This window comes from Toxotes jaculatrix, chromosome 21 (assembly GCF_017976425.1).
Source record: "Toxotes jaculatrix isolate fToxJac2 chromosome 21, fToxJac2.pri, whole genome shotgun sequence".
Classification (NCBI taxonomy): Eukaryota; Metazoa; Chordata; class Actinopteri; family Toxotidae; genus Toxotes; species Toxotes jaculatrix.
The window spans coordinates 8,156,705-8,275,298 of record NC_054414.1 but is presented as its reverse complement, the minus strand read 5'-3'; the positions used below and the strand labels follow the sequence as shown (position 1 = coordinate 8,275,298).

The 118,594-nt window shown below is 42.2% G+C and overlaps 11 protein-coding genes across 25 annotated transcripts; 6 read left to right on the top strand and 5 right to left on the bottom strand.

Moving 5' to 3' along the window:
• The first annotated feature begins 1,791 nt into the window (after positions 1–1,791).
• Positions 1,792–9,689, top strand: LOC121175625 (WD repeat-containing protein 49). The gene is made up of 14 exons (XM_041029432.1): positions 1,792–2,079; positions 2,260–2,406; positions 2,939–3,061; positions 3,148–3,319; positions 3,429–3,475; positions 3,566–3,703; positions 3,870–4,058; positions 4,778–4,969; positions 5,097–5,570; positions 5,664–5,813; positions 7,646–7,830; positions 8,373–8,512; positions 9,219–9,367; positions 9,474–9,689. The coding sequence occupies exons 1-14, from the start codon at positions 1,792–1,794 to the stop codon at positions 9,687–9,689; spliced, it is 2,610 nt and encodes an 869-aa protein (XP_040885366.1).
• Positions 9,690–17,158: 7,469 nt separating this feature from the next.
• On the top strand, positions 17,159–27,388 carry fam20a (FAM20A golgi associated secretory pathway pseudokinase). 2 transcript variants are annotated; one of them, XM_041029327.1, is made up of 11 exons: positions 17,159–18,855; positions 20,382–20,575; positions 20,964–21,014; positions 22,539–22,617; positions 22,978–23,070; positions 24,751–24,866; positions 24,982–25,162; positions 25,881–25,990; positions 26,099–26,180; positions 26,267–26,326; positions 26,487–27,388. In XM_041029327.1, exons 1-11 carry the CDS (start codon positions 18,485–18,487, stop codon positions 26,755–26,757), a joined length of 1,608 nt encoding a protein of 535 aa, XP_040885261.1. In that variant the 5' UTR covers positions 17,159–18,484; the 3' UTR covers positions 26,758–27,388. The 2 variants fall into 2 exon arrangements, with proteins under 2 accessions (XP_040885261.1, XP_040885262.1); XM_041029328.1 differs by lacking the exon at positions 17,159–18,855 and adding an exon at positions 19,154–19,280.
• A 1,597-nt stretch (positions 27,389–28,985) lies between these two features.
• LOC121201287 (cAMP-dependent protein kinase type I-alpha regulatory subunit) lies at positions 28,986–37,787 on the bottom strand. Of its 2 annotated transcripts, none has more exons than XM_041067053.1 (11): positions 37,708–37,787; positions 35,803–36,018; positions 34,652–34,822; positions 34,380–34,471; positions 34,192–34,253; positions 34,043–34,089; positions 33,747–33,905; positions 33,491–33,551; positions 33,100–33,221; positions 31,895–31,976; positions 28,986–31,586 (listed from the first exon to the last, which is right to left on the bottom strand). In XM_041067053.1, exons 2-11 carry the CDS (start codon positions 35,974–35,976, stop codon positions 31,414–31,416), a joined length of 1,143 nt encoding a protein of 380 aa, XP_040922987.1. In that variant the 5' UTR covers positions 35,977–36,018; positions 37,708–37,787; the 3' UTR covers positions 28,986–31,413. The 2 variants fall into 2 exon arrangements, with proteins under 2 accessions (XP_040922987.1, XP_040922986.1); XM_041067052.1 differs by having other exon boundaries at positions 37,639–37,778.
• A 1,398-nt stretch (positions 37,788–39,185) lies between these two features.
• On the top strand, positions 39,186–47,176 carry LOC121175749 (WD repeat domain phosphoinositide-interacting protein 1-like). The gene is made up of 12 exons (XM_041029575.1): positions 39,186–39,577; positions 40,942–41,024; positions 41,631–41,800; positions 41,905–42,001; positions 42,701–42,798; positions 42,933–43,025; positions 43,115–43,185; positions 43,708–43,815; positions 44,283–44,447; positions 44,543–44,650; positions 45,013–45,152; positions 45,719–47,176. Exons 1-12 carry the CDS (start codon positions 39,501–39,503, stop codon positions 45,838–45,840), a joined length of 1,332 nt encoding a protein of 443 aa, XP_040885509.1. The 5' UTR covers positions 39,186–39,500; the 3' UTR covers positions 45,841–47,176.
• Positions 47,177–47,409: 233 nt separating this feature from the next.
• Positions 47,410–56,793, bottom strand: arsg (arylsulfatase G). The gene is made up of 12 exons (XM_041029574.1): positions 56,666–56,793; positions 56,544–56,549; positions 54,578–54,817; positions 54,184–54,419; positions 52,869–52,983; positions 52,040–52,186; positions 50,062–50,276; positions 49,875–49,955; positions 48,935–49,043; positions 48,560–48,680; positions 48,358–48,448; positions 47,410–47,951 (listed from the first exon to the last, which is right to left on the bottom strand). The coding sequence occupies exons 3-12, from the start codon at positions 54,802–54,804 to the stop codon at positions 47,608–47,610; spliced, it is 1,686 nt and encodes a 561-aa protein (XP_040885508.1). The 5' UTR covers positions 54,805–54,817; positions 56,544–56,549; positions 56,666–56,793; the 3' UTR covers positions 47,410–47,607.
• On the top strand, positions 55,271–60,001 carry LOC121175746 (monocarboxylate transporter 7-like). 2 transcript variants are annotated; one of them, XM_041029572.1, is made up of 6 exons: positions 55,271–55,447; positions 56,674–56,913; positions 57,060–57,203; positions 57,342–57,470; positions 57,786–58,763; positions 59,023–60,001. In XM_041029572.1, exons 2-6 carry the CDS (start codon positions 56,676–56,678, stop codon positions 59,325–59,327), a joined length of 1,794 nt encoding a protein of 597 aa, XP_040885506.1. In that variant the 5' UTR covers positions 55,271–55,447; positions 56,674–56,675; the 3' UTR covers positions 59,328–60,001. The 2 variants fall into 2 exon arrangements, with proteins under 2 accessions (XP_040885506.1, XP_040885507.1); XM_041029573.1 differs by lacking the exon at positions 55,271–55,447 and adding an exon at positions 56,402–56,539.
• Positions 59,865–63,522, bottom strand: LOC121175750 (archaemetzincin-2). 6 transcript variants are annotated; one of them, XM_041029580.1, is made up of 8 exons: positions 63,370–63,392; positions 62,938–62,960; positions 62,558–62,846; positions 61,906–62,079; positions 61,629–61,757; positions 61,079–61,260; positions 60,795–60,971; positions 59,865–60,536 (listed from the first exon to the last, which is right to left on the bottom strand). In XM_041029580.1, the coding sequence occupies exons 3-8, from the start codon at positions 62,844–62,846 to the stop codon at positions 60,384–60,386; spliced, it is 1,104 nt and encodes a 367-aa protein (XP_040885514.1). In that variant the 5' UTR covers positions 62,938–62,960; positions 63,370–63,392; the 3' UTR covers positions 59,865–60,383. The 6 variants fall into 6 exon arrangements, with proteins under 6 accessions (XP_040885514.1, XP_040885512.1, XP_040885513.1 ...); XM_041029578.1 differs by lacking the exon at positions 63,370–63,392 and adding an exon at positions 63,154–63,359; XM_041029579.1 differs by lacking the exon at positions 62,938–62,960 and having other exon boundaries at positions 63,370–63,522.
• si:dkey-21c1.1 (protein FAM104A-like) lies at positions 63,435–66,379 on the top strand. Its single transcript, XM_041029582.1, has 3 exons — positions 63,435–64,158; positions 64,610–64,715; positions 65,051–66,379. The coding sequence occupies exons 1-3, from the start codon at positions 64,142–64,144 to the stop codon at positions 65,306–65,308; spliced, it is 381 nt and encodes a 126-aa protein (XP_040885516.1). The 5' UTR covers positions 63,435–64,141; the 3' UTR covers positions 65,309–66,379.
• Positions 66,380–66,456: 77 nt separating this feature from the next.
• Positions 66,457–72,353, bottom strand: tepsin (TEPSIN adaptor related protein complex 4 accessory protein). Of its 5 annotated transcripts, none has more exons than XM_041029593.1 (13): positions 72,252–72,353; positions 71,735–71,807; positions 71,447–71,538; positions 71,238–71,331; positions 71,065–71,132; positions 70,018–70,099; positions 69,566–69,637; positions 69,284–69,475; positions 68,934–69,120; positions 68,538–68,651; positions 68,345–68,423; positions 68,117–68,251; positions 66,457–68,022 (listed from the first exon to the last, which is right to left on the bottom strand). In XM_041029593.1, the coding sequence occupies exons 1-13, from the start codon at positions 72,288–72,290 to the stop codon at positions 67,354–67,356; spliced, it is 1,896 nt and encodes a 631-aa protein (XP_040885527.1). In that variant the 5' UTR covers positions 72,291–72,353; the 3' UTR covers positions 66,457–67,353. The 5 variants fall into 5 exon arrangements, with proteins under 5 accessions (XP_040885527.1, XP_040885529.1, XP_040885528.1 ...); XM_041029595.1 differs by having other exon boundaries at positions 68,934–69,117; XM_041029594.1 differs by having other exon boundaries at positions 69,284–69,472.
• Positions 72,354–72,541: 188 nt separating this feature from the next.
• Positions 72,542–74,023, top strand: ndufaf8 (NADH:ubiquinone oxidoreductase complex assembly factor 8). The gene is made up of 3 exons (XM_041066770.1): positions 72,542–72,815; positions 73,522–73,632; positions 73,725–74,023. Exons 1-3 carry the CDS (start codon positions 72,735–72,737, stop codon positions 73,743–73,745), a joined length of 213 nt encoding a protein of 70 aa, XP_040922704.1. The 5' UTR covers positions 72,542–72,734; the 3' UTR covers positions 73,746–74,023.
• Positions 74,024–74,053: 30 nt separating this feature from the next.
• Positions 74,054–92,267, bottom strand: slc38a10 (solute carrier family 38 member 10). Of its 3 annotated transcripts, none has more exons than XM_041066767.1 (18): positions 92,063–92,267; positions 91,585–91,860; positions 90,653–90,770; positions 90,339–90,384; positions 90,006–90,099; positions 89,655–89,798; positions 87,853–87,977; positions 83,680–83,782; positions 83,062–83,244; positions 82,229–82,340; positions 80,856–80,962; positions 80,613–80,766; positions 78,834–79,004; positions 78,300–78,743; positions 78,113–78,199; positions 77,074–77,094; positions 76,535–76,675; positions 74,054–76,455 (listed from the first exon to the last, which is right to left on the bottom strand). In XM_041066767.1, the coding sequence occupies exons 2-18, from the start codon at positions 91,672–91,674 to the stop codon at positions 75,167–75,169; spliced, it is 3,429 nt and encodes a 1,142-aa protein (XP_040922701.1). In that variant the 5' UTR covers positions 91,675–91,860; positions 92,063–92,267; the 3' UTR covers positions 74,054–75,166. The 3 variants fall into 3 exon arrangements, with proteins under 3 accessions (XP_040922701.1, XP_040922702.1, XP_040922703.1); XM_041066768.1 differs by lacking the exon at positions 87,853–87,977 and adding an exon at positions 86,994–87,118; XM_041066769.1 differs by lacking the exon at positions 77,074–77,094.
• Positions 92,268–118,594: the final 26,327 nt, after the last annotated feature.

The window sequence follows — 118,594 nt, the reverse complement described above, 5'->3', positions numbered from 1 at the left end:
TAGACTCAGAGCATAGTGATGATCTCAGACTGGCCTCAGCGCTTTCATGGAGAACATGCCGCTGCTGCATCGCTGTTCATCACCAGGATATGGACCTAAGAAACATGAAACACTGACTCTGGATTTACTGCGGATTTAAAAGTCAACAGAAAAAGATGGAGCAGTGTCTGGTGTTTGAAGAATTTAAAGAGGGGTTCAGACAGTGAAGCTCCAATTGTTGATATGGATACCTTAAGAAACAACAAAAATCCGTGGGTGCTTTATGAGACAGAGGTGCCACACAGCAGGTTCTGGTGAGTTGTCTGTTTATCATCATGTGTTTAATCTTGATAAATATAACCAATCACTGCTAATTAACTATGTAAAACCTGTTACTGCATACAGAAGCACATTTTCAATGCACACAGCATATACTATGTAGGCTGCACCTCAATATCCACAGCTGCTATAATATTAATCATACAATTACTGCCTCAATTCTCCATTTGTACCTGATGGTGAATTCCATATTTGAATGCATTCACGCTCAAAGCACTGTATAACCTCAAATAGAGTTCTGTCAAAAGAAAATCTGAACGCCAAGTCAAAAAGAAATGTTGGTTTTAATCTTCATTCTTCCACCCTCTATCCATCTATCCGTTCATCAATCTACCTGCTCTATTAAAGCAACTTATATCAAGTCTTATATTTGAAGTCAAAGCTCAAGTTGTAATTTAGCATCATAGTCTGTCTCAGTCACTTAAACCGTCCAGACACTGAAAAGAATTTCTCTATCCATTCCCCATACACAGCTTCACCGCAAACTCTTTCAGATACAACAGCTTTTTAAACTCCCTTTTCAGCAAACTCCTACACTTTTATTACTTAATTATTTTATGGTCCCATCAGTTGATTGTGAGAAATGTGTATGATGTAAAGGACCGCTCATGCATGTGCTGATGGACCTGGAAAAGAGCTCACAATGCTGAGACATGTGACTTATTGTTTCAGTCTGTAGTCTCCCTGAGCAACAGGGCCACACAGGAGCTGCTGGTGGTGAGGAACACTTTGATCTTTTAAACACATCCCCCAAACCTTATTCCCACATCACTTATACCCTTTTTTCAACAATCACCAAGCACACACAGAAAGACCCGCCACCATAAGACCCACATACTTATATTAGTACGACTTATTGTGCGTTCCAAAAAAATATTCATGAAGTGAGACTTTATAATCTGATTTTAAACTTTTGTATGGATCAGTAGTGTGTTGTCCCAGTGCTGCCACTTGGCAGCGCTGCATTCATTCTGCAGTGAGCCTTTCACCATAGACTAAATGGAATGAATAAACAGTTGAAAGTCACTAACAAAGAGTAAAATAAATGCTGCAAAGACACCAAATTGTCTCGATTGATTGATTGATTGGCTTCAGTCCTTCACACAAACACCCAGGTGTATTATCTTTACTCATTCTTTAATGCTGATGTCCTGCATGTTTTGACCCAGTTGTATGCCAGCACACCAGCACACCCAATCCAGACAAAAACAACTAAAGAGAAACTCTAAAAAGTAATGGGAATGCCATCTCACAAAACATTTTAGCAGCAGTACCAGTTCCTAAAACTGCGGAAAGTGAGGATGAGTGCAGTGGACTCCTAAATTGGTCAGTGTAATAAATAAATATCCCTAAAAGTGGCTTCTAATGGAAGTCAATATCTTCTATTTTAACCTTTGGGGAAAATGCAGCTATGCACTCCTTAATTGATGTTAAATTAATGAGCAACGTGAAAACTGCCCAATTTCAACACAAATGAATGTTTTCCTTTATCTGATCATTCCTCCCTTCTGCAGTGATCCAGCCGGTGCAGTCAGTCCTGCAGAGAAACTGAGCCCTGAGCACCTGCAGCTCCTGAGAAATGCATTTACCTCTCCAAAAGCTGGAGTGCAGATACACGAGAACAGGCCGAGTGGAAGGAGTGGAAAGAACAGAGGAGGAAAAGAAGAGCGTGGAATGAAGTTCGAAGAATTTCGGGAGGTTTTGAGGTTGGTGATTGGTCCAGACGTCGAGGACACATGGGTCGAGAGATTTTTCAGTGAGGTAAACAGAAATAAAGAGATGTCTGTTTGAAAGTACAGATAAGAAATAAGACCAACACAAGCTACGTTACAGGTCAAATCTCATCAGCATAAACTCACTGTGCCATCCAAAACATAATAGGATGGCTTCCAGGTCAAGATAATGTAGGGGCGCTGACTTTTTAAACTTATTTATTTCCAGGTAGATATAAGTTGTACAGGTGAGGTGAGGTGGCAGCAGCTGTGTTCCTACCTGCTTCTGGAGTACACTGAAAGAGAGCGCGCCTCCATCCCCACAGCTGCTCTCCTGGACTCCCAGCCACAGTTTAGGCACTGCTCTCACAACAAGGTAGGAGCTCACACATCTAATTCTGGTACATTGAGAAGAAATTGTGCATCAAGATGTTGTAGGATGAAGGCACCAAAATTACATTTCATGTAATTTAAATTAACATAACCAGACCAAGTTTCCATATTCATTTCACCATTTTGACTTATCAGAACACTTCTGTTGCTAATTACATAAAAAATGGCTCAGTTCTATTCAGGTACATCTGTAGCAACAGTGTGACAGTGAGAATTTATGCACAATACCTTTATCCTGTAAGTGAAGAAGCTAAGTGGAATTCAGCCATTATTATAGTTAACAACTGTGCTTTTCCTTTTGTGACATGTCAAAATGTCTTCACTGAGAAAGTCCTATGGGCTGTAGTGGGCCTAGTGGTGGAAAGCGCATTGCTCTCTGCTTGTATTTTTTTCTCTCTTGGGCTCATCAAAGTCAGTCAAATACACATAGGCCTTAACAAATGAATAATACTGATATATATGGAAGTATTACTTCATTTCTTCCTTTCTTATTAATTATATTTACTCATCTGCAGCGGGAACCAACAGTGCGTGTGGTTGCTGTTACCCATCCTCCTCCACTCCGCTATATAAGTGTCAGTAAGGGGGGCCAGGTCACTGTCTGGAACAGCAGCCTACACATCCTCAAAACTGTTGGGGTGAGTGACGTCATGGTACTACTTTTACACCAACATGGAAATACAGCACAGTCACACACTTTTTTTTTTATATGTTTACTTCTCAGCTGGCTGGAGACCCGACAGAGGAAGTGGCAAACACGAGGAGGTTCAGAGGCTGGACCACTGATGCAGTGTATATGGCCAGTGTCCACAAGGTTGCCATAGCAACCGACTGCAGGGACTTGCACTTTGTCAATGTCTCTACAGCCAGTATATTTGAGGATGTCCACCTATTTGGTATACTTGACTGATAACATGTACTGAATTGTACGAGCTGATCACTAATGAAAAGCAGTTACTATCCAAATATCTAACTTTCCAATTGTTTTCTTATCATTCCTCCAAGGGTTTCGTTGTGTCCCCACTGCTCTTTGTTACTGGCATGATGTCCAGGTACGAACACTATTCCTTTGAGATGTTGGACGAATTCACTGTGAAAGCAAATTCTTCATCACTTACAGTTTTGTGGTTGCCCCCCCCAAGTGTCCAGAGCGTTCCCCTCTGCTGCTGCTGGGGGATGAAAAGGGAGGAATCCACCTGATGTGGTTCCTGAAGCCTTCTAAAGGTCTTTTTAAGAATCCCTCCATGAAACAGAACGGCCCACACAGGATCTTTTTCCCAGTAAGCTCGACCTACTTTCTCTTATCTCTGTTTAATTACCGATCTCAGTCTCTGCAGATAAATGTTCATTGCAGGTACCAAATAGAAACCACTGAAGCAGACAGTCCAGCAACCAGTTTTACAAACACCACTTACAAACATTCATTCTTGCCCATCTTGACAACAGGACCTGAGTGAACACAGAAGCATGGTCTCCTACCATTACATCCCCAACATCCACCAAGAACCAATCAACAGAGTGATGTTTGAGCCCAGTACCAGTGTCATCATGACATCTTCAGAAAGTGACACCACCTCTGTGGTCTTCACGAATGTGACGCTGAAGCGGGAGCCGTACGTTTGGAAAATTAATCAGGTAATTTTCACCACATGGTCAGTTTGCCTGATCAGATGGTGGATTAAAGGTTATTATGTGTTATGGGAACTATTACGACGAGTGAGTACATTTTCATGCATTAGAAATGTATTTGTAGACTTTATGTAAAATATCAAGCGGGCACTGAAATGACTTGTAGTTTGACGTGGATCGAGGATTTATGGACGTGTGTAGGTCACAGTACTCTGGTCTGAGTGACACTGACCTGCCTGGGTGGGTCAAGGTTTGAAAATCAACTATCAGACTAGAAAAAACTGTTCAGATAGGATTCAGTGTCCTTGTATGGCATATGCTACATTGCATAACTCATTCAGTGAATTACCCCTGGCCAGTTTTATCTAGAAGAACAAACAGATTTATAAAGTTTTCTCCCACTCAGCATGGAGTGACAGTGTCACTGACTGTGGTGGAAAAAAAAAGTAATGGTGTCGCACAAAACATTATTAAACTGGGTGGTAATGTTGTTGTTTTTTTTGAACAAGCACAGTAATTTTATACTCCAATTAACTGTCTGGACATTTTAACAATGAAGCCACCCTTTAAAACTCCTCAGTGCAAATTAATGAGACCAGCTAACTTTATATGTGCCATAATTTTCCAAAAAACAAAGACATTAAACACCAGTTCATGTACATGTCTACACTAGAACGAGATTCTCTCTTAACTTATGAATGTTGGTCTCTTTGTCTTCTTTTCAGGGGGCCAAATGCTTCGACTACAATGCTTCTCTGCAGTTGATGGTCACAGGAGGTTGTGACCGAGCAGTCAGACTGTGGACTCGATTTGTGACCACACGTCCCGTAGCTACACTGCTGGGTCATCACGCCACTATACTGGATGTTGCAATCTACCAACCTGCTGGGCAGATCTTCAGCTACGCCAGAGATGCTGTGAGTCATTAAAGATGAAGCTTTAATGACTCGCCTGACAATGGGTGTGTGCCATGATAAATTACTGCAACAAAGCCTGTGCATTTACTAGTGGATGGACTAATGTTTTTGTTTTGTCCTTTGTCAGGAGCTGAAGGTTTGGGACATTTCCACACATCACTGTCTGAAAACTGTCCGCCTGCACTTCCCATGCCTACAGCCAGGTCGAATCCCAGAACACGGCAACTTCCCTTTCCTGTTGCTGAGACCTCTTCTTCCTGAAGAAACACAGCCTCATTTAGTGGTCGGATGCAAAGATTACCTGGCGCTGCTCAATCTGGCTGAAACGAGGAGAGGATCAGGTGGATGGTTGACAAATGAAGGAAGGGAATTTGGGCCAGAAATTCAAAGTGGTCCAGCCCTCTCCTGTGCTCTGTACAACCCCACCCTGAGACAGGTGGTGACTGGACATGCCAACTCATCTGTGTCTCTGTGGGATGTAGAAACAGGTAGGAGACGACTCCAGATCTTAAACGCTCATGGAGAAGATGAACTCCTCTGCATGACACTAGACTCTTCCCAAAGAAGACTGATAACTGGGGCTCGCAACGGCACCATTAAGGTCTGAAACCGCATCTCGTCACCATCAAATGCATGAGACAGTTAAAAAAGAGTTTGTTAATGAGTTGTCCCTTCTGCTGACCACTCCAAGCAGGTGTGGAACTTGCTGAATGGCCTTAACCTGCACAAGCTGGAGCCTATCAGCAACTCTGAAGTCACCAGGCTGACCTGTCTCCATGACAACAAGCTGCTTGCTGTGGGATGGAGCCAGCGGATCGCTCAGTACGACATCGCAGCAGCCAAGGTAAAATTAAAGCTGCTTTAAATTGATAATCTGCAGCAGCTTCAGATGAATAAATGTAAATTTCTTTAAAGAGCAAATTAACATCAGACTAAGCAGCATTTTGCTGCCTGTTCTGCTTTAAGGCTGACCACACGGACATGATGTCCCAGGGTCCTGCTGCACACCTGTACAACAAAACACATTATGTATATACTTGAGATGTAATAAACACGTTGAATGCATTTTCAAAGCCCATTTCTTGGAAGATTTGTGTTGTTTAAATAGTGTATATGTTGCTTGCAAACAGTCATTTTTAGTGCATTGCTGCAGATTCTGACACACGATCACCATCAACTGGAATAGCTCAAAACTATCAGCAGAACTTTGTATCGTGGAAAGTCTGAAAAACATTGCTCCGTAGCATCACTTACACTACAAATCAAGCCTGAAGAAATATTGAGAACGTCAATGTGATTTGGACATAGGAAACGATACAAAGAAGAACATAAATGCCAGAAATTATTACTTTTTTTTTTGGTTCAAAGCATCAATGTCTGGTGGATCTATTCAAGGGAAATGACAGGAAGTAATTTGTCATGTTTCTGTCAGCAATAGCCATTTGTTTGGAAAAATATTGTAACTAGCGTGAGTATCAACAAAGATCCTTACTGGACAGACAAGCAAGGAGTACCAAGTACTAAAACAGAATCATAACATTAAATACATTATATAAGCTTTTGATTGACAGGTGAAGTGCTGCACAAAGATTCATTAATGACCAAAAAGCAAAAGTTTATCAAGCTGTAAACAGAAAACAAACCAAAAAAAAAAAAAGGTCACCAAACCAGTCATAGCATTTTCTTCTACAATTTCTTATCCAGATGTTGAATGAAGGATGATGAGTCCCACACAAACAACTGTCACCATGGTGACTAATCTGATACAGACTTTGTCACACTTTGTCCCAAATTAGCCTCAGAAAATATTGTCAGCAATAGCAGCACAAAATGTATCCGATTAAACACAAAAAATTTCGAAACAATATAAAATTATTTTTACAGGGCATAAATACCTACACACAGCCACCTACACATTTGTACACGGGTCATAAGAAATAAAAGGAGTATTGCCAGTGCCAGTATAAACCTGACAAGTCTGGGTGTGCACATTTTCACACCTCAAATTCTTGTGTTACATTTTACCTCTCAACCTTTAACTACCATCTGCTCTGCGGTTAAATTCATCCCTTAAAGACAACAGTAGTAACATTCAGTATTCATGCTTCTCCAGCAAATTCTTCATGCTGTTTTTCCGCAGTCATAATATTTCTCACTGTAAAGCTTCAGGCGTCAGCAGAGCCAGGCTTTTGAGAAAACATTTTAAGTCCAAAAAAACTGGTGGGGAATGACTTGATATCAGCAAGATACGTAAATTACGATTGCAATTACACATCTAGCCAGTGACATCAAAGATGTCTGTGGCTTGCAAGACATCTGCACCAGTATTTCAGTGACATCTACCGTGCTGAGCTTCCAGATAGTCCACTTTAAAGAGCTGACCACAACACTGTAGCCCAGAGGTGTAAACAAAATCAGTAAACCAGAGGAGGAAATATAACTGCTTTCCACAAGGCTACACAAACAATTACATGTTATTTTAGACCATTTGTAAACTGTCACACAGTGGGAAGGAATGTGCAAGTTTCACAATTATAACCAGCACGGTCAATGGACACATTAGAGCCTGAAGACAACATTGTACTTTGTTATTGTGGAAAACCTTTCCTGTCTTTGCACAAAACTGTTTAAACAGGTGACATTCACTCTTAACACTGCATACAAATGTTTCCCTAGGACTTGTATGTGAGAGCAGACCTGTCGTGGAAGTCCAGCGGTGTCCATAAATCCGACATCCTGGCTGTGTGTCAGTGCTCTGCTCTGGGGGTCATTGCCACAGCGAGCCACGATGGAGAGGTCGTCATCTGGAGGCTGGAGACACAGGGACCACTGCTCCACCTGCAGAGAGAGAGACAGGCGGGGTAAGGGGACACAGCCATGTGGGTGGGTTAAGTAATGGTGTAACATTATCGTGCCAACATAAACTCATTATGAGTAAGTCATTATGTCGCACTACTTCATCCATCGTCATAAACACCAGTGAACAAATGTGGTGTTTCAGTGTCAAGATCAAACTGATCTTTGAGATTATTCTGTGATTTGTTCATTTGTACATATTTGTGTGTTCATTTTTGTTTTATGTCATCAGTGGCTCTCATACAGCACTAATGAGACTTTGCTGAACACTGGGAAAGACATGCATCTCATTGCAGCACCCCAGAGCTAATTACTATTAATTACTCTACAAAAATGTCAAAGATGACAAAATAAAGACTTATTTCTGGGGCTGCAATTAAGAATGAATGACACTCCTGAAGTTAAAGAACATACGCCAATGATGGCACTGAACCTTGGCAACTCAAGCTCTAGTCTGATGGTCACCAGCTTTTTGTCAAGAGAACTGTGTCCTTAGTGGGAGCCAACCATTGTTTTTGTATTTGCTCCTTAACTTGTGTGATTCCAGAGTGGTGCCCCCTGTGGACAGCCTCTTATTCCTGCAGCATCGAGCTGGCAACAGAAAGCTGAGAAACAGAGGTGTCCTGGTGTCATCGCAGGCTGGCTGTCTGTCCTTTTGGAGTGTCACTGGACAGACACACGCTTATGGTGAGTGAGACACTGAAGAAAGAGTTGCAAATGGGACTGAAAAACTGGGTGCAAATCTAAAACACATAAATTTAAAATAGCTCTCTTAACAGTTTGAGGGATGTGGAAGCACTAAATTGTACAAACAGTTGACAAGCAGCTGCCAGTTTTAATGATCCTCCCATAAGTTGCATTTACAAACAGCCAGAGCAGTGACAGACTGAACTGTCGACTTGGACATAGTTGTGGGCTGCCATTCCTGGCAGCCCACAACTATGTCTCTTTCCAGATCCCATCTGTGTTTAGTGGTGTGGGATTCATGCACTGTGACCGCTGCATATGTGTATGAGCTTTCATGGGTGCATGAGTGTGTGTGTGTGCATAGGTCTGTATATGTGTCCATGCATTTGTCTAGAAGAGAGGAATCTGAGATTGTGACATAACGGGGAGACGTGTGACATAACAGGAAGCAATAAGAGACAGCAATTTGTCTCAGAAGTACATTTGTCATTTAAGTCAAAACAGTCTTCTTGAAATTGGCAAGAAATCTGGGTATAAATAGATCTGCTTGCATGCAACTCGAGTGAACCAACTGTTCTCCCTGTGGACCTTCTACTGCTTACAAAAACCTACAGGAGCTGAAACAAAGATTCATCTGGAGTTTACTTGATTTCCTTATGTTTGGAAAACTGTATTCTCACAATTCAGATCCTTCTCCTTCTCCCAGGTCGGTTTTATGCTCCACAGGAGCCAGGTGCTCGTGTGCTGAGCCTTAGCTCAGACCAGCCTAATAACACAATCCTGGTCTCTGGAGACACAACAGGCTGGCTTCAGGTCTGGGACATCTCTCAGTATGCACTAGACATCCAACATGAGGTGAGAGAGGTGTGAAATCAAGAAGAAATATACAGTGTGTACTGTCTATCCCCATGTACTCATGGTACATGATAACTGATCCGATATTCTATTCTGTTCTATACAGACAATTTGTGAATGCCCTACTCTACTGCAGCGATGGAAGGCACATAAGAGTGGGTTAGTAAGTGTGGAAGTCCTCGAGGTGGCTGACAGACTGTTCGTCCTCACAGCCTCAGCTGAGGGTTCTGCTGGACTGTGGACAAAGGACGGAGATCATGTGGGATCTTTTGGACAGGAGGTGATGTGGAATATCACTGACGCAGCTGCGTACCAGAGGTGAGTTTATGAGGATATCTCAAGTAACAGCAAGAATGAAAACCATTTAGAGGGAGCTTGGAATCAGCAGTACGCTGAGTAACCATCACAGGTGCATCCATGAATAAATTAGGCATGAAACAAAATCACAACAGAAGAGAAATAAAACCGTGAACAAAAATTTTATGTCTTTTCTGCACTGACAAACCTCTGAGGGTTAACAGACTCTTCCGTAGTTGGAGCATCATGGCCACGGAGGCCATAAATGCTAAATATGACTGCACACATGCTGCTGTGAAGCGCATTCGATTATACAGTCCAAATTTTGAGGATGACGTGTGTAAACATGGCAATATTTTTGGGGGGATTAGCTCATTCGGTTCTGCCAACATGCAGAATCTGGCCTACCTGGCATATCAAGACTGCCAGTATGAGATACAGGACATGTCCAAACAAGTAATGTTGTCAGCGGCGAGCCCTAAATTACTGTGCCAAATCTAATATAGAAAATGCTGTGTAGAGCAATACATCATGGTTCTTCCAAAAGAAACTTCCTTCGTTGTTTCCACAGCCGTTTGAGTCTTTAATAGAAACTCCAGTTTGGTTAAAGGTCATAAACTCTGGGCTTGGCGCAGGCCTTTGCTGTGTGCTTGACTGTATTTCTGTCACATGTTAGGTAACATGGACCGTAAAGGAGAGAACTGTTCAAAGTAATTTAGTTTCCAAGGAAAAAAAAAGGGCACTCAAAGTGACAGACAGAGTCAGCTGCGCACGCTTAAATACATAAATATACGTCTGGATATACGAAGCTCACCGAGGAGCAAAATCGTTACATCATTTCACATTATGGTTTAACTCTTGTCAAGACACGCTGCTGATGGCTTCTTGTGGTTGCTAAATGAAGACGTACCGCAAGGAAGATTGTATTGAAATGTAAATTATTGGTTATGGTGATTTAGTGCATGTGTGTGTGTTTTAGGAAGAGATTGAGAGAAAAAACGTTAGTGGTCTAAAATGCAGTTATATTGTTTGCATCAACTGCTCTGATCCTCTGTCTGTCACTGTCTGTGTGGCTTCTGCCAGACAGCATTTCAGTGTCTTTACTGTAGTTCCAATATACATAGTACAAATAACACCTGAGGATGTTATTTTCATAACTTTAAATTTGATTGTTGCCTGTTTAGTCTTGACTTTTTAATGTTGTAGAAAAATAATGAGGACTCAGGGGCTTTAAAAAAAAAAAAGGATAATATTGCAAATTTTCCATTCCACCTGAAAATAATTACACAAGACACAGTCTAAGACATTTGTATCAACTTGTACACACCAAAGTAATATTAAGATCTGGCAGCATGTCAACATCAACAAGTCTGATGTTGCCACACTCCCAGATCCCAGCCATTATCTTCGCATTAACTTAGTGAGTTTCATCTCATTATTACCGGTAGGATTTAAAGGCCAAAACAACGAAAATTACACCCAAGTTGTAACTTCTTTGTAGACTAATTTTATCAGGAGCATTTAGAACCATTTGGATGTTTTTTTTTAAACAGCTAAGCATTCTGAAATTTCTCTGCGGGCTTTTAATAAGCACATCCCTGAAGTTGAAATCAGGTACGTGTTGAAATTATAATGTTGGTTTTAATTTAACCTAATAAAGAAGTCCTAAAATGAACACATATTCACAGACACATACACATACACAGAGAAGGAGAACACAGAGTACTCAAGTACAGGCCAACTATACCACAGAGATGGAGAACAGCTACAGTTCTGGTTTAAATCAAATCTGGCAACAAACATCCTCACAGATATCGGACTCTGGGACTACATATCATCCAGCAGAGGACACTGGTCTGGAGTCCTCTCTGGATTCAGGACCTTGACGTGAGCCAAACTGGGAAAGCTCTATCTAAAACAAACAGCTTTGTGTTTGCACAAGTGGATTCCCTTCAGCAAAGATTTTGACACCCACAGGGAGACACAGAACAACCTGAGGGAAGATACAGATGAGGAGGGGAGGACTGAAAACAACAGAGTGGGACCCAACAAGGTCAAATGTCAAGCGCAAACTTCACTGGAAGAATACAGCTCTGCAGGTAACCTTTCAGTGCTAACAGGTGTTTTGAGGTGTTACACACACACACACACACACAGACATACACACACAAACATAGATAGCCTCTCCCTGACCCAGGCCTGCTGCAGTCACATTTGGCTTTACACTGGGAATGTCCCTTCCAGTAATTATTGCATTTGTCAGAAACCTTCTACATGCGTAAGTGTGTGTGTGTAGCTGCCACTTGAGATATCCACAAAGAGGGGTTAAACGTACAGGTCAGGATGGCCTTCCATGCTAATTAAATCTGATACTCTGATTCAATCATGTCCAATTTCACCACATTATGAAGAGAAGAGTCAGAGCATTCTTCACATTCTCCCTCTCTGAAGTCTGGAGCTCAGCTTGGGAACATTTGGGCAATGTTCTGATCCAGAGACGCAGTCCAGATTTTTAAAAGTGCACAAATGCTCAAGGTTTGTGTGTGCGTGGCCGTGTGTGAGTGTGCGTCTGCAATACATTTCCTACACTTTACTTTCACTGTCTGCCCGTTACCCAGGAATTGCCAAAATAAGCGATTAACTGTGCTTTCTCTGCAACCACACCCAGGCAGACACACACACATTAACTCACTCAGTGTTGTGTCTTGTCATCCACTTCAGCTTCACTGAGCAGCCCATCAGAGAATGACCACGAGCAACCTCAGCAGCCCATGGTAACCTGCAAACACACAACCAGCTGCTGATGAGTGTAAACACTGTGGAAAGTTGAAACCATTCACACACGCACATTTGTCATTCTCATCTCAATTGTCTTCTTTCCATCCCTCCATGCATGCTCATCCATCCATCCAACCATCATCTGTGTATCATCCGTGTGTGTCAGTACCTGTGTGAGGACTTTTGCCAGACGGTAGCTTCATGTCATGAGAGGAGACGCCTGTTTGATGACATTGACCACAGTAATCACCGCTGATTGTCTGAGTTCCCCTCATCAGACTCTGGTCCTGCAGGTGAGTTCAGTACTGATTGCCGAATCCATTTTTTTCCCCTCCTGCTGCCTTGATGAATACCTGATCTTTCTGTTTTGTTGGTGCCCAGCAACTGTAACAACAAATAATTCATCCATTCCATCTTTTTTTCATTGCACTTCTCTGTTGTGCTTAGAGGAAGCCTAAAAATTGTGCAGATGAACTAAACAGACTTAAATGGTTAAGCATTTTGGGGAATGCTTTTTTTGTTTAGAGTTAGGTGAGAAGATGGACACCACTCATGTGTGTATGGTGAATATAAAACCACAACCATTAGATTAGCCTAGCATACAGACTGGAAATAGAGAACTATTAGCCAGGCTCTGTCCTAAAAAAAAAAAAAAAAAAAAAACTGCCTACCAGAACCACTAAAGCTGTCTAATTAACCTAATATATCCTGCTTGCTTAATGTGCACAAAATATGAAGTGTATAAACAAAAAGTTGTAGTTTAACAGAGGGTTATGTGCTGGAATATTTGCAAGAAGCAGTGGTTTCCTGGAGTCTTGTCCTCACTGTGAGGTAGCCAAGCAAACAGTGAAAAGTGTTGTGCAAATAAGTGCTTTTCCCCAAAAATGTTGAACTGTTTCTTTAAAAGTGGACAGACATGAGAGCGGTATCAATCTTTTCACATAACTTGGCATGAAAGCTATTTACCAGATTTCCTGAAATGTCCAACTCTTCCTTTAACTATTTAGTCGGTTGTGCAGAAAGAAAGCAAAAACTGTGCAAATGAACTGTCACACTTACAGCTGAACCTGCCACAAGTAGGATGTTACAACTTCAAGCAACTTTTGAAAGAGGAACTGACACTGACTCTTACAAATAAGTTTAACTCCTGAACAAAACACAACCTTTCTGAATTCAAACAAACAAACAATGCAAGGGAGGTAAGTCCACAGGGAACTCGAGGATCAGACACAAGAGGCAAAAGCAGGAGGCAGGATCACAGGTTCAAAACTGAGACAAGACCACAAGAACAAACTCAGAGCTGATAACAGACAAACCAACAAGGAAACGGGAGAAACGAGACTTAAATACACTGGGTAACTGGCAACAGGTGATCCACATTAGGGCGGGCCAGACAATCAACAAAGGCAGGAAACAGACAAAGACAGGAAGTAGGATGAGAACAGATACACAAAGAGCCAGATTTCAAAATAAAAGAGGAAATGCTGAATGAAACCACGGAACCAAAACAAGAGTCCCGAAAGTTCATAAAAAGTTTGACAAAAGTCCAAGATAGTCCAAAACCTTCAACAGCAGTCGCCAAGGGGCTGACCATAACAGTGTTACAGACATTAGCAGGTCAGTTTGCTTACTTTATGACTTTTTTGTGACTTGAAGTGACTCATGTTCAGCTCACTTTGACTCTGAAAATGTTCTGCTCATTTCCCCTGAATAATCAATAAACTTAATTTCATCAGCTCTCCACCTACAAGTCATTTAGTTTTGCTGGTGTGCCCTACCTAGTTCTGGACAGTACAAATTTATTTTCTGTGTATTATGTAAATCCTCCAATAGGGGAGTGTTTATTGTTGTCTGTGGTAGTCTAAGTTTGTGGACATCCAGCAGTGACCACCATAAAAATACTGGTCAGCCCATGTGGCTATAAAACGCTCGATCAATTCTGGAGGAATCTGACATCGTGGTTCCACTTTCCCTCGTCCCGGTGCTGTGGCTGCACTGCTCCATGGTCAGGCTGAAATTCTCCAAAAAAACATGATTGAGGGGAAAGGATAATGAAAGAGGGTTGAAAGAAGGAAGAGAAAAGATGACTACTGCCATTCTATTTTAGATTCACCTAATGTGAAAAAAGCCTGATTTCTTTCATTTGAGTACTTGCTTGCATCTCTCTCCCACCTCCTTCTTTTCGTATTCTGTCTAAACTGCTGTATATGTTTCTCTTGACTTCTCCCTGATGAGAGACCTGATGAGCTTCTTTCTTTCTCCTTCTCCCAACTGTGGCTTCGACCCTTTATACTGTGTGTTGTGCTGCCACACTGTGCAGTTGTGGCCTAGACAGGGAAGAGGCTTTTTCCTGTAGCTGCCAATTCATGTGGACCGGCCACTGAGAGGTCAGGAAGGAAGTGAAAAAGACATCCATCGATTCATCTCTCTGCTTTAGATGTTTTGTAAAGCAAGCATGTTAGAAATGCCTTGATGATACTGCTCCGTAAACCCTGCTACATACTTCTGAAAATTATTTTCTGAACGTGGAGCTATAAAGTCTGTTCTTCATTTCTTGCTTCTTTTTTGCTTATTCATTTCCCAGGAGATGTCTCCACTGTGGATTTACCCATAATTCCCCAGGTGTGCTATCAGACCGGCAGCACGAAGCTCGGCCAGCAGCATCTGGGAATGGAAGTGAGCTGCCTACCTGTCCAGTCAGATATAGACGAAAATGCAGGCATCAGCCTCTTTTCCTCTTATTGAAGAAGTCATCTTGACACTGTAAATTGCATCTGTCTGTTTAACCCTGTGAGCCCGTACGTATCATATATGATACCCACATTTCTGGGACTCATTGCATCACCATCAAGCATAAACTTTGCATTTAACCCTTTTAGATGAACTCTTATGCTCGTATACTGACTCCTGGTAGACACTCCTCACTTTTCTAAATGTTTTGACATGTGTGATACAAACAAAAAATATACTTAGAATTTTTTTTTTTTAATTTTTTTTTTTTACATTTTGTCAAAGGGACAAATAAAGAGTTCATATTTGAAAAATTAGAATTTTCTGACCATTCTTTCATAGTTCAGGTCTCACAGGGTTAAATAAGTGGAATAAATTTTGTTTTCTGTGCTGCATGTACTGTATTTTTCCTCATCAACTTTTTTTCTTGTTCTGCTTCACTCACTCAAAACTGCTTACATTTCCTGATGTTTGATCCGTGTGTTTAATCCTTTCAGAAACAGATTGTCTCTAACTAGATGCTGGTTGTAGTTTTATATTCAGAGGGCAAACATGAGTGGTATTTATAATTTCATCTAAAGCTCTTCAAGGAAGTGAGTAAGGGTGTTTCCCAATGCGTCAAACCTCTGCCTTAAAATCTTTTTTTTTTTGCTATGTATGCTCCCCTTTGTGCAACAGCAGCTTCACATTACCCTGATTGTTGTAGTTCTTTTATCAGCAGAGTGAAATTTCCTGATATTTGAGACTTCTAGGTCATCCAGACAGACATCTAGACAGACAGACATTTGAGCCATCTTACCCATTTATCTCAACACAAGCCGTCCTGTACTTTTCATCAGAGCTCTGCTGAATTGCACAAATTGGTGACGCAAGACTCGGTGCCCTATTTTTGTTTGTTTTCTTTCCATATTCAATTCTGAAACCTCTTTGCATGTGCTCGCCCGCTCATCCCTAAAAACCGGGTTATTTTAAGCACCGGTCTGGATCTTTTAGCGGGGGAGGAAGCGAACACAGAGCCCTTTCTCGCATTTGTTTCTCGGGGATAAACGCAGACAGACACAGTTGGGATGCACAAGTCACCAAGACTGCACTTTTGCCCCCTTAGGCATCTGTAAGATAACACAGGATTACTGAATTCCTCCAAAGATGTTTTGCTGCCAGAAATATCTTCTGTCTGCTGATGAACGCAGATGGCTTGATCTTAAGTGATTACATTTTCAACCAAAAGTACATATCTTTATTTTTTTGTGCAGTGGGATAAAAAACAAAATGACATACTCATACATACTTAAGCATTTCTCAGTTTGAGGTCCCTTGGGGTGGGATTGTTTGCCTTAAAAGTCACTTTGAAAATATAGTTTCAAAAGACCATGTGCAACGGACAGAAACTTAAAATGGAAAGCTCATTCTGTTGTGAAAAATGTGGCCTCTGCCTAAAAGCTGAAAGATTTTTTTTTTTAACCCTGCCTTTGCGTTAAAAGAACAACAATAACTTCTCTTGTTTTTGTAGCTGGGGTCTTTTAGGGAGAAGTTCCCCAGCTAGCCTGTGTGTGTGTCTGTGTGTGTGAAGGCAAAACAGAAGCTCTTCTACAAATTGGCTAAATGGCAGGTTAAACCTTCCTTTCACTAATTTCCAACATCAGCAAAGGCTTCTCTCAGCCTGTTTTCTCTTCATAAAGGGTAAAACACCCCGGAGAGCAACTCCCAGACACTGACGCGTAATTTTGTCAGAGTTCCACACACACATACGTACACACACGTACACACACCCAAACAGACGACAGATGTTCCAAAATACCACAGCAACAACAGCGCAGATGCAGGCTGGGAAATGCCCTGTGAGATCCTCATTGCTTCACCATAAAGCTGCTTAGGGCTTTTAGAGCAGAACACGGGCAACAAGCAGCGATTGCAATTTATACTGTATGTTTTCACAGGAATCAGAGAGGGGGAGAGTAAAGAAAAGGTGGAGAAGCTGGCCTGTGAATCAAGGGAGGTGTTATTTTTCCCTGCGTGTTTCCTCATTTGAAGTTGTGCAAGAACTTGTTTTTTTTTTTTCTTTCTGAACTTGTGTCTCTCTGTAGATCAGCGTGACAGGGAGAAAAGTGAGGGATTCAAGTGTGGGAACTGCAGCAGGAAGGAAAGTGCAGCTGGGAATTTTTGCCTGGAGCGAGGCAGGCTGGAGGACTGGGGCGAAAAAGGCAGTGTTACAGAAAAGAGAAGGACGGAGAGAGGTAGAAAATTAACAGAGGGAGCAGGGATGAGATGAAGCATAGGATGGGAGGAGGAGAGGATTTGATGAGATGGAGGAGGAGTGAAAGTGGACTTCACTTAACGAGGAGGAGCAGGGAGGAGACGAGAAGATGACAGAGGGAAGGGAATCTTGTCTCCACGCCCTCTTGGAAAAAAAAAGGGGGGATGTCAAGGCAAGTCGCACACTCATATAGACTTAACACACTTATACACAAACACCTGTAAATCTACATATACACGCTCTTCCTGCCAGAAATCTGTGAGGAAGGCAGCCAGTTTACACACACACACACACACACACACACATACACGTGAATGAAAGCTGGACTTGGACCTACAGTTGCACACACACACGCATTGCATCAGGGTGAATACGCCAGCTGGACATGGTTTCATTCAGATCTGCTGTGATAAGAAGAAGTCTCCACCCCTTCCTGCTTCCAAGGACTTCTGCTTTAACCCCCCGAGTGTGTGTGTGTATATGTGTGTGTGTGTGTGTGTGTGTGTGTGTGAGCGTGTGTGAGAGAGTGTGTGTGTGTTTTCTGCACCCTCATTGCTCACACTCTCAATCTTCTAGCCTGCCATTTGATGTTTGTGTACATACCTGCACAGACACACCCACAATGCTCACATACACAGACACACACACACACACTCCCTCTCTACTCTCTCCCTCCCTTTACACACACACACACATACTCTCTCGCTCTCGTGTCCTCAGAGCAGCAGGTCCCTGGAAGCAGCCAAACTGTCAGTGACTGTTGCTAACACATGCTTGCTCTCGGCTCGGCTCTTTCTTCGGCTGCTGCCAAGGGAGGAGGAGGAGGAGGAGAAGAAGAAGAAGTGAGGCTGGAGGGAACAGACTGAAACACACAGATAGAAAAGAGAAAGAGAGAGACTTGGACCAACCTCTGACTGCTTACCTCTGGCCTATGCCTGGCTGACGGTGTAGGAGACTGGCGGCAGCCTACAAAGTGATGCCTCGCACACTCTGGAGCAGAACATAGTCAGGACTTTCTTTAGGTTTCTCTTCTGTTTTTATTTCCTCCCTCTGTTTCAATGATGAGGAGAGACCGTCTCTTCTTAGCCGCAACCCTTACAGCCATCTTCTCTGCTGACCTTTACTTCATTCTCCTGCCAAAGCTGCGGAGCATGGGACGAGGATCAAGACAGTTCTGCTCATGTGGTCCCAGCAACCTCACCCTCCCAAGACAGGGGGGTCTTGCCTCCCCACAGCTCTCCAACTGGACTTCTGCATCACCCCTGATTGCTATTACAACTGACCCCACAGATGGAGGTTCAAAGCTGGGGAGACTTTTTGCTCACCCTCTGTATAACATCCAGACTCCAGCGCTGGGACCGGAGGAAAGGCTGCTGCAGGCGGAACAGTTGATGGAGTACTACAGGAGGAAGGTGTCACGCTGGGAAAGGTCAGTTTCAGGTGTAATTATTCAGGATTTAGAAAAGAATCGTGTTTAGACATTGTTGATTTTGTTCCACTGATTTTGCAACACCTGATCTCTGAGTTCGACTTATGTCAGAGTTACTTCACTTTATTGTGAAAGAAGAGAATGTTCATTTTGGCTGAAAAGAAAAAAAAACCCCACAGTGAAAGCACGTGTTGAGGCTTGACTGTGGTCAAGTCAAGAGGCAGGGGTCAGTGACATGATGGCCAAACCTGACACGCATAAACACACTTTGCTCATGATAACAGATGTATACCCACAGGCAGACATCAGGATGTGTTGACAGCTCTGTGCGTCATAAAAAAAGTCTTGTGTCGAGTGGGCTGGTGGCAGAAATCCTTCAAAAACATGTCACACTGAGAGCTTGCATCTGGAGCGCTCTCTTTAAGGTAAACAAGGATTTAAAACTGCTAAAGCTTATCTTAATCTGTGGGAGACGTAGCTGTCTTGGCTTGTGAGGCTGTCTGTCTATCCCGACACAGTGCGCTCCCTCTGAGAGACACAGATTTTGGGCTCTTGCGGTGGAAAATAGGAAGAAATATGAGCAATGGATCTCCTCTCTCTGCTGCTGTATAAATGTGCACAAAAACAATGGGTAGCCCAAAGGCGTGTTTGAGACTTGCAATATCTTGCAACAACATCTCAACACTGCAACACAAACACCTAGGGAGAACTTTTCTGACAGGGGCTTCTCAAATTAACTGTTGAAACCGGTTTTATTTGCACCCTGAAAAAGGAAACAGCTTCACAGTTAATTTCCTGGTCAACCTGCGTACATGTGTGTGTCCGTCCTGACAAACACTGCAAGAAATTGCCACTAAAACAGTCTTCTGTTCTGCTCTAAAGCCTGTGGTCTGTAGTCTGCACTTGTCCATTGTCCTGGTTTCCTTGATCTGTCACTTCAGCTTACTAGGTGACCAAAGACTTCGTGGGATGACCAATGAACAAACTCCTATTTATAACCCTTCGCTCCATTATCGCAGTGTGTTATCCAGCTCGTGATGGAGTTTGTTTTGGTTGAGAGATGACCGTCCCACTCAGTGCGGTCAGCTCTGGTGATGTGGTGCCCCTCTTGCCACAGACTTATTTGTTTTGCTCTCAGATTATTCTTGCTCCAACTTTAAGTATAGCAAAGAGGAGAGGAAGGCAGACTTTTTTGTCACAGCTGCTTTTAAAAACAACACAGAACCCATAAGGTAGCAAATAAAATTCTATACATGAATGAAAAATTGGCCTACAGGGGGAAATGGTCAAATAAAACAAGTTATATAACAGAGTGTGTATAATAAATTCAATAAACATCTGTATCGCCATGTAGTTCCTCATATCCTTTTTCATTTACAACATTCTTTCAAGGTCTGCTGCGACAAAAACCTACTGCATGCATTTTGCACTTTAAAAATGATGTAAAGAGCATATTGTATGTTGTATAGTCTAGCTTTTGTTTTCAGTTCCTATAGCTACCCTTTGCTCAACGTCTCTCTCCCCAGGCATATGAAAATCTACAGCGAGGCAGCGGCTGTCTCCAACATCACTGTGACCCAACATGAAGTGACCTTCGACCCCGACGCCAGCTGGCTGAAGTTCCACCTGGGAATAAGCCGCTATGCTCTGTACTCCCGCGATGACCCCGCTATTGTACAGCTGCTCAAGGACATGGAGAGCATGGCGGTCGTCAGCGCAGGTGAGGGATGGGTGGATGGGATTTACAACATCTGTACGTCTATAAAAATTAATTGTGAGTGCTTGATGTAATTTGGATTAAAGCCACACAGAAGGTAAAAACTTAGAACGCAATTCATATAGATATTCTATATTTTTTTCCTGAAGCTTTTCACCATCTAAAATGCATAAGAAAAGTCTGCAGGTTTGGGTCTGTTTGCACAAGAGCAGCACCCTCACCCTGTTTTGTGCCATACAGTCGACACAATGCTGGAAAGCACAGGCTGATCGAGGTCCTAATATTCTGGATATGAGCTCATTCAAATGAGTGGGGATGAATTACTGATGCTGAAATTTTGATATGATTATTGTGTGTTAAATTACGAACTAACAAACTTTGTGTCTTACAGATTACACTCAAGATGAGAAGGCCCTGAAAGGAGCATGTGATTGTACCCAAGGTATGTGCAGAACATAAAAGTCTTGTTACACAAGATGTTCCTATTGTGTTATTGACTTTCAGGGAGTTTGGGTTTTGATGTTCTTTATCTCATATCTCATGTTGTGTAGCTCTGTATTTTGCGTGCAGTGTGTAACAGCATGAGCGTTCGATTTCTGACTGGCCCCTTTGTTTCTCTTTTTTTTTTTTTTGCTTCGCTCTTTCCTGCTGTGCTTGGCGGTACTGTCAGACACAAACACTCTGCTGCCTTTGTGATAGAGAGGATTTTGTTTTCCATTTGGCACCAAAATTCAGATTTGTTTTTCTGTATAAGACATTTGCTCTGGGGCAAAAAAAAAAAAAAACAGCCGTTGATTTGTGCTCAAAAGCAGAGCTCTTAATTAAATGTTTGATGGCTGCACGCTCGGAGAGAAGCCAGCGTTTTCAGGCTTCAACCTACACACCAGCTACCACCTACGCTGTCATCTCCTACTGAACCTCTGAGCAGAATGCAAACCAAAGCTGCAAAATGTATGGCTGGATAATTGAAAGTTACTAACAAAGTGACTTTTAACTGTAGCAAAAACTATAATGACTAGATGCACAAATGGATGGAGCAGAGATGTGGCCACCTTTTATATACCTGATACAAATGCTTGTGTAAATGTGTCTGTGTGTTTACAGTTCCATGTGGAAATATGTTATTAGTATTATCTGGATTGGAAAAACAAGCTCAATTTTATCAGTATTTCCAATGAAATAATGTTTTTAGATTTTGTATTTTACTGCCACAATATATACTTTTCTCTCGCACATCAATATGGATGTGAACTTTAGTTCAGTGCAGTTATTTTGCGTGTTTTTGTCCTGTCTGTGACTCTCCGGCGTCCCTGAACAGTGAAGTGGCTCCGACCACACAAACATCATTCGCTGCCAAGAAGAAACGCAACAAAACAATCTGTCCCTCCTGTTTAAATTTAACCTTCACGAGACTCTCATTATTGCAGTAACCAAAGAGCGACAGTGTTCAGTGGCCGCAAAGGCAGTTTGGTCCCCCTTTGATTCATTTCCAGAAAAAAAGCAGAGATTGTAAACTCTGGATGATTGTTAACTATTAATACCCTGGAGTTTCACAGAGCTCAGGAGGAGGCATGTGTGTGGTCAGTCTGGCCTGCTGCTGTGACATATTATACAGCCAGACAGAGAGAGAGAGAGAAAAACGCTGGTTGTCGAGAGAACAGAGCACAAGCTGTGCGACCAACCCCCAATTACTATCACAGGGAGCAGGCAGATCTATAAAGTATTCCACAGTTTGAACTGGTCTCTGGGGCTCTAAGCTGAAAACCAAATAATGACTCAGTTACCTGATGCTCAGTGTTTACTTTTGCTAAGTTTGTCAAACTTTCAACATTCAAACACAGAAATAAAACAGATGTTAGACAGTTTCTTGAAATCGTAAAAGGAGTGGACAATGTTAAAAATTTACTGGATCTCCACTAATGTGTACACAACACCATCTAATGCTCCTCCCTGTCTCATATTACAGTGGTGAAGCCCAGTGGACATCACCTGAAACTGGCTCTGAAAATGCGTAACTTTGCCAAGGCCATGTACAAACCAATGAGGTGAGTCTCTGTTCTTCATCAAACACCATCAATAAGCTGTTTATGCCAGTGCCCGACAGGTAAAGCATGACACTGAAGCTTCAAATCCCACCAGTACAATGAATATATGGTTCTACAATCTATTTTAAACACAGAGTCCATGAAAATGTTATGTTAGATTGCATAACAGCATATTACAGTGCATTATGTCATGTCAGGTCCTGTGTTAATCTGTGTCAGGCTAAATCATCTGGTGTCTGTTAAAATTACAGTATTTGTTGTGTTGATTACATATCACAGACTATTACAACTGACAGCTTGATCACTGTGTATGTGTTGGCTTCTTGTGTGTGTGTGTGTGTGTGTGTGTGTGTGTGTCAGGCAGCAGAGGGATGAGGAGACTCCAGAGGACTTCTTCTACTTTGTGGACTTCCAGAGACACAATGCAGAGATCGCTGCCTTTCACCTGGACAGGTGCAGCCTCATTATCACTTAATTGCTTTTCCTGTTTTACTATTGTCTCTGTCACACTCTGTGTGTTTTTAGTGTCCTCTTGGTGAATTAATGCGGCAGTGTTGCTTGGGGATAATTTTAGTTGTGGTTGCACATCTGTCATTTTATTGGTCCCAGTTATGGTTCTGATGCATACTGAAGAGCTGCAAATGTTTTTCGTTGAGTCTTTTATTTTAAAGGGACAATCTGTGATGCACATTTAAAACAAGCAAACTCTTGAATCATAGTTGCTTTAGCCACACGAGCTGCATGGCTCTATGGATGTTGATCTGTTGGTGGGTTGTCCAGAGCGAAATATCTCAGCAAGTGTCAGATGCATTGCAATGAAATTTTGCACAGATTCATGGTTCCCGTGAGATGAATCCTGCTGGTTGACATGGTAAACATTATACCTGCTTAGCATCAGCATGCCACTGTGAGCATGTTTGCAGGCTGATGTTAGCATTTACCTCAAAGCACTGCTATGAGCGAAGTACAGCCTCAAATTGCTGAACTTGGCTGTAGACTGTAAAATCACTAAAATGACCAAAAACATGCAAATGTTTTATATCTTAGAGGGGCAATGATGAAATGAGACTGTAATTCTAAACATGTTTTCTTGTAATATGATACCACTGATAAACAAAAACAATATGCAATCTTAAAAAATAAATACATATATATTTTTTCTGGTGCCAACAAAAAACACCACCCCAACCTCCACAAAGATTGCAACATGTTTGCCCAACCCAGGATTTCCCAACTAGCTGATCAGTATAAACCACAGTCTGTGGACACACACAAGGATACACACACACACACACACACACACACACACACACACACACACACACACACACACACACACACACACACATACAAACACACACACACAGTACATCTTTGTGTAATAGTACATTAGCTGAGGTGAGGTGATTCACTTAGAAATACAGTCATCTGAGCCCAGACAGTATCATTAAGAAGCCACACACAATAATAAGTCAGCACTTCACCACTCAAGACCAAAAACAACAGGAGTGCCACGTCAGTAACCCACTCACTATAATTCCATTCAAACGGTTATTATCATACAGTATTTAAATATCTATTAGTCTTTTAAATGTGAGAATCATTAACAGTTTCTGTCACAAGTAAGACAGACAGATCAGTCCTCTGCTGTCTCCTATTTTTGTTTTATGGCGGTGTGTTTTTAATCTGTAGCAGGGTGTAATCTCTCTCTGTAGTGCCTGACATGGCTGCTAGGAGCCCTTATCATTATCGCTCGCAATCAGTAGTTGGGGAATGCCGGATATTTGAGAAACAGCAATTCAGCCTCACACACACTGATTGTTGTTTGATTATTGTTTGTGAGCCATGACTGAAATATGGCCCTCGGGGAGGTATAAGGTTTTGATTGTGTACAGCTAAATTAACACAGCTGGCAGCGACTGTCAATAGGCTGCATTTTATCGATAAGAATCAGTAAATATGAACTGTGGGCTCCTGTGAAATGAGGTAAGGAGACAGAGATAAGACTACAGAGGCTTCATGTTACACTGTAAGCATGAACTGTGTGAACTGTAAACTTTTCCTTACACTTGCAATAGAAGGAACTGATTTCCAAAACGGTTTTCTTATGAATCTCATCAATGTCTTTGTTAGGATCCTGGACTTCCGGAGGGTCCCACCGGTGGCTGGCAGGCTGGTAAACGTCACGGGAGAAGTCCTCCAAGTCACCCACAATGAAGACCTACGAGCCGTCTTCTTCACCTCGCCAGGTAAAGCACCAGGAGTTAGATGAGATGCATCCAGCTATAGGACAAGGCAGAGCTGATCAAAAAGCTTGTAATTGCATGTAAACTGCTTTTGTATTTTGCTCTGCTTCCCAAACAGCAAACAACACGTGCTTCTTCGCCAAGTGCCTATATGTGTGTAAGACAGAATATGCTGCGTGTGGGAGCCCTGACCTGCTGGAGGGCTCCCTGTCTGCCTACCTGCCTGGCCTCAGTATCGCTCCCCGGATCTCCATCCCCAACCCCTGGATACGATCGTACAGTTTCACCGGCCGAGAAGAGTAAGACCTCCAACCTTTGTACACTCCAATTATTACATTTTATCTCATAGTACAATATATCCATTTTATAAATTGTTGCCTTGTGTTGCAGGCAGCATGGTGCAAAGTGAATATCACATCTTTTACTGACAGTTAATCCAGCTGCGGTTGAGACAGCTGGTGGCCTTCAACAAGATTATACGTTCTAGTATTTTCAAAATAAAATAAAAGACCAGATTTCCCATAAATCCTGTTAATACAGAATCAAATGGGATGTTTGTCTCTTTGGTCAAAGAAAAAAAGACTTTTTTCCTTTCATTCTTTGCTACACCATCCACTATTTTGGAAACCTATGAGGTCAATTTGCACCAGACGAACAACAACCTCTTCCTGTTTTGTGCAATAAATCTGCTGAGCGGGCTTCTCATTAACTCTACCTCAGTGTCAGTGACACACAGTATGAAATGCAGTGTAGAGGCTATCCATTTTTTTTTTCAATGATGGATTGCCTTTTTAATGTCTCAAAAACAAAATTTACCTGGCCGTGATTTACTGACTGATTATTTGATACATTCGGTACATTAAACCAAATGTTAGGACACTTAGTATGGAAGTAAATATGAAGTAAATATGGACACTGTTTTCTCACATTGTTACAAATGTGTTTCTTCATATTATATAAAGAATATTCTCCATAAATCTCTTCTAACTGCTCTTCTTTATCTGTGTGGGTTTCAAGGTGGGAAGTGAATCCGTTTTACTGTGACACCATAAAGCAGCTGTATCCATATAACTCCGGCAACAGGCTCCTCAACATCATAGACATGTCCATCTTCGACTTCCTTATGGGTATTATATTCCACTGCCTTATCTGCTCTTCATATAAGCAGTAGACCTTTCACTATCAGAACACATCTTTCCCCCGCTTTCTGTGAAGGTTTTGGCCCTCTGTTGCAGGAAACATGGACAGACACCACTATGAGATTTTTACCAAGTTTGGGGACGAAGGATTCCTTCTCCACTTGGACAATGCCAGAGGGTGAGAAGAAAACACTGTCAAGCATTAAATTATTGAGAAATCATGTTTTATTGCGTGCTTCATGTAGCATAACATCCTGTGCTCAGGTTTGGGAAGCACTCTCAAGATGAGATGTCCATCCTGGCTCCACTATCTCAATGCTGCATGTAAGTATGATGTAGTCTGGTGCAGCAGAACCAACCAAAATTGAATGTGGACTAAAATGCTGCCACATACATAAAGCTCTTATGATAATTTACTCGAAAAAAAACTTCCAAGTTTTCATGTCAAGAAAATAAAACAAATTTCACTTTTCTCCTTCCTCAGGATCAAACGCTCCACACTGCTGCGGCTCCAGCTCCTGGCCCGACCAGAGTACAGGCTCAGCGACGTGATGCGGGAGTCCCTTGAAGGAGACCCTTTACAGCCGATCCTGACAGAGCCCCACCTCTTAGCGCTGGACCGACGGTTACAGAAGATCCTTCGGGTGGTCCAGCGCTGCATCCGGAGGTTGGGCGAGGACGAGGTGATCACCAAGGACTTTATCAAATCCACAGCGGGCCCTCAGACTGCCACAGTGATGAAGAAGACAAGGTAACAGAGGACGGCAGGCTCGTCCCTCCTTTTCATACCTGCATATTTTTTATACCACAGAAGACTTCATGGTGAAGAACAGTCACCTTGTGAGCAAACCAGGCTCAGATGGTTTCGATTTAAGGAACAAGCCATAAATGGAAGACGCTGTGGAATCTCATTGTGGAGGTTCACAACATGAATCACTGCAGGCCTCAAATTCCTATCACCGAGGGAGCCGTACCTTTATTTCCTTTTGTTTCTCTCATCATGGTCATAAATTCCCCCGAGGCTGCATTTTATGACAGGTCTCTCACTTTTCATGGACACCATGTGCACATAGGTCAGGGTGGTTAGAAGGTTCGTACATATAAGTTAAGGCCTTTTAAGGAGCAATTGAAGCTAGAAAATTTGCTGGGAGAGTGAAAACAAAGCATTAACTTTCATTCTTTCATTCCCACGTGAAGCCACAGGGCGCGCTCTCGCCATCATACATATCAAGATCAGCAGAAGAGGTCATGCAACAGAGCTGCGATGCACTGGATCAGTTGTTTATCAAACTAACGCTGGTGAATATTGTGACTGATGAAAGACAGATTTGTGTGTCGTTCATGTGATGTTACCATTAGAAAATAAAGTTATTTTATGTAATGACAGTGCACGTTTTGAAGAAAGGTTATTACCTGCAAGTAACAGTGTAAGTTGGTGTTTGTGTGTGCGTGTGTGTGTGTGTGTGAGAAAAAAGTGCTACCCTTTAAACAGTCATTTAGTTTACTCCACCCCATTTTCCAGACTTGTAATCTGTCTCTGTCTCATCACAGTGTTTAAACAGCTTTACGACATCCCTGTCAACTAAAACAGGCTGAGACAGAGAAACAGCAAAAATGTGATATATCACACAACTAGAATGATTCTGAACCGAGCCAACTTTTCTCTGTTAAAAACCTGAGTGTGTTTTCCTCCGTGAACATGTCTGAGCTTTGGCCCTTGTGGGTTTTTTTTTTTAACTTATTAGATGATCCTGATACGTTCCCAGATCTCTGTGTGATGTGAAGTAAGAGGAATAACCACAACTATTTTTAAGAGATCTTAAAGAGCTGGTGAATCCTGCCAAATAAAGTCAGAAATCAGGCTGACAAAGCAGGCAGGGAGGCCGATAAGCATCTGTGTCATAAAATGTGCTCTCGAGCACAGGTAAACCCCTTCATACTACAGAGTTTACACAGTATATCTTCACTAAAACCTAGCAACAGGAAGAAGCATTTTAAAACCCTGTCAAAAATGAAGGATGAGCGATTAGGAAATGAAGGAACAGACTGAACTTTTCCAAACTCCAAATAACTACGAGCAACAGTTTTAAAGCAGCAAGGTTGGTGTTTCCCGGAGCCAAGTACAATTGTTAATAATCACGTTTAAAACTCTTGCTCATTATTTGAAAATATCACAGCGTGGAAAAATGACCTAAGTTGACTGAAGTCATAAATATTCTCTTAAAGGAAAAGCTGAAAGATAAAGCGTATCATTAACCAAAGTCTGGATAAAATAAAAACTTTACAAGAGAGGAATAAGATGTTTATTTAAAATGTAGGTATAGATTAAGATATAATAGATTATTTAAGGTTTTGTAAAGGAATGGATACCAATGATTGCGTGTCTTTTTCAGTCTTAGGGCAGCATTATATTTCCCCCTGGTGGACAGATTTCATATTACATCTTTTTTGAACACATCCCAAACTGTCTCACCCTCAGAGCCAGTCTAATCAATTTTTCTTTCTCCACGCCCAACATCTGGTGAAGTTAGAACTTTAGAAATTAGTTGATCCACAGAAAAGTGGAAATCTTTTGTCATTTTTGGTCATTTTTCACGCAGAAGAGCCCAAAAATTCCCTCCGGGTGAGAAGCTTTGCTGCTTTTCTGTTTTATATATTTACAACAAAATATCTCCGGGATTTGGCCTCTACGAAACTAGAAAGGACATTTTTCCCTATTGCCTGATGTTTTATAAAACAAACAATTGACAGATTAATGATCAGGATATTAATTGATAATAAAAAATAATTGTTGGTTGAAGCTGCAGGTGAATTGTCTCCCTAACAAATTCCTCATCATCTAAACCTGTTACATTAAAAGTACTTTTCTGTCAACAAACATTTTTGTAATGAACTCAACCACTATCATCCCAACAGTGACACAATCAAAGGTGGAACACAAGGTTTAAAAGAGAAAAGGAATGAAGCTTGAGAGAAAGCTGAATCGTTTTTACTTTTTTATTGCTTAAACTGCCATCTGGAACAATCTATACCAAAAGGATAAACATCTTTGCACATACAGGAGGTCAAACTGAATACAGGGTAGAATAGAAAAAGAATGGTCCTCTGATCGCCTGCAGCTCTCTTGTGCTGCAGGTCTAACAAACTCACTGAAGGTCGGGCTAGCAGGAGTGACCGACTACTACTGTAAGCCCAGGTTAGGTAAGCTAAGGCAAACCGGGACGATTGCAGTGTGGCTAAAAACATTTTGGAATAAAACCAATGATGCCGCTATTTACATGAAAACAATACTTTGACGAAGGTGAATCAAACCCTCGTCCCCCCAACGGAGTCACTTCCTGTGGATCAGGATAAACAGGATGTGTTACCAATGGACACAAATCCACATGTAACCACATCCACAAGGATAACCTGAGGGTTAGGGGGAACAGATGAAGATGCTCGATTTAACTGTAAAGAAAAGTACACTCGTGTCCATTAACAAAAACTCTCATCGCTAACCTGACTACCCTGCAATCGGCACCAAAATCAAATCTTTGTGGACGTACAAACACACGTCTCGATTCTAAGCGCATACAAGCGCCTTGAATGAGACAAAACAGAAACAGAAACGTGAATGGTTCAAGGTCGTTTCTGGTAACAGACAGTGAGGCAGGAATGAAGAGTTAAGCCTATAATTCAGAAGTCAACAGTATGTGATTTGGTAGAGATCTTTTAAAAGAAAAAAAAAAAGAAAAAAAAGACAGACTCAACATTTTATGCCATCTAAATAGTCATGAAGCAGTTAAGCTAGGGAGTAACAAACCAAATATTTGACAGAGTTCCTGCTTCTGCACGCAGCCGCGGGGCAGGCTTTTTTAAATTCACGCTTCCATTCATACCGGATCACTGGATGCCTAAAACATCATGCCAAGTAAGCATAGAGAACAGATCACAAGCTACTCTGATGAGAAGACAGCCACCTTTTCAAATAGGCAATAAGCAATGACACTAGTTTTAAATAAATATCCGCTCCCTCTGCTCGTCAGCTCACCTGTGATGCTTTGATGCATAAATACTTCAGATGTCCTGAAAATCCATAAACCATCTCCTTTGTTTTTTTGTTTTTGTTTTTTTTTCAAGACTTTCACTTCATTAAACCTGTAATTACCCTTTTGATCTATTTTAAAAAGTTTTAACCCATGACATTTTACACAATACAATTACATACTGTTTTGTCAGTTGACAAGAAGAAGCATTTATTTACTTTGTGGCACTGGACACCTAAAATAGAATTTATGGAAAAATAAGTGTTTACAAAAGACAGTTAAACATATTTTTTTTAAGATCACCATCACTCCAAACCATAAGTTTATCATTTAGTCAATGATAATAATAGAACTATGATCGTTTTAACTATACTATGATAACATTTTGATTACAAACCATAGCTGAAGAGTGACCAAGTTATTTGGTATATACTAAAAAAATTGAATACTGAAATACACTTAATACTCTTATTTTTTTTTCCTTTCTTTTTTTATTTTTATTTTTTTCTCAGAGTAGTCAAGGCAGTTCTTGTATGGTCTTTCTACCGATTAAGAGGACAATAAGGGTAATAACTACTTCCTGTATGGAGCTCCAAATAGTCAGGGAACAGAACACGCACTGCATTTCCACGGCTATGCATCTTTGTGTTGTGACAATAATCAACATTTGGCACTAGCCTGGTAGCTGCACAATTAAATAAAAACCTTAAGTTGCACAAGCTCTCTCCAACTAAGCAAAAAAATCTTCATCGTCTCATCATACCAATCAAAGGTAACCAAAAGCAACAAGTGGAGCATCGTATCACAGCTGAAACCTAAAAACAAAAGTCGAAGCAGTCATATTCTTCCTGCCTTCTAGTTTCTGCTTGACGCCGTTTATCTAATCAGGCTAACTGATGTCAAAAAGGAAACGTCTTAAACGGGGAAGAAGAAGTCCTCTTCACTTCAATCTACAACATAAATCTGTAACAAATTCACCAAAAGCGCCATGTAAAGTTTGATTGTCCTGTCTCATTAGTCTGAGACCCAAATGTTTTTCAGATCTCCTAACAATCCTGTTTTGTGTTTAAGTCAAAAACAGAAAGCGTAACCAGCAAATACATATATAACATAGGTAACATGTGATGTAACTGTGCCTACAAGGTAGCGTACAGCAGCTGGTACAAGCGCTGGTGAATGGCTAAAAGTCACCTCTGCCTGATGGGTGGTAACGACAAAATAATCTGTGTGTGTGTGTGTGTGTAAGACGAAGAGGGGGAAGAAAAAAGTGAACAGAAAGAAGAAGAAAGTGACAAAAAGCAAATTGCATTGGTGGACCCTGGGTCTAAAAGGAGGAAGGGGAAAGGGTGGAGGGAGAGGGGGAGGTAGGGCGAGACGCCCCCTTCAGACAGACAGCGAGACGAAGCTGTTGTACTGTTGGATGTTACGTTTGAGAATGTCTGAACAGGGACCCAGGACACGCTCGAAGCGAGGCCGGTCGAGCTTGACGCACTTCAGGGGGCCGCGGGCGACCACGGTGGCAGCACGGGGACGGTTCATCAACAGAGCGATCTCACCTGAAGAGCACAGAGACAGACACACACACACACAGAGTGTAAAATCTCAAGAAACACACTAACAGAATGTCTCTAACAAAATCTACAGGAATTACTTGGGATGGGCCAATAGTTTATACAGTTTTAACCCATCAACACACAAGATTACAGAACAAATTTGCTGTGATCATAAGAAACATATACAAAGTACAAGTCTACTCACAAAATCCCAGTTCTTTTCCTTTTTCACTCACAACACTACCACAAAATGATAACACCAGTTGATTAAAGGAAATTTTAATAACTGCTGATAAAGTTTCAGTTTGTACCAAAGTAGTCAGATGGTCCTAATCTCCCCACTTCCACAAACTCCTCGTTCTCTGAGCGACGCTGCAACACAGCTGCAGAACCCTGAAGAACACACAAACGTCAGCACACATACACACATCAGTTTGGTTGCACCAGCACCACTTGGATCATTATCTCGATAAGGGTGCATTTCTAAATGAGCTCAATGACTGAAATGTATATGATATTATTAAATAAGTTTGGAAATGATTGCTTATTCTTTATAATAACACAATTACAAGTGAATTAATCAAGCATTAAACATTAACCAACCACATAAACTCAGCAAGAGGAATTCATGACACATCCATCAAGACTCTTAAATCATCATGAATCTGATTAGTTGCACTTTACTTAAACTTGTTTTTTTTTTTTTACCCTTATGATAAAGTGTTAGTAATTAGTTTTTGTTTTTAGTATTGTTAGTAATTTTAGGGACACTGAGTCATCACATTCAAAAGACATATTAAGACATAATTTTCAATCAATTAAACAAATGAACACACAAAAAGAATATTGAACTGAACAGTTTTTAAAGCAAAAGACAAAATATAGAAATCTTTGTAATTTAGAGGAATTATCCCATACATGTAGGCTCTGTCACTTTACTTGAAGTGTTGTTAGTTTAAAACCATTAAGAAAGAATAAATTTAATATTTAGTTTTACTTATACTCTGATCAAATCAGGGCTGCAACTCATGATCAACTAACCTGCCAATTATTGCCCTGATTAATCCATTCGTCTACAAAACCACAAAAATATCATGTATCATAATTTCCTTGAGTCAAAGGTCACATCTTCAAATTGCTTTATTTGTGTCACCAACTGTCAAAACCATCACCACCACCACCAGAGGGTGTGTGTGTGTGTGTGTGTGTATGTACAAAAAACATGGATTGAAATAGTTCAGCAGAAAACATGAAACAGAACTAAGTCACAAGTGGATCCAACACCTTCTGAAGTGTTTGATGAAACTGGGCCAACAGCTAAATACAGAACTGATTAAATAAAACAACCAGCAACGATCAACGCACCTGACAGCACAAATGAACTGCACTGAAACCATTAACTTATCGTGTCATCTCTTCACTACACTTCAGAGTTCAAAAGTAAAATCCTGGTATTACGACAAAACTAAGCCGGTAAAAATAGGTGCATGGTCAGAGTTAGTGATCGAGTGTGTACCTCTAAGATGATGAAGAACTCATCTCCAGGCTCTCCCTGCACAACAATCTTCTGGCCATCCTCGAACTGGACGGGCTCCAAGGCATCGGCGACTGTCAGGCGCTCCCATTTGTCAAGAGACTCTGAGGAGGGAGAACACAGAAGAAAGTTCTCAGCTGAAGTGACGGGCAAAGCTGAAAAAAAAAAAAGTCTTCTTTGAAAGTGACGGGTCTTTGTTTTTAAGTGTGATATTTTTGTATACTCTTTCAGGTTATTTTAATCTCAGCACCAAACGCAAGTAATAAGCTTCTCTTCTTTCTATTTTTAAACTTTGGGATGAGGCTGATTTAAAAAAAAAAAAAAAAAAAAAACAATGAAAATGAAAAATGAAAAAACAAAACAATGAACCCACCTAAAATGGACACTTTCCTGAGGAATTCCTCGTACATCTTCCTCTTTCTCAAAGTGCTTCCCTAAAGAACGAGAAAGGTATTCGTATTAGTGTAACTGCGTGAAAGTGAAACTCACAGTTAAGAACTTGTAGCAGGATTATAAATTTGACAATGAGAGCAATTCCACACCAAGACACTGAATAAATGAAAGTTACATGACCATTATTACAATGGTCTTGCTTTGTATCACACAGGTATAATTAGAGGTCTCCTCACCATAAGTATTCTCCTGTAGCTGTCTCTGTCGATGCCCCACAGCTTGACGTTGGTCTTGGCTCTGACAGTGGCCGCCCTTGGGGTGCCGTAGATCAGGGCCAACTCTCCAAAGCTGCCTCCTTCTCCAATGCTGGTCACCCATTCATTGTTCACATAGACCTGTCAGATTAGAGAGGTAAAAACCAAGGTATTCAATTTCAGAAGTGGCAAAAAAAATGGGAAAACTAAAATCTTCACAATATTTTTGTTGACAGTTAAACATTTCTTTCTATCCACGTTGAGAATCTGATACTCACGTCCATCTCCCCTTGGTCGATAACATAGAAATTGTCACCTTCGTCACCTGAATGTGTACAGTAATAGTGTTAATGTCACACTCACACAAAGACATGGTTATATCAGGAGTCATTTTGTTCAGTTTAACACTGAAAAGATGAAATCCTACCCTGCAGAATAACTGTTTCCCCAGCGATGTAGGTGACTGGAAACATGGCATCGAATATGTCACTGGAAATAAAGAGATTTGTGAGCTGATCCGCTGAACACAGTTACATAAATATCCAAACGTCCTTAATGAAACTTTTAAAAAAGCCAAACAAACAAATAAAAACAGTTTCACAGGAACACAGGTACCTCCTCTCATTGTCATCCAGGTGTGAGAAGAGCACATTCTTTTCAATAGCTTTGGCCAAGGCTGCCATCGTCTTGTAGTCTTTTGGAATGACCTTAGATGACAACACAGAGACATGTGATATATTGGGCTGTTTAAAGTTGCTTAAGAGTTTCAGCCAAATATACTGTACAGAAACGTTTCATAAGGCTGATAGTATCACACTGCTGATGTACATCTAAGTGTTGCGACACTTGTCGACTTCACAGCTACTTGCTGGTGTTTGCATGTCTACCTTTCTGACATATGAGGCTGCATCCTCCTCTGTGTAAACCTCTGCGCTGAAGGCTCCTCTCCGCCGGCGACCCTTTACCACGGGGTTCATAGGTGGAGACACCTCCTCATCACGTGAGTCTGAGCGGGAACTGCTGGCCTTCTGTTGGTTCTGAATCTGCTTGGCCTCCTCCTGCAAGGGGGTGGGTGGAGGAGGGTTCAGTGAGGCAACAGAGCACTGTCAGCCAATTGGGTTTATAGCTGCTGTGGCTCATTTAAATTAAAGGTATTTTTAAAGCAGCGAAAGTTTCTCAGTTCTTTGTGTTTGGAGAGCTAATAATACACTCCAAGAGGATTTGAAGGATACTGTTAGGTGAGTATTTAAAAAAAATCTGATAAATAAGATGATGATTAACCATATGACACACAAAAGAAATTTAAAAATAATTCTAGGTTGAAGAAAAATGATCCTTGAAAAACATTTGTAACCAATTGATAGAAAAGTGATATGACGTAAGTCCCTTAATCAAGCATGAGTAACTACATTTCTACTGATATCTATAGAAAAAACTTCCTAGAGAAATCATGTCACATGATGTTTTGTTCACTGTTAAAGAGTGAAAAAATCAACATACATAAACAACTGGAAAGAAAAAGATCAAGTTTGAAGGATGTAAGAAATATAGCAACACCTGGCATTAAAGTGGTGTCAGTATGTCAGGTACAGTGCTAATTAGCTTAATTTGCATATAAAATAACAATTTGAACAAAATACTTTAGCTATTGCTGTGTGACTCTTAGCCAAACTGCTGTTCTCAGACATAATGATTTAAAAATAGTTTTAGAAGCTTTAATCCAAAACTTGATTTGCAAAAGAATTGATAACATCAGAGATACACAAAGTGCTTCAAGCTAAATAACTGGGAAATCGCTTCATCTGTGACATCCACTGAGTTGAAATGACAAACTGATTTTTTTTTTGCCTGAGAAATAAAAGGAAATACAGTCTGACTACGTGTAAATAAACACAGTTTATGATAGAACAAAATAATACAGTATAAAAATAATCCTCAGTTTTTACTGTATAATGATTTGTTTTCTGTCCACACACCAACAAACAACCCCCCCCCAAAAAAAACAAACAACCAAAAACCAATCCAGTAACACACATACCTTCTCCAACCTCTCAAAGTACTCCCTGAGGAAGGCCATGGGCCTGTCTGGCCTGGAGGTGCACAGCTGGACAATACAATCCTTCAGCAGCTGTTGAATGTTGTGTTTCTGCACGTACTGCTCACACTCCCTCAGGCTCCGCTCCTCCTCGCTGCTCGTACTTCCAGATGCCATGACGACAACCGCAACCCTGCTCTGTGACCTCTAACCTTTGCACTGGAGAGAGTGGACAGCAATGGGAAAAAAAGGATTTCAGATCATCACTGCATGACACCGATGCACGGGGTTACAAGAGAGCAACACAGAATAAAAGTGTCTGTGTGTCGTGATGAGAAACGGACAGACAGAAAACGTGAGAATGTGAGAAAAATAGAACCAGAGTGAGAAGGCTCAGAAAGATGGGGTGTTGTTTTGGCACTGTGGAGTCTGAGTGCCTCTACGTGTCAGGAGAAAAACTGGTCATATGATGTGATCCCACATATCTGACTACAGACAACAAACAGGCACAGGCACACCGTTTGTGTTGGGTTTATTTACTCAAAACAACTTAAGTTTTCACAAGTCTGAATGAAGCTCTCTATCACAAAGACAGCAAGCTATGGTTGAAACAGTATCATAGCTGAGGCCTAATTTTAGATGAATGGTGAAGTGAAGGCCAGTGAATCAATCCACTGTGAAATAGACCAAACCGTAGAAGCAAGTGCACTTGCTTGAGGTTTCAACATTTCAGACCACAATACAGTTGCAGAGCAAAACAGCCTGACAAATCCCAGATCATCTGATCAGCCTCTGTGATATCATCTGATATTATCTGAAGAAAGGCCTCTAAAGCTCTGCTGTAACCAACATGTGCATTTTAGATGAGTAAATGACTGAACACCAAGTCCTGTGGAGCAATCAGACCAATCCATCCTGTCCCTGCAAGTGTATCATCCATGTGCATCGGTATAATAGGATTTGGATAATTTCTAATCTGACAAGGCCCAAGGGAGATTAGTAGCCTAGTTATCAAAGATGAAGCTGGCACAGGCTTTATGGAACTAACTACTCTTGTAGTGGAAACTTGGCAAGCTTGCTTTAATCTAAACCTACCACAGGAATAACTAAGTGGTAAATGATACTGTTTTCAGACCAGGTGGTATAAATTAAGAGCTAAGACTACAGGCAAGATCCAACAACAGGGCTCTTCAATCTTATATAACTAGAAAGTCTGATTTAGTTTGACTTATCTAAAGCAGTTACAATTAACATGTTAATTCTTTAATACAGTTACTGTGCTGCAGCATCACCTATGCTGTCTACTAAGAAACGAGCTGTCAATTAAATTAGAGACAAACACAATGCACAAATGCACAAATGACCTTGCTGAACAAGTGAAAACGGAGTATACTGGAGGATTGATTATATAAGTCATCCAATGTTCTACAAACCGAGTAAATGTTATCGTCTTAAGAGACAGTACGAAGCAAATGCCCTGTGTGTAACAGCGTTTAGGTCAGGAAGGCTTCATGAGGAGGCTGACGGCTGCAGCCAAGTAACTTACAGCAACCAAACTAAAGCTGAAATACTATCTACCCAAAATTAAAAATAATCAGTAAACACCAAATATAAATTAATGATAAACGTTTTACACGTTTGCTTAACTATCTGTGACCTACGTAATGTTAGAGAGTGTGTCTAGTTTGATGCCTAGCTGGCTAGCTCCGTGCAAAGGCAAAGCTCTCCTCCAATGACGCCATCTTGAGTTCTATCATAAACAAACGAGAGACGGAGGAAACAAATTTCACCTATCCGGAGGTCATATGCTCCATGAACTGAAAGAACGCAAATACTCACAAGAAACTGTAAACGCCTGCCGAGCCCTTCGGTAGCGACTCGGGATGGGTGATATTTTTCTAAGCGTACCGTTACCAGATCCTCCTCGCTTCGATTTTTTTCCCCGAGACCTGGACCGCTGCCCCACCGGATACGGCTGAGAACCAATCAACAGCCGTCACTGACGTCAATTCTCCTCGTTCTGACATGTGAGCCCGTAACCGTTGGCAACCTTAAAGGAGACTGCGCGGAAACCGTGACGTCAAGGAAATAGTTCTGAAAAAAAAAGGCTATCTGATTGTAAATTTGCCTTATTACAGGAATGTCTCTGCTTTGTCGTTATTTAGAGATGCGTAAACCCCCCGGTTCACTGTAGTGTGCATGAATTTAATTTGATTTCAAACATAAGGGTATTCTCGTATTTTGTGTGGAGACAGATAACTTTGCAGGAACAGAAAAGTCACAAGTGGGCTCCCCAGATAAACAAATTCTCACAGGAACAATAACCACAAGTGCAAAGGTCTCTCTTTTCATTGCAGTCAGCAGAACATTTAAATAGTGTGTTAACGTGACCAAAATATAATTGATGTGAAGTATAAAATAATAAAAATTAAGTTATATAAACCAGACATATAATGCGCGAAGAAGTGTATGTATTTAGAATATTTACCTGAGTGAGTAGGTCGTAATAACACAATCAAAATACTCAACTACAACTATGTCGTGTATTCACAATGTTACTTAGATAAAAATGAAGAAGTGTCAACTGAAAAAGTAGAAGTACAAGTAGTATCAGCAAAGTGTTTTTGAAAAATCAAAGATGAAAGTTCTCCTAAGGCAAAAAATATGGACAGTGTCATGTCATTATAGAAACTATTACTGGATCGTTATTACTGATGGATTAATGTGTAAGCAGGATTTAAATGTTAGCTAATCAAGATGCAGATAATTTTATTTGATAAAGTGATCAGATTTTTTATATGTAAAATATACATCCGCAGAGTAATGGTGGGGTTAAAAAGTACAGAATTTCCCATAGTGTACAAGTATAAGGCAGCAAAAAATTCAAAATTGTACATAAGAACGTTACATGAGTAAATATATAATGACAATAAAATGTAGCTTAATATATTACATTTGGGAGGGGGAAATGTTTGAGTTTCCACATTTTTAACTAGATAAACAAGGTTTAATAAGACAACAAATAAAATAAATGAAAACCTTTAATAATCTTAATGACATTTTTGTGAAAGAACTTGGTAAAGATCTTTGTCCTGCTGCTGGGCATCCCTCTCAGGGTCGTTGATGTGTCGCTTCACGGGCAGCAACAAAGCTTGATGCACGTCTTTTATCCAATGAAATTACCAAAACAATTCCTCGTGACAAGACTGAAAGTGTAATTGGCCAATCAACAGCTTTTTCCTCTAAGTAGGCGGCTCTTATGTGATTGACAGCTATGATATTAAATCAATCAGAGGATTCAGGCAGCTCGGCCAATAGAAATGGTGGAGAATACTGTTCGATACGTTACCGTTAGCCAATCGTGATGCAGCGCAGAGTGACGCATCCTCCCATCAGCTGTTTTTGTTTTGCAGTGTGAATGTTGAAAGTTAATAACACAATAATAACACTGTCGACTCACTAAAGTGAAGCGGCTGGCTAAGGAGGTGGAATCGTCTACCTTTTGCGCTGTTCAGATTCGGTATAGTTCACTCGGTGTGTAATGTGTGCTACTTGAGCCAGACTGCCCGGACATTCCTCTCCCTGAAGAGTGTGAGCGTGGCGCTTGGAGTCGGGGAGCAGAGGAGGGGAAGCGGGGAATCGACCCGAGCCCAAGGCCTCCGACCTCGGCCAGCGAGAGGAGAGCGAATTAGACGGCTCGGATGGAGTCCCAGGAGGCACCGGACGGGCCCGAAATGCACCGAGGCTTCATCTGTGCCTCGTTTAACCAGGACACCACGTAAGCGACCTGCGGGCCGGGCCCAGCATGAACTCAATCTCCTTGATGCACCTGACTGTTGCATAATTATTTACAGTCGCATTATGGTTTAATTTTCTGGTACTTGTTAACAGAGTTTACGAGTAGTCAGTTGTGTGTGCGTCCACAACGAATCTACAACCTTGTGTATGCCTTATTAAAACTTCCAGACCAGTCCCTACCAGCTGAAAGTGAACTAGGCCACTGTGTTAATCTTCTGGGCCTGTTGCACATTAAACTACACACTTAGTAACCAAACTTCAGATTGCTGAAGCTTAATACAATGTATTAAACACAGGCCTATTCAACTGTCTGCATGTCTCCTGCTTAGCTCCTCCTTGATACATGCATGCAACAATTAACATACAATTAATAATTAACATGCAACAGTGGGAGCAAATGTGTTATAACAATTTTATAGGAAGCATCTAAACAAGCATAAGTTCCTGTCTTTTTTTGTTTTCTGACCAATCATTCCTGAGCTGCAGGTGTGCATTGTCCCATTTACAGGGATTATTAGAGGGTAAACTGTGAATTAACAGACAAATCCATCACCAACTTCTTCTGTTGCAGGTGTGTCTCCTTACATAAACATCTCCTCTGGCTCTGCTTGTAAAACTAAGCAGGTGGCCAAACACTCAACCCAGCCTCCTTTATCTCTATGTCATCATGTTCCTCAGCCATGATAAGATAAGACAGGCTTCTCCGAGGTTTTAATGGAAGATGGGTAATGGCCGAGTGGTCTATACAGGATAAGACAGATTGAAAGAAATCATGTCATATATGGCTACCAAACACCTCCTCAGATGAGGTAATGTGTGGATCTGACCTGGTAACCTCCTCCTGTCAGTTATATCCTCATGCTACTATTGCACCGGTGACACTTCAGTTAACAGTAGTACTATAAAGAAGTCACCTCAGCTTAAATGAGTAAGCGTATGATGATCACGCTCATCCCGCACTATTGGAATGACTTTCTAACGACAACTAACAGTCATAAGACCAGTGTCACATATCATCCTTTATAAAGACGTCACCCCCTTGTGTGTTAAGTACTATTATAGTGATTGTATGTGTGTGCATGGATGATCTTCTGCTTTTCAATAGCAAGCTGTTACTTTCAGTCATCTCCTCTGGTATAAACAAAGAAAAAGCTTTCTGGCATTATTTTACCGAAGAAATAGACTTTATGTGTACCAAAATGTTGACTACAAACTGTGATGTAATTGTGTGTGTGTGACATCAAATATAACACATCAGATTACACGTGGAACTGTTTCAGGAAGCTGTATTTTCACTTTAAGAGTAGTAGATGTGGTTGGTAAGATGGTCTGTGTTTGTTGTAGTTCTCTGTCAGTGGGCACCAAGACTGGCTACCGGCTCTTCTCAGTCACTGCTGTGGACAAACTGGACTGCATCCATGAGGGAGGTAGGAAGGACATTGTTCTTTAGTCTCTTTTCTCAGCAATGTTAAGTATATAGTGCTACATGACAGCTCTGATATCTACAATAAAGAATATAGGTACAAGTTTATGGGTGTATTTATAAAACTCTGGAGACAGTAATTACACTGTGACTTAGCAGCATCCCCTCCCTGAGATAACATGAGTGCAGAGTGACAGAAGTCTGCACAGTATTGTTTGGTCAGGTTCACCTTGGTCTTGTCACAGATCAGACAGGCCACAACATGTTTGTTCTGGTGCACAAACACACAGAGGAACGCGTAATTTTCTAATCCTCAGAAGCTGCAATGAAAGAGAAAGTTTAAGGTCCTTTTGAGGAAGTTTGACCTGTAAAATGTTCCCTGTGACAGTTTCACGTCATATGCAACGAAAGTGGGTCTGTAGTTAGCAAAATGCTCAGTGTATATTCGCAGTAAATCTGTTGAAGTGTTAAAAATTGCATTGGAATTTAACAACAGAGCTTGCTTTTGTGGATACACGATATATCGGTGAAATGAGCTTTTTTAAGTTTCCGTAGCTAGAGTCTAAATATCCAGCAGTATTAAAGGTCTTTCTCTTATCCCTCCTCCTAGTTGAGTGTCCGGACGTGTATATAGTGGAACGACTATTCTCCAGCAGTCTGGTGGTGGTGGTCAGTCTGTCCATGCCACGGCGAATGAACGTCTACCACTTCAAGAAGGGTACAGAGATTTGTAACTACAGTTACTCTAACAACATCCTCTCTGTCAGGCTCAACAGACAGGTAAGAAACAGGACATAGACCCCTCCACACCTTTAATCCTTCTGGTTTGTGCTGTCACGCTAATCTCTGTGTCCCGTTCATTTACTGTGTCACTATAACCTCAGCGGCTGGTGGTGTGCTTGGAGGAGTCGATCTACATCCACAATATTAAAGACATGAAACTACTCAAGACCCTGCTCAACACACCCAGCAACCCCTCAGGTATGCTCAAGCTGTGGTACAGACATCTAGATAATATAGTGTGTAATTTAATTTTTATAGACTTCACTTTAAAGTGACATCGTTTAACCTCTGTTGAATAGAGGCTGATGTGGCCACAAGTGACATTTATAGGATAATGGTAAATGCTAAACATAGAGTAGCAGTAGAACAAGCAGCAAACCAACATCATAATGTCAGTTGCAGATCAATATCTATCTATAGTTTGCTAACATTAGCCAACAGAAGCTACTGGTTATACCACACCAAGAAAGGCTATAACAGGAAAACCACCAAGTATACAGAAATGAGCATAAGTGCATTTTATTGCTTACAAGCTCAACTTTTCCTTTCAAAGATGAAGAATGTGTTGCTTTAAAGCTCTTTGCTGGGGTGTGCAGCACCAGTATAGTCTTGTAAGATGAAGAAAGGCTCAAAATGCCAAAGTAATCAAACCATGCTTTTGCAAAACTCTATGAGTAGATGTACACATTTTTATATGCAAGTTTCACTTTTTACTTTTGATTTTGGAGTTTTGATTGGTCCAGCAGAACTATACTAGATAAATAATGTCCCCACATAGGTAATACATATAGTATGTAGTGCCCTTATAAAGCAGCTGGCAAGACTGATCCAATAGGAGTGCGCAAGAAAAAAAAAAGACAGGAAGCAGCCTGAATTATCCTCTGCATTCCCTCGTAGGTCTCTGCGCTCTCTCCATTAACCACAGTAACTCCTACCTGGCGTACCCTGGCAGTGCTACTATTGGAGAAATCACAATCTATGATGCCAACAACCTGGTGAGCCTGCATTGAACTCTTAACACAGCAACAATGGAAAAATTACAGCTGTTGTCATGTCTTTTGAAAAGCCCATAGGGAAAAAAAGCAGCCCAGTGTTGATGTCACTAGAAAGCACTTGTTTGCCCCTTTAGAGCACCGTGACGCTGATTCAGGCCCATGACAGTCCCTTGGCAGCTCTCACCTTCAATGCCTCTGGCACCAAACTGGCCAGCGCTTCAGAGAAGGTGAGGACTTGATTCCCTTTTACCCCCTTTTATTTTTTTGCTTTATTACACCCCCGCCCTCCCAACTTTAACCACTTCCTGCTTCACAGGGTACTGTTATCAGAGTCTTCAGCGTTCCTGAGGGGCAAAAACAGTTTGAATTCCGGCGAGGGATGAAGAGGTTAGCGCTCACATTTTGATTTCAACTGTTATGTAGCAAACTGGAGACAGACAGTGAACAAGATAATTCATGATGCATGCCAAAGGCTGAAAAAAAAAGCTCTTGTGACAGAAAGGTCAGCAGTTCAGGTGACCCCCCTATTCGTCAACAGTTAGTGTTTAGGTGAGTAAGACGCATAACTCCTGCTGCTCAGTAGTAGTAGATGGTTGTGGATGGGTTGCGCAGAGTATCAGTGATTAAGAGGGTGATATGAGGAGTGGAATCGTGGAAACATTAGAATTAGACACACTGAGGAGGCTGTGTTCACTCAGCTTTTTAGCACTCACAGATGGAAGTAAAAAGCCAATATTTAGGCTAAATATGGGCCTAAATGTAGTTCACATAAAGGCAAATTATTTCTAAAATTATTTGCATGTGTTGGAGTAGTACATCCTTGTATTTAAGGCTTTCAAATAAACATGACCACTTAATCTTAACTGTTGCTCTCTGTTTCTGTTTCTTGTGTGTGTGTGTGTGTGTCAGATATGTTAGTATCAGTTCATTGTCCTTCAGTGCAGATGCCCAGTTCCTGTGTGCGTCCAGCAACACTGAGACGGTCCATATCTTTAAACTGGAGCAGCACAGTCCCAAGTAAACACCCACACTGTTTCCTCTTGATGAATGAAGTCAGCGATCTGTTTACTTTAGATGAAAAAATAAATGAATTGACTAACCCGCCACAGTGTGCTGATGTATTGCTGATGTGTTTTTTTCTGGTAATTTCAAAATAAACCTTGGTATTTCCTGTCAAAGGGAATTTTTTTTTAATCTCTGGTAAAACGTTTTCCTTTTGAAGATTAACATTACATTACATTTGTTTTGCGTATGCTTCATTTCCAAAGCAACTTACAATGTTGCGTGACTTCTCTGTATTAGAAGTCTCCATTGTCCTTTTCTGAACCTTGTGAGGTTCGTTGAATGACCAGCACCCTCTGCTGTATTTTTGATGTAAAGCAATCCAGTAGTTTTATAATATAATTCAACTTTACTATTTAAAATTCAATTGGACAGAAAAGACCTTTGCACTTTTAACAGTGACCCTTTTTGTTTCCTTCCAGTCAAGAGGAGGAGTCTCCTACATGGTCAGCGTACGTGGGTAAAATGTTCACAGCGGCCAGCACCTATTTACCCACCCAGGTGTCCGACATGATGCATCAGGACAGAGCCTTTGCAACTGTGCGACTCAACATGTTTGGCCTGAAGAACATCTGCGCCCTGGCTACGTAAGACAAAGAGACAGAGAGAGAGAGAGAGAGAGAGAAGAGAGGGGTATTTATGTGTTGGTTCATTCACATCTTGTGTGCGTTTTGTTTTTCAGGATTCAGAAGCTCCCTCGCCTGCTGGTGGCGTCCTCAGACGGGTATCTCTATATCTATAATGTGGATCCACAGGATGGAGGCGAGTGTGTCCTAGTCCAAAAACACAGGTGTGTGTGTGTGTGTCTTAATAGGCTGCATCATGCATAAATATCTGCATGTTACTAAAAAGGTACGGTGATTTTTTTTTAGTTGTATTTAAAATTCAAGTAACTTACTGGAAATATGCTGTATCACACTGTTATTCTTATTCAGTTGACTGTTATTTTGACTACAACCAACAAATCCACTGGGTTTTAATTTGTGACAGTGGGACACTTTTCTCAGTGGTAGCCCATTTTGTCAGTGGAAATCACTGATTCCCACTTACAGTTTCCAGTTTTAGAATTTAAAATTTCAGTTTATACTTGTGTTACCACAGTGAGTTGGGTGTTATGATGTTGTTAAGTCTTAGTCTACTCTGTTCCCACAGGCTGTTTGACTCCAGTGAGGAGCAAGTGGAACAGAAGGAAGAGGAGAAACCAGAGGATGTCTCTCCCCAACCAGCCAGCCAATCATACGCTGCCACAGTGGCACTCCCTTCAACCCCACCCTCCTCCACCACCCTCATGGGTAGGATACTCCTAATCATAAACCTTTCCAACATTTAAACCTGGCATCCTGCACTGGATACTTAACAGTTACACCTTAAACCCTACTGTACACTACATTTTTCTAGATTTTATACTATGATGTTTTAACCATGGCTTAAACATCACCACTGCTGTTATGCAACTCCTGAAACCTGGAGTAAACATGCAGCTCTAAGGAGTAAAATCCTAACCAAAAGTGCTTTTAAGTCACATCTTACAAAGCATTTTCTGAATATTAATGTCTTTTGATTTAATTTTAACTTTTAAATGCATCAATGCAGGAAAATGTACTTTTACTAGGCCAAGATATGAATAGTAAAAGTAGATTTGTTTAATTAATTAATGTAGGACAATGAATTCAGGGGACTGGAAGTAAAAAGTAATGTCTAAAGATGTCTTCATCTCTGGTGAGGCAAAGAGGTACAAAAACACTATAATTACTATATCAACTCATTAACTTCATCTAAAGCACCTATAAAATTGAGTTTGTTAAGGTTTTGAAAGAGGTTACAAAACCCTTCTCTGCCTCCTCTCTTCTCTTCTCAGGCTACTCTGAAGATGGTGGAGCCCAGAAGGGCGAGGTCATCCCCGAGCATGAATTCGCTGAAGGCCCCGTCTGTCTGGATGATGAGAATGAGTTTCCACCAGTCAGCAACCAGAGTAACTGACCAACCACCCCCCCATCCCGTGAACCCTCCCATCCCTGCGTAACAATCAGACTCACTTGTTTCAAGCAGGGAGGATGGACAAAAATATTTCTGACGTGTTGAGACATTGTGGTACCCCCACCCTCCCCCATGTACCCCTGCTGGCCTAGGGTCAAAACGCAACAGAGTGCCACTTCCTGGTGTTTCTGTAATCTGCATCCCTCTCACTTTTTGTAAGGAATATAAACATAAAAAAAAAAAAAAACACTAAGAAGAGAGTGGAAGGCCCACTCTTTATAAAAAAAAAAACACATTCAGAACACTTTAAGCAGCTTGCTCAGGCAGATTCAAAGCCTGTCTGAAAAGTCCCACCGTACCATATTATGCCACAAAACCAAATTAATCCTTTTTTAAATAATGACCTGACATCACAGTAACATTATTGTTGCACAATATTATCATGGTAGCAACCAGATGCACATGTAATTGGCCCAGTAGAGTACAAGTGAGCAGAATGAACATACAAGGTATTAGGGGAGACAACACACGGGCCTGGCCTGCAGCCATTGTAATGAGTAACTAGGCACCAGATTCACAAAAATGCTCTTACGAAAGATACTAAGAACAGCTTTTTACAAGCCAGTTGGCTATAATCTGAATAGTCTAATCTTTTAAGTATGTGTCACTTACAAATATTTGAAATTAGCACCTGAATATCTATCATCAGGGCATTTTTGTCAATCAGACCCCAGGATGCTGGGATCTTATCAATGGGCATTAAATGTGTCACACTGCAAGAGAGAGGAGCAGCAGTTCACTCAAGAAGGAAAAGATGTCAGTGTGATACACTAAAAAAATCATGATACATGCAGTAAGTATTATATGACTTGCAGATGCAGCTGCGATACTAATTATAGTCGCAATAGATGAGACTAAAAACCTGCAGAGTCACAAACGTAACCCGATAATATATCTGGAAGAGTCGACTCTGCGGGAGGTGCAGTCAACGGCTAAATGTGAGAAGCTTGACAACGAGCTGTACGTGACAGAGTTACAGGTCCGTGAATTTCAGTGATATCCTGAAGACCTTTTTATTTTACTACATGATGCCGAATATGTTAACATGTAAGTCATAGTCATTTTTACTTTGATGTATTAAATGTTCTTTTGCAAAAATGTTTTAAGTATTACACATCAACGCATAGACTTACCATGCGTAAATATATATTGAGGATTTTTACTGTGTGTATAATGTATATATAACATTTATATATAGTACTGTCGTAATAAGTAACATGGTAATACCATTTGAGTTGCCAAAAGGTGGCACTGTTAGCACACCCCTACGCTGCATTGAGCTGTTCAGAACTGAACATTTACCGCAGAGACTCATTAAAGCTGAGAAGTGATTCAACCTCTGCGCTGTCTGGTTTTGATTTTAAAAAACAGCATAATTTACGCTGTGAGTGTGTAAATCCTGAATTGAATCTCATCATGTCCAACAAAATAACAAAGCCATGCATTTGTTCAACAAACAGCGTGACACTCATGGTTTGATAGATCTTATTTTCTTCAAATTATTGATGTCATAGAAAACTACTTCTCCCTGACCTCTTCTCTACCACTTGACTAATGTCTGGCCAAAGTTCGGCCTCCTGCTTCTCTTTGCTCTCGCTGCTTATTTGCTCGTCTCCTGCTGCATCTGGACATTGAACCTCCCAAAAACACATTCTACAAACAAACAGCTGAGCACATCCAAAGGAGATGTTTGTCTCCACATGTGTTTGCTTACATCAGCGTGCTTCTCTTTTGCCCTTTAGTGTGAGCGTTTCTGTTTGCGAGTTCCCATCCTCGGCCCAGCGGGTGGCAGCGGCAAACAGCCTGCCTCGGGTTGCAGCAGGGCGCTGCCGATTCGTCTGTGCTGTAGTCTGCTGTGGACACGGACTTGTCGGTGGCAATGTCCCATAACAGCTCCTCCCTCCTGCGGGCGATCCTCTCTGCTACCGCCTGGTATTCAGGTGTCCCAACCTGCAGGGGTGTTTCCTCAGCCATGTCACGCTCCAGGTCAAATATCAATGGCATGTCATGAAGCTGCTGCTTTCCTGTTGCTCCCCCACATGACTCAGCTGCACCTGCAAGGGAACAGGGATATGTGTGTGTGCATTACCTTTTAGCCTCTCACATTTTAAAGCTTTCATTTTGGGATCAGCTGTAATATGAACTCTTGCTTCACTATCAGAATGCAGCTGCTATCATCCAGCCTGTAGAACCATGCTTAAAGAACATGTCTGCACAGAAAAACAGACAAGCTAGCAGACTGGTACCACCATGCTGACAGAATGTCCCCCGCATATCATCCACCATGCTGGCAAGGCATCATAACCAGCAGCGCCACACATCCGTTAATAAACACGTCATCACTGTTAGTTTTGTCTCTTCTAATTACAGTGCTAACATTACATCTGCTGTATGTCGGGCTGTAATGTAGTGGGACTGGCTTAGGACCGTGGACACCTATGACCTGCATGTGACCAGTACCTGTGATGTAGAACGCTTTGTATTTCCCTGTTCGAGCTGTCTGCAAGTCACCAAACTTCCCCGCAGCACCACTGTTAGGGTGGAAAAGAAACTAGAAAAAAAAGAAGAGAAGAACTAATGTCTGCAACACAACACTAATGCACCCCCACCCCCCCCCCACACACACACTGACAACACAAGGACAACCACAAGTAGTTAGTACCTCATGACCAGTCTGTTCACCATGCAGGAGGACATTTGTGGCATCAATGCCATCATAATGTCGGTCTGAGGGTGGTGTTACCCTTGCCAGAGACAGAAGAGTTGGGAAGATGTCCATACCACTGAAAGAGGACATGGAGAGGAGAAGAGAGGGCTTTTGCATAATGTGTTCAGTTTTACTTTGGTTTGGTTTGGTACTCTTCAGTTTTTGCTCTGTGAAGTTACTGCTATTTAGGACAAACTTTTTTTGTTGTCTCCAAAAGCATCTTCATTGCTTCATGAACTAATAGCATGCCTCTGTAAGCAAGGTAAGGTGGGCCCATAACATCCAGTTAGTAGTTAGTTGAATCTCTGCATATTGGTACAATGGGAGTACCTGAGCAAGGCGGAGTTGGTGGTGTTTGCAGGGATCCTCCCAGGCCAATAGGCCACTGTTGGCACCCTGTGACCTCCTTCCCAGGTGGTCCGCTTAGCTGAGCCTCCACCTTACACAGAAGTAAAAGGTCAATTTAGGAATATGAGGATTCACAGCAACATGATGTGCGGTATCTCCAGCCACTACTAAAGTTGCTTGCTGCCTGACTCGTTAACTTGTTCACCCTCATGAGCTCACTCCCATGGCTGCTGCTTGACACTTCAGCACTTGGTAATTCTCCAGGTGTACCACCTCTGAGCTTTTTGGCACATGGTGCTGTGGTAGTGATGCTTGTCATGCCATCTATGTACGGTCTTATAGGAGATAAACAAGCACTGCCATCCCCAAGGTCTCTCTATAATAATAACCTCTATTGTCACTGTAAAAACTAACAATGACAGAGTTCATCCTGCCATGATGTCTTCAACTGCTAACACACTGTAGTAAACTCAGCAACAGTGAAACATATCTGGGTGCTCTGAAAATATGCCCTCATTAGCCCTTTGACTATGTCTGGTAGGTTGAAATACTCTAATGCTTCCAACACTTCTAATGCTAAGAATACCACATGCATGTCTCCTTCACCTCTTAGCGAACCAAATCTCATGACAGATCATGCCTGTATGCTCCAAGCATCCAGAAAGACCTGTAATTCCAGCTTTCTGCATTGAACTTTCCTTTCTAGGTCACTTGACAACATCTGTGCCACAATAATGAAAAGGTAGAAAAGCCTAAACCGTCCTACATCAACAGAATCTTTTCTCCTGTGGAACAAAGATCCCTCTTGCCCTTTGCGAAGACCCAGGAATAAGCTGCTTCCTCCATGCTACCCTAACAAACCTCCACAAAAACCACAGCATATATGGAAGTTTTTATACATAATCAATTTTTTTTTTTTTACCTCTGCTGGTCTGCCACTTTCCCATGAAAGGTCCTACACTGCCTGCATACTGGCACTTCTGTTCCCAAGGACCGTTGTCACCTAAACACAAAGAACACACGTAAGACTGTTGTGATTAAGGATTTTCTAGGAAAACAATTACACTGGTAGTGCCACAGAAAAGACATCATTTGTCCAGTGGACTCGCCGGTGAACCAGATGAGAGTATTGTTTTTGTCTGTGTCATCAGAAGCCCTCTTGACTGCCTCCACCAGGCTGTCCATCTCTCGCAGGCTGGCACTATACACTGTGCTGTCGGTATGGTGACGAGCGGTGGTAAAGGCATCTGCAGGGAGCGGAGGGGCCAGGGGAACATGCATGTGAGCCAACGCTATGTAGAGCAGATAGGGCTGTCCTCGCTCCCTGAAAAGATAATTAAAATTAAAGTGACACGATGTCAGATAGTTTATACTGACAAGTGCTCCTTAGAATCAATATTTGCTCACAAGCAGGTCTGGACAAGGTCTTGATTCAGAAAGTACCCACTCACACACTGGTTTCCAAACATACGCCCACCATTATCTCCATAGTGCATTTTTCTTTTAGACATTTGGATTTGTCACAACGACATAAAGCAGAACATTAATCATAAAAGTCCTGTACATTTGTCCTGGGGATAAACACCTTAATGGAAAGCAGCAGCCAGTATCAGTATTATTAATTACTGCTGTGCTTTCCCTGTTTTCATGACATATTCCCACGTCTGCCATGACAAAGGCCGATGAAGCTGCAGTTCACTCAAAGCTGGCAGTCTTACAACGCAGCTTCTACCTCATGATTATCACATGTCCACTCACAGTAAAGCTTAGAAAAATACTCAAGAATATTTTTTGGATGGATTTGTAAGTGTGTTGGAAACAATTCTATGTGGAAATCACAGGGTATGAATGTTCACATTGGAGCAGATTCTCTTCTTTAAAGTGTATGTTCATTTTTCTTTGTAGGAATATGGACTTCATTGGATTAAAGCCTGCATACTGTTGGGTCTTGACACACACACATGACTAATAACCGCTGCACTGGTTCACATGACCCCGTGCTATAGCATGAAGGCGTGTTGCCTTTCACACACAGCTGCAAACAGCAGGCCTCGCTGCCCTCCTCTAGCCCCTCCAACACACGCGCGCGCGCACACACACACACACTTTCTGCACTGTACTACTACCAATCAAATTTAAAAAGCTCCTATGTTCTGTCTGGCTATTGTACTGGACTGCATTATACTGTGTCGGCAGGTTATCCTGTTATTAATACACACTCAGGAACACAGAATCCAGATAAGCTGATCTAGAGTTAGGTTAGATAGGTCCTTTTCCCAGCTCTCATGCTTTATTGGATCCAGCTGACATTACCTTATCATTTTTGTATGAAAATCCCATGAAAAGACTGACACCACCCTGTGTAGCCAAAGCCTGATATACAGTAGCTTATGTCTATGTGCCATAACACTTCAAAGGTTTCCAAAAAACCTTAAACACAATTAAAAACACATGTTAGTGGGCATGCAATGTTATCATTGGGACTTGGACTTGATCCTTTCTCAGCCTGTGCCCAAACCAATGCATTTGAGAGGCAATCAACTACAGCTGGGTACACATGTTAGCACCTGCTGCTGATTTACCTCCATATGTTCCCCTAAATGAACCACAGTGTGAGTATGTCCACAGGTAATATTCTTCTCACATGATGAGACTTTGCCCAGAACAGCTGCACACTGGCAAAAACTAGCAGAATCTAAATACAGTCAAACTGTGGGTAATCTGACTGAGAATATAGGTCTGCTACTGCATAGAAACAGTAAGAAACCAGAATATCTTCATCATTATGGTGTACAAGGTAATGGAGTGTGAGACATGGCCATGTGTGGGGGATATTGACCTTGAATAAAATTAAAAATAAAATTGTTTTGCTCCTGCCACGATCAGAGGCCTGTACCACGAATCAGGATTTAGTTTTTGCGAGGTAACCTCAGGTTTAACACTGAGATAGGATACGACGATGCTTCACTTCTTACTTGGTTACATTGCCATGGTAACTTATGCTGCACAGCTAAGTTCATAAAACAGAAAAACAGCCTAGTGTGAATTTCTTGTTATACTCTGTGTATCTTTGCAACTGGATTGTACCTTGCATTGTGTATAATCCTGGTTGCAGTAGATTTGTATTGTTCTGTTAGAGTCCACAGGTCAAGCGGCTGCTCCACAATACTGCTGTTTTCAATCAGAGGAAGGCCCACTTTGGAATAACAGCCTTCGTGTACACTCCTATTCAACCTAGAACATGAGAACAACAGAACATTGTAGCCCAGCAAGTAGTATGTGTTTGTGTGCACGTGTTTGTGTTTGTGTAATTAAGACTGTCAAGTGATTAAAAGGTTTGAAATTACTTAGGGAGATGTAGAAATTTAAAGTACGCAGTTGATGCTTAGTTGACATATTGGGTGGTAGGTTTGGTAAGATGAAAGCCGGTTATCGTGAAAAAAACCTAAGTGGAACAATTTGCAACACAAATATCTTTCAGTTAAAGGTAAGTGGAGGAGGCATACTAGAGAATTTGAATGTCAAATTCTAAACTACATTCAACTGCATCCATTTACAGTATTTTGCACCATTACCTATATTTCTAGCAAATACATACAAATACACAAACTTTCCAAATGTCTACAGTTTCTGTGGTGCTTTGTGGGGTGGCTGTGGGTCATGAGGTACAGTGGGTTATCCGCTAATCAGAAGGTTGGTGGTTCAACCCTCAGCTCCTCCTTGGCCAAGATAATGAGCCCCATGTTGCCCTGATGCACCCATCAGTGCTTTGAGTGGTTGAAATTACTAGAAAAGTGCTATATAAACTTGTACACATAGAAACAAATGTGCATTCAAATGTCTGACAGAACAATATTTGCCAGCAGAACAGATTCTATTATGGTGTGAGAGTGTTATGTAGAGAACAGAGCCACACCTGAACACTTGAGGTCTAGATATGTGACAGGGGAGGCACTGGGGCAGGTTATATCCTGGTTGGTCGGTACAGCCCATGTCATTACTGTAAGGAATACCTAAGTAGTAATCAAAACCTGCCCAGGAGACAATGACAGGAGTCAGTGACAGTAAAACAATATCTCACTCTAACTGGTCAGTCATAAGGTAGATATGCCATGGTAGTGTGTTGCATGTGCCAAATGCTAGCTTGTCAACCATTCAGGCATTCTGTAAGTGCAGCTGAGGCTCAGTTTGAAAGGACAGAGCTCGACCTCAACATCATACACTGGAGCTGTGCCTTTAACAAAAAACAGCATCTGAGAAAATGAATTTCACTCAGAAGGCATAACGTGCACGTCATGAGCTACACGCAACGACCCCACTACGATCCCAGCATTCTTTGCACAAGCGCCTCTACTCAGGTCACTACTTCAGTGACCCTGCTATGATGACCATGCCATTAAGTGCTGGTGGGAGGGTTGGTGTTACGTCAGCTGAAGGTGAAGAGTCAGGTGCAAGTGTGTCATCTCACAAGACACAGCTGCAGGGAGTTGATTGTTGACCCTGTTTAGTCTGTTCCCTGCAGTGAGGCCGATGGACTCTCTCACACACTCGATACGCCTGGAAAAGTCTGGAAAGACTGACCGACGCCATAGTCCAGAACTGGAAAGATGTCGTGCAATAGGCAATTAAGTGTGTACATGTGTCTGTTTGCTCCCATGTACAAATTTATATATTTAAAACCCTTCAACTGATAATTAAATGCTTGTACATTTCACTGTATTTGTATCTCAGAAATTGTTCTAGTACTGATTTTTGTTTTTATCAGTAGTCTATGTGGATATAACCCATACACACACTATTCTTCTTTTCACTTTATTTTTCTATGAATGATCTTGTTTCAGCTTGCCACTGCAGAGGCCAGGTTCCTCGCCTGATTTACTGTGGTTTCAGATAACTTTATCTTACCTTTATGCTTACAAAAGGTTGTTTGTTTGTACTGTAGGTTTACCAAAGGACACCAAAGAGGCAACAGAACCAGCAGATCAGCATTGAATTGATTTTTTTAAAATATATTTTTCCATTCCTGCACAGGAAAAGAAATGTTCATACCAATCTTTAACTTTATGCTTTCTTTTGAAAAGATGAATTTTTTTTTCTTTCCATGTGCAATGTTTTAACAAAGATGGCCCAAAATTCACAAACCTTTTTGAGAAATTCCTGCCTAAGCTGAGGCTGTAATGTTCAGGTGGGGCCTGACAGATTTGACGAGTAAATGTCAAGCTCCCACTTACCTCTGTTAGTTGGCTGATATGGTCCGTTGTGGCCCAGGTGCCATTTCCCAATCATGGCCGTGTAATACCCCGCCTTCTGTAGTAGCTGGGGCAATGTAACTTCAGAGGCAGGCAGTCCTGCCACAGAGCCCACTGCAAAGTTATGAGTAACCCCATTTCTGAGGCCATAGCGTCCTGTCAGGATGGCAGCACGGGATGGGGAGCAGGTTGAGGCTGGGGAATGGAAGTCTGTTAATCTGTAAAAAAAAAACAATATTTTTACAGAGAAATGACACTCGACCTTGTTGACATGAGGGTATCACATGTAAAATGTCCTGTTTTTCAAACTCATTCTGTCATGATCTGGCCCTTGAATGATTCTTTTGATTGATTGATAAATGAATAAATTCTCTACTTTATTCCTTGCTCGGCCATCAGGTTGAGGTAAGGTGTGTTGTTTGCCTTCTCTTCAGGCCGGTTGACATCCAAGTCACCCCAGCCTATATCATCTGCCAGTATGATGATGAAATTGGGCCTCTGGCTGGAATTATCAACGCTGGCTCCATGTTGGGACACTGCGTGGAGCAGCAGCCCATACAGCAGCATCCCAGTCAGAAGAAACTGGGCGAAAGCCTCTGGCATTTTGGGTCAAAACCTGGTAAACATAGTTAGAATACAGCATACAAACCTGCTGTGAATGTGAGTGCACACTGTGCCATGCATACAGGATACAATGCAAAAGTCAGCAATTACAAAAAGATATATAAACCTGAGAAATGTAGGTTTGACCACGAGTAAGGGACACCTGGTTGATTTGTAATACAGACTGACATCTGAGACACATGTCAGTGTGACTTCTCAGCCAATTTACAGAATTTAAAGGCATTTAAAATATAATCTACTGAAGGAAGAGATCAACACACGCACACACACACACACATCCACTCCAGCCTGTGTGAGCCCCCACACACAACCCCCACAGTTAAGGGGGGTTGTGGGGAATCTGCAGGCGGCGGACGGGGGCAAAGAACTGGCTGTAACCAGATCTCTTGAACCCTTCTTCCCCCCCTTGTTGAGGAGGGGCGTATGCATGAATGCCAGACTGTGTCAGACAGAGTACGTCTGAACGTGTGCTTGCATGTGCACGTATGTTTGTGGACATGTGCACGTGAGAAGTATGTGTACGTAAAGTTTCGTCGTTCACTCACGCAGCGCGCGACACTCACTGGATTACACGAGCGATAAGAAGAAAGGACGATTCCCATCTGAAACTAGCTACACACAGGTGAGACACTACTGAAATACCAATCATTTCATTATAAAACGAGTATCTTTGCTTGCGTTGAACTACGGTTTTAGAGAAACATATATTCAAATATGTTCATATATATTCAACACATTTGGAATTAAATACATGGTTAAAACAGGCGACACAAAGTACTTACGAGGTGTTTGTGAGCAGTTATTAAAGTCACATTGTACGCCGACCACATGAGCCTCCGTCGGACCCCGGGCATTGCGTCAGCCACGTGAGGACGTACCACGCTCTACGAGTCAATTTTACCCCCTCCCCACCACCCACCCATCTTAATAAAAAAAAAAAAAAAAGAAAAAGACTTCAGATTATCCAGTTTGAAACCAATTAAGTATTTGAAAAATAAACATCCAGTATAAATTAAACATCCAGTGAAGGGAGCACGGAGCAGTCTGTGATTTACAACTAACAACAGCTGCTTACACTACAAACCAGGGCTTTCTAATTGCGTTTTCCCATTTCACAAAGGAAGTCTTATGATGGAATTTAACAATACTTTGATAATACGTGGATAAAAGGGAACTACTTTTAAACGTTTTTTTTTTTTTTTTAAATTATTGTTATATTATTTCTTTATTTCTGGATACACGAAAATAGAAAAAAAGGGGAAAAGAAACAGAATCACCTCAAAGAAAATGACTTTTCCTGTAGTTATATGGAAAATATGGAATCTTAATCCTTTGTGTTGGTGCAGCTTTTAGTTCTATTATGAACTTCTTGATCCTGTAATCCTGTATGTACCAAGTGACCCATTAAGGTGCTTTGATGTTTTGTAATCTAGTCATAATTCTTGTAAGGTTAAAAACTTGACAAAAGCCAGAGGGGCGGATAATACAAGTTTCTAAGTCTGGAGAATTATAGGGTGAAACAAAATACAGTGCAGATAATGAGACCAAACCTAGGTAGATCGAACCACCTGGGAAACTCTCCACAGAATTGATCGTGCATTCAGGTTTAGAAATAATAGTTAACTGATCCAAAACACTGTTGCACATGGGAAAGAGTCCAAAATAGGTCCATGGACAATGCAATTTTAAGTCACCTGGCTTCATGGTGTTAAAGGTACCTTTATCTGCACCAGGATTTAAGTGGAGAAGAGCGAGTCAGGACTTTTTTAGTTTAGTTAGTCAACTAGTCTAAGTATGCACATTTAATTATTTTTTGAATTGCTGACCACTACAGTTTGACATTTACAGTCATGGCACTGTGTGGAGCCAAAGGACTGCCTTTCTTGGGACCCAATGTGTACTCGGAGGCCCCTGATGGAGGCTGGGGATGGGTGGTGGCTGTGGCCTTCTTCTTGGTGGAGGTTTTCACTTATGGCACCATCAAGAGCTTTGGCATCTTCCTCCAAGATCTGATGGAGGAGTTTGGAGAGACCAACAGTCGAGTCTCCTGGATCGTCTCCATCTGCGTGTTTGTCATGACCTTCAATGGTGAGTACAACTGATAAATGGATACAACCCTGCAAAAAAAAAACAAAAACAAAGTAGAGACTGAAGAATGAAATGACAGTGAATCTGTGAGAATTACTTTAGCATTGTCTACAATAAGCAGCAGTTTGTTCATCATCTGTCCTCAGCTCCTTTCTCTTCTGTGATGACTAACCGCTTTGGGTTCCAACTTGTCGTCATGACTGGAGGATTGCTGATTTCTGTGGGTACCATTTCCACCAGCTTTACCAGCTCCATCAATCAAATGTACATCACCTATGGATTAATTGGAGGTATTGAATTGCTTTCTTGCTCTTTTGTCTCCCTCTTTGAACATCACATAATGCTATTATTTTTTTAAATTGTTCTTTCTTTTACAGCTTGTTTAGCCGAATTAGAGTTTAAAAACTTGCATCTTTTCCACTGTGCAGGTATGGGCTACTGTCTTGCCTTCCTGCCCACTGTGACCATCCTTTCCCAGTACTTCACTCGTCGACGCTCTCTGGTCACAGCCTTGGCTTCCACGGGAGAGTCCCTGTCCATATTTGCCCTGGCTCGAGGTGAGTGCAGGGGCTAACTGTGCACTTTGATGTGCATTCTTGAGGTGGAGGATGAGGAGTAGGGTACAGACTATCTTAAAGGATAAAACTGGTAATATTCTATATTTTTCCTCTTGTTAACAATTACCTATAAAAGACTAAAACAGAATATAGAACAATGCTAGCTTTATGCACAAAGGTCATGTCCATTGTTTCCTTTCACGCCCATTTCCATAGTAGCCTATATAAAAGTCAGCTCTCAAACATTTCTTACTGAATACCCTATGTGCAGTTTTACTGATGAACACTCACTCAACACCTCCTCTTGACTCTTAGCCTTTTATGCACTGAGGCTCCAGATTGGCTGGCGACATACCATGGCAGTGATAGGAGCTTTGCAAGGCACCATCATCATCTGTGGTGCTCTGCTTCGGCCTGTCGTTATCAAACCCAGAGCGTCCCACAAAGCAGAGACTGACAGATTGTCCTCAAAGGAACTGGAGGTCCCCAGCGCACAGCAGAATGCAGAGTGCACAAACTCAGAAGACTCTATGACAAACAAGATCTCACATTCACCAAATACTTCATACAGCCTGGACAATGAGCTAACCAGAGGCTCTGTGAGCACTGGAGACTCCGGTGTCCAGTCTTTAAAGGATACAGATAACAGCAGCCCGGAGGAGAAGTCTTTAATGTGCAAAGAAGAAAGGCCAGAGTCAGAACGGAAATTTGAAACTGAGGAGGAGAAAAAGGACAAGGACACAGACAAAGAAGGAATGAAGGATGAGGCAACTAAATCAGGTGATGACAAGCTACCTGCAAAGAGTACAAAATTGCTAGATTTCTCCATCCTCAGAGAGCACAGCTTCATATTCTATTCTCTGTTTGGGCTGTTTGCCACACTCGGCTTCTTCGCGCCTCAACTCTACATCATTGAGCTGAGTGTGAGTCGAGGCGTGGAGCGGGACCACGCCACTTACATGCTTTCCACCATGGCTGTGGCGGAAATCTTAGGCCGACTCTCCATCGGGTGGATCTTGACGCGTAAGCCGTTCAGGAAGAAAAAGCTGCTTGTTCTTCTGGCATGTGTAGTTACAATGACTTTGGATCTGGTGGGATTTACTCTGGTTACTGAGTTTTATGGCCTGGCTGTGTGCTGCACTTTGTATGGCTTCTTTCTGGGGACGGTGGCATGCACCCACATCCCCTTACTGGCTGAGGATGATGTGGTGGGCATTGATAGGATGTCCTCGGCTGCTGGTGTCTACGTGTTCATACATAGCTTTGCTGGGCTGGCTGGACCCCCACTTGGAGGTAAGATTCTTTTTTTTAATTACAGGTTTCCCAGAAATACTGTGGTTGTAATAATAATGCAACTTCTTGTCTTGGTTTCAAACTCTGAACCCTGAGTTTGTCATTCAGGCTTTATGTGAAAAAAATCAAATATCACTACATCATTGTTAGGATTATTTTCCCATTCTTACGTATTATCCTTCATGACTTGTAAACTGAACTTGATTTGTAAAATTGTGGGAATTCCCCTTTATTGTTTTTTTTTCTCATCTATCCACAGGTGTGCTGGTGGATGTGACTCAGAACTATGGAGCAGCCTTCTACTCTTGTGCAGTCGGCATGGGGCTGAGTGGTGTGTTCCTTGGTTTGGTGAAACCTGCTAAGAAGGGATTACTCTGTAAGAAGAGGAACTCAGAACACCCTGAAAGCATATATGAGAAAACAGGAGACTCCGAGGGACAGAGTGGAGAGCAAAAGCTGGACAAAACTGACAGTCCTCACGAATGCTCTGAAGCAGGCATCAGCTTGGACAACAACCAGGGGGAGGGCACTAAAGATGTCCAGGGGGTTATACGATTTGCTTGAGCTGATAACATAAGCTAAAGGGTAATAAAACGGTCAAGCCATACAGGGGTCAAAGGCTATCTAAATACAAGCGCTGCCAGAGAGCTGAAGGGACACAAATACAATGAAGACCAATATTAAGTGTTTAACATATGCCTCTGTAGATCTGGGTTCTGAGAACAATCTTGAGAACTTTTAGATCATAATGTGTATGTAGCAATCATGCCTTATACACCTAATGTACCAAATAGTGTTTTTACTTAATTTTAACAACACAGTTAAAATGAAAGTGAAGGACTATTAAATTAGCTTTAAGTCAGTAAGCGTTTGGACCTGTTCAGAATGGACCAGGAGTGATGCAGTGTGTTAATAGAGGTGCCTTAGTCTTAGATATTCCAGAAAGAGGATGCACCAATTTAACACTGATAAACTAATTACCTGCTGGTGATCAACACCATAACGATAGCCAGAAAAACTGTGAAGCAAATGTAGCTGCAAGAACTATACATTGCACAGATTCTGTAACACCTGTTATAGAAAACGTACAAAGCTCAGGAGTAAGTGATTAAAAGTTTTATTTTTAATCAAACTGTGTTACCAAGCTGATGATGCACTGTTATGAGACATGAGATGTCAGACTCAAGTTATTTTTGTAATGAAAATGTGTTCAATCACAATAAAGAAGCAGAGTGATTAGAACCTTGAAATTATGCATAATGGTTTCTTTTTGTAAACTTTTACCTTAATCCTTAATTTACCTTTTGAAAACCTATTAAACTGAACCCATTTTTTTATTTGGTCAGGAAGCACGTGTCCAAATTGTGCGTCCAAACTGATCACATAACTTTTTTTTAACAAACTGTATATTACTATGGGTAGCCAGTAAATGTCAGCCAAAATATAAGGAGTGAGCTCTGTGGTTGTTCTGAAATTGAGCGTAACAGTCAAAAACAACATCAAGATTCTGTTTTGTATCCAACATAAGCAGAAAAAAAATGTTGTATGGTTCTACACGAAGCATTTAGACCTACGTGCATTTTGACGTCCCGTTCTTCTCTCCAGATCCACAGGAAAATGCTATAGGTCATTTTTTTCCAGTATATCCAGGCACCTGCGGAGCCACAGTTTGGATGCATGAAAGGCTTCAGTGGGTTTGGGAAAGCAGAGTGCAGACTGACAGGCAGAGGCATCCTCTGGTCTCTGATCATCCTCCATCCAGTGCAGTAAGGCCTAATAAACACAGATAAACTTTCATTCACAAGAATCTGTAAAACTGGTAAACCCGGATCAAAATGAAGGGGCGGAGAAATTTCTTTAACTTGTTCAAATTCTTAAAGGCTTGTTTTCATTATGAGACCTGAGCAAAACTGAATCGTAAGTTAAAATGCACAGTATAAAAGACATAAATAGAAGCTACAGAATAAGGTATAATCATAATGGCTTTATTATATCACATTGTTTTCATTATTATTATTATTTTTTTTTTACCTTGTATCTTTCAGCTATTTTAAAGCTGACTGACACCTGTAGCTTCCGCAGGCAGATGGGACAGAAATCCAGAGGCCTTCGATCAGACTCCTCTAGATGGTTGGAGCCCTGCATGACACAGTTCAACCACTGGCAATGTCTTATTCCAAACATATGGCCAATCTCATGTGTCATTGTCTGGAAAGAAATAAACAAGCACAGAAGTGAAGTGTTTTAATCAGCAGTACTGGTAAAAGTAGAAGGTCTGATGACCTTTAGCAAGATCACTCAAAGGTTCATGATACCAAATGTTTGGTGAAGACCTTGCAGGATCGAAGCAGCAGAGTACTGCAGATGGGGGGAGTGTAATATCCGTCAAACACAGAGTAGTCCCCCTGCTTTAGCTGAAGACGTTTCTTCAGCCTCCCTGCATAATTCCTGCTGTAGAAGTTGTCATCATACCTGGCAAAGCTGAAAACACCCATTCCTATGCATAGTAAAGAAACCATAATGAGGATACAGGCTCCAAAAATCTCTCCTGGACTGTATGTATTTTGCTTTAGCACCATCTAGTGGTAGAACAGCCACATTACATTATTTGAGACCATACTGATGATCATGAATGTACTGTTTGTGTTACTCACCTTCAAAATATCCCTCAACTATCAAGCCATGTTTACTTATTCTCTCTTCCCTCTGTGTCTGTCCTGTTCATATCAGTTTTTATAAATGGCAGATTCGCACTATGCTGAGATGCAGTGGCGGATTATCTTTAAATGTTGTGTAGCAGCTTCTACCATCATTAATAATCACAGAGAAAGTTACATTTGTTGAGGTTTTGTGGTAAAATCTCACCCATACTGAGAGAAGCCTGTCCAAAGACGAAGTTCCAGGAGTCTTTGGGGTACAAGTCAATCATTGTGATTCCAACAATACAAAAAGCATCTTTTGGTTTCCTGTTGGCCAGAAATTGTAGCAGGCTGCCTAAATTTCAAGAGAAAACCATAAAGACAAATATCATGGACAGTCCAGTTTGGCTTTACTGTATTTTTACCCTCAACACTCTCACATTTCTACATGAAACATGGATGAAATTCCCCAAAAGAAAGAGGTAACAAATTGTCTGATTTACCAGTGTGGATCTGAAGATTGTGTGAGTTACTGTTAACTCGGAAAGAGCACCTTGTTTCATCCACACTAACTGCCGGCAGCAGCTTGACAGAAAGCCCATGGAAGAAGGCCTGGCAGTACTGTCTGAGCCACTCCACATACTGGTCTGTCTGGACCCCTGCCTCCCCAAAGGAACCTACAACACAGGATAGAATTAAGACCAAGCCGCCATGTGACGGCTGCACATAGAGTCCAAACAAAAACCCTGTATAACAGGGGTGTCCAAACTGTTCCACAAAGGGCCGGTGTGGCTGCAGGTTTTTGTTCCAACCAATGAAGAGCACACAGTGTGACCAATCAACTGTCTGAAGACTGAGATCAGTTGATTAAAAGAGTCAAGTCTGGTGTGCTGCTGCTTGGTTGGAACAAAAACCTGCAGCCACACTGGCCCTTTGTGGAACAGTTTGGACACCCCTGCTGTATAACATACTGTACATGCCTCATCCATCTGTGTAACTCACAATATCACTCACAATATCAAAACTGGCACTGAGAAACAGTAAATATACTCTTGCTTACATGCCTTTTTCTATCTTCAGTGCTAATGGCCATTTATTGAGGCCAATAATGTGAAAACCCTAGGCGCTAGCTGTATTAGACACAAACATACTCACCTATGGTTTGAATATAAATAGTGCTGTGGCCAGCATTGGGGGTCTTCCTGTAAGGGTCTCTGTAGAAGCTCTTAAAGTCTTGAGGCTCCTCAGGGTGAGCAGGGATCCAGTCCGAGTCAGAGTGCACTGTGATGGGTTGGAAAAGGGAACCCAGCTGCCCTGGGTGGAATCCTTCCTCCAGAAGACACCTTTCTTCTTTTGTGTACTTACTGTAAAGTTTAGCCAAGTCTTTCTGATTAGAGACCAAAGCTGCTTGCAGTGTCTCTGCAGAGTGCTGGATCACCTTCATCTGCAGTGGAGATATACCTCATTAACACAGAAGAAGTCAAGGTGAAATTTACAACATGGCTTTGCTATCTTTTGTTCCTTGGACCACCTACCTTCTAGAAAATGCTGCAAAAGTCTGCAATTATAAATGTCAATAAATTATAAAGAAAAAGTGAAATTTTACCCAAACGTAGGTCTAATTAATGACTTACAACTGATACATAAAGCATTAGAAAATAACTTCTGAAATATTAATACAGATATGAACCCAGAGGATCATACACGTGTACAGAGAGTGTGTTTTTTAGATATGAATGGTAAAAATCTACCTGGACAGACACTGGACATGCATTTGACATTTAGCTTAAAGCTACATGAAATTACTTATGAAAGTTCTGACATGTAGTCAGCGTACGACACGTTGTACTTCCGTTCGTCAGTGGAAAAGACTGTCCTCGACGCTCTATCAAAATATCTCTTTAAATAAATTTGTCGTAAAAGAGATGTGGGAGAAAGGATAAAAAATAAGACAGTATCATAGTCACCGTGTTGTGTGACAACGGAAACCGCTTCCGGTTTGAATGTAAACAGATGGGTGGAGCTCTTCACTTCAGGCATCACTGAGGACCAGCAAATACAAGCTCCCTGCCATGACACACCTAACGACTCCGGGGCACCAGTAAACTTACTTCGGACGACTTTAAAAATTTGACGTACTCTTAACTTTTTTATTATTCAGTGCCTTGCCTCTTTCAGCTGTCAAGCACAGGCAACAGTTAACCACAATTCAGGGAGAGCTGACGGAATACGAAAGCGGAAGAACTTTAGGTTAGCGTAGTTCATTTGTAGTTAGCTAAAGTAGTTAGCTTGACAAGTCGCTGATATAACGTCGCACGGTAGCAGCTAGCAGGCTAGCCTGCTTGCTTTGCTGTCATGCCTGGAGTTCCTCGAGATTTCACTGCGTAAACGAGAATACCTAGCAGTTAGCTGGTTAGCTCTCAGACGTCCAGAAGCAGTTTTTACTACCGCCGAAGCGTAGTCAGGGCGGGCTGGACTCGGAACAGTTGACAGGGCTGAGCTAACCCACATCTGAGGTTTGTGCTTTAGCAAGCTGTAGGTAGTTCACACACACACATTCACGTCCTGGACTTCCTGATGAGATGAAAGGGAGCTTGCCATACTGAGTTTCTGCGAAATGTTCGTGGAGCTGTAACACAGCCAAAGCTTTAAAATAAGGCGTCTCGACCCCGGCCCATAAGGAGTGTCAACCTTTCTCTTTGCCAAAAAAAAAGAAACCCCCCCGTCAAGGCTGCAGAAATGCTGACGGACAACAGGTAAGGGGAATAATCATTTTCACACATGCTTACTTGTATAGGTCCATCATTCCACACAAAATTACATTTAATCAGTGTATCACTTAATTGTAATGCAACATTGAAAGGCAGATTGTATATTACTATAAAACAATATCCTAAACAGTCCAGTCTAACAATGCAATATCAATATATTCATATCCTGTACGTTGAATCTCCACATAGACTCTGATGAAGTTATGTTAATCAGTTTGTTCTCATAATTGCAGTGCCACATGTCTGATCATGTAACTGCCTGAGTGTGTGCTGCTATTTTTGGTTCCTCTTCATGTTTTCTCTTTTTGATAGTCTGCCTCTCTCTCCGCCTAGTCTCTCTCCCCCTCCTTGCATCGTTTCTGTCACACCGTCGCTTTCACTTTTATGTTCTACCATCCTCTGTGCTTAACTAAACCCCCATTTTTCTTTTGCACAGGAAGCGACATCGTAGCTGTGACAGTGAGGAAGACCAACAGCTGAGTCCACAGGCCAAGAGGTCAGGAGGGGGTCCCAGCCTGCTTGTGTCAGATTTGGATTCAGAGGTGAGACTGAATTCATCTTGTCGTTCATCTTTAGACTATCACACGGATGTAGATTTACCCAGATTTCATCTGACTGTGCGATCAAAGCCATCTTCTGGGAGAGGATAAATCTTTGTGTTAAGGTTATGTATTATCTTTCTTCAAGCTTATAATAAAGAGTCTATTGACATTTGTAGATAAAGCAAACAACCTGCCATCATGCATATGAATACTTGTCTCTGCAATCCATATGCAATGCGCCACTGTCAGGAAGAGCTCTGAATGTTTTATTTAAAGCTTCTGCACCCATCCATGAAGCTCCCCGTTCAGAACCCATCTCTGTTCTGTGTTTGCAGTCTTCCAGCAGCGACAGCAGTAATGGGATCAGTAGTCCAGAGAGAGCAATAGTGGTCACTACCAGGCCATGCATACACAGCCAGAACAACCGCATCACCCAGTACTCCCTCAGCCCAAAGCCTGAAGACTCTGCCAGCTCCTTGCAGCATGGTTTCCATGGCAACGGCAGCAGTGTCTCGTACGACTACATCAACAGAGTCCTGAGGGAGGCGCACTTCAGCAGTCTGCAGACCAGAGGGCGCCCAGGCTCAACATGACTGTGACCTCTGATCCCTCTCCTGACCTTTTGTCCCTGTCCCATCAGAGCAGACAGTACTGGCACGGTGGCACCTCCTTGAAAGCCTCAAGCGGCACACTCGGGTCAGGGGGAAGGGGGATGATGTGTGGGGAGGTTTACAGATTTTGGGCACAGAGGCTCATCCCCACCTCGCCATGTACCATTTGTCAAGACCATAAGCACATCCGCCTTTCCATGGCCCAGCCACTGTGGTTTTCTGTGCAGTATTGATGTGTATGTGTGTTTGTGTGTGTGTGCACGCACCCTGTGCACTTTATAAAGAGGTATCGTTCTCTTTACATGCGTGCGTTGATGTGTGGACATTTTCATTGGTGCTAATCACAAGAAAAGTGTGATGATGATCCAAAGTGCTTGCAAGACTAAATAAAGCTAAGCACTTTACTCAATAACTCCTCATTCTGTTTACTCTTGACAGGGGAAGTCAGTCGCACTTTTGTGTCTGTGAAGTGGGACTTGTTGTGATCCCATTCACATAGTAGGTTAATGGAGGCTAACAGACTCACGCCCAAGGAAAATTATTGAAGCAATCCAGTTAAAATTATTTTAAGCATTATCTGTTTCTTCTAACCAAAGTAATAATTTAAAAGTATTTTGGAGTTACTTTCACTATCAGAATGTCTCTGGAGCATTTAAGTGTGGCAGGTCAGTAGGTTCAAGGAAGTGGAACAGAGCTTCTTCGTGAGCCTCACCACCAAAATCCAACCTCAGATTAGACCCTGGCTAATTATAGAGCTGAGAGCAGGCATTGGAGTTTGTGGCTCTGGCAGCGGTATGCTCAGCACAGTGCTTCTAACAAAAACAAGCCCTCAAGAAAAGGCTGTGAAATAATTTAGAACCAGGTGTTTACTTCTTTAATATGTAACACATGACGTGTATGAGTGTGTCATAAGCCTGTCGGCCATACTTATTTATGGAAGGTTTATTATGACCAGTACACTGTGTTGCAAAATAGTAATAATGATGAGGTGTGATAGTGATTCATATTTTATGTAATGTTCCAAATCATTTGACATTGAAATAAAGTGTTACTGAAAGTGATGTCTGAAACATGTCACTGAGACCACATAGGGATCTGTTCGATTCAGCATAATGACTCATTTATGGCATTGTTAGCACTGTAACAAAAATACAGCATGTTTTATTCTTCAGCATGTGAAACAACGTGGCTTGCAATCACTGAAACGAAACACTGAAGCATCTATTGTATGTGCCAGTAGGTTGGATTACCATCTGGGCATGTAGTTTATACAACATTCCACTGTAAGTCAACACTACAGTACAGGATGTAACTGAAATAACAAAGGTGAGATAGTGAAGGTAGTCTGCTTTTTATTTGGTGTTCATGAAGTTGCAGATATTTTGCTTTATGCTGATTGTAGATGTTTCATCACACAGGTTAAAGACACAGACTATCTCAGTAATTAATTCCCCACATTAGTTCTTTTACTCATAGACATGCATTCTACAACCATTCTCATGGGTATGTTTGTTTCAATACAGGCTAGACAGAATAAATAATTTGTAAACTAACACTCATAACATGTACATTGACATTATAGCTTAGTACCAAAAAATATGGAAGACGACTCTTCTTTGTAGTTTTATGAGTTCATAAGAAAAGCAACTGTAGTGCAAATTACAAATCAAGGGATTCTCCCTCAGAGGTTCAGGGCGTGCTGCAGAGGCATAAGAGTTGTTACCTAAAGGAAATCCTGAGATAAAACAACCATCAGTTATAACCTGTAATTCAAGACACCACAATGCTTGAGAAATACTTTTGAGAAATTCAACCTCAGCCTCTAGGACTCTTGACCCAAGAGACAGCTTCCTCTGAGGCACCACACAGATACGAACTGACAACCCAAATGTAATGTGAATCTGCCATCTGTACAATATAACCTTACAGGTCTGATCTTTGTTTATAAAAGTAAATATACTTTCTAAAAGGACCTATATGATGACATCATTGGTTTAAGTGGAACAGTTCCAGCTGTAAGAAGTTGGTCAAAATTTGAGAAACGAGAAGGCCGATACTGGTTGGCTGCTGTCGGACGCAACTGAATTGCAAACTGAAGGAGCGTTCTCACTGGTTTTACTGGTGCCGGGGGGAGTCGACAAATGCACTGGATTGTCAGAGTTCTGCACAGCCGCATTCTCCTTTGAGCCATTGTCCATCGAGTCTGTCTTTGACTGGGATGTTTCACACAACGAACTCCCCTTGATCACCAGCTCCATCCCACTGAACAGAGACAGTCTGCTCAGACAGGGCAGCTCACTCTGGGGCTCTGAGGGTGGAGGGGAACTTCTGCTCCTGATAAGCTCTGGGTCTTCAACAGCCAGTGTAGCCTCAGCAGTCCTGACTGGCTCTGGCTGAACGGGAGAAAGTTTCACCTCATCGCCATCATTCATAGGCTCACCTGAAGAGTCCTTCTGGGCCAAGGCCGTACTCGAAGGGGAAGGTGGGTGATCTGGCAGGTGGATTACACCTATGGGCGAGCTGTCAGGCTGATTATGGTTGAGGTTTTTGTTGTCAGCAGGGTGGCTTGGTTGTAAAGGGTCTGAGTATGTAGATGAAGGAGGCTGAGTCATTGTTGCCTGGTGGCTACTGTTCGCTGTATCCTGCCTGAGAAAGTTCAAAGGTCCACCCATCAGAGCCTCAAACTGTCGCAAGATCTGTCCGGAGGAGAAAAGAAGAAAAAAAAAAACAAATTAGTATTACCTAGTTGTGTCCTATCAGTCTTCACCATGTGTTTTCTGTTTCTCTTACCTTGGTGGCTTTGTTGGCCACAGGTCCTGGGGGGCCCTCACTCAGCTGGTGAAGCCTTCTTTGTGTAGCTCCAAACATTTGTTCCAGAGAGAGGAGGTCAGAGGTCATGAGGCATGCGACAGCACACAGCGCTCGCTGCAGGATTGGAGGAAAATAAGATATGTACATTAGCACTGCACAATATTACGAGTAAAACCTGGGTTATGAGAGAAGCCTATTTAATGTTACCATCTTAACAGTGTTTGAGGGATCTTGAAGCTTGCTTGAGAGCAACTCCATCACAACCTCACAGTTAAGAGTGGAGCACCTGACATTTGGGGGGAAAAAAAAGACATGTCACTAATTTAAAAAGACATGAGACAAATACTACAGTACATAAATGGAAAAATCCTAGAATCTGTCTGATTTTAGATGCACTGACTCTTTGATGAAGTGCTGGCTCTCCTCTCTGGACAGGAAAACTCTGGAGCCTTCAATCAGCCTGCTGATGAGCGCCATCTCCTGGCCACAGTCGCCCAACTGCAAAGCTTCAACCCTGGAGATCAGACAGTGTATGACAGAGAAATGACAATAACAAATGTGGAAAATTTGAGAATATTTGTGTACAGAAAAAAAAATACTATATTAGTTGTTCAAGATAATAGTGGTAATAAAAAGGAAAAAGCTATTGGAGTCTGACATATGAAAACTGTTTGGGTGCCCAAAACTAAATCTACGTCCTATCACTACACTATGATTTAGCTGTGAAATGGATGTTAATTTAAAAAAAAAATTTTTTTTAAATTCTCAGCCTCAACAGCCTGACTTGGCCACTAACCGTTCTGATAGGTCCCCACTGCTCTCTCTACTGGCCCCTGACTGGCTTCCGGTCCCAGCAGACTTGCTGCCTGCAGAGACTCTGCTGCTGGCTGCGATGTCCTGAGAAGAGTTGTGGGAGGAGCTGTTCCCGCTGTCTGTCTCTTCCCAGCCGCCTCCTACCTGCCCCCGGCACCACTGGGTCACTGCTGAGGTGAAAACACATGATAGGCTGGGATGTCATGGTGAATACATATGGATTTAACCATGAAGTCTCGATGCTGCAATGGGAGCTAGACAGAGACATATGGTAAATATTTAAGAATGAAGTCTTATATTTATCATGTTTCAATCACACCAACAATGTCTGACCTTTTGGTCTCTGAGCAGGCAGGTTATAGGCACACGCTGGCACGGCCACCTCTATGGGTGCAGACGGTGCCACTACGGCCCTGTAGTGGTTGTCATGGAGACGGATGCCCTGGTGTTCAGTTGGTGGAAGGACAGCACTGGCTACTACCTCTGCAGCTTTCTGGATCTTATCCAATAGTGAGTCACTCCCTGCTAGGAGGCACAGGTACAGGTACATAAGCTTGATTTGATTTGTTTGAAGTGTGTGTGAGTGTGTGTGTTTATGGTAGGTGCATCGCTCACCTGTCCCCTGCTTCCCTGGACTGTATCCAAAGCCCTGCATTCCTGACCTGTGGGAAGTTGCTGAGCCCATACCTGAACAGAAAGACACAAAACACCTATTTTACCACAATACCACAGCTCACAAAATACAAAAACTGAATAATTTATGTAACTGATTAAAGATGGTTCTAACAATCATATATAAGCACTCATGTACTTCTTATATTCGTCCATTACATGGTAACTGAGGCCCCATCTGTTAGTGGCCAGATGATTTATAATATTACATATCACAACAGGAGTGGGTTTAAAAACAAACAAAAAAACTCATCATTACATCTACAGTCTCTTAAATATTACATTCCCTGGTACACCTGCACAGGTGTTCTCACTTCTTGTGCCTGTAAGAGGTGCAAATAACGATGAGTGCTGCATAGGGTCTTTATCAATAAGCTATCATTTTTATTGCTTACCCATTGTTGGGGGGGTTAGGTTGAGCGGAGAGATGCCGCTTTTGGTGGTAATTGTGTCTGTGAAAAGCAACCTGGCCACTTCCTGCAAGCAGAGAAAGTCAAACAGAGTGTTGCTTTTAAAAGTGGAATCATGGTCAATACAATTTGGCTTTTTTTTTTTTTTTTTCAAGAATTTACACAAAAATAACTCTTTAATGTCAAAGTGAAAACAGATTTCTACAACATTCTGTCAAATAATTAAAAACATTTAATGTAAAACACATGCTAGCATAAATATTCACCCTGTTTGGTGCCAATATTTAGCAGATGCACCTTTGGCTGCAGTCACAGCTCTGAGTCTGTGTGGATAGGTCTCATATCTCAATCAGGCTTCAAGCTTTTAACTCCTTCAGAGTAGTCCTAGATGTCTTGGTGGCCTCCCTCATGAGTCTCCTCCTTTCACAGTCACTCGGTTTGTGAGGACAGCTGGCTCTAGGCAGATTTACACATGTGCCATTTTCCTAACTGAACCCCAGGGGATGTTCAGTGACTTGGATTTTTTTTTCTATCCATCCCTTAACTTATACTTTTCTCAGAGTTGCTTGGAGTGTCCTTTTTTTCTTCATGGTGTAATTGTAGCCAGGAATACTAAGTAGCCAGTGTGACTTCCAGACACAGGTGTCTTTATACTACAATCACTTGACCCCCGTTCACTGCACCCAGGTGATCTCCATTTCACTAATTGTGAGACTACTAGCACCAGTTGGCTGGACCTCTGCTGAATTTGATTTGAAGTGGGTTAATGTTCATCCAGTCACTTATTTTACATGATACATTTTTAATTAACTGACATTACTTTGTAAAAATCTGTTTTCACTTTGACATTAAAGAGTTTTTTTTTTTGTAAATTCTTGTCAAAAATGCCAAATTATATTGATCATGATTCCATTACTAAAAGGAATTAAAGGGGAAAACATCCAAGGGGGTGAATACTTTATAAAGGATCCTGCAGTGCCTTTTTATATATATTATTAACATGATAATGATGAAATGTAACCTGTGTCTCACCTGTGCTGTGTTCCTCACTTTCTGATACAATGCTGTACCATGAATGGGATCAGGTGGGCCACTGTAAACTTGGAGAGTAAAAATACCCAGCAGCAAACACAGTGAATATACAGGTAGCAGAACAGCCACAGAGTGCTGAGAGTTATATGGAGCTAAAAGCACCAATATCTCACCTGATGCCTGCTGAATGAAGGTGGAGTTCCTTCTAAGTTCTGTGAGGAAATGGTTCGAACCATGGCCGCAGAGATGGACAAAGATCTTTAGCACCTGAAAGGCCAGAACCAGGAAAAACATTTAGAAATTAATGCAGGTTCGCAGATAATGGTGGTGGCTTTATTTTGAAGTGTTGTAGTGAAGAAACTTAACAATACACTAGTTTTACCTTGAGTTTGACGTGACAGGACTCAACTTGCAACCTCTCCAAAAGGTACTCCAACAAACACTGACCGCAACCTGAAGACTCATGGGAGATTTCTAGTGTGATGGTTAAGGATATTACCATGGTGTAGTCAGTATGTCTGATCTGGTCAATACTCTACAATCTTTTACAGGAAAAAGGGGGATGTTTCTGCATGTGTCATGTGAGCCACATATTTATACCACCTTCAGAGGTTACACAGGTCAGCAGGGACAGGGCTGCTGGCTGAACCACAAACCTGCCAAAGGATACTCCCAATCTCTTGGAAAAGGTAGCCAGGACAGGGCGTTTCATCATCTGCTGTAGCTTTCATCAGAGTGGGCACCTTAAAAAGTGGAGGAAGAGATGATGAACAAATGACGAGCAAAAGTCCAGATCACACAAACTCAAAGCCTAGTGCCACATTTTGCTTCCCATAACAATCCCATAGCTCACAAATCACCTGTCAGTTTGTTTGCTTAACGGTGAAACAGATTCTAACATGGAAACCACCTCGACATAACAGCAGGGTCTCGTTACCAGTTTAGTTTTCGCCAAAGCTTGAAAAATATTTGAAACTTTAACGAAACGTCCTGGCATGTCCAGTGAAACACAGCAAGCTATTGCCAAATTTGTTTCTTCATGTTGTTCGCTAGCAGGCTAACAGCAAGCTAAAGATGGCACAACTTATCAGATTCAAACACACACGTTAACGCTAGGTGGTACTCGACACACTGCGTTCAGCTGTTAATAGTCCTCCTAAATAGCACTGACCGTAAACAGCACTCACTTTCTGAAGAAAAGCTAATCGTTCCATGAATGTTGCCATGATTTAGCAGTCCTGGCTGCGGGTTACTCATCTTCCTCCTAGGGGCACAAGGGGAAGGCGGGGCTCGAGTTGACAGCTAGCCAATCACGGAAAAGCAAGTATCAATCCTAAAGTCTATTGGCGTTCTAGTGACGCCCAAGGTCGAAAAACAGCGAATCAGCTTCAGGAAAGCTGGAGTGGGCATTTTAATGGACAGAAATATGAGCGAATCACATAGGCGAATATTCTCCCGTACGTTCCCTTGATGACAGGGTCAACAATATGGCGCTGTCTATGGTACAGAAGTATGCCTCGTTTGTTTGTTGATATGTATTTTTCATGTTTGCAGTTAAATTTGACAAACTGTGAAGCAGCGGCGCTTTCTGAATTATCGGCTCATCCCCATCCTGCTTTTCATTTGACTTGAAAGACATAAGGGACTTCAGTGAACACCTGAACAGCACCATGTCTGGGTCAAACGTCTGGAGTCGCAGCCGTGACAAAATAAGACTTTTCCCCGAACTTTTTGCACAGTGTGCGGGAGAGGTGAGCAGAGATGGTTCAGTTCAGCTGGATGCTTGTGCCCCAAAACATGTCAATTGTGAACTTACAAGGTGGCTCCAAGTGTTTGTTTAGCTGTAAACCACTTTACTATTTGTATTTTTGAAATTATTCAACATGTATTGGTATATACAGTCACCGGCCACTTTATTAGGTACACCTTGCTAGTACCGGGTTGGACCCCCTTCAGAACTGCCTTAATTCTTCGTGGCAGAGATTCAACAAGGTGCTGGAAACATTCCTCAGAGATATTGGTCCATATTGACATGATGAGCATTCAGAGATGCTCTTCTGCAAACCTTGGTTGTATTGAACGGTTATTTGAGTTACTGTTCACTTCCTGTCAGCTCATGCAATTTGACAATTATCCTCTGACGTCTGGCATCAACAAGGCATTTTTGCCCAGAGTACTGCCGCTCACTGGATATTTTCTCTTTTTCAGACCATTCTCTGTAAACCCTAGAGATGGTTGTGTGGGAAAATCGCAGTAGATCAGCAGTTTCTGAAATACTCAGACCAGCCTGTCTGGCACCAACATCCATGCCACATTCAAAGTCACTTTAATCACCTTTCTTCTCCATTCTGATGCTCGGTTTGATACAGGACTGTACAATGAAATGCAGTTACCCCGCTGACAAAAACAGGGGACCTATACTTTCCTCTGTCTAATGTCAACTTCTGTGTGATTCAGACAGCAGCTTATGGGAAGTGTGTGGCAGCCACCACAACAGGCAAACAGGAGTTGAAGAAGGATCTCTGTGCCAAGGAATTTGAAGCACTGAAGACCTGCTTTACAAACGCAGTAAGTGGCAAAGCAGCAGTCCCCCTAATGGTCTTACTTAGAGGTGATTGATGGTCATCATTTAAACATCATTATTTTTGTTTTTATTACAGGCCAAGAAAAGAGCCAAATAAATGGAAACCGCCCTGGGTTGTGTAAGAAGACCGAATGCAGTGGAGAATCCTCAAAACTCAGCGTGTGGCAGAAGACGTGGATTTCCAAGTGTTAATTGATGTGTATCACAGGCTGAAGAATCAACAGACAGTTTTTTATGATGACATTTTGTTGAAATGGAAACGGCACACTGCTGCCAACAATCAAAGCCATGTAATTCTCAGCAGTGCAGCCACTTCCTAGAATACGCAAGATCCTTCTAACTCTGAGATGTGAATAAAAAATTGCTGACATGATCTATTGTCTGAACAAAGACCAACAGCCATGGTTGAACTGGATATTTTATTTATTTTTATCTCACCAAAATGTACAGAAATACAATGCACATAGAAAAATAGTCAGAAAAATAGCCTCTTGTACAAAGCAAAGGTCCAACGTGTGTTGAAGTGCTAACTGATGGAGGAATTTTCATAAAAGCTGAATTACTAATAAACACTACAAACATAATCCAGACTTTCTTCCACTGTCCTGAACACAATATACAAATCTTATATATTAAAATTACTCTTACAGTAAGAGGGGTCATGTGGAAGAAAAAAAAACAAATTGAGAAAAACTGCCACATTTCGTTCTTATAAACCATCATTGCTGCAGCATATGGATTGGAAGGCACTAATAAATCAAGGAAGGGATATTGAAGATGGAATGATTAACAACTAGAGTCGTGGATCCAGATCGAGCTGCTTCATGGTCCACAATTTATCAAACGGTAAGGCTACAGTGTAATCCTCACTGCTCCAGCATGAGGTTGAATTCATTGACTTTCAATTGAAAGTAATGTGAAACAATATTTATGAAAGGGCCCGGATTCACGTTACATCCAATACGTGGTAAATGTAGGTTCAAAGAGACCCTGAACATTGATCACAATGAAACATAACAGATTTACAATATTTACATCTCAGAGTAACAGATGAACACACAAACACTGACCAGAACTTCTAACAAAAACTCACAATAAAAGAACAAACACACATCATAGAGAAAGGCAGAGTCCACAAGCTGGTGGATTAAAAAAAACATTTAACGTGACATACAAACATTAATATATTTGCCCTGTTAAAACACTCCATTTAAGGGTATTTGCATAGATTTATATACATTTCAACAATAAATTCCTCAAAATTCTCTGCCACAAAACAAAAATAAGTTAACATTTACATACGCTTTACTCTTTAATAAAGACTTTGGGTTATTTCCAGAGCACACAGTATCAAGAAAGAGAAAATGTTCCTCTTTTGTCCATGAAGGCAAGAGATGTAAGGCAACAATATCATAGTCCACAGTATGAGGAGGTCCTGTAGGTGTACAATGTGTGTGAACTTGCAGTTTGACCATTAAATGAGAATCTAGGTGTGTGTGTGTGTGTGTCTGACGTGTGTTATTTCGCTCCCTCATCCTCTGAGGCCTGTTTAATCTGCCGTGAGTGCACCATCGCCCCGGCCAGTAGCTGCTCCTCCAGGGCCGCATGCAGGTCTGAGCCCCCCAGCTTCAGTAGGGGTTCCAGCCCAGGCACCCCCCTGGACACCCCAGTGTCCTCTGGGGGCCCTCCAGCCTCTTTTGGTCCCACTGCCCTACGCCTCCGCCTTAGATCCATCTCCCCCTGGTCCCTGACCTTCTCGTGGGAGCCCTGGGGGTGAGCCTCGCCTCTGACAGCACCGTCTTTCACGCCTTCTCTGGGGTCCGCCTGAGCAGCAACTTTCTCTTTGAGGTCTCGTCCTCCTTTCTTCAAAGCTTCACCGTCTTCTCTCTCGGCCCCCTGTGCAGCTTTTTGGGCTTCTATGGCTCGCTCCAGCTGGGCCAGCCTCTCCAGAGTCTCCTCTGCCTCCTTTTCTTTCCTCGCCCTCTCATGTATTTCACTGTCTGCTTTCTGAATCTCCTGCTGGATTCTCTCTTCTTCAGCTTTCTGCTGTGCGAGTTTCTCTCTTTCTGCTCTTTCCTTCTCTAACTCCTGTTCTCTGGCCAGTTTTTCCTGTCTCTCCCTCTCCAGCCGCTCTTTCTCCAACCTCACCTGCACCTCCTTCTCTATCCTCTCCTTCTCTAACTCCTGTTCTCTGGCCAGCTTTTCCTTTCTTTCCCTCTCCAGCCGTTCTTTTTCTAACCTCGCCTGCACTTCTTGCTCTATCCTTTCTCTCTCTGCTTTTTCCTTCTCTAGCTCCTGCTGCCTGGCCATCCTTTCCTTTGCCTCCCTCTCGAGCTGTTCTTTTTCCAGTCTTGCCTGAACCTCTTTCTCTATCTGTTGTTTTTTAAGATCGTTTTCCTTGTCTAGACTTCTTTCTTCATCTTTAAGCTGAGCTACCTGATCATTCTGAGGCACAGGCTGATTGTCATTGGGTTTTTTCTTCCCCAGTGGCACTCCCCTCGCCCCCAGCTCATCCTGTTTATGAGATTCTCCTCCAGGTGCAACATGGAGATCCTCTTTGTAAGCAGCTGGAGCAACTACTTTAGGTTTCCCGGCCTCATCAGCCTTAATCCCGGCCTGAGCTTGATTCTGGGCCACAGCATGAGGCCCAGCTACTCCACCCTGTGGAGCTCCAGCTTCAGCTCCAGCTGCCTCCTTGGGCTTATTCTGGTCTGAGGCCAGTCCAGAGTCTTTGGGCTTCACTGCTCCACCTTCCATCACCTCCAAGTGCTCCTGGATGCCTTTCTCTGCATCGCCTTCAGCAGCACCTTTAAGATATAAGCACTTAGTTTACACTCTCTGTCTTTGTGAGCACTAATATCTGGAACAAATAAAGTGCATACGCACCAGCAGGCTGTTTCTGGTGGATTTCCTTGTGTTGCTCTTCTATGACAGCCAGTAGTTTTTCCTGCTGGTCTAGAAGTCTCTTCTGTTGCTCTTGTTGCTCCTTAATCACCTGCAGTAGCACAGCGTGGTCGAGCTGTCCCTCTGCATGGACACAGAAATGAAGAATTACAACAAGTCCCAAACTCCTCTGAGGTATATATGCATTGGTTAGAGATGTGTAAGAAGCTCAGTTAGGCTGATGTACGGCCAACCTCTATGTAAGAGAGGATGGGAAGTAGAGAGTAATCCACTGTTTCAAACACATGTCTAAACTGTAGCCTTAAACATCAACTGAAATGGGAAGCACACAAGCTATGTTAGAGGGTGAGTGGGTGAATTCTACACTGGTGAACTATTTAGTTATATGATTAAAAAAAAAAATGCACTATATGAATATGTAAAAATATCTATTAATGGATAAATGGTCCACTGACTGCACAACAGAACATCTGAATGACAGGCCGAGGCAAACAGAAGAAAAAGCAAGAGGGAATTCATACCTGCAACCAACTTTTTTATCACTGTGATAGGAGTCCGGCAGAGAGAGAGAAAGAAAGAAAAAAAAGTGGTAAAGATGGAGACGGAGAGAGAGAGAGAGAAAGGGAGGTGGCAAAAGTAAACAACAGAAAAAGAGTCACCAAAAGCCCCCCCCCCCCCCCCAAAAAATAAGACTTCTGAAAGTATCAAGCCAGGTCAGGAAGTAAAAGAAAGACACCTCTCCCCTGTGTTTTGCTCCATAGTACCTTCAAAAACAGGCACAATAAGCAAGAACAGATTACGCAGATGAGATTACGTAAGATAAAACAAGCAAAGTGAAATGAGGAAACGAGCGGCAGGGGCATAAACAGCACACAGCAGACCATAACAAAACCCTTTAAAGTCTATTACAATACTGCCTGAATTAGCTAATGAAAGGTAAAACCCACCTATAACCACCCACCCATTCGTCATCAGTGTTGTAATTTATTCTTTTGTGCCCCCTTTCTCACAACCTGCCTCTGTCTCTTGTGTTTCAATTCCTGGATTTTTAACTTTGAAGTAGGACTACATCAGGGCTTTCTGTCGAGTACACAAAAAAAAAGGGCCAGCAGACAACTCAATAGTGATGTTGTCATTTTTTCCACACTTGGGGCGACACAGAGAACAGTCATGTGCTGGGCTTTACTGTCAAAGGACCACTGTATTTCATAGGCTATAAACACTGCCCCCACAAAGCTGCAGCTGCACTGCATTCTGGTCCATTGGGACAACTGTTGGTGGAGAGATTGGTATCCCCACCCTCCACTACATGACTTATTTATTTATTCATTTTTGCAGTATGATTGTTGACTGCTGGTACAAAATGTGCACTAAAACTAAATCAGCTGGATAAAAATATTTTTATGAAGCTACATCTTAGATTACAACACAAGTTGCCTTGCAGTGCAGCTTGTTTTAGGGTGATTTTTTCAAATTTGGGTTCGTCTAATTTTTCCACAGACGAGTAAGCGACTAAAGACTCAAAGCTCATGTCTTCTCTCCTTGTCTTTCTTCTCTTACCCTCCATCTTTTCATCTCCCGTGTCTTTGCTGTCTGCAGCAGGAGCCTCATCAGCAGCAGGACGATGTTCTCCTTCGGGAAGTTGAGCTGAAGAATCACCAAATATCACAAAGTCAATATCAAATTTTCCTAGAGCTTCCTTTCCCTCCAGTTTCCTTCCATTACAAGGACAACGACAAATACTCACGTTTCCCTGCAGCATCTGGCGCTTTGCCCACTTTATCGACTTGTACCACCGCAGCCTGATTGGCCCCCACGACTGCATTCCCTGCCAGAGGATCCTTCACAGGATCGAGCTTCTCCACGTCCTTTAGCGGGAGAACGTCCTGCTTTTTGCCTGCTTCTGCCGCCTGGTTCTCCAGCACCTCATTGGACAGAACTTCACCTCCACCCATATCTACTTCTTCTCTCTTCACAACAACCTCTGCAGGCTTTGCGTTCTCTTCAACCTTTTGTTCTTTATCGTCCTCTACCTTCACAGCGTGCCCTAAACCATGCTCTTCATCTCTTTTTTCTTCTCCTCCACCTCCAACAGGTTGTTTCTCGTCATTCTTTCTTGTGTCTACTTTGACCTCATCATGAGGGATGGGTGGTTCGTGGCGGTGGGCCTCTCCCTCTGGTACCGCGACACCTGAGCAAACAGACAAAACATCACCAATTCTACACCGCTGATAGAAGATCCAGATTGCAGAAGATTGCAGTTTTGGCTCAGTTTCCTTACCAGCATCGGGACGGTCCAACTGCACCTCTTCCTCCTCCTTCCTCTTTGGTGGTTCCACTGGTCCTTTAATCTGGGGGGGCTCAGCCTGGACCTTCTCCACAGGTTGTACTACCTCCACAGCTGGAAGGTCAGGCTTTTCTAGTTCCACTGGCTTCTTGTTTGGAGGATTGTCTGCAGGCAGACACACAAAACACAGTCTATGGTTACAGAGTCTCACCTCTATGAAAATATCAGACTTGCAACGTATTCCCAAGATCATTTAGCCAAACTGTCCCCGTAGAGGGAAAACAACTATAAGTCATTTAATTATAGATTTACAATATATTTATACAATTATACAAATGAGTTTTCACACTGGGATATTTTTTTTCTCTTGTTTAGTACCGTTCCTTGTCGGCTTTTTATTTGTCTTTGCTGTATTTTCTCACCCCGACAGTCTGAAAATGATGAGACACATTACTGCAACTAAATTAAGAAAACCATAAATGTGATATCTCATTTATTCCAGCATTTTCTCCTGTCTGAGAAAAGTGAAATTACTGCATTGTACTGTGATATATTTATCTCTTGCTCGGAAATGTACTCTTTATTTTCTTGTACAGTGGTGTTTATTGGACACATTAACTGCTGGCATTAAAATAAATTAACACCCAGAAGTACCTCGCATGGCCCGTGCACAGCAGCTGTAACTGATTTTGTGCTGCTGATTTCTGATGAGCAGATCCACCAGGTGGCAGCAAACACTGACAATGGCAAGACACACTCAATCGGTGCAATTTAATAAATAAGCGAGAGGGAGTGAAGAGAATAAAAACGGAGCCGAATTAAAATTGAAACTGAGAAACAGGTGTGCAGGTGGCACTACATGAGTTTCACATGGATGAAAGACATGGAAGAAAGCAATAAATTCAGATAATCAGAAAGGATCACACAGATGGAGGTAGACAGACTTTGCTGGTGTAGGTGAACACGTCTGAAAAAGACGCAATTGGAGAAGCATGAGGTAAAGGGGAGGAAGTGAAACTAAAACCCCCCCCTGTTTCACCCTAAAACTGAGAATATAATCTCACAGTTGTCCTTTACGTCTCATCTCTATTTGTTTCTGTCTGTATCCTCTCCAAACCCATATCAGCCCCTTTCCTTTATACAGCGAGAGCTTGCAGGCATTTTATAGCTGCCACAGGAGATATGGGGGAGACAGGAGGGGGTGCAGACAATGTATTTTGTGGGGTGGGGGGGGGGGGGTAGCAGGAGAAATTAACAGAGGTAGAGAGGTAGAAAGAAATTGCTGGAGTTTGAAGGGCATCACTCCTGCTCCATCAATGTCAAGCACTCAGTGCTGCTCTCAGATATTATCAAGAGGTTATCTCCTCACCCTGCCTGTCTGTCTGTCTATCAGTCACTCTGTCTGTCTCCATCTTTTCTTCTCACAGGGATGAAAGAGACCCTTCCTTATGCTATGGCTTTGTGCTTTTGTTTTAGTTTCACCGGCCCTTTGCTACTGGCTCGTATTCACTTCTTGCTGCTGTTGTAGGGCGCCACAGTCAGTCCACAACTTTGAAAATAAAACAAAAAACAAACATGTCTCTTGTGCCCCTGGTGCCTTTTGCATGAAATAATTACATGCAGCACTGCTGTCCAATTTCAGATGCTGCAGACAACCCTGGCTCCAGCCCATTGAGGTAAATGTTTCCATGGCTCATTAGTAAACCACTTTCATCTACAGTCTGTCAAGTAGATAAGTGATTGCCAGCCATTAGCACATGTCATGATCTTTACCGTGCAGTTCATGGGGGTCCGGTAGCAGCACCTTGTTCTTGTTAGCCGCTAGAGGAGAAGGGGGTTGGACTCTGGTGCCAGGGCTACTTGCCGAAATTGAGAGAGTGGTAAAGGTGCTGATCAGCAGGATGCCCAGACCAACCCAAAGCACCAGCTACAGGATAGAGGGAAAGAAGAGAAGTGAATAAACTTGTGTTTTCAATGAGAAAATCATTCGAAAAGTGCAAATTCTGACTCTGTAACCTGAGCAATGATGCCATTCTTCTGGATTTTCCTGTAGATGAGAGCGGGACATATGAAGCAGATGAGGCTGCCCATGGTGGCCCCAGTCAGACCCAGAATGGTTTCCACTAAAGAGAGAAAAGGGAAAAAAAACACACAGGGATTATCTTGTGGTCCTTGTGATTCCGAACCAGGGGTACTTGTACCCAGGGGGGTAATCCTACTGCTGTCAGGGTCGATGTACCAGTGATAAACAAACTGTTGAAATAATGAGCAGAAATAAATGGATAAACTGGTGAAACAGTTAGCTGAAAGTGTTGAATAAAAAGTTGAAATAATTAGCTAAAAGTTATGGATAAATACTTGCATTATCCAGCTGGGAATGTGGGGGTATGTCAAATCAATAAGGTTGGGTGCCACTGGGCAAACCATGGCACCAACACGGCCAGAGCTGAGAGGTTTGTGTCCCGCCGTGAACACTGTTCCATTTCTCTTCTGCCAAAGAACTGTAAACAGTTCCCCAAATCTATGCTCCTTATCGCTAGCTCCATTCATACCTGCCTCTGCCATTCGCAACCAGCCCCCATCCAGACCCATGCTGGCTACCCATCCATGGCACCCTGATCTTGGCAGCAGCGAGCCCTGGCCCCACCCCTGTCTCTGCAGACCGGGCTGGCTGGGCGTCGGGCCCGGAAACCCATCGTTCATCCAGAGGACGGACACCATATTGTCTCCCTCAGATTTAGTGTCCATTCTCCCCAGGGTCCTTACCTCCCTTCTCCTCAGTCTATTAGTCTGATTAGACACACAAAGAGCCATCCAAACCCACTGTGTGTGTGTGAGTGTGCATGGGTGTGTGTGTGTCTACCCGATCAAAAGTTTAACAAACAGCCACCACATAAAAGGATGAATAAAACATAAACCCATGCTAACCTTTACATCTCCACCATTTTGGAGCCGTTTGTGAGAGGAACGGAAAGACTCAAAGAACCTGACAGAAGACAGTATTGCTGTGTACATGGATTTTGTGACTGTGTGTTTAAGTGGGTGTGTGAGACAGAGAGTCTGGGAGAATAATAGCCCTATCTTCCTGTCTGCCCGTCTAAAAGGAGATAAAAGTTAGGGCCCTGATTTAAGGACTGTGTTAGAGTGTGACAGTCACTGACTCGTAAAGTCACATTCACACATGTCGTAAAGCTCCCCGGCTACTCCGCCCACATAAAGGAACACATGCACCTTAAAGACCTCCAGCCAGCGAGCTGCACATGTATGAGCACACATACAATTTTAATTCATTCAATCCGTGCCCAATTGTTCACACACTCCCACACACACACACACACACACACACACACACACACACACACACACACACACGTACACACAGGACATACCGTTGGGAATGAGAATGCCTCCCAGCATGGTGCCAAACACAATGCAGAGGGTGATCATTTTGAAACGCAGAGGAGGCATGTATCCCCCGGCAGCAAACGTCCCATCCTTCTGCTGTAGGATGGAAACGGAGGAGTGAGAAAGAGAAATGAAGGAAAAGACAAAAAAAGGGGAAAGAAAAACAAGCAGTGAGCGTAACCAATCTCAAATTTCCAATTCGATTGGAATTTCTTTTTTTTTTTCCAGGGCACAAGTTGATTTTCACTTCTTGATGATACACGCCACACAGCCTGTACTACTTTGCGTCTCTGCTACACTCACTGATGTGGCGCAGCCACTACATTGCCAGTACTTTCCGCCTTCCCGGTTTGATTTCCACCAAAAAACACAAACTAGCGTGACTTCCTATTTTACTGGAAGATAAAAAAGATGGCTGCTTATGGTGCAGTTTCTGAACATCAAAGAATGACGAAACAGCTCCCAAAAAACTTCCCTGAACATTGTATATGCTAGAAATCCTTCTAAACTACATAAGAAATAGTAAATGTCACAGGATTTTAACAAGTCAGATGAGTTTATGTGCCTGCGCTCACATCTGGATATGATAAAACTTCTATAGACGTCACAGTTAACATCCACAGCTCCACTGGGTTCTGTTTTGTTTACATGGAGCAAAACATTTCTGATTTTGTAACCGTTAAACTACACAAAAGAGAGGACGTGAGTGTCTCAACTTCCACAGGTAGGTAACCAACAACATAAACAAGCCCTGTCTGGTGCCCTGGTCCATTTGCACACCCTATACAAGAAGTGTATGTGTGATATTTGGGCTCACCTGCTGCTCAAAAAGCATGGTGTTGATGGCCTGGCGGCAGGGCAAGATCATCATTGGGAATCCGACAGCCACAGACATCATAAAGCCCACACGGATCATTTCTGTCACCAGGTTGGAGGGGAAGTTCATCAGCACATTGCCCGCGATGTTTTCTGTGAAGCTGACGTAGCCAAAGAACCCCACCTGGTTTAGAGAGAAGTGGAGGGGAATGAACGCCAGATTGAGAGGAAAGCAAAAGAGGGAGAAATGAACATAAGTTCTTTTTTTTCTTTAGAACTGGGGTTATGCTCGTCTTTGTTTTGTAAATGAAACAGTGTGCACAAGCATAAGACATCTGCTGTGTTGTCAACTTTCAAGACTAGAAATAAAAGACCGATTTTATTACTCAGACAAATTTAAAAACTGTTGGATTTCTCACAAGGAGGTATGTCTCCTGTGAAACTAAATGTTGTCAGTTACCAAAAATAGTAACTGACAACATACAGAAACTTTTTAGGCAGTGATTTGAAAGTGCCTGAAAAAGATCAAGACAAGCAGATGCTCTGTAACATAACAGAACCACAAGCACCGACAGAGACAGTTGTGACTGGTGTGAATGGAGGTGCCATTTCCACTCACGGTGATGTAGAAGATGGTGACTACGTTGAGGGCTGAGGTGAAGATGGTGCTCATGCGTTTGACGGACGGCTCGTCCAGGCTGTCGTAGGTCGGCAGCACCTGCCTGTGAGAGACAAGCAGCCCAGAAAAAAAAAAAAAAACTCTGTGTGCCGCATTACACATCACCACACTGGTACAGTCGTCGCGCATTCATGTGTTGTCTGAATTATCAGACATACAACTTTGGCTATGAGCACTTTACCCTCCAAAGTCTAGAAGGGAGGGAGAGGAATGTAGTCCCATAGATGTTACATGAATGGACAGAATTGTGTTTTTTTTCTGTTCAAACATCTGCTCAGTCATGGTCTACATAGCTACTTGCTTAAAATCTGGTACTGGAAACTGCTCTGTAGATTTCCTTTAACGAGCAGCCATATGGGGGCACATTTGTGCCATTCAGTGATGCATCACTGTCCTCATGTCCTTGTCAGCATCGTACTCAGACAAGTGATTTCTTTTTTTTCTTTTTGAAATTTTAACACTGTAAGGCAGTCATAAGTAACATTAAATTAAAATCAGTATTGTCTACAAAGCTTAAGTACGTTCTGTTTTCCTGTTTGACTGACTGTTAAGTCACACATGCTAGCGAATGCAGTGAATGCAGACTCATACAGCCAGACATAATTTAGACGCTTGTAAAAAATACATCAACATACAAGTTGTGTGTCTGTAAGTCAATCTGAAATACACATGAATACAACAACTATTTCAGCATGTGGATTTTTTTCATATTGTGAATACACTGTTACTATGAACTCACTAATAACATGTTTCCTTTTTTTTCCCGATTGAAGCCGATTTTTAAAATGGCAGTAGATGGAAGTAATGTCATGGCAGTGGGGGTGAAATATGTAAGAAGTGGGCCTGTGTGTGTGTGTGTGTGTGTGACAGAATGGGTGACAGTAGTTGAGGTGGGCTGAGGCTGAACCTGTGACTGTCTGTCTGTCTGTTAACCCAGGTGTCTCTGTCATTTTCTCTTCTGTGTTAAAAGAGAGTGCGGCGGTGCAGAGGGGACCATCGGCACATTAAGCAGTGAATTTACAGGCTTTATATATAACAGCGAGTGTTAGTGGCAGGTTTTACAGCATTATAAACTTTCCTGGCAGACTCTTTGTGATCGCCTCCTCTCTTTCTCTCTCTCCCTGCTATATATATATAAGTGAAAGGAAGAAACAGAGAGAAGAAATGAGAAAGAGGGAGACAGAGAGCAAGAAACCATAACTTTCCCTGCCGTCTCGTTCTCTCTGTGCCTGTCTCTCTTTCACACACTCTGGTTTTATGAGCAGGCACTGTCCCGTGGTGCTATTCCTTGATGCTTGTTTAATCCGCAAACCAGTAAATCTCAGAGCCAAGGTTAAATAAAACAGCATACTGTAAGTGGGGAGCTAAAGCATCTAATGGTCACCCAATAGTCCTGACTCAGAGGCTAATGTGTTTTTATTTGCTTTAACGCTGCCCTTTAAACGGAGGAAATATGACGGAGAAGCTCTTTAAAGTGAATGTGTGGAAGTGTGTGTGTGTGTGTCGGAGGGAGGGGGCAGCTAGAGTGTGCGGCGCAGATAATATCATTAACTTGGAGCTGAAAGCATGCTGACAGTAGCATCACAGAGGGACATTTTCACCGCACATGTTTTTCTTATGTCCCTCTATTACGAGCTAACTGCTCCTCGCAATTCAAACACACCAGCCAAAAAACAACAGGGCCAGCTCCCATCCCGTCATAATGGTGATGTTAAGTAATGTTTTAACTGAAAGTAAACACATTTCATGAATGTAATAAAAATCCAATGTGCTGAGAGCTGTTTAATCAGCCTGTGAATACATCAGTGTGTGTCTGTAAGATGGCGGCAGTCCAATGTGTTGATTAGTGGTTTGGCTTAAGCTGCCTGCCGCCTGACGGAGCGCTTGCCTCGCTCGGCCTGACCACAGGCCAAGAAATCACCCTGCCAAATATCACTCAGCACCACTAGTGGGAACCAATACACAAAACACACATACATAAACACACACAAGCGCACACTTTCTTCTTCTTCTTCTTCTTCTAAGACACACACACCTCACTTACTAATGAACACGTCCGCCATACCATAATGTTATGTTGGCTTTGTGCGATTACATTAATTAAAGTCTCGTTTCACTCTCAGGCCTGCAGTCACCCACTCCTGCCACTTACCTCACTCACTCTCCCACAAACAAACCCACATACCACCACCACCCAAACATCTGGCCCCTAATGACCGCACCGTAACACTCCCTACATCCTTCCCCAGCAATGCATTCAAATCTTAGACAAGACTTCTCACACCCAGATCCCATTAAACCTTCACATGTTACCCACAACTTGCTCAACTCCCCGCAATCCCAGAGCAAGCACTAAAGCATAGAGGACAGGACAAAGGAGGTGGTGAAAGAGCATGCAGATGGGTGAAAATGGAGAAATAAATGAATATGGTGACTCAGAGAAGCTCTGATTAAGCTGTGAGAAGTGACATGTAGCAGTGTGATCTCTGCCATGACTGTGGGGAAAGTTAATGGAATGCAGATTGGCGTGAAAACCCTCTTACTATCTGGGGAAATTTTTTTTTAATATATTTTAATGTTTCAAATCAGAAAAACTAATTGAAAAAATTGAACAGAAGGTTCTGTCTTTATGTAATCAGTTTACAAACTAGAGAATTATTTTTCTTGCAGAAAATTCTACCTAAGAGACTTAAGTGTGATTCTTAAAAATGAACTTGACAGCTGAATGGCACTGTTTTCCAACGTGTGTCTGCTTTCCATAACTGCCCAACTGAGTTTTATTCTCGTCACATCAGATAAAAACAAAAGCAGTGTCATGGACAAAAGGCAGTTGAAGTCCCAGGTTAATTCTAAAGAGGTCAGATCAAACGGTGGAGCAGAAACAGATGAGCTGACCGCGAAAAGCACATTAGCAAAGAAAGCAGCCTCCCTCTGCAACCACACATCCCCTTACCAACCACCTCATATCTGTGAGTTTACATGACAGACTCACCCCAAACCCTCCACTGTGGGTTAAAGGAATGATATAAGTACACATGCACTACTTGTGACATTTGCTCAGATTCTACGTGGAGAAATGACAGATTAAACTCACTGTGTTGCTGAGAGGAAAAGCCCATGTTTCAGCACATACTTTTAGGACTACTGTCATCCTGAGTCAATGAGCTATCACCTTAAGATTCCTTTATAGTCTTATTTGACATCAGTTTCATGACATGGTCCTGTGCAGGTGGAGGGGTGGGAGGAGTACTTACGACTGACAGGCGAAGGCCATCCCACAGATGGGGAGACAGCGAAACACACCCTCCCAGCGCACCACATTGACCTGCCCTAGCCACCAGCCGCTGAGCAGCCCATGTTTGAACGAGGACAGCACCATCTGAGGGGAAGGAGGGGGGCGGGAGTTACAGCCCGAACCAAATGAAGACAAGAGGGAGGGAGAGCACGAGGAAGACGAGGGGGGCTGCACCCATGCTGACGGCAGATAATGAAAGTAATGAATGAGGGGAGAAAACCAGAGAGAATGAAGAGAGGGAAAGAGACATGACAGGAAACCCCATACTGAACAAAAACCTGTCGTAGCTGAAAAAGTCGAGTAATGAAAGTGATGAATCACAATGAAATTGCAAAATTGATTTAAAAAAAACAAGAATATGAAAGGGCAAACAAAACAAAAACTACCCCACAGGTTTTTGATCAGCATGTGTTTCCTACATCTTGCTCCTTTGATTACCTCATAAAGTCCCAAAGGACAGAAGAACACTCCATAACCCTCCAGCCGTCCACGCCCAGACCCAGGCTGCTCATCCTGAGTATGGAGCGGTGGCGGGAGCGCAGCAAAGATACAACTTTCACTTTGTTACACTCCTCTGCCCCATTACTACTGCCACCAAACACACAGACACACTCACAGAGCTGAAATGGCTCAGACCAAACCCGAATTAAAGGTGAAAAATGGGGGCGAATGAGAAGAGTGGGCGGAAGGTTCAGGTAAGTGGGTGGGTGGGGAGGGGGTGGGGTAAAGGAGCTTAAGGTTGCAAGGAACACATCGGACTTCCCCCCACTGCCCTTACGGTGGTGTTATTTTGGGGGTGGTTTCCGTGGTTTACTTACGGGTGACAGCAGAAGGTTGTGGCGATAATGGGCAGGCACTGAATGACGCCCTTGAAGCGCCACAGGTGAACCCGCTCCACCCAGGAGCCCGAGATTATGCCGTAGCGCAGAGACGACAACACTATCTAAAGCACCAGCAGCAGAAACAACAGCAGGACAGAGGGGAGCAAACACAGGGTGTAGAGGAGGAGAGGAGGTAGTACAGGGGAGTGAGGAGGAACAAGGGGACACGAGGGAAGAAGAGGAAGAAGTAAAGAAGTGCAATGAGCAGAAGGGAAAGCGAGAGAGAAACGAAGGGTAGGATGAAAGGAGGGAGGGAAGGAGATACGTCACTGTTAGAGGGTTAGGGGTCTGGACTGGGCCGGGCTTGGGGCCAGGCCTGGATCTAAAGCCAGACACACACCACACCACTGCTCCAGGTTATCGCCATGCTACGGAGCTAAGAGTCACATCACAAAGGAACACTGTGAACAGCAGTCTGAAGTCTGTGGAAGCAGCACTACAGGTCAGTATGACAGAGCCACACACACAAACTATGTGTGTGTGCACATTTAAAGAGTAAATGAGCTGAACCACATTAGGCAGAAAAGTGCTGCTGGACTGGTCTCCGGATTTAAGCTTTTATCCTCTGACCACTCTCCAACCTAAATCTGATTGGTTTGTATGGTAGGTGTGAAAAAATGACAATGTTGTACTGACTTAGGATAAGAGAACAGAGCTATATTCCTTAAAATTAAAAAAATACAAGTTATATGATAAGTGCATTAGACATATAAATAGCATCTCAAATGAATGGGCCAGGAAAATAAGTCTGGACAAAGTCTTAAGTATATAAAATGCATTTGACATATCTGATGTAGACCAAGTTTTTTTTCTCAAATGAGAAAATACAGAAAGATAATTCTGTTACGATAAACCTGTTGCAATGGTTTGTGATTTAGTGAAACTGACCATCTGACCACCATTTACTCTGCACTTACAGGGCTTAAAATGTCTCTGGTGGCCAATTTCCAAGTGGTGTCTCCTTCCCAGAGGAAAGGGCTTTGTTTCAGCCTATAAAAAGCAATGCAGCAATTGTTTTCTGCCTGATGTGATTTAGTGTGTATTTGCTCTTTAAAAAAAAAAAAAAAGAGGAGCAAGACAATATCGTGTCAGTAAGGAAGACTTATAGTATAATGGAGCAAATAAGAAGGAATCAACACAGAGCACAACAAAATGGCATTTGCCCAAAGAATATTCAGACAGTCAAAGTTTCAGTTTAAAACAGAAGGTGAGCCATTCAGGTTATACACGAGAGACCTATTCATGTCTGTAATATTCATATGCACTATGCTGTTGGGGGGAAAAGCATGTCAAAAAGTGTACTTGCTTCAGAATCAACTCCTGTACTTAAGAAAAACACAAAAATGCAAGAACAAAATACCTATAAGCAATTTACAAAATAAAGAAAGTAGATACCCAAAATGGTGCAAGAAAAACTGTCCTCCACTGCTTTGATAGATTTATTTGGTATATATATAATTTTTATAGACTTTTAACTGTAGCAGGATTTATTTAAATAAATATCATCTTTCATTGCTGTAGATGTCAGAATATCACTGCACTTTCTAATACTGTAAACTGTGTCCTGTGCTGTACTGCACAGCTGACTTGATGGTGACTTTTTATCTTTTCAGAGGAACAGCTCTGCCTCATGCATTTTGATTGTTAAGCTTTGCAAGCAAAGCCAAAAATGGCTTTCCACTGCAGTCTATTCAGATGCATTGTGTAGAGTGTAGCTGTCTGTGTGAGGGTGTCCTCACCGTGAACATGAAGAGGGTGTAAAACATGAGAGCCATAGCGGAGAAGGACTGGATGGAGGACATCATGTTCCTCTGCAGACTCAGCGGGAGCACGATGAACAGAGACACGGCGATCAGCAGCAGCACGCGAAAACTGCCCGTCACCTTTAGAGGGTGGTGTCACATGATAATACAACATTGTTTCGTATGAACTTCCTTTCAGATTTGACCTATTGTTTGCTTGTTGCTTCAAACATTTGCTACAGCTTTTAAGTATTTTGGCTACGAAGAAAGCAGAAGAGAACAATGGAGATGAAAAATATGATTTGATCGATCAATGTAGCAAAATGTATAAAAGTCATGATCTCAAACCTGTAAACCCAACAGCTGAGCGAAGAAATTTGAGCCCAAATCAGCAATGACAACGTAGAAGGCAATACAGGTCCCCAACATCAACCCAATCATACTGCAAGGACAGAGAGACAGGAGACACAGAGACAGGTGGAATCTCAACTGTTATCAGTGTCGATGATTTTGGGAATTAATCTGTTTTATTTTACCTTTGAATTCTTGTTTCTAGGCTATATTTACTTTAACCCCTTATATTCTAGGGTCTGTAATAATGACTTGCAGAAAATAAAGTCACACTTAAAACACATTTAAAATACAACATAATGTGTGTTGTGAATAAATAATGAGACTTGCCTCGTCTCCACCAGTGCTTTTCCTGGTTTCCCGTAAGCATGGAAGGCTGCAGATAAGGAAGTGATATCGGTGTGAACAAAATGGAGACAAACAGATGGCGCTGTCCTAAAATAGTCTGTTCTGATAATATCTAAAATCAAACTAGCATAACCATGCCATGTCTGGCATTCCCAACAGACTTGCTGTTTCCTGTGTGTATTATATTTCAGGAGTTTGAACTTATAACCTGCGAGATTCTTGTTTATTAGTTATTGTGAGAAGTGATGTGGTTTCTGTAAATGAAGTTTTAAGTTTCTATTGCAACCTTAACTCACCCAATCCGGCATATGTCCGCCGTTTGGTGTTGCTGGCCGTATGGACCAGGAACATGCAAGACTTGTGCGTCATCCAGGAACAGAAGAACAACAGAATAGTTCCCAGCACTATCCCACACTGTGAGAGCAAAGAGTTAACAAATGTCATACACACATTCATTTCATAGGCCAGTCCTGAAATCTGGTCTTCTTACTGAAATACAAAATGTGAAAATGTCCTGGCTAACATGGCTGGTATCTAAACTACAGTATATTGACTCCATTTAGTCTTTAAAATTGATTAACTCCAGCCCAGGTCCAAGGAGGAAACACATGAGTCTATTGAAAGGAAATGTCTGAGAAAAATTATACACACACTTGATGATCAAACAAAAGAATGCACAACTTGTCCTTGAACAGGATATACACAACATGCAACAGAGCAAAGTGACCTAACTTTGATCCACCCATAGGATAAAGAGAACAATTAGCTTCCAGAGAGTGTGATAAAATATTAACTGAGACCTGTGTGACAACACTGCATAGAAAAAGCCATAGAAGAGCATCAAATGATGAGGGCTATACTAAATACAGCTAGTTTTCATTGTCATTTTCAGTAGAAAACTAATCACTATGATAATTCTACTGATGAAATAGCCTATGTCTGTTACTAGCACAAGGTGTGAGTGTAACAGCTTGATGGCGATTGATGGTGTGAGACTCACTGAAACAAATTCCCAAAGGAATTCATGTGTTATATTAGAAATTAAGATATTTGAGTGTAAAAGGCTGAGAAAATTTTTTTGAGTATACTTTTGTTGCTAATACTTCTGTTGTCGTAAAACGTTTAATGCAAGACTTATGGTGCTACTTTTATTTACGTTATTGATCTAGCCAGTATAAATGACCGTGTTTCTCGGGGAAACTTTTATGTACATCCGCAGGTGACCCACCTGTTTGAAGCAGAAGGGCATGGTGAGCACACTGACTCCGACGATGCTGTTCACCACGTTCATGATGAGACCCGAGTTGGACGCCGTCATTTTCAGGCGCTCCTTGACTGGTCCCCTCCCGAAAACAAACAAAACAAAACAAAACAGCCCAGAGAAGGCAGCACACTGTAGGCTAACGGTGCAGTGTCACCGACTAATCTCTGGTCCAAAGCGGGGGCTCGGACTAAATTCCGGCTGTGTTTTTCTGACTCCTCCGCTGATCAATGACGTGGCGCTCTGGGGAACAACGCAGAGAGCTGAGTTTAACAGTTGACACACTTGAACCTTTCTCTGTTCAGTTAAACACCCAGCAGCCAAACACAAACACAAACGCCAACACAAAAAATATTAAAAATGAACGCACAAACAGGTCATAAAAGACTGAAGCTTTCAGCTAGCATGCTAACTTTAACCGTATGTAGTTTCATTACTAACACACCTTTCTGTGCGACTTCTGCGCCCTCCGCCTCCCTGCCCTGTTTTACGTTATCATCGGTAATGTCGTGGTATTAAACGGTCATTTATCGCTGGAATATTTAAGTCCTCATGTGTGCGAATAAACTACAGGTTTACGGAAACTCGGTGTAAGGTTATAATATCACCCAGCCTGCCTGTTTTTCTGAGCGCGTATCCAGGAAGTACGGATTATAGTCGAGGAGGTGAGAGAAGACGGCACGGTCTGCCGGGTTTGATACTGTTCAAATACTTTGGCGCCCACTAGTGGTCACATAATTTTACTGCCATTAGACAGACGGAGTTGAAGAATTGAGCTTTGAGCCTCTCTTTTCCTTTCCTTTCACTTTCTTCCAGGATTTTCACGATTTTATAGTTTTTGAAGAACTTTCTTTTGTCTCTTACATTAAGCTGCAGTGGCAGGAAGCACATTTACGCAAATACAGTTTTGAGGTACTTGCACTTTATTTGCATTTATATTACCCATTAAAGCTCTTTTTCTTAACTTCTGCCCCATTACATTTTCAAAGGTAAATGTACTTCAGTCTCACTCCACTGCATTTATGTAACAGCTGTGGTTACTAGTTACTTTTCAAATGAAGACTTCACATTAAAAAAGAAATTGCATTAAAACATTTTAAAGATTTAACCTGTGATTCCCAGCCTTTTTGGCTTTGACTCCTGCTAGCATCTACTTCAGATCTTTATGAAAAAATAATATTAATTTCTAGAAATTTATTTTGTTTTTCATTTAAATCAGGTTCATAGAGGTCAAATTATCTAATATTTCATAGTTTTGTAGCGTTTATGCTATTCCATCTTTCAATCAGTGTTTACTGTACTTTTGCTTGTATGGATTTTGAATGCAAGGCTTTCATTTGAAATTTTTGCATTGTTGTATTGCTTTGTCTAGTTAAGTAAAAACTGTGAGCATTTCTTCCACCACTGGCGGTTTCTGTAGTGATAACAATAACAGCAGACATGCATGAATCCTGTTTTTCCAGATGCCTCAGAGATTCCCCTCCGGAAAGGGAAACAGGCAACAGAGGGACGTGAGGGCTAAGGTGTGAGGGGAGGGGGGGGACAAAAAACACCAAAACAGAACAGGGTAATCATGGATGACGTCAGAGAATAATGTCAGCCTGGAGCACCTGAAATGCTGCTGGCAGTGGCCCGCTTTATTTCCGTTAGCCAAAGCGTCTGCACGGTGCCCTTTCTGACTATTGTGTTGTTTGACCAGGAAAGAGAAGACTGTGAGGGGTTGGAAGTGGGGGATGACCTGGGAGCTTTCCCCCCAGCCGGGTGTGCTTTCCCCTTGGGACGGAGGATTTGCAGAAGCAGGGATGTGATGAAGCTTTGAGAGGCAGGCGGGGGGGAATTTTGAATCGTAATAGTGTGTGTGTGTGGGGGGGGGGGGGGGGGGGGGGGGAGTCCTGTCTGAAAATTTGTAGATTCATTCAGTATCATTTTTAAGAGTCTCCTCTGACACACACTTTTATAGACTTGAATAATAAACATTTGAATCTTATGTATTTGTAAAGTTTTTATCCTTGCAGGATTTCTATTTTTACACACTTTTTCAGGCTTATTTTTTCTTTGTGCTTTCTATTTTTACCTTTCATTGTTTGCTATTCTTGCTTTTTACCCACCCATAAAGCACCTTTCCAGCTCTGCCTTTTACGTATGTGATATAAATAAAAGTTATTGTCATCATGTGTGCATGTGTATGAGTGTGTGTGTGCATATGTGTGTGATCAGAGAGGTTAAGACAGGAAAACCCTGGCCATTGTGCTCTAGTGACCCCTCAAAATCAATGTGACAGACCGGTTGATTGGCTGGAGGGTCCTGTCTCTCTACACCTAATCCCTCAAGGTAGACCCTCAGCCAGGCCTGCCGCGCTCCTAAGTGTGTGTGTGTGTGTGTGTGTGTGTGTGCATGTTTGTGTATGTGGATGTATCTGTGCTTGTATGTGTGTCTTTCTGCACCTAATCCCTCAAGATAGACCAAAGGCCATGGGATGGGGTATTAGTGCAGTTACAGGGGGTCAGGCCAGTGTGTGTGTGTGTGTGTTAATCAGAAAGTAAGAGAGAGCTTGAGTGTGAGCACTACTCCACAGTAGTCCAATTAGACTGCAGAGTACCTATGTAATTCTATGGGACTCAGTCATGTGTGGAGGTAGTAGTGGGTTTTTGGGGAGGGGGTGGGGGGGCAAATTTTAGGGCAGATTTGGACGGATAACCCAGTTGGGGTGAAATTAGACGCAGGCATCTGGATTTGACCTCGGGCCCTCACCGTGACCCCGGGTCACTCAGGGGTTACGGGGCACAAAGCAGAGCACTGACCCTGCACAGGTCAAGCATGCGGGCGACTGAAAGGACGCCTTTGTGGTGCCTGGCATGCTCACTATTTCCCATGAGCACCAGGGGACTGTGTCTGCCCAGGAAACTGGACCGGAGAGCAGGCCAGACAAGGTGTGTGTGTGTATATATATATGTGTGTGTGTGTGTGTGTGGATGGAAACCATAATTGATTTTTGTTTATATTTCTGCTTGTTTGCCTTATGATTATCACTGACTGAAGGTCATAGTTTACTCTGATTTTTATTTACTGCTGCAAGACTTGGTATGTGTTTATGTTTGTTTTTGTGCATTTTGGAGACAACTTGGGTAGGCTATAGACTGTCAGGAAAAAAAACTCCAATTCATGTTTAAACTCCAGCTGAAGGATTACACACTCCTGGATTTATTTAAAAAAAAAAAAATCTACCACCCTTGGGCTTATTCCCTTTCAAATCCAATCCTGCTTTTCTTAGTGTCTGAAAAGTTGACATTTTGGAGATACATGATTTTTTTTTAAACTTGTGTTTATGTTTGTGTGTGTGTGTGTGTGTCAGGGACAGAGCTATGGCTTAGATTTTTTAGGTATGCCTGTGGTCGTTGCTTGTGTACATCTGTTAGCGCCTCCTTAATGAGCGCATGCACGCTGCCTCCAGTCCTGTGTGTGGCCCTCAGAGAGGGAGAGAGAAGCCCTCTGCTCCAGTAATCACATTTAATTACGCACCAGTATTAGACGGCCTATGAATAGGGTTTTTAGGCAGGCCTCTCACACAGAAATTGGCTGCATCCAGCTGAACATTGCCCACCTTTGTCCTGCCCGTCCCACTATATTCTATTAAGACTTTGTCATTTGACCATCAGCAAAGCACTACGGTCTAGCACTAACAACTGCCGGACTAATGCTACACATTAAAAACGGGAAGGTAAAGGGAACAATAGGCGTTTTCTTGGCTGAACGGCTTGCGTCTGCCCCATTAATGAAGCAAATGGACCACACATTATACTCCATCCACAATTACATAGCACCTAGAATCACAGATAAAGGATGCATAGTCTCAAGAAAATCCTCCACGTCTGCTTATCTGAGGTTTTAAGCAAAAAAATCTGTGGGCGCTTCTTTTGGAGAGTAGAAGTGGAATTTGCTTTGTTAATCTCCAGGGGGGGTTCTCGCACTGTGAAATCAATTTGGAAGCGGAGCATTTTTTAAGATGACGTGGGATTTTTTTTTTTTTTTTTTTTTTTGCGTTACAGAAAGAGGAGGATGCCAAGTCGCCATCTGCAGCGCTCAGCTCAGTGTGCATGCATGTGCAATGTGTGCGCAAGTGTTAATATCGACATTAATCACCGTGTTTACACGCAGGATTCTGTTCTTACACAGATAACCTGGTTTTGGGTCAACACATGTAAACAGCACAACTCACGTAGTTTACACCCCAAACTAAACATGTTACCGTGGCATGGAAACATTTTAGTGGTTTTGCGTTCAGTGCTTGCACGAACACAGAATTATGGGTTCTTTGTTTTTTTTTTTTATTTCCTCTTTTTTTTTTTGAGTGACAGTGTATTAGACCCAGTTGAAGTGGCCACAGCTTGCTGCATTGTCACATAATTTTTTTTTACAGTTTAATTGACCTGTGGATGAGATAACTCAGGGGTTCAGATGTATTCTTCTACCTGGTTTATTCCTTCATTGGTTTCTCCCTGCAGTTACACTCCAAGATTGGCAATAGATTAGCTGAATTTTGCACAGAAAAATACAGCAGAAAATTCCTAGTGACAGCTTTACTATATCTCTCTTTAATATCTCCTCACCGCTCTTTCTCAGTGTAGCATAGGGTTGAAGTAACACACTGCGCTAATAACCCTCTCATCACTTTGAATGTTTAAGTGTTTAATTCCTCTTTTGACAGCAAACAAGACTAATTTTCTACATTAGGTTTGGTTTTGGGGTGGGGTGGGGGGGTGGGGCTTATTTCTTGACTTAACACTTTCTCCCACTTACACACACACACACACACACACACACACACACACACACACACACACACACCATGTGTGAGATAGTACCCAAACTGACCATAAATCTAGTGTGTTTTTAAACGGCTAGACTCATAAAGAGAAGAGGTGACGGAGCAGCACTGATGGGTCAATATGCCCCCCACCCCCACCCCACCCTACTATTCACACAAACACACACACTAACACACACAGATGTCAGTGATACAGTAAATGCACTCACTTGCATAACCACATAAAGCTCATACACACACAACATATACAGTTCTCACACAGTATGTCACATGAGAACACACTCAGTCACACTCATATATGCATATTGTATACATATTGTACACACACACACACATACATACAGTTTATACTGAGGCACATAATGTACAGTATGTAGGAATGTGTATGAACACACACACACAGGGCCAGTGTGTTGTGAATGGTGTGTTTGACTGGAACAGAATGACTGTGGGGATTCATGCTGGCTTTCCTCTATTAAACTCTGCAATAAGGCTCACTGTGTATGGGAGTGCTGACGTCCCTGCCCACCTCAATGATCTACAGCCTGTGCATGTGTGTGAGTGTGTGTGTGCGTACTAAACTCTCTACCTGTTCCCAATGATCTATAGCTCCGGGGGATTTTATATACCATATACGAACATTTGTGTGCATTTGTGTGTGTTTAAATCAATGTTTGCGAGTGAGCGTGTCCACATGAGCGTGCAGCTGCATGCTCCACAGCTCCGTTTTGCAAAGGCTTGGGGTTTGGCACACAGGGGGAGGGAATTCCTTCAGAATCGGACCGAGACAGAGGAGGGTCTCACTGGTGACTCCAAACTGCTGCAAACCTTGGAAGGGTGGGGGAGCGCGATAATTTACGGTCCGAGCGGCCTGCGACTGAAGGGGGACTCAGTGAAGTGGTGGAAATGGGACGGCCCGTATATCTCGCAGTAATTGACAGCGTTTGAGCCTAGTGCAGAGTTCAGAGACAGGAGAGATGGTGTTGTCCCAGGTTCTCCTCAGGCTCCTCCACTGCTCCTTTCTCTGTGGCTGTCTGCGGCTCTTCAGCCAGAAACAGGCCTTCCATTTGAAACGCGGCTTTATATGGCTCTCTGGTGCCAGTAGCATCATTAGGATTTTAGGAGTGGCACTTATCACATGAACAGCCAGGTCTTTACTCAACGAATATTAGGATTATTCCTGCTTTTTTTCCCTTCTTTTTATTGCTTTACTGATTTATTATAGACAGAGACAGAATGGCCAGCAGCCTGAACACCCCCGGCAAACCCAGGACATAGCCCTGGATGATGCAATCCAGACTGAAAAAAAAAAAAAAACCTTTATAAAATGTTTGTTTCTTGAATTGCACCTAATGTGCTGTGTGCACAGAGTGTGAGAAGAATTTTCCCAACCACAAAAAGATTACATGAGACATGGAAAGAAGGAGGCAGCAGTTTGCCACATTTCTTTCAGCTCTGTTGACCATTCCCAAAATCGTGCAAAGGAGTTTTCTGTGTGTGAAATTTAAATTTTCTCACGGTCTTTTGTGGGTCTTGTGTGAGTTTTGTGTGAGTCTGGCCACATGGAGGCGCAGAATGCTGTAGGGTCAGCGGAGAAGGGGAACGTGGAAGTTTCAAAGTTGATTTTAACGACAAAAGTGGACTTTTGTTTGCCTAATTTTGTCATCTACATGTGCCAAGAACTAGCTACTTGTTTTTGCACTTTATGTGATTAAGCTCTGATGCACTATTTGAAAAGGGTTATGCTTGGAGTTTAGATGGTCGGTTCGCCCAAATTACAATAAACATTCTCACTAATCTCCAGTGATATTTAGCCATGTAGTTTTGGTATTATTTCATTTATCTGTACCAGTACACTGAAGGTAAATTGGATTTTGTTCATGGTGCTTAAAAAATTGAAAAAAAAAAAATACATGAAACTAAAAAAAAATTATGTATGTCTTTCCCAAAAATGTCCTTGCTACTGTTGAAAGTTTTAATGTACATTTTCATTGCTGTGAGCACCACAGACAAAATTCCAGTCACCTCCACTGCATCGTTGATGGAGGCAGAAATCTCCAACACAGATTAAGACCAACAATATCATTTTGTGTGTGTGTGTGTGTGTGTGCAAACACAGCAGATTCCCTCCTAACATGGAAACAGGAAATATCTCTTCAGTCCCAGTAAATAACACACAGGCATTCACTTGGTCGCACAAATTATGGGCCAGTGCTCACAATTATGCACTTTTATCTCAGTTCATCAACACGCACACACACAAACACCTCAAATTAAACTTATGAAGATTAGTTTTCAAGGATTTTAAGTGTAACTTTTTTTGCCTGATTTTAGCATCAAGTCTTGTGCGGCCTACTCATGCTCATCCAGTCTTCTACATAGTTTTCCACATTCCTCCCATTTCTTTTTTTCCCCCCTTGAAGGATATACTATCCTTCTTCCCTCTCTCCCTTTTCACATGCCTTCCCCGCCTCTACTTGTTCTCCCTTCCTCTTCCTTTCTTCTGTTCTCATCGAAATTCAGCTGTGTAATTCCCTCTCCGAGGACACCATTGATCTCTCCCTTCCTGCATGTTTGAGAAACACTGGGCGGGCAAAGCTGTGGTTTTAACGTCAGAGAGGAGCGGCAGGAAGACAGCGAGAGGAGAAGGACGAAGAGGAGAGGGATGACAGAAGTGAACTGGGGAGAGAGAGAAACAGGAAGCAGAAAGAAAAAGCTGAAAAGGGGAGAGAGAGGAGAAAAAGGGGGTAAAGAAGAGGAGGAAGGGGGGAGGCAGTGGAGGAGAGCCAGACCCCCTCTATAGTGGCTGGAGAAGAAAAGACACGGGCTTTCCTCGTGATCGCATCTTCCGCCCCTCTTTTTGAAGCACAGAGAGACAAGAGAGCAGCTATTTACTGGAGCCCACACATAATGGCCACTTTTATTTACTTTCATCCATTTAGCTTCTGCCAAGGACTCTCTAGTGTGTGGGCCAAAAACAGAAACCCGAGGTGTTTTACAAAGTACCAAAGTCCCCTCCTCCCCCTCTATACGTGTGTGCGTTCTTCATTTATTTGCTGATATCCAACTCCAAACCACCCACAAAACAAAATACAAAGAAAAAAAAAATCCCAACTCAGAGGCGATGTGTATCCCCTGCTCAACATGTGGGCATATTTATATATGACCTGCCTTCAATCCTCCCCCAGGCCAGGCCACATCCACATCCACATCCACACACACACACACACACACACACACACACACACACACACACACACACACACACACACACACACACACACACACACACACATATAGGCGCACAGACCCCTGCTCTGACACCACAAAGGTCAGCAGTCCCATCCAGGCTGCGACTGAGCTGACTCTCTGTCCCGAGGCGAACCTGGTGACCAACCAGTCCTCGCCACCACTGCTCCTCTCCTTTTGAGTTCACCATTGACCTTTACATGGAGCTTGGTTTCTACCAGACCTCAGACAAACTGCAGCTCATCAGGAAAACCAGTCTGTCTTCAAGGCATCTCCCCGGCTGTTTGTAAATCTGACTGTGTGCCTAGAATTATCAAATGTGATCTTATTTATTTATGGAGCTTTGTCTTTTATTTCCTTACGTCCAACTAATCCCAAAAGCTACAAAAAGTTTTTTCAAGGTTTTTCTGAAATTCACCAATTACGCAGATCAAATCTGAGAAAAGCCACATTTTAGTTTACTGGTAATAATTCCAGTAAAACTAATTATACAAATACCTACTCATACTAATACAATACTAATATTACGATTAATAATAATAATTGAAACACAAATAATGTTGTAGTGTTATACGTGTAATTATTAATTTTGCATTTAGATTTTTGCCCCAAAAAAGGTGTACGTACAAAATCTCAATAACTTTGAAATTCATTTATTTATTTGTTTATTACTTTTTGAGTAAAGAATTAAGAAAATGTTCTCACTCCTTTTAGTGCCTCAGTTTGTCTGGAAGCTAAAAAATTTGAGACGTGATTTTCATTGCAGTGGTTGTTCCATTGTCAGGACTGTAGGCAGGATTTTAGAAACACTGAGGTCATGGCTGCAAATTCTCCCAGTGCAGCTCTGCTCCCTCAGAAATGTTTTATTTGACCAGACAACAAAAAATAAGCCTTTAAAATTTCCTACTTATTTTATTTATTTATTTATTTTAAATATTTTATTTATTTGGCTCAATACTCTGCTGTGTTTTCTGTAAATTCCAATTTCCTTGCATGAAAATCTGAATGCAAGTTTGAATGTCCACAGAGTCTGATTTTTTTTTTTTTTTTCTGATGACAAGGTAGTTAGATTAGAATTTAATGGGTTTAGGGTTAGAGTGTGTAAACTCTATTCAGGACCCTAAAATTCCCAAATTCCCACCTAAAATAAAAAGTGCTTTACTTTAGTTTCCTGTGGCCTTTAGCTCTAAATGTTATCTCACATCTCTTTCCTTTATTCTTAATTTTGTTTGCAAAATTTTTAAACTACTCACTATTTGGGAAATCCTGACACAACTGTCTTAATTTAAAGTTGAACCCAGAAGAAAATCTAAACCTAGAAAATTTGACAGCCAAACATTTACTGTTACTTTGCTTTCTTTCTGTAACACTGGAGTTCCTTCAACTTCTGTGATCCTGAATCACGTTGTCACTGTGCAATTTCTCACTTCTCCCAGACTCATCAGACTCTTTACCTTGTGAAACTGCATCCTGTGTGTGACCGATCGCCCTGCTCTTGCACCGTGTCTGTTTTCTCTCTACAAAAAGAGAAGCTACTTTCTCTCAAATGAAGCTCACAAGGGGCAGATCACAAGACAGAGCAGCGTGTGCATCGCTCTCTCTTCCTCTCATTGCTCTGTGTGTGTGTGTGTGTGTGTGTGTGCTGACAGTACAGTGACGGACGCCCCTCTTGCACTGGGCTTGATGCCTTTAGTTAGGGGGCCTCTGAGCCTCCTGCATTCAAAAACAAATAAGCTGCCACATAAAGATCATCCCTCATTTCTTCTCCAGTCACTCAGAGCCTCACCCCCTACTGACGCACACACACACACACAAAGATGCACCGTCACTTAACATGCACTGACTTCCATACCTCACCAATCACTAACAACCTCCTTTTAAAAGTATCCTGTCCTCTCTCTACGTAGCACTTCCTAACCGTGCGCACACACACCGCACAGGCATGCACCAGAGGCTAACATCTGTAAGGGATTTGTACAGTGAGATGATACCCAATAATAAATAATGTGAACATTTGAAACTCATTTCAATCCCCCTCTGTGTGACCCCAAACAAGGTCAGAGGAAAGTGTGTTGTGTGTGTGTGTGTGTGTGTTTGTAGGAAAAAAGAAGAGAGAACAAGGACCCTGCGTGCACATTTACACTGCATCAGTGTATTATTCATGCATGTCTATGATATGACGAATCCCAGAATCCCACAGGTGTTCCCAATTCCGAGTTACCACTGCAATCTCGTCTCAGTGTCCCCTGTTTCACCCTTCACCCTCTCCTCTTAAAGATTAAAAAAAAAGAAGGAAAAAATCGCTTTCCATCAAATCTCACCTCCTCTGCTTACTTTTAATCGGGACTCTTTAATTGGTTTAGTTAATCGGATTCAGATGATTCAGGATCAGACTCCAGTCCCCCCTTTTATTATTTTTTTTTTCATCAGATTGTGGTCTGGTATGTGTCCAGTAGGGGAGGCTGTGGCTCATCCTTTTAAGACCCTTCCTGGTCGCTTCCCATAACCAGCTGATCCTGCTGGTCAGAGGTCAACAGACGGCCTGCGAGAAGTGTCGGGTGTTCCAGTTGAGCCGGTTCAGAATTTAACAGACCCAAACTCGGAGAGAGGCGTGAAGTCAGTGCAGTGGTTGAAGTTTACACTGACGGAGGATGTGACTCCTCATCGGTCCTCCTCCACCTCCAGCCTTTGACCTCCTCCTCCTCCTCCTCTTTCTCAGGACGGCCTGTTGCATATTTTGCTGTTGTCATGGCAGCAGAGGTTTGTTTGAGACGTGATGGGATCATCTGTTATGTCACCTGACCCTACTCTGAACCCACACACACAGTCGTAGTGTGATGTCATCTCAAACAAGACCACCTTTAACTTAACATTTTCTGCTGTGATGTTATGTTATGTGTGTGTGTGTGTATGATTGTGTTTTGTGTGTGTGTGTGTGTTTTGATATGAGATAGAAGAATGTAGAGAAGCATCCGTGTGTGTGAGTGTGTGTGTGTGTGTTTTGTCTAATTTTATGTAGGTGAGGACGGAGTAGAAAAGGACGGAGAGGGAGGTGCATGTGACAGGTATGTCAGTGAGGGAGGAGGAAGGGGGAATAAATCTGACCCTGTGACACACCCCGCCACATAAACACACACACACACACACTTACAATCAAATGCACACACCCTCACATCTGGTTTGGCCATCGGTCTCATTCTCAATTGGCGTGCCCCTCCTCCAACACACACATACTCACACACACAGACACACACACATTAATTCTCCCCGTAGAGCTGCTCCTCACCCCTTTCTCTATCACTGGCAAAGTAAACCCACCATGTGAGAATGATGAATGGGCTATCCTGCACCGGAAGCACACGTTAGAAACCCCCCTGCCACCTCAGCCCTGCTTCACGCACACCTGCGCACACACGCACACACACACTCTCCCTCCCTCTCTCTCTCTCTAGTCCACTATCCTCTTTCTCCCCTGGTGACCTCATAAGCCTCCTTCCTTCCTGGTCTACCCTCCCTACACACACACACACACACACACACACAAACAGATCCTGATGTTTGTGTGTGAAAGAGTATGTGAGACTAATACAGAGCATATAGTGTCTTGTCGATGGTGTCCAGTGTCATACACACATACCTGCATGTGCTCGTGTTTATTGTGTGCTTTGTGTGAGTAGATGCCTTCAAATATCCTGTAGGTTAATGTGTGTGCATGTGTGTGTGTGTTTTGAGGCAGAGGCCAGGGGATTATGAGTTACACAGACAAAAAGTTAAAAGATCTCCCTTTCAGTTCTTTATTTAAAAAACTGAGTATGACATAAAATGGCTTTTTAAAAAACACAAATGAGCAACATACAATTTAAGACAGTCCACGCAACATTATGTCAGTTAAACACTGAAAACGACATTTTTCATCTGTCTTTTCTTCAGCTGCAAACATCACATGTATAGTTGACCTGAGGGAGTCTGAAATCAGCCAGGGGAAATGTTGAAACTCCAGGTGGTCCACAACCAATTAAATAAAGCATCAATGTGCTTCTTTTTGAAACACACACACACACACACACACACACACACACAAAAGAAACCCTCTAGATGCAGAGAGAGAAAGTTAAAAAAAAGAAAAAAGAAAAAAGAAAAGAACATTTTTTTTTGCTCCACAAATCCCCAACCTAATGTTGGGGAAAAAAAGAGAAAGAAGCGAGTTTCATTTGCTGTCAAAACATTTGTAGTGAAATTAAACATATGGATGCCACAGGCAAAGTGAGGGCTGGAATATTTTAGAGCTGCACGATGTTACACTAACCCTCCAGTATCTTACACCGCTCTGAGAGATTAATGGAATAAAGAGGTGGGGGGTGGGGGGTGGGGGGTGGTGGGTGTAGGGTGGGGTGGGGGAGGCGTGGTGGCAGGGGAGGGCAGTGGGGAGTGTGGGGGGGGGGGGATGGGGGGTGTCTTTCTTTCTCAGGCCACTGCAAAATCAATATTTTTCCATGATACACAGCCCTGGCTTTCGGCCGTATTCATCCAGATATCCTTTTGAAAAAAATCCTAAATATTAGGTGTCCTGAGCTGTCATCAGACTTCCAAATTGATTAAACGTGTCTGTTTGAAATTGTAGTATTTGATTTGTTTATGAATCAGCTAGTTCCTATGAAGTTTTCCATTTTTAGAGTTAAAAAACAAACTGACATTGTCTCCGTAGCTTCTCTACACACACGGCTGCAGAAGTATAAGTGGGTCATAATTCCTCACTTAAAAGATAACATTTCGCACCCAGTTCCAACATGTTTGGTCCCATCGCGTCAACATGCTGGTGCTTCTAAAACTGAAATAAGATAAAATAAAAGAAGCATAAAACTGCATAGCCTTTTCTGCTCTATTAAATTAGTGTGTGTTCAGCACAAGCAAAGTCACTGGGTAAGGCTGGGAGTTTTTTCAGTGTGTAAAGACAGAGATGGAAAAAAGAAAAAGAAAAAAGGAATGTGCAGATATGTTCACAAATGAATAGTGGGCTTGTTTTATTCGCTCAGTCAGGAGAGAATTGAACTGTGCGTTGGACGTCTCAAAGGGAATAGGGCCTGATGGGAGGGGTAGTTCACCAGCTTAAATCTATAAGTTTGCGTGAATGTGGATGGGCTGGTCCTTTTATTCTAAAGCTGCAAAGTCTGTTAACAGAACCAAAAACAAATCATATTTGCAAAAGTCACAGTAGTTTTCTCTTCTCTTTCAGGGGCTTACGAGCTCATGTAACTGGCATCAGCGTGATACCACTTGCTGTGATATTTGCTATGAATATGAGTCATAAAAGGAGTTTCAGCGGTTTGACTTTCAACGTATTTACACACTCACCAGGTAACTCTGGTTGAAAATCTATAATTTTAAATGAAAGTAGAAAGATTTACAAGCTTCGGTCTTACCCAGAAGCAGCAGTGTCAAGTCATATATAACCCATAATTATTTATATTTTTATAACATAAAATAATAAATGAATTATTGTTTCTTACTTTTTTTTTTCTCTTTTCCCCACTGAGGTTCTGTTATGAGCAGGTTACGAGGGACAAAGGAGAACTGAAATTTTAATTTCAAAAAACTGCACGTAGAGTGAGACTGATGTTAAATCGATAGTTTAGACTTGGTGCAAGATTTACACAAAAGCAGATTTATACAGAATGTAGTGCTTTTATTCAAATCTCTGTTAAATGTAATGGTTCCTAAATGTTTTGAGCAACAAAAAAAAGGCTTGTGTTTTCTGTATTATGAAATTAAAAAAAACATCCATGTCCTAATTGTGTGTAAAAGTGTGCAAAATTTGTTTAGATTCACTCTCCACAAAGTGACACGCACAGATTAAAAGGTTTAGCTGTTTTCTTCAAAGCAAGAACATAATAGATTTTAAATTCAATTTCTGTCCATCTTTCCCTGAAGAAACTTTAAATCCTCAGGACACTCATTAGCACTATACTTCCTGTGATATTTGACCAAATCTGTAACACAGAGGTGTGTAAACGTTCACTGACTTATTTGGAAACTCAGGGCATAACTCTCTGCTTAGAAGCCAGTATATGTGAATAATTGTGAATATGTTTATAGGTTTAGAAAATGTTTAAAATGAATTTACATGGTTTTGTTCTCCTCTGTGCTCCAGAGGCTGCAGGTGAAGACCCTCTCTCCCCCAATTCCTCCCTCTCTCTCTCTCTCTCTCTCTTTCTCTGTTTGTAATTATTGTTTACACTGTTTACTGCTAAACCATCTTTTGCCATGTACTAATTTCACGCTAGACAGCCACAAAATTATTCAGCACTCTTGCAATATGTGAAAGTCGTAGATACATTTTTATTTTGCAGGGGCCGTCCCCCCCCCCCCCTCTCTCTCCCCACTCTCACTCTCTCTCTCTGGGTAACAATGTGGCAATTTAGCCCATGTAGCAGTTTGACCTTAAACACACGCTTTTAGAGACAAACCTGGTTATTTGAGGAGGAATTTCCTAACAAAGGCGCAGACACACAGTTGCCCCTCCTGGACTAAATTTGGTAAATGAGTGCCTATGCATATTTTACATAACGATTCTGCCTATTATTGCAATTTCAGAGATCCTACAGTGTGAGAACGACGACCAATTTATCATTCATTGCGGTAAATCGCAGCGGAGACTGCATTTAATTGAGTTTGTATTGTATTTCGTAGCTGGGTGCCTTCTCGCTGTAGGGTGGGGTGGGGGTGGTGTGTGTGTGTGTGGGTGTGTGTGTGTGGGGGGGGGGGGGGGTTTCTCTCTCCATCCCAGTGCAGGGGGAGAGGGGGAGGTGGGGAGGGGAGGGGGGCTAAGAGAGGAGGTGGAGGGGGAGAGGATAGGAGAGGGGGGCCCCCTCCACTACCTCCTCACCCCTCCTCCTCTCAGCTCCGCCTCTGTCTTACCAAACAATCAACTGGTAGCGAAAATGGACATCTTTCATGTAAAGCAGAGCAACAAGAGGCCGCGTGTTCACGTACTGACTTCTCGAAGTAGCAGAGCAGATTTTTATGTCAAAGCATCTGCTGGTCAGTTTTCAGTGCTATTGATGGGAGTAGTAGGTAAACAACTGTAACCTCCGTCGTGGTGTAAACAAACAGCAGTTGTATTCTCAGTAAAGCCAGTCCACATCCTCATTGAATCCGCTTTATTTATGAGTTGAAATAAATTAAACAATAAGGTGGAGAAACGAGGTTTACGTCCACGTACGTTTGATTTATCTGAAGCTAAACTGGGTTTGTGTTATTGCCAAGCCCGTACTGACGGATGTCTGATCGCTGTTTGAATTATCGCGGACACATTGCACGGGCTGCACATCTGACTCTGCTATATTCCACTTCATGGGCCCACCACTTTGTTAATTTGCCTTTTAATTGTCTGCGATGCAATTATGGAGATATGTATGGTCTGCATGACGCCCATCAGTGCTGCAGGAGGACCGTGCAGGCCGCTAAATCAAATCCTTGACACCCTCAAGTCTCCGGTTTGAGTCGACTAAACTTGCTGTTTGTGGCTGCTGAAATCACCCCCGAGCGCCACAGCAGCTCTCAGCACGGACGCATCCCAGCATGCTCTGCTGCTGTGGCCCATCACAACCCTTTCTACCCCACTGTCAGTTAAATCTGAGTTTTCTTTCTTTTTTTCCCCCCTTTCTTTTTCTTTCTTTCTTTCTTTCTTTTTAAAAAAAATGAAATCTACGTCTATTTGCACTTTGGGCTACATTCAATAGAGGTCATCAGCTGCAGCCTACTCTCAGGTTTGCGTAGACAGACAGACACAGGTACATACCCAGGTACACACACACACACACACACACACACACACACACACAAAGCTTGTTTGTCTTGCAAATGTTTAAATAATTCAGGCAGTTCTGAAACAATTACTATCACGTGCACAATGGACACACATGCACGCACAAGGATCGTTTTATAGGCAAATAGGCTACAACTGAAAATATGAAAATAAAGAATCTTCAGTTGTTTTACTTATTTCATTAATATTCATTATGCCATAAAGTTCACACACAAAACCCACTTAAATGTCTAATAGAGTTTGTTTTAATCAAATAAGTAAATGTACGTGGAGGCTCTGAAAGAAATAAACTCCAAAATATCCAAACTGTTTCATGAAAAATTTAATTCAAATTGTGTTACATAAATATGAGAAGGCAAAAGAGACACAACTACACACAGCCTATACAGCTGTTAGACTTCGATTCTAATAAAGTGAATATTTGACTTTAGCTTTATACATAACACAACACAAATCACTACTAAAACACAGAGTAACTGAAAAAACACAAACAAGCAAACATAAAACATTAAAAGTTATTGATCACCTTATTTATCTAATTTTGTTCAGATTGTTTGTGTTTTTGTTTTTAAGTGCGCCAAGAGCTGTTTTATTTTTTCAAACTGCAATAGCAAATCTACATTTTTATTTATTTATAATTTTCCGTAACCCTTTTTCTCCATATTTTATTTTGTTACACATTTTAAGAAAACATCAGTAATTCATAGGAATAAATGTGATGCGTTTTTTCTATTTTAATAATTTAACTAGAATAACGTTAGGTAAATTCATTATTCATTTTTATTTAGAAATGTCGTCTTTGTATTATCATTATTGTTGTTGTTGTTGTTGTTGTTGTTGTTGTTACTGGTGTAGTTGTAAATACCGTGAGTCTCAATGCAGCTTTAAATATCAAACACACACAATAAATAAATAAAATAAAATAGCTGTAATCGTTGCTGCTCTCTCGTGCTCAGGCTGTAACGTTGCTGTAACGTTAATATGCCGGTGTTTGATCGCTGTCCTCCGCCTGTATTTCTCTCCCTGTGAGTCTGTGTCTTGTTATTGTTATTATTGCCATTATGGCCTCATCGTGCTGCCACAGAGAAGCTGCCCGTCCTGCTGCAGTCACTCTGAATTAACTTGGAAACCAACATGGAAACTCCTCACGGAGTCCAGCAGCCCAAAACACACACGTTACATTTTGTTTTCCAGGGTCACGCCACTAAATTTCAGCCAAACACGACTAAATACAAACACGTGTTTACTGCTGTTTTCCATTATTACAGATTATTCCGTAAAACCCCGAGTGATCAGCTGTGTTGACGGTGAAATAAGCGAAGGGACAGAAGAAAAAGTGAACGTTGCCTTTTGTCAAAAATCCTCAACCTGAATGACAAGAACTGCGAATAAGATAATACGGATAATATGTTTGCATTTTAATGAGCTGCTGTAAAACATGCTGTGATGATTAGTAGAACTAAAAGCGTGTTCTTCAAAGTGAACAGACTAGTCCACTGTATGTAATTATGTAAAGTAGGCCCTGCTCCTGCAGCCAGCCTGTAATTTAACATTTTTCTGAAGCCTGGAGACTTTAAAAGAAGATACGAGAGCGAATCAGAAAACAAGAAACAAGAGGAGAGCTTCTTAAAATCAAAACTTTAGGTGTGAAAACAATATGACGAAATCACTTTGAGAATCCTTAAAATACGGAAAAGAAAAAAGGAAAAACCTGTTCTCACACTGGTGTCAGATTCACCGGGGCTTTTTGTTTGAATCTCTTTTAGGTTTTGCAACGAAAATCCGGATAATTTTGTTTACTTGATATATTTTACATGAAAACACTCTCAGTGTCATTATATATCAATTTCTTACCTATATTTATATTTTGGGTAAAAAATAAAGGTCATTGTAATAGGATCTCTGGACACACACACACACACATACACACACACACACACACAAAGGATCTCAACATGGCGTATGTGTCTCGCCCACCCCACCAGTGATCGATTTTAGGTTTTATTGGTTTGGGTTTTTAAGCCTTGAACGCACCACTGAGCGTTTAAAATTGATTTAAAATAAAGGGGGAAACATCCAGAAAAGTCATAATATTTTAAATAAATTACCACCATATTATATTTAAATCCAATTATATTTCAAACTAGATGGCAAAATACTTAATTTTTAGATACAGGACATTTTTAGCCAGTGTTTTGTGGGAGTAAAAACTAAATGACCTAAATTAAATCGTTACATTTATGCACATGTAATATTATTTACAAAGTCGACACGTGTTGGGTGTTGGCTAATTCTTTTTTTATTTCATTACTTTTTGCAATTACTGACGCACTAATAATTTTAACTGCGTAATGTTTTGCAGTTTTTTTTCAAGATTTTTTTTTTTACCCAAATCAAATTAATTGGAAAACAACAGCACCAAATAACTGCCCTACTAACTTACAGACGCATGTACTTGTTAATAAATTTCCAAAGAATCTTAAAATTCTCACCTTTGAGAGAAAAAGGAAAAAAAAAAAAACATTTTATAAGAAGAAGAAGAATAGACGACACTTTGAAGGTCCCGTCCTGTTTTCCTCCTCTTCAGTCCTTGGCCTTCTTGAGCAGATATGTGTGTAACATGAGACGGCAGGACGGCTGCAGCCCTCCTGCAGCAAAATAAATCTCATATGCAAAAGAGGGCTTTTGAAAATGGCGCCCTGCAGCAAACGCCTCCCTGTCAGTGAGGAGGAGGTGGAGGCGAGGGGCAGAGGGGGGCGTGCCATGTGCGTCGTGTTGCGCGCAATGGGGCTGTAGCCTCTGCTCCCGTGTCGGTTGTAGCATCTAGTTATGAAACCGTCCTCGGTATTCGCCGGTATAGCCTCACACGTTGAAATACCCCCTCCCCCTCCCTCCCTCCTTCCCGCTCTCGTGAACAGCACGTCGGTGCAACCTTCGGAGAGATGCGTCGTGTCATTAAGCACCGAATAAAAGCGCACTTCTCTGGCATCCGTGGCTTTTCAAGCTTCCCCATCCCCCCCTTCCCTCTCACTGTCTCGCTCTCTTCGAAAACACGGAGCTGTTTCCCGTTCCTTCCGCGACTTACACCGGCAGGACGAGCCGCCGCGTGCACTCACACACTCTCTCTTGCTCCCTAATTTTCCGTCTCCATCCGTTCCTTCGCTCCGCGGCCGCTTTGGCGCAAAACGATCTCCACATCCGTACACCGCCATTCCGGTGCGCAGGCAGGCAGCCCGTGTAACCGCACAGTCTAGCCAGCAGCTGGGACTTCCAGGGGAGAGTTGTGAAGAGGGGATCTCTCTCTCTCGCTCTCTCGCTCTCTCTCTTTCTCTCCCTCCTTCCCTCCACGACGGAGCGGCAGCGAGGCAGAGGAGGAGGAGGCGGAGGAGGGAGAAGGAGGGGGAAGCCCACGCTGATAGCTGGAGGGAGCCCCAGTGCGTTGAGTTTGTGTGTGTGTCCGTGTGTGTGAGTGCCGTGCGCATTATAATCGTTGCTAGGAAATCCTTTCTGTGGGTGTGTGAGGGAGGATCAGGATGAGAAAGCAGCTGCAATAAGAAAAAAAGCTCTGCAAAAGGAAATCAACTTTTATCCTCTTTCAAATATAGATTTTGGTATTTTTTCTCTTCTTTTTTTGAAAGTATTATGTATGGATTTGTTGAGCAGTGAGTAGGTGTGTGCACGTGAGCTGTGCTCCTCTGTTTTTGTGTACATTAGTGTTTGCATGCATATGTGCAAGTGTACAGCTGTGAGTTAATCCACACACACACTGCAAGTGAAATATGCAACTTCATTCATAGTGAAGGGATTGATTCAGAGCAGTGCTATAGGTGTTTGTGTGTGTGTGTGTGTGTGTGTGTGTGTGTGTGTGTGTGTGTGTGTGTGTGTGTGTGTGTGTGTGTGTGTGTGTGTGTGTGTGTGTGTGTGAGGGGGGGGGTTACTGGTGGTATTTTCAGATAAATCACTCTCGGCTTGCAGAACAGTCAGTCCTCACCTATGTAAACGCACCCCTGAGGGCAACAGATTTATCTGCAAGAGGACGGTTCACCTCTCTCTCTCTCATACACATACACACACATGCACATGCACACACACACCCCTCCCCTTCTCCCCTCCCTCTCTGCACCCCCTTCCCCTCAGCCTGGAGATGGATGGCCCATGTCCCTTTTGTCTAGATGCAAATGGACTTTAACCCCAAATTAATGGATAACTCCCCAGAAAGGCCTAATAATGCTCTGCTCACATGATGTACACACACACACACACTAGCAGGCACTACCTGCCTCTGATTTGATAAAACATGTTGAGTTTTCCTGCAGAGCATTGACACTGTCTGCATCATGTTTGTGCAGAAACATCTAATCACCAGTAACGCAGAACAGAAAAAAAGTTGCTGCAGTTCTGCATTAATCACCATTAATCACCAAACTAGTGTTTTTTTTTTGTTTTGTTTTGCTTTCTTTCCTCTTCTCCGTGAGGAGTGCTTCCTAAATTAAATCAAGCCCTGCTGGGGGAATTTCACAAACCACACAACCACTGTGACCAACCTTTCCTCCTCAACAGTAGAAGAAATCTTGCAAGCACGCTCTGACTGTTTTTCCACCTTCCTTTTATAACCTCTATAACACAGAAATATCACATTGTTGTAATTCTATTTTCGTTTTATGTGCGGACATTTGAACTTTCAGGCCTGTTGTATCCCTTGCTGAGCGCACAAGACGATGACAGACGCTGGGGTTTAACATGGAGCTGGGTGCAGGAACGGGGATGTAGATATGATCCCCCATTAGCTGTGGCGCCATGCTGCTCCGCAACATTACCACGGCACTAAAATTTTATTTTAGTAGCCCCGCTCGCTTAGGTTGATCAAGAGGAGCGGGGTGGGGGGGGGGGGGGGGGGTGACACAGAAAGCCTTGAAGGTGTGTGGGTGTGGTGTATTTAGGCGTGCGTGCATGCACTTGTTATATTTTTGTGAACAATAAACCCACCTCCTCCATGTATACCTGTCACCCCTGAGCACAATCAATGAAACACCCCCATTTGCTTCATGTCAGGAGCAGACTGCATTACCACGGATGTAAAAATCCATCTGGGGAAGAGGCCACTTGTTGCTGGAGATGACGATAGCTGGCTGAGGGAAGAGGAGAGAGAGAGAAAGAGAGAGGAGGGGCTAGGAGAGGTGGAATAATTCCATCTGAGTAAGATGGATGTTTTTAATGCATCTGCTTCATGTAAAGTCCTCCACAACATGCCACATAAACATATCTGTCTTTATGGACATGGCTGTCTGGATGATATTGGAGGAGGAAGGTGCTGAAGAGCTGTCAGTTGTGTGTAGAAGGAGGCAGTGGCAGTGTGTAGGTATGTTTGCATTGAGCCACTGTGAGCTGCATATACATACACAGTATATAGGGCATTGTTTCTGTGAAATAAGTCGATGATTTTTTTTTTTTTGCTTAGTATATTCAAAAACAATCAAATGGATTTCTGTGTTATCTGGTAGATGGATTAGCTCTGGGCTGATGAAACCAAAAAGCAATTAAGGGGTTTCTCATAACCACATTTGGTTAAAGTAAAAGCAAACACAGAGCAATCATGATTATAGTAACTATGAACCCATAAACCATCCCATTTTTTTTCCCAGTTGTTTCTCAGAAATCCTCAGAAATTTTTCACTCGTTCCTTAGCCCCAGTCCCATGATCAACAGAGGGTGGATACACGAGCCATTGTCGTCCGGGGAGATGGCCGCGGTCGATGAGGGAGCTTTGTCACTGGGATACAATACACCTATAATTCCTGATACTACACCTGTAGCTGCATCAGTTTACAGTTGCATTACGGAAAATAAACCTCTACTTGATGATACTTTCTGAGGGACGTTATTCACCCAAAAACATAACTTTAAATAAAAAAAAAAATAGCAAAAAGTGTGAAAACTGAATGTATTTAATAGTCTCTTTAATAGGGTTTTGTTGGTTTTCTACCATTAGACCTTGATGTATATATTTTTAGCTATTCTCATGAAAGTAACAGTGTTTGAAGCCTGATTCTAAGTTCTTGTGCATCTTTTTGAAGTTTCAATCTGTAGATCTGTTCAACCCAAAATCACAGTGATGGGAACAAAGTCCTGTGTTGTGTGAGCACCTTAAGGCTCAGCAGTCTTCATCCTTTGCTAATTTCACACTCCTCATGAGGCATGACACTTTGGTTCTCTTTGCCATTTCAGCAATGAATGTACAGACTGAGGGGCTTATTCCCTGAATAGTCAACGTCCAGCTCTGGGCCTTGTTGTGGTGAAGCGCCTGATATTCGGGTGATGTTTAGGTTTGCTCACTCCATCTGCACATCTCTAATTGCGCTCAGTCCCACGCTTCGAAGAGAGACATCTGGGTCAGACCAGAGGCCAAAAAGCAAAGAGTAACGGAAAGATAGCATTAGAGACAGAAAAAAAGAAGAAAAAGAGGCAGAGTAAAATTGAGTCGGCCCTTTTGTGGCTCGATCTGATTGGATCAGCGTTGAGTTGACCTCTGACCTCCCAGCTGGGCCAAGAAATGGTTCCGACACACACTTCCCTTTTCTTCTCCCAGGCAGCAGCCACTGTGGAGATCACATGACTCTCGCCATGCCAGGCCGCGTGATGCTGCTGCAGATGTGGAGAAAAGGGGGGGAGAAAAAAAATTATAAAAGGAAGAAAAGAAGTTTTTAGTGAAAGATTGGAAGGGGAACAAGGGCTGGGGGGGTGACATGGAGAACAAGCAAACGCGTCAGCAGACAGCGAGGAGGGGAGGGGGGGTCACAAAGCTAGCTTTGTTTCTGTTCTGGCTGCTGCATTAGCAGCTGCAATAAAAAAAAAGCTTAGAGGGAAGAGGATGGATGGACGATGGCATGGAGGGGTGAATGGCCTGGCATGAAGTTTAAGAGATGTCTCTGTTTGTCACTTTAGTGCACTGTGTTTTAATGTGGCTTCATAGAATATGCATACACGCCATAATTCATATGGAGAGATGAAGACCTACATGGCAGACTGAAGATAAAGGAAGCACTGTGAGTCCAGTGATGTAACACTCTTTTATGACTGATATGCATTACAATATGAGAGCAAAGATGAAAGAATTTAGTGCTTTGGCAAGAAGTCATATCCCAGGATGCCTCGCTCTCTTAGCTCACTCTTTTGTGGCTGTCTCAGTTATGCAGCTATGCTCACCTATGGGGTCACTGGGCCTCCATAAACCTGGAGGAGTGTGTGTGGATGTGTGTTTCTGTGCAGACTCTGTGTCTGTGCAGACTCTGTGTGTGTGTGTGTGTGTGTGTGTGTGTGTGTGTGTGTGTGTGTGTGTGTGTGTGTGTGTGTGTGTGTGTGTGTGTGTGTGTGTGTGTGTGTGTGTGCAGTGCACTTGCCTCTGGGGCAAACAACCTCCAAAAATCACATGACCATGTAAACTGTAGAAACAGGCACCATCTTTAGGTCCGGTGGCACCTTGAAGTGTTTTCCATTTGCCAAAGAGGAGCTGGCCTCAAATTGGAACCAGAGACAGGTTTAATGTCTGATTCTTAACCTACTGCAGCTGTGTCACACACACACACACACACACACAAATATCAGGGGTCCACGTACACACATGTGCAGTAGGCGAGCAGTCTCCTAACAGGGCAAGAATGAGCAACTGTATTACACCACAGCAAATGAGAAGCATCACGTAAATCTCAAACATTTGTCCGCGTTTATCAATACTGCCATATGTGTACAACATCATGATCGGCTTAAAAGCTTGTCGGATACACGCACGCCAAGTGTTGTAAAGGACAAGTATTGTCTTTTCTGCAGCTGCTGTGTTTTGTAATGAACATTACAGATGTTTCCTGCTTAAATGTGTTTATTACATAATGACATACAGTATGACATTTTGGTAAACAACTTGGAATATGATACTATTTAGAGGCTTTCACACCCCCGAAGCAAAGAATGTGTACTGCTTAAGACATAAATTCACAAGACACAACTTTGCTCCAACAGGTGCAACAAATATAATCCACAGTATGAGAAGGAATCCAGGAGTGAAAACCAGCTGACACCTCTGATAGCATCTCAGTGAGGTGTGTTTACTCAACACAGGCAGAGTGTGGAGCAGAGAGGGCCCGGACTGGTCAGGGGTTTCGCTGTAAACTGGCCTTGTTTGAGATCGTTCTAATGATTTCAGGCTGCAGGCGTTGGTTTGACTGAATGCAGCAGAACTGTCCTTCATCAGAGGTGAAATAGATGGATGTGTGGATGGCATCAGTTTAACAGATTGATCTGAGGTCAGTCTGCGAACGCATTTCTCAAACAGCTAAAACTTTGGTTGAAAGACGAGGACCAGGAGCGTTGCAACTCTGGAAAGAAATTAAAAAAAAAAAAAGTTTCCATTATGTTGTGCGGAAGAATTTAGAGACGTTTACAATGAAAGACAGGGAAATATAAAGCAGAAGGAGCTGTTTGAATGTGTTTAAAAGTGACAATAATGTGTTGCATAAGCTGTGTTTTCCTCAAAAATTCATAAATTCCAAACAGAATGTGAGCAGACAACAGAACAGGACTGTTAGAAAAGTTATTATCAAGAGGTTTTAGGCGACGGGACAAAGAGTCTGGGTTCATTCAAAAGACTGCAGCGATATTTATTGGTGGTTGTGGTTGGGACGCGTTCAGAAAAAAAAAAGGAAATGTCACAAGTGCATGTGAAAGTATTTGAAATTTACATTTAAACAGGCTGTAATTCAACTCAAATGATAATATGGCAAACATATCATTAGACTGTATATGTATATGTATATTTTGAGTGTATAGACCAACTGCCTGACCCACAATGCAACAGTAGGCCATTACAGAGACAAATAAAGGTCACGTTCCTTGGTGGGTGGGGTCTGCTGTGACCCTCCCACTTCCCCTTCCCATAAATCCTTTCAAAGGCAAAGCCAAAACCATACTGGAAGGATTTATGTATGTATTGTTGCTTTTGTTCTTCAGAATAGTTTCTACTTTTCAACACCGCTGATGGACAACAATGGTTTGGAAAAGTCACAGTAGAATTATTTAGCTTGAACTTTAGTGAGTTTGTTTAAGTGGATTTGCCTGTCGGGCCCAGTAAAGCACATTTTCTTGTTGTTAGATGGAAATGTCTGATGTCACTCTAAAGTTTTCATGTGTCAGCTCAGCTCACTGACCTCCAAAATATCCAAGGATGCCTCTGGGCCATTGTGTGCTGTTGTGAGCTTAGTGTTCCATCAGGGCATTTGGGTTATTTGGGTGTTTTTAGTTTGGATTTGGCTGAAGGATGAATAATTTACATTTTGTTTTGTTGGAAAATCAAATCAGGAAGATGCATCAAAAATAAAGGCAAACATCTGGAAAGGACTGCATTTGCTTGATGTGACAAACCACTTTCATCATTTTCATAAACACAAAATGTTGTACAGAGTTTTTGCTTGTGACTGATTCAGAACTTGATTTTCACACTATGTTGCTTCTGACTTAAGTTTTTGAATTGCATTTATTTGAAAATTAGCAAATAAAAAAATTCACGACCGCAGCTTGTCCACTGTATGCACAAAGACAATAAGTAAACCCATGCAGACTAATTAGAGCAGTTATTCTAATTTGGGCTGTAGCAGGGTGAATTTCCAGCGAATTGAAATAAATTGAGAGAAACCTGTTCCTCATTTTGCCGGAGACCCCCTGGACACGCCCTTCAGGGCGCCTGGAGGTCCCCGCACCCCAGTCTGGGGATCCCCTCCTCCCTCCCTCTGCACAACCCCACAGGGCTCCCGGCCCCGCTTCTGTCCCGGACGCGGCGACGCAGGGGTTAAAGTGGTGACGTGGTGCTCCTGAAGCGGTGACCCGCGGGGGCAGCCAGTGGGGGCAGCGGAGGGAGAGAAGAAGAGAAAGCCGAGGCTGAGGTCCTGTTTTGGGAAGGAGGCAAGGAGACCCCAACAGCCACCGCAATTATTACCCTGCGAGTATTTCCAAGCCGCAGCTCGCACACTCCGCTTCTTCCGCATTCATCTCCAACCTGCGCCTATTTTCTTTCACGCATAGGTGTCCGCTTCATCACTAGAACGCAACCCCGAATGGAAACTCTGTTTTTTGTGTGTGTTTGTTATTTATTTCTTTTTTTTTTTTTTACTGCACGATTGGTTGCAATCACGTCTTTGTTTCTTTAGGGCGACACAGCGAAGCAGACTCAGCTCCCCTTTTCTGTGGAGCGAGAACGGGAGATAAATTCACCTTTACGCACAAACTTGTCTGGACCGTTTGGACTTGATCAAAGGCTGCGGGGCAACCTGCGCAGAAATGCCGTGGACTCTTTAACGCCTGTGCTAAATGTTTATAGTGCTCTTACAATTGAAGCGGTGTGCGCATGGCAGCGTTTGCCTGGGCCGGCCGCTCATCCTCCCAGCAAAACACCTCTGAAACTCGGGAGAGCTGCTATATATAGCAGGCACTGATGCAGCTAGTGGTGAATTTTAAAAAGGTTGGTAAACTGTGACCTCCAGGCGGTAATTAGGCCTATCATTTGACAAACAACCGCCACTATAAACAAATATCAATTAGATTTCCAGAGAAGAGCTGATTGCTCCTTTTCATGCCAGGCTCCAACCATTCCGTAAATAAAAACTGAGCAGTTTTGGTACGGCCTGCCTTCCACTGCATCACGGTTTGTAGGTTAAACACACGGTGCATAGACATAGGAATGATGGCCCATGAAGCTCGTAGTTCACTTTGATGAAACTTATGGAGGGCGGAGGAAGCGAGCGGGTCAGTCTGGTGCAAATCTCAGGCTGGACATCAGAAAGATGTATGTGGAAGGAGTGATACCCCCCCCCCCCCCCCTCCTCTCTTCACACACAGATCCGGTTCAGCACAATCACAATGCAAACAAAACAACACAGAAACCTGTGTGTGCGCGTGTATGTATGTATGTATTTGTGAGTAAGTGTAAGTTGCATGTAGAATATATTTATATAAATATATATATATTTTTTTTTTTTTTTTTTTTTTTTTTTTTTGTTTTTTTTTTTTTTTTTTTTTTTTGGTGGAGGTGGAGG

Coding starts and splice junctions, on each gene's coding strand:
- LOC121175625 (XM_041029432.1), top strand. CDS start 1,792: ATGAATGTTTTCCTTTATCTGATCATTCCTCCCTTCTGCAGTGATCCA. Junction 5,814..7,645: donor ACGACATCGCAGCAGCCAAG/GTAAAATTAAAG, acceptor ATGTTTCCCTAG/GACTTGTATGTGAGAGCAGA. Junction 8,513..9,218: donor TGGACAGACACACGCTTATG/GTGAGTGAGACA, acceptor TCCTTCTCCCAG/GTCGGTTTTATGCTCCACAG.
- fam20a (XM_041029327.1), top strand. CDS start 18,485: ATGATGAGGAGAGACCGTCTCTTCTTAGCCGCAACCCTTACAGCCATC. Junction 18,856..20,381: donor AAGGTGTCACGCTGGGAAAG/GTCAGTTTCAGG, acceptor CTCTCTCCCCAG/GCATATGAAAATCTACAGCG. Junction 22,618..22,977: donor GCCATGTACAAACCAATGAG/GTGAGTCTCTGT, acceptor TGTGTGTGTCAG/GCAGCAGAGGGATGAGGAGA.
- LOC121201287 (XM_041067053.1), bottom strand. CDS start 35,976: ATGGCATCTGGAAGTACGAGCAGCGAGGAGGAGCGGAGCCTGAGGGAG. Junction 33,906..34,042: donor TCGACCAAGGGGAGATGGAC/GTGAGTATCAGA, acceptor CTAATCTGACAG/GTCTATGTGAACAATGAATG. Junction 31,977..33,099: donor AGTTCTTCATCATCTTAGAG/GTACACACTCGA, acceptor TGTGTTCTTCAG/GGTTCTGCAGCTGTGTTGCA.
- LOC121175749 (XM_041029575.1), top strand. CDS start 39,501: ATGGAGTCCCAGGAGGCACCGGACGGGCCCGAAATGCACCGAGGCTTC. Junction 42,799..42,932: donor TCTATGATGCCAACAACCTG/GTGAGCCTGCAT, acceptor TTGCCCCTTTAG/AGCACCGTGACGCTGATTCA. Junction 45,153..45,718: donor CTCCTCCACCACCCTCATGG/GTAGGATACTCC, acceptor TTCTCTTCTCAG/GCTACTCTGAAGATGGTGGA.
- arsg (XM_041029574.1), bottom strand. CDS start 54,804: ATGCCAGAGGCTTTCGCCCAGTTTCTTCTGACTGGGATGCTGCTGTAT. Junction 49,956..50,061: donor TACTCTCATCTGGTTCACCG/GCGAGTCCACTG, acceptor CTTTGTGTTTAG/GTGACAACGGTCCTTGGGAA. Junction 48,681..48,934: donor ACCAACTCCGCCTTGCTCAG/GTACTCCCATTG, acceptor GTCCTCTTTCAG/TGGTATGGACATCTTCCCAA.
- LOC121175746 (XM_041029572.1), top strand. CDS start 56,676: ATGGCACTGTGTGGAGCCAAAGGACTGCCTTTCTTGGGACCCAATGTG. Junction 57,471..57,785: donor CATATTTGCCCTGGCTCGAG/GTGAGTGCAGGG, acceptor CTTGACTCTTAG/CCTTTTATGCACTGAGGCTC. Junction 58,764..59,022: donor GGCTGGACCCCCACTTGGAG/GTAAGATTCTTT, acceptor ATCTATCCACAG/GTGTGCTGGTGGATGTGACT.
- LOC121175750 (XM_041029576.1), bottom strand. CDS start 63,183: ATGTCAAATGCATGTCCAGTGTCTGTCCAG. Junction 62,080..62,557: donor TATTTATATTCAAACCATAG/GTGAGTATGTTT, acceptor CCTGTGTTGTAG/GTTCCTTTGGGGAGGCAGGG. Junction 61,261..61,628: donor ACAGGCTTCTCTCAGTATGG/GTGAGATTTTAC, acceptor TACTATGCATAG/GAATGGGTGTTTTCAGCTTT.
- si:dkey-21c1.1 (XM_041029582.1), top strand. Junction 64,716..65,050: donor TGTCAGATTTGGATTCAGAG/GTGAGACTGAAT, acceptor CTGTGTTTGCAG/TCTTCCAGCAGCGACAGCAG.
- tepsin (XM_041029593.1), bottom strand. CDS start 72,290: ATGGCAACATTCATGGAACGATTAGCTTTTCTTCAGAAA. Junction 71,539..71,734: donor CCTTTTCCAAGAGATTGGGA/GTATCCTTTGGC, acceptor CCATCACACTAG/AAATCTCCCATGAGTCTTCA. Junction 69,476..69,565: donor TCCAGGGAAGCAGGGGACAG/GTGAGCGATGCA, acceptor TGTGCCTCCTAG/CAGGGAGTGACTCACTATTG.
- ndufaf8 (XM_041066770.1), top strand. CDS start 72,735: ATGTCTGGGTCAAACGTCTGGAGTCGCAGCCGTGACAAAATAAGACTT. Junction 72,816..73,521: donor TTGCACAGTGTGCGGGAGAG/GTGAGCAGAGAT, acceptor TGTGTGATTCAG/ACAGCAGCTTATGGGAAGTG. Junction 73,633..73,724: donor AGACCTGCTTTACAAACGCA/GTAAGTGGCAAA, acceptor TTTTTATTACAG/GCCAAGAAAAGAGCCAAATA.
- slc38a10 (XM_041066767.1), bottom strand. CDS start 91,674: ATGACGGCGTCCAACTCGGGTCTCATCATGAACGTGGTGAACAGCATC. Junction 90,771..91,584: donor TGCCCTTCTGCTTCAAACAG/GTGGGTCACCTG, acceptor TTGCTCTCACAG/TGTGGGATAGTGCTGGGAAC. Junction 76,456..76,534: donor CCACCAGAAACAGCCTGCTG/GTGCGTATGCAC, acceptor TATATCTTAAAG/GTGCTGCTGAAGGCGATGCA.